Source organism: Ascaphus truei, chromosome 6 (assembly GCF_040206685.1).
Source record: "Ascaphus truei isolate aAscTru1 chromosome 6, aAscTru1.hap1, whole genome shotgun sequence".
Lineage (NCBI taxonomy): Eukaryota > Metazoa > Chordata > Amphibia > Anura > Ascaphidae > Ascaphus > Ascaphus truei.
The window spans coordinates 18,679,282-18,823,460 of record NC_134488.1 but is presented as its reverse complement, the minus strand read 5'-3'; the positions used below and the strand labels follow the sequence as shown (position 1 = coordinate 18,823,460).

Genomic DNA, 144,179 nt, shown 5'->3' with positions numbered 1-144,179 from the left:
CAATACACATCAGCATACACAACAATATATACATAGGCTGCCTTTAGCTGGTGGCTATAACCTTGCCCCTAACTGGGCTATACCCTTACACCCCCTTCCCAACCCCGTGACCAGAGAGTCCAAGCCCACCCAAGTGTGTAAACAGGCCTGTCACATGTGAGGAGTGAGGTAACAAGGATGTAAATACCTGCCCAGGTGTCCCTGCACCTGGGTGTCTTCGCAAAGGGTCTACCGAATCTGCTTGGTCCAGTGCTGATCTGTACCTCCGCGTGGGATGGGGTCCAGCCGGACGTCCCACCGTAAGGACAGTCTCTGGATCAGCAACACAGCATACAGGGACATGCAGCAGCCACTATCATTGGGTCTCTGCATTAAGAAACTGCTGCAGGGCAGTAAACCTTAGTGGCTATCTGGCTGCATGTGATCTGGGTGAAAGGGCAGTCCCCAGAGGCTGCTGGGAGATGTAGTCCACTCAGGACCTTTTTATCATTGGGGCCGCGTGTGCAATCTGTACTGAGCATGCGCGATCATGAAATGGGCGCCGCTACTCTTAACTGCGCAGAGGTGACCTTGGGGAGTCCCTGCGCTAAGGGTAATGGCCGCCGCAACTCTAAATACGCACCGCGCATGCACAAACGCACGCAAGATGGCAGCGCCCTGTCACTGATGCCGCCGGGAGCCCCCGGTGACGCGATCGCCCTTGCAACTGCCTGACATGATGCGGGGGTTCCCACTACTCCGCGGTGGTGAGGGGGGCTAGAGGGGTACCCTGCTACACTTAGGTGCAATCAACCTCTTAATAAACACGAAAACTCAATGTGTGATTCACTGGAAAGGGATCGTTTACCATCCCCAACTAATACAACAAATTTTATTAACAAAAGAAATATAATGTTTAAAACCTAAATCAGTTAGCGCTACTAAACAGATCTGTATGTGTGTTACATGATCTGTTAATGCTGCTAATAATCTGTAGGATAGCTATACTTAAAGCTGCAGCTATACTTAGAGGTAGTGGGATTAATTTATGTATGTAAAGGGTCATTTCTGCTGAAAATCAGAAGTCACTTATGTGTCTTCTATAGAAGTTGCGATATTGAATAACTCATTTTTAAATAATTTATACCACATTTTGTTCTTGAATTGTAAGAGTAGGGGAGGGGGGGGGGGCGTAATTTAATGGAGCTGTACAATAAATGGTAATGAGATGCTTGGTAACGTTGTTTTTTTATTCGTAGCTCATTGGAATGGTAAGAAACATAGCAGTAAATCCCACAGCTTGATGTGAATATCAGCAATTGGTGAAACGGAGATGGAGCTCAGTGAAACATTTAGCATTTCTGACAAAGAGCATAAAATAGGTTGTCATGGTAATTTGTGGACATTGGTTTACGACAACATTTGATTTAAGATACGGTTATTTATAGAGTTTTTCATTAAAAGAGTAATCATACAGACAGTCGTTGCACCAAACCATATGGAAGGTAATTATGAGGATGGGTGGAAACCAGGACTCTTTGGGTCAGAGTTCCAGCATCTTTTTTTAGTGATCAACAAGAAACTCCATATGGCAAATATGAAATGATTAGGAAAAGGGCTGGGGTACTAACTGGGAGTGGATAAATGCTATTCTACTACATTTCTTTATTTCAAACGGAATTTGTTATCATATTTATGATACCAATTAAATGTTTAGAGTTCCAGCAACCTTTTCCCTACAGAAAAGCCCACTGGTGGTAACTATTGATGCATTGGAAGATCTCTGCCAGGAATGATGAATATAGAGGTATTGAATTATGTACAATTACTAGTGTCTTTTGATTGATTAAATATCTCTCCTCTCTTCTAATATTGTTATTGCTACTGCATTCTCATAAATCGTCAATCCCCCGTTTTGTTTTTTATTCTGAATGGAGCTCATGAACCTCTTGACTTCAGAGATATTGACATTTTATTTTTTGCTGTAAACTGAAATGAAATATTAGTCAAATAGTTTTCAATCCGCGCGCTTGCTTCCTGATGGAATCTTGTGGTCGACCCTCTCCTTCCTCTTGCAGCTCCTGATGCGTGGAAGTATACCCCTCTTCCACAAGTGTCCACCGCTGGAAAACTCCGTCGGTGGACCAAGCTCCAAAAAGAAAGAAGCACAGGAGCGCACCAAGGTAAAGAGGTATGTATTATACAATACAAAAAACAAGCCAGTGCTATACTGGTGTGGTTCTGTCTCGCGCGCCTGATGAAGCATATTAATTATGCAAAACGCATAGTGGAGTTTACTGTGCTTTATCCAGGCTTCATGTTATTTGGTTGTTCTATTTCATATCGTGCTTTCAAGCACACAGTTATTTATTATCTGCTCACATCTACTCACGACTTCCCTTGTCTGAGACAGTCAGTGTCAACGATGGAGATGAGGGGGCCCACTCCATACGGGTACCGCAGTGATGTGTGAACCCGGAAGTAGGCAGCTACGAGGTGCTACTGGCTAATCCCTGCGCACGGGACAGAACCACGCCAGTATAGTATTCCCCCTCCCCCCCCTAATCCTACTGAATCACCGATGTGATGTCATGGAGCCTGGCTGAATTTTAAACGGACTGTGTTTTACCTACATGTAAGCGACTACTGGCTTGTTTTTTGTATTGTATAATACATACCTCTGTACCTTGGTGCGCTCCTGTGCTTCTTTCTTTTTGAAATGAAATATTACCTCCCCCTCACCCCCCTCTTCCCCTTAAAAAAACAAAAACAAAAGCTGGCCAACAGGATTAACCAATAGAAAGGGTCACTATCAAGAAGGGGGTAGGATGGTCCGTGGTTCACAGCAACTTCCGCAGCCAACGCATGGATGTCTAAAAAAACTTTATTGATCGCTAGCAGCAAACATCAGGCAACCACTCTAACATGTTTCGTCCAGGCTATGGACTTTTTCATAGCCTGGACGAAACATGTTAGAGTGGTTGCCTGATGTTTGCTGCTAGCGATCAATAAAGTTTTTTTTAGACATCCATGCGTTGGCTGCTGAAGTTGCTGTGAACCACGGACCATCCTACCCCCTTCTTCCTGTGTCATCATTTCCGGAGGAGCACGCTGACGCCAGCTACACCAGAGTAGGAAGCCGCTGCAGAATTCCCTGCACCAACAGGGACGGCTTTTTCGTGAGTACTCCTAACCTCCACGCGGTATTTCAGGGAGATTATTGAGGCGGTTAGTGCCGGGCTGTGATTTACTTGGGGGCGCCCCTTAGGGAGGTGTCCCCCTGTACCTCTATCCGGCTTACTATTACCCAACTCCCTGTTTTTAATACCGGAGGCTTATTGTTTCATTAATCATTGCTGGGTCTCTCTTCAATCAAGTTGCCATAAAGTGTGTGCACTACCTGTTAGCAGCCTCGGTATACTGGGTAATTCCAAATTCTCTAGGGTCACTATCAAGTCCTACAATGATGTCATGGCTTCCGATTGGCCACTGGAGTTAAGCCATGGAACCATTATACTAAGGGCTTGGTTCTTGTTATTGTATATACATTATCTTCCTTGTAAGTTTTTTTTATGTGTTAGATATTTTTGTTAAACAATTCAGTACGTTTTTTCCACACTCAATTAAGAAAATTGTGAAAAAGGTGCAAACTTCCCAGCACACTTTTGTGAAAAACACAGCAAAGCAGAGAACTCATAAAGATTCACATGGCTGTATTATTTATTTTTGTAACTTCTCCTTCAAAACCAAATAACACACATTTAGTTAGTAGGCCGCAAACCTATTATTTGGGCGAATTGCAGAATTACCAAAAAGACAAAAAACAAAAAACAAAAATACCAGCAGTCTTTGAGCATTTAAGCATTAAACAAAAATATAGTGATGCATGCAATGATGTCAACTGCCAATAGACAAAATGAGTGAGATTTGAAGGTTCTTCACCAAAAATGGCATTTTAATAGTGGTGCTGGCACTACAAATCAGTAAGACCACCCTTAAATCAGTATGAGTTGACAGGTCTGTATTTATTGAAAGTCTCTCAACTCCAAAACTAGTGCATAAAGCTTTGGCAGCAAAGTTATTTTTACATAGTTACATAGTAGATGAGGTTGAAAAAAAGCCATGCGTCCATCAAGTTCAACCTATGCTAAATTTAGGCGACAGATACTTTATCCTATATCCGCACTTACATTATATTAATCCAGAGGAAGGTAAACAAAAACCCCAGAGTCGTATCATCTAATGATATCTCATAAGGGGAAAATAAATTCCTTCCTGACTCTAAGAATTGGCAATCAGATTACTCCCGGGATCAACATCCTTCCCATGTTTACTTATTTGGCATATCCCTGTATACCTTTCCTTTCTAAAAAGATGTCCAACCTTTTTTTAAACAAATTTATTATATCTGCCATCAGATATTTGAGCATTCTGATTCCTATTATTCTAGTTTTGCACAGGCAACCTTAGTTTTTTTTGTTTCAATCTTTTTATTGAATTTTTTTAGAGGTATACAGATTACAACGTCACAATGGGAGCAATACCGTAGGAACGAATCCCAGTTTACATAGTATTGTCTGGTCCCCATCCAATGGGGGAGACCCTCATCCATCATTGACATTTAGCATAAATTTAACATGTTGTATAAACGTGCGATCTGGTGGGCGATGAACCCATTTGCTCCTTAGTTTTACTGTGAGGATCACAGTATCTGCAGCCTCCGAGAGAGATTGAGAATGGATAGAAAAAGAGAAGGTAAAGGTGACAGGGAAGAGCAGAGATGGAGAGAGGGGAGAGAGGGGTGGAGAGGTGGAGGGGGGAGGCACGGAGGGTTGGGGGAGGGGGGAGGACAGGGAGGGGGAGGAGGATAGAGGCGAGAGGGTGTTTCCTTCCTCTGACCCAGCCCCCCAGCGGATCCGTACCTTGACAACTGTGGATCTTCATCTTTTATATATTACATAAGGGTTGCCATTTTTTATTTTTGTATATTTTTCTAACTCTGAAGCCATGGTTCCCACGTCTTGTAGAGCTCTTCAGTAGCTTGTTTCAGCTGGGCTGTTAATTTTCCCATGAACATAACTTCATTTATTCTTTTAGTTACAGTTCTTCTGGAGGGAGTGTTAATTTGTGTTAATTTTTTTCCATGCCGCGGCTATGGAACACCTTGCTGCTGTTAAGGTGAAGTAGATTAGCCGCATCATGGATGGGGAAAGATTTTCGACTGGTTTAGCCAATACAAAGATCAGTGGGTCTAGGGGTATTCTTATTTCTGTGACATCCGAAATTACGCTTTGAACCATAGTCAAAAAATTTTGCTCAACCGGACATGTCCACCAGGTATGGGCCATATCTCCTCTAAGACCGCACCCTCTCCAGCATAGATCGGGGGTTCCCGGGAAGATCTGACTCAGCCTACTAGGAGTCAAGTACCATTGGAATAAAATTTTGTGTATGTTTTCCTTTGTTGTTTTGCAAATTGAGGTTTTAGCTGCTGATTCCCAGATATCCTCCCTATCGTCCCTATCTATCTCTATGTTGAGGTCTTCAGCCCATTTTAACATATAATTATGATCTGGTTTATTTACTGACGACTCTATATCCAGGTATATTCCCGATATCAGACCTCTCTGATAGGTGCCTCTCTTGCAGTAGGTTTCAAATATTGATAAATTGGGGAAGCTCATATTATGAGAGATTGTTGAGAGGAAATGTCTGATTTGGAGAAATTTAAAAAGATGCAGATCTTCAGTTTGGTATTTAGGTTGAAGTGCCTGGTAAGATAGCATATTTCCCTTTTCCACCAGGTCTGCAGCTATTTTGATATTAAGATTTTGGAATTGACTAAATTGTCTTTGGGAGCAACCAGGGGAGAAACCTGAGTTATTAAAAATAGCTTTTAGTTGCGATGGTGAAGACGCTAAAGCATATTTCTTCTTATTTTTGAACCAGATGTTCCACGTACACCTCATTGATCCCAGGTCAAACTTCCCTGCTGGAATCTCCTTGATCCCTAAGGACCACAGAGGCACTGTGAGAGATAGGGGTCTCGCATAGTAGGAGTCAATGGCCAGCCAACAGCATGATGCTGGGTCATTATTCCATATCACTGCTTGCTTTAGCTGGGCTGCTTGATAATATCTTATAACATCAGGAACTCACAGGCCACCCCTTGCTCTTGAGGCTACAATTACCAACCTCACTACTATTGGTCTCTTGTCTTTCCAAATATATTGAAAAATTCGGCTTTGTATATTTTTCAACTCAGACAGGGGAATTTGTATTAGGAGGATTTGGAAATAGTATAACTGCCTAGGGAAAATATTCATTTTGGTTGAGATTATTCGCCCTATCTAGGATATCTGGAATTTGTTTCACATCTTCTGGACATGGATCACATGTGGGATGTGAGTGAGTCCAGTGGTTTAACTCATCCCCTTTTGAGAGCACACAGAGTCCTTTTATTTTCTTCAACTTTAATTTGGGGAGTCAAAAACAAATATAAAGGTTACTTGCAGATGGTAATGTATGGTGAGAGAGTGCTTCTCTATGTGAAGGTGCTTTGTTTGGGGGGGACGGTTGTCACGGTAGCTTCAGGGTTATAATATACACCAAATACTCTGGGTTGAATTGAATTTACAGGTTCCCTATTGTTAATGCCACAGTTGTTAAAAGACCTCCTGCAGGCCTTTTCTTTTAACACAAGCAGTAAATATTTTTGTAGTCGCTACACATATAAATCTATTTACCAGTTTAATTTTGCTATATCAAGCAACCTGTTTTCATAACTATGTTTATATCGTTGTTCACATAGAATATAGATAATATATGAACACAGGAGGGGAGATACATAGGCTATTGAAGGACTCTTTGAGATCCCTATAGAGGATCCAGAACTTGATATGTTTGTAAATAATACACAATGCACAGCAGGTTCAGAATTTATTTGAAGCAATGTTAACTCCAAGGGCTCTTGCAGTAATAAAGGTTGCTGCCATATTAACAGGGCTGACAGGCTCTCATTAAATAATAATACCTTTGCAGATGTCACAGCAAAGCAGGTAGCAAGCCATCCCTATGTTGAGGGATATATCATATCTGCCAACGTTATAATTTTGTAACCATTTATTCGTTTTTGGGTATGTCCTGGACATAGAGTTAAAGGGCAGGGGATATATAATTGCAAGTGCAGTTGCATAAGTGAACAGGGTCTACATTATATACAAGACATTTCATATTTATAGCAGAATAGTTACAGTGGAGTGTTTGAGGTGAAAGCCAGGAGTGACTGTGGGTGTGGGACAATAGCCATGAGTGCAGGCTGTTGGGATGTTTGATTTGTGGGGCGAGTTTTAAGGTTAGTTAGTATTAAATGACTAAAAGGTTGACCCCATTTGCATCAGAGGAAAGGGCAGATGGCAGTTAGGTATGAATGAGAGCAAGTGTGTATTGGGAGAAGAGAGCTTGATCTGTAGTTTGAGACAGTGTTTTTGTCCCCATTTTTGAAGATTGGGACAACTCTGGCAGTTTTTCAGGTCTTAGGGATATGGCCTGCATACAGGATAGAGTTAATCAAGGAAGCAATTGGTTTGCCACAGGCTGAGGTACCAAGTCTTAGGAACTTGGATTGTAGCAAAGTCAAGTCCACATTGGTTGCTTAGTTTGAAATTTGAGGAGCGTTAATAGGGGATACCTCTGTTTATATGCGATTGCTAAGACAGTAGTAACAATATTGATACAAGAATTTATTTCTAGGTATAAATTATCTCCCTATGAGACACTTATGGGATGACTTATGACTATCAGTAGTTCAAAGGAACGAATTAAGGACCATGTTATTGGTAATAAAACAATTAATAAGTATTGCATGCAACTAATATATTTTTTGAGTCTCTCTAGGCACAGGTCAAAGTTGAAAGTGCACCTATGCGAGACGGGTTAATGGTCAAGGATTTTCTACGCAAGCAAGCTCTTCATCCCAGATGAAAAGGCCATTTAAATACTACCTTTCTTTCTACGTCTCACCCACCAAGGACTGGGGTCCCTTGCTCAGAAAGCTGCATTATATTGGTTTTGGTTTTAAATACACTTTATTTTCACCTTTTCAGTTTTTATGGTGCCAGACCCCCACTGTTTTGTTAGCTCCGGATTGGTTCATGTCACACTATATGCAAATTTATATTTATCTTTTGTAAGGTTGTCAATCTATTTTTTATATTAGTTCATTCATTATTTTAAGTGGTATTCATTTGGCGCACCCGTTTTTTTCTTTGCTTTTGTTTTCTAACACCACTCTTGAGTGCTGCCATATAGAATCACATTTTTAATAATTTATTTGAGATCCATGCGGGTTAGCTTTGTATAGTTTTGATTCTTGTGTATGATTTAGTTTTTATTTATTCAAGTCCCCACACATCATGGCGAGTTCCAGGTCAGGAAATGATAGACTGACAAAAAGGAGAAAACACTTTATTGGTGGTAGACCAAACAATACAACTACATTAGTAGAGGAAACAATACAACTACATTAGTAGAGGAAACAATACAACTACATTAGTAGTGAAACAAAACAACTACATTCGTAGAGGAAACAACACAACTACATTAGTAGAGGAAACAATACAACTACATTAGTAGAGGAAACAATACAACTACATTAGTAGAGGAAACAACACAACTACATTAGTAGAGGAAACAACACAACTACATTAGTAGAGAAAACAATACAACTACATTAGTAGAGGAAACCACACAACTACATTAGCAGAGGAAACAATACAACTACATTAGCAGAGGAAACAATACAACTACATTAGCAGAGGAAACAATACAACTACATTACTAGAGGAAACAATACAACTACATTAGCAGAGGAAACAATACAACTACATTAGCAGAGGAAACAATACAACTACATTACTAGAGGAAACAATACAACTACATTAGTAGAGGAAACAACACTACTACATTACTAGAGGAAACAATACAACTACATTAGCAGAGGAAACAATATAACTACATTAGTAGAGGAAACAATACAACTACATTAGCAGAGGAAACAACACAACTACATTAGCAGAGCATACAATACAACTACATTAGCAGATGAAACAACACAACTACATTAGCAGAGGAAACAATACAACTACATTAGCAGAGGAAACAACACAACTACATTACTAGAGGAAACAATATAACTACATTACTAGAGGAAACAATACAACTACATTACAAGAGGAAACAATACAACTACATTAGCAGAGGAAACAATACAACTACATTAGCAGAGGAAACAATACTACATTAGCAGAGGAAACAATACAACTACATTAGCAGAGGAAACAATACAACTACATTAGTAGAGGAAACAATACAACTACATTAGTAGAGGAAACAATACAACTACATTAGTAGAGGAAACAACACAACTACATTAGTAGAGGAAACAATACAACTACATTAGCAGAGGAAACAACACAACTACATTAGCAGAGGATACAATACAACTACATTAGCAGAGGAAACAACACAACTACATTAGCAGAGGAAACAATACAACTACATTAGCAGAGGAAACAACACAACTACATTACTAGAGGAAACAATACAACTACATTACTAGAGGAAACAATACAACTACATTACTAGAGGAAACAATACAACTACATTAGCAGAGGAAACAATACAACTACATTAGCAGAGGAAACAATACAACTACATTAGCAGAGGAAACAATACAACTACATTAGCAGAGGAAACAATACAACTACATTAGCAGAGGAAACAATACAACTACATTAGCAGAGGAAACAATACAACTACATTAGCAGAGGAAACAATACAACTACATTAGTAGAGGAAACAACACAACTACATTAGTAGATGAAACAATACAACTACATTAGCAGAGGAAGCAACACAACTACATTAGCAGAGGATACAATACAACTACATTAGCAGAGGAAACAACACAACTACATTAGCAGAGGAAACAATACAACTACATTAGCAGAGGAAACAACACAACTACATTACTAGAGGAAACAATACAACTACATTACTAGAGGAAACAATACAACTACATTACTAGAGGAAACAATACAACTACATTAGCAGAGGAAACAATACAACTACATTAGCAGAGGAAACAATACAACTACATTAGCAGAGGAAACAATACAACTACATTAGCAGAGGAAACAATACAACTACATTAGCAGAGGAAACAATACAACTACATTAGCAGAGGAAACAATACAACTACATTAGTAGAGGAAACAACACAACTACATTAGTAGAGGAAACAACACAACTACATTACTAGAGGAAACAATACAACTACATTAGAAGAGGAAACAACACAACTACATTAGCAGAGGAAACAATACAACTACATTAGTACAGGAAACAATACAACTACATTAGCAGAGGAAACAATACAACTACATTAGCAGAGGAAACAATACAACTACATTAGCAGAGGAAACAATACAACTACATTAGCAGAGGAAACAATACAACTACATTAGTAGAGGAAACAATACAACTACATTACTAGAGGAAACAATACAACTACATTAGAAGAGGAAACAACACAACTACATTAGCAGAGGAAACAATACAACTACATTAGCAGAGGAAACAACACAACTACATTAGCAGAGGAAACAATACAACTACATTAGCAGAGGAAACAATACAACTACATTAGCAGAGGAAACAATACAACTACATTAGCAGAGGAAACAACACAACTACATTAGCAGAGGAAACAATACAACTACATTAGCAGAGGAAACAACACAACTACATTAGTAGAGGAAACAATACAACTACATTAGCAGAGGAAGATGTTTGTGATCTATCCTCTAAGTTTATCAGACTTGAGAATTTCCTCAAGTTAGAGGCATGCCACCGGTGGGATGTTTATTATTTGAAACAGTATTTAAATGCGGGAAGGGTACCAAGGGGATTAAGACTCCTAAAAAAATCAACATTTGGTGATTTAGAATTGACTAAATCCTGGAACGAAATTTTAGATGTTTGCTCTTTTGCTCTCATTAGACTACTTGTTACCTATAGAGAAAAGATTTTGGAAAATTTAGCAGAAGAAATCGATCAGCTGCAGGGTGAATTAAAGATTTTTAGTGATACTGTTGAATTTAATGATCTAGTAGAAGCCACAGACATAAAATTAGAGAGATTTGAAGAGGAATTGATATCAGTTAAAGATAAGAAGTTTAATAGAGATTTCATTGATTATTATACCAACAAACAAAGAAATTGGGCACCCATACGAGAAGGTAAAGAGCACTCTAGAGCTCAGAATTTTATTCCTTATATAAGAGGAGGACCCAATTCAAATTATGCTAGGAGGGAGGAGTATAGACCTCATCAATCGAATAGGATTATTGTAGATCAACATAGGGAGTTCTCTGGACCTATGAAGTCAAAGAGGAATTTTGAGGAAAATACAAACCGCAAAACATCTAGGTCTAATTTGTTACCCCAAACGAGGAGAGGTTTTGATCTCTCAACCCCAAAAGATCCAGGATCAGATTCTTCAAGACCTGTTTCAGATACATTTAGAATCAATGAGGTTTCACAGATAGAGGCCAATTTGGGAGCAAAACCCAAAATTAGGTCCGGCCTTCTAGAAATTTTTAGAAACACATCAGCAGTGTCTTTTTTAGAGATAGACAAAAAAGGGAAGAAGACAAACCATTTAGATGTAAAACAAGGGAAGGATCTAAGTTTAAAGGAGTCTCAGGAGAAAGAAAGAATGCTTTTAGAGAAACAGAAGAGACTTTTAATATAGACACAGAAAGACCTAAAAAAAACTAGAAAGAGAGGTAACAGAGGGGGCAAAGAAGTTCAAAGAAAGAGACAGTGTAAAATAGCTAGAGAAACCAATAAGGGAAGTATCTTTAATCTGTCAAAATTTCCCCTAACTGAGGAACAGAGTAGGGTTCTTGAGAGAGGCCTTTCCTTTGCCCCGACTAGTGGGCCAGTTTTGTTTGACCTACAGTATTTATTGATCTGCATAGGTTTACAAGAAAGTTAACACTCAAACGGCATTTTTTGAAAAATGGAACCCTGAGTGCAATACAGGCCAAAGAGCAGGAATATATTACATCCATGGTTGCCCTTTTAGAGGAAAATGAAGGTCCCATAGAAGCAGGGGTATTGTTGGATTCTTTTGTGAGCTCAGGAGAAACTATTCATTCGCATTTTAAACCTAGATCAAATTATTATCCATCTCAGTCCAAAGGACATAATAGTGAGGTGTTTTATGAACTTGTATTGAAGTATCTTGTGAACCTTTGTGAACATCCCCCTAAGAGAATGTCGAATTTAACATTTAGTGAAACTAAAGCACTTGAAGATCTTAAAAGTAATCAAGACATCGTTATTCGTCAGGCAGGCAAAGGGGGTGGAATAGTGATTCAGGACAGAAGTGTTTATGTGATGGAAGCACTTAGGATTTTAGGGGATACTGATTCCTATTCCACTCTCAGTGCAGACCCACTTATTACATTTCAGTTGAATTTATTAAAACTTTTAAAAGATGGCCTGGCAAAAGGAGCCTTGAATAAAGCTGAATTCAAGTTTTTGAATGTGGAACATCCAAGTACTCCAGTAATGTATCACTTACCAAAAATACATAAGAGTCTAATCAACCCCCCTGGACGCCCAATTATTTCTGGGATAAATTCCATCACGTCCAACTTGTCAGAATTTGTTGACTCATTTCTCCAGAATCATGTGAAAAACTAAAATCATATACAAGAGATACAAAGCATATTTTGGATTTAATAAGTAACATCAAATGGACGGATGATTTTTTATGGGTCACTTGTGATGTAACGGCACTATACACAAGTATTATACACGAGAAAGGAGTTGAGGCCGTCGATTATTATTTTAAACAGGACCTTTTTATGAGTATGGAACAGAGATCTTTTATCACAAGAAGCATAGATTTTATTTTAAAAAATAATTATTTTTTATTTGAAGGTAAATTTTATTTACAGACCTGTGGGACAGCTATGGGGACGAAATTTGCCCCTAGCTTTGCTAACTTATTCATGGGGAAATGGGAGATTGATAACAGTTGGCATAACAATCCCTTCCATAAGAATATTTGTTTCTATAAACGTTTTATAGATGATCTTTTAATAGTATGGAAGGGTACGAAAGAAGAACTTTAAATTTTTATACATATTTAAATAACAATGATGTCAATCTACATTTCACTCATGAAGATAATTCAACAAGGATTAATTTTTTAGATCTAGTTTTATTTAGTGAAGGTGACAAGATTTTAACAAAAACTTATTTTAAAACCGTTGATTCAAATAGTTATCTTGACCGAAAAAGTAATCATTCTAAAGCGTGGATCAATAATATTCCCTATGGTCAACTTTTAAGAATTCGTAGAAACTGCACCAAAGATTCCGATTTTGAGGAACAATCACTTGTATTATATAAAAAATTTTTAGCAAAAGGTTATAAAAAGGAAAAATTAGATGCAGAATTGACAAAGGTTAGGGATAGACAAGATAGACAATCTCTTATAGAAGATAAAAACTTGAAGGGACAGAATGATCTAGACGGAGACAATTGTCTTTTTATTACGAAATTTAATGGGGCCTCTAATGAAATTAAGAGGGTTTTAGGGAAACATTGGGGAATCATTTTAAATGATCCCATTATTGGTAATACTTTTGAAGAAAGACCGAAAATTGTTTTTAAACGAGCAAAGAATCTCAAAAATGTTTTAGCACCAACTTTATTGAGAAAAGGTGGAAATAATATTATAAAATAATTAAATCCAAACAATATGTGGTTACCTTCATGTCCAGCAGGCTGTTACAAATGCGGACGGTTGAACTGTTTGACATGTAAACATATTATTAACAAGAGTAATGAGTTCACGTCTAAAGTTACAGGAGAAGTATTCAAAATTAAACAATTCATAAATTGTAATACTGACTACGTCATTTATTTGCTCACTTGTCCCTGTGGCCTAAATTATATAGGGCGAACAAAAAGAAGCCTGAAAGAACGTTTTACTGAACACAGAAGAAACATTTTAAAGGCTTTTTCGGTCATGGGGTTTCTAGACATTTCCTAACAACACATAATAAGAGTGTTGAAGGACTTTCTATCAAAGGTATAGAACATATCACCAAAACTAGCATGAGAGGTGATAGACTTTTAAGGCTTAGGAAACAGGAGACTTACTGGATTTTTAAATTACAAACACTCAGTCCAGTGGGTCTCAATGAGGACCTTGATCTTTTAGCATTCCAGTAAACGATCTGCGGATCATTCTAATACATTGTTTATCCAATATGTTTCCTTTCCCTTATCCCCCTTCCCTCTTCCCCCCCCCCTCTTCCCTTGGTCCCCTTTTTTCTTGCCTTGCATACATTCATTTGTGTTTAGCATAATAGATTGTTACCATTAAACTCAAGAATTAGTTTTTAGTGTTTTGTATTTAATGATTTAATTATGTCTATTTGTGAATGTTTAAAAATGTTTTTGCATGTATTGATGATTTTATATGTGTGTAAAGTTTTATCACTCTTTCTAATTTTAATTTCATTATTATATTATTTTATTATATCTTGGTAGTAAATGTTATTGTCTTATTTGGTTTGCGACATGAACCAATCTTTATACTGTGAGTATCAGTTCATTTATCCCCCCCCCCATTTTTTAATAGAATTAAATGTATAAGTTTGTTGTATTAATTAATTAATTATTCAATTGTGAGGGGTATATATACCAACTGAACCATCTCTATGGTATCCCTGATGAAGCCAACAAGTTTGGTGAAATGCATAGGAGGAGGAGCCAAGGGTCTGCATTTCCATTTGCCACAGGTTTTCTATCCAATTAGCACTGCCTATGTGCCCCTGAGAGGACTAGCAATTGTATCAGCTTGCTGCCACTGCGGAGGAAGATCACTCCGTTCCCTGTACGGCCGGGAAGGGTCATTGCGTCACGTCCGTAAGTGACGTCACACCTGGAAACCTGGAAATCCGTGCACAGACCGCTTTCAGCACCCAGACCAGAGGAGGGGATTTGGGGGAAACATCTGGCCGGTTACAGCAACCAGCGGAGGTTGGGTGAGCTCATTGAGCATTGGCTCACTATCGGCACCCCTTTACATCTGTCCCCCCCTTCGTCTGTTTATCATAGGTGCACACCTGCTGGTCATAGCACTGTGATCTTTACTAGGATTCTTCATTGCCCTGTCGTTACTGCTCTGACATTCATCTAGCAGCAGCTTGCTCCAATTGCCATTCATCAGTGTATTACACTTATCATTGACTTTTATTCTTTCAGCACTATTCTGTTTTATTGTATTCATGTATAGTTCATTGTCATAAAGGTGTTTTCTTACCACTAACCCGTTTTAAAGCGCTTCACTTACCTTTCTTTCTAAATAATACTCATCACCAGCACTGCAGTAAAAGTTTGCTTAATTATCATCATGGATACACATCACGCACGTCAAAATAGTGCCAGCCTCGGCACAAACAGCTAATAAAGACAAAGACAAAGTGCCTGCAAATTAGTGTTTTGATGGACACAATACTCCCTGACCCCTAATCATCAAGGGAGAAAGGTCATAGACAAAAAGTCCAGGCTTCAACACACGAACTTTGAACTTTTTATTTTTACAGGTTTTTATTATTTTTCAGTTACAATGTATGCTCCATTGGGTTTGTGTAAGTGGCGTCCCATAAGGATGACAAAAATAGTATAAGGTATTATTTGTTTAACTCTGTTTATTTTGTTTGGATCTATAGATTAATAGAATCTCCCTGCAGAATGATATCCCGGTGGGAGAATGTTTTATCAGTCAAACACACGGTTATGTTAATTGCTCACAGGTAGAGTTAGAAACAGGAGAGAGACACCCAATACACAAGTGCTAAAAAAGTAGTCTATGGGAAGAACAAGTTTTGGGGAACTAATTCCCAAATGTAGGAGCTGGGTTACTGTATGACAGGTTTACAGGGATATTCTCAATCATACAACCACAGCCATTTACTCACTTAACCAAGAATAGGTTTAGTTTAGATTAATGGCTCTGAAGAATGGAATAGATTTAGACTATATTTTAGCCTCAAAGGGAGGGGCATATATGCGCCCTAGTTAAAGCACAATGTTGTGTATTTATCCAGGATTCAGGAACCATTGGGACTTGGTGGTTGGATTGATTTGCTTTGAGCGAAGCAAGCGAATGCTTTTGTATGTGTGTCTGTCCTACTCATTGCTCTCTATGTGTAAAGTACAGCAAAACTCTGATCCAGACGTGCGTTGCAAACCCCATCAACGCTATGCCTCTTTGCGGTGATGATGTCGCCAGTCCCCCAGAAGAAGAGGCAGAAGAAATCAACTGGGCTGATATAATGGCCGGAAAGGAAAGGAATTAAGTTATGCACAACTTGGACATCTTGGTCTTGGACTATGAAATGGTTAACTGTTCTTTAAATAGACTGTCTCTTAAGGATATGGGGGGACTGAGAAGACTGGATATGAGGATATGAGGATATGAGGAAGGTGGGAGGTCACCAAGGGCCGTGAGTCAACCACTAGGAAAGGATCACAAGTCATCTATTTTGATCTTAGCATCCATTTTGGTCCATTTTGCCATTCTGAGTACATGCAGTATGAAAGATGCGTGCAAGAAGGATGTTTGTGCAGTCGCTCTTAGCAGAAATGAGCCCCCACCATTTCTCACAAATAGCTGACCCTTAAATTATGTGACGTATTGAGACGTAAGCCATTTTTCTAATCTGTAGAAATGTTTAATGTTATATATATGACTCTATTGGTCACTACATGGCTCTAGTCATAGAGAAGAGTACCAAGTAAGGGTATTTGTTCTTTAGAGAACAAAAAGGAGGGAATTGTTAGGACCAGTAGGTCAGGCCAGAATCTGCACTTGTGTTAAGCCATCCATTTTGTCTGTAATAACCAGTTAAGATTCTGTAGTCAGCCTTTTGCTGAAATATAATTTCTCATGTATTCAGCTGCTGCCAAAATTACAATTTCCTCCCTGCTCAGGATCTTGCTAAGATACTTTTTATGTTGTCAGCTTCCTGCAGTTTTAATAAACAATAGACTGGTTCTCTGAGAGAGGTAAAATCATATAACTTAGTTGCTAGAGAAATTCAAGGGTTTTTGATAAAAGACAATGAAAAAGCTATGTATTCAGACAGTGCCTGTATTGGGAGAATTACGTCTCAAAATCACGCCACTAATATGTCCTGCCCCTAAATCACGCCTCTAACCCAAGCCACACCGAGGTTACACCTACGTTATGCCTCTAACCAAACCTTTCTATTTTTCTGTATAAAAATCATTACCCTATGCTTAATAAACTAAGACAAAGGAATTTGAAATCTGGCTTGTGTTACGTTTCATTTCCTTCGTTTTCCGGGCCTGTACGTTCATCAAATCGGAGATAACAGTGCTAGTGCATGATAAAGCTTCCCGGGGGAGTCTGCTGCAGGGTGCAGATGTGTGTAGCCAGTCACAAGGCCCCCAGCCCTTTTGGCAGAGGAAAGGTTCCTTTCAGAGACTGTGATACTGCACCGACACACTTTATTCGAGCAAATACCCAGTATGTACCTGGCAGATACCTGGAATGCGCCGCTCCTCACCTCTGACAAGCCCCGTTGCATTTGCCTTCCCAGCCTGGGTTCATGCCTGGCTGATGGGCGGCTGATCTGTTAAATGAGGATGATTAGGATTTAATAGGCTGCAATGCTTCGCGTGTCTACCAGATGGCATAAATTCATGAATTGTAATGCAGTGTATATATATATATACTGTGCAGTATTGCAGCCAGCGGGAATAAAATGCTTCAATCCCTGCCTGAAAAATAACTCAATGTACTCGGGCAGAAAACAGTCACAAACCTCAATACACCCGGGTATACCCGAATTCGTGGGACTAGCCGAGCTCGAATAAAGTGTGTCGCCAGTGTATAATAAAGAGATTTTATTCCTTAGAAGATAGGTGGACACACAGTATTGAGCAAATAACAAACAGAATATATTCACTTACTTGGGAAGGGGACAGATGAAATAGCCCAGGACTTAGGCTAGCAGTTCATCAGGCAACAGGAACAATTCAAGTAGAATAACGAAGACACTGGGCATAGAGCTTACAATCACTTATATGGTATTTGGGCTCTATACCCTAACATAGGGTCTCAGGTATTGGATAACAATTACCTGGACCCAATTACCTTTTGCCAGCTAACGTGGGAAGCAATATGGTACCTGCCCCCAGGTGGCTGGCACATGCACACATTCCTTCAGTCAGAGTCCCATTTCCTGAACCCCACACTAAAAGGTTGGCGTCTCCAAGTCTGCCATTTGGGATTCTGGACCGGGAAACTCTGACCAGAGGTGTGAAGTATGACACTTTACTTGAATAGCCATGTCCTGCTCTTTCCCCGCCCTGCATACTTAATCCGGGGGAGTGAGCCTTTGTTCAGTGGTTTCCCTGTAGACACACTGTCGCCCTCTGGCCATTAACATACCTCATGGGCCAGTAACTTTCGCGGGCTTTACAGTAGGCACGAAATACAGTAAACCTTACAACAATTTATACATATCAATATACTCCGTTTGGTTGATCTGAGAGGGCTGAAAATTGCCATGCAATCATGCCGGAGGTGTGCCTGCATGGAGACCAAATATCAGCCCTCTAGGTATCACCGAACCGGAGATAGCAATATTGGGTTTTAAACATCATGTTATACAAACCACATTTCTCCACCATTGGAGTCAATGGCGGCAACCACACTTTATACAGTTAACTATACTCTGTTCGGTTAGTCTGAGAGGGCTGGAAACCGCCATGCATTCATGCCGGAGGCATAACTGCCCGGTGGCAAATCCCAGCCTCCCAGCTATCCCCGAACCGGAGATAGGAATATCAGGTTTTCAGCATTTTTGAAACCTATCGGCTTTCTCCGCCATTGTGGTCAATGGCGGTGACCCTTGTGGCAGGCGCGACCCTTTCTCACAGCCATTTCCCATCGTTCCTGGTTGGGGTCGAGTGAGGGGGTTCTCACGAGTTAGGGGCAGAAAGAATTTTATTGCTAGCTGCCTCAGAACCAAAGTTATTACATTTTAATATGATTTGAACTTGAGCACGACCGAGTTCCCATGGCAATTCAGTGATCAAAGCCCTTTCCTTGAAACAGTAGCGGTACTCGGATACTGCAGTTTGGCAGGCATCCAACACGGTTATCATGTATCACTTAGGGGGCTATGCACTAAGCTGTAATATGTCGTTTTAAGAACGCGAAGTGCTCTTAGAACGTGATGTTCCGCTGAGCGCGATTCACAGAGCAGTGATAACAGGCACCTTGCGCTCTAAAACTGACTTTTTTTTTCAAGAAATTTTTCAAAGTCCAACTTTGCTCGTATGATCAGCTGTTTGCGCTGATTTCTGCCCTTCTACATGATTCTCTAAGCTCCGCTAACTTATCGTACTTGAAAGTTGCGCTGAAACAAGCTCACCAGCTAAAGGCAGGTGATAAAAAAGCAGGACTTTTTTCTTTGTTTACATTTTTGCAGGCGCAACACCCATACAACAGGCCGGCGGGGGTCCCCTGCTGACCCCGCTGCAGTCCCCGCGGGTATCTGGGGGACCCTGCGGCCATCCCAGGGTCCCCGCGGGTGTCCCGGGGTCCCCGCGGGCCTGCGGTACCAATGGTGTGCCTCAAAAAAATAAACAATATTTCTAACTAAATACAACCCCCTCCCTCTGCCCCCTAACACATACAATACAGTAATGGGCAAAATTACTATTATCCACATATGGATAATAATGCATTTGCCCATTTTAAATACATTAATCACAATAAATACAGTAAATACATATTACACTTACCTTTTCCAGGCACCCACGATGAAGGCCGTCTTCATCCTCATCCTGCCCATGCCCCCTCCAATGCTGCTAAACATACAAAAGAATAAAAATAGCCAATGTAATGTCCCCTAACCCCTTAATCACCTTAGCGGTCATTAACCGCTTTAGTCATTAAGGGGTTAACCCACCCTCACCCACCACTCGGGAGGCCTATACACCCTCCCCCACTACCCACCCCGTGAGGCCTAACCACCCACTACCCACAGGGAGGCCTAACCACTCTGGCTTGGGGACAATACCCGCTTCCCCCATCCCCGTACAATAAACATCACTATATTTAATAAACAATACATAACCCACCCCCTGTGCCCCCCCATAAATACCTGATTTATTCTTTTACATACAGGGTTAATACCCCAGGCCCACGCTCAGGGATTTAGTTCCCACGCTCTGATTGGCTACCGTACCATGTGTCGCCGGCCATCTTTGTTTTGATGATGTCATCTTAAAGGCAAATGAAGCTCAGCCATTCTGATTGGCTGGCTTCATTCCCTTTAAATGACGTCATCATTTTTTTTTTTTTACTAAATCACATGGTTTACACGGCCCAATCAGGGCCGTGTGAACCATTTGACAAAAATGTGATGTCATAGGCCTATAAAAGCTTATGTCGTCTCATTTTGAAGCTAGACGCCGAGGAGGACGGACCTCCTGGAAGAAGAAGAAGACCAGGGTGTGGCGCTAGAAGAGAAGAAGACCCCGAAGAAGACAGAAGAATCCAGAATCCTGATGAAGACCCCCTTTGACTAAATGGATTACAAACAGAAGAAAGAAGACACAGTTGGATTGTAAGGGTTTATTATTTTATGGTTACCTGTGGATTGGTTCGAGAGCTTCCGGTTCCCCTGGATTTCGCTGTGTCGGCCATCTAATGGTAAGTAAACAAAACAAAAGTATATATTATTTTACTTTTACAGTTTTAAAAAAAAAAATTATTCATGTGTTTTTTTTTATGTCCATTTAATGCCCCTGAATTTATGTATGTCCCTATGGATATACATACAAATATACATACAGGGAAACTGAATGGCTGTATTGTATTGTATTTTTTGATGTAATGTCATTGTTTTTTATGCTCATTTATTGCCCCTGTATGTAATGTTTAGCTATATTTGGTAAACATACAGGGAAAATAAATGATTGTATTGCAAATGTTTATTTATGTTTTTAACATGTATTTTGAAGCTTTGGTTAGGAATTGGTGTGTGTAATGTAATTGATATTTATTTACATGTAGTTTTTCATGGTTTTGCAATAGTTTATTTCAGGGGCTTGCGTTTTAATAATGGCTTATTTTTGGTAGTTAGATTTTCTATGATGGTGGTTACTTTGAAGTTGAATTATTTTATCAATTGTTTGCTTTTAGGAATTGAATAGTCAATTGTGTAATTGTTTGGGATTTGATTCTAATTGATTTTTGATTAGATTATTTGATTGATGGTAAAAATGTTTATGTTTACTTTAATTTTTATTTTAACATTGATTTTGCATAGTGTTACATGATGCACAGAGTAATTGCATCATGTACACACTAAAATGCAATTGTTTGACATTTGATATATATTTGTCTAGGTGCTGGTTTGTTGGGAGATGAGCTATAATTTATTTTTGAAAGTGCTGCTGGTTTAATTTTAAGATGCAATGTGCTGCTGGTTTAATGTTATTATGCAATGTGCTGATTTTGAGATGAAGATTTCATGTTTTTATTTATGCATGTTTATGTAATCCTTTAACATTTATTTGTATATTGGTGTTATATATATATATATATATATATATATATATATATATATATATATATATATATACACACATATATATATATATACGTGTAACGGGTTTTCCCCCCCCCCAATCGCAGATTTATACTGTGGGGTGCAGGAAACATATATTGTTACTCAGTGTGGTGCATAACCTGTTGGCTCACAGGAGGGCGGAGCTTCCGCAACGGGGAACCTGGGGCAATTACACTTTGGATATTACTTACAGTGATGCAGCGCCTCCACCTGCGATGGCTCCCACCAGAGGGGGAGTGGTTCCTCGCAGGACAATCAATAATCACATACAATTAAATGTATAAGAACGAATACCTTTTTACTATTCACCAAACATATAAGTCAAACATGTAGTAACAGGCGTCCCCCCTATAAAGGTAACCTGACTCAACGTTTCCTCAAGGTCAGTTATAACGGACACCACGGCGGGTGTCCACACTTTATGCGTCTCGGCGGATGCTACCGTTCCAACACAATAATCCCACCCTCAAGTCCAATGAGTCCCACCCAACGTCTTACACTCCCAATTCGTAGACAGCGTATATGTATTTGCGTGTGACTGTGTGTTGTGGGGTTACCTGCCTGGGCTCCAGCCGCGGGTGCTGCTATACCGCAATGGAATCGCTGGATGTCCTCCAAAGGTGAGGTGAATTCCAGCGTGGATAATATCACTGCTTCTTCCGTCGTCTGTACTTTAATGACAACCCGGTTGCTGTCCACAGGCTATAGTCACTCTGCACGGAGCCTCCGCACTTATAGTCTAGAGATCCTTGTAAGACCAAACATAGGCCCAAACCGCTGGGCGGAAAGCGCAGCGTCCGCTGGATTCCTTACTGGCTTATAGATAAGGGCAGGTCCCTAACCTAGGGCCGGTCCCTATCACACTCCGCTAGTAGGGCTCAGGGCTGTCTGGGGCCTAGGGGAGTACAGACCTAGTGCTCGGAGTCACGGACTCCAGCACCCTACCTCCTACCCCTTGTCGCTCCCGTCGCCGACTGACTACGTAGTTCCTGCGCGCGAAATATATCTCTGGTTGCCCACAGAGATCCTCCTTCCCTATTGGCTAGTCCTTCGCGGGCTTTCTGGACCTTAACTGCGCAGACGCGATCTCCCTGTAGTCCTGGAGTGCCCCTGCTTCTCGCACATGCGCAACGCCCCTTACAATGGCGGCGCCCTGCTCCGCGAACCGGCGGAACCACCACAACGCGATACCGGCCGCAACCCTTAGTGCTACTCGGCTCGCATATACAAGGGAGAAGGTAATACCGCAGGGGACCTGGCTACATCCTCCCCCCGGTAAAATCCCCAACGCCCTCGCTTGGGACACCAACATCATAACTATATACAGCATTTATATAATGAAAAATGCATTGGAGAAATAACTTAGCACATGCATGACTCTATACAATGTTACACAACTCCGTGAGCATCACAATCACAGATTGGATCCTGCTCCGAGAACACTGCTGAGTCTCATAATGGGTTGCCCCCATTTGATCATAGGCTACCCTCGTTGGAGGGTACCTGTTTCTTTGGCTCCGCCTGAGCTGTTCTTCAGCAACTCCCTCGGGGGAGTAATAAGCACAGTCCTGAGGCTCAGCCTCTTCCCTTGAGGGGAGAATTGTCTCTGAATAGTCTCTGTTAGGAACAAAACTCGGGCTCATTGGATCCAAAAGCGGGCCTGTTGGTGCCACCTTAGTAGGCGTTGGCCTACAGGGCCCTTTACCCGTAGCTCCTTCGGGAGATGCCCCTTCTGTGGAGTGGTCCCTTTGAGAGGGTCCCTCCAATGGGTCTTCAGTAGTGTCAGAGGGGGTCTCATTATGGACAGTCTCTTGACCCTGCTCTGATAAATCGGGCTCACCGTTGAGCGGTGTGGCCAATATCTCAGTCTCTTCATCTTCCACTTGAGGAATGGGAAGAAGATGATTGCGGTGCCATACCTTTACCCAGCCGTTAGTGTCCTTGATACGATAGACCGGGAGGCCAGGCATTTGGGATTCTATCTCATACACTCCATCTCTCCAACGGTAGGCCAGTTTATGTTTTCCTGGGATGCCTAAGTTCCGAAGCAACACAGCATCTCCTGGCCGAAGTTCCCGATATCGGATTTTATGGTCGTATCGCCTCTTATTATCAGCATTGAGCTTAGCGGTGGATTTCTCTGCCTGCTGATATGCCTGTTGCAAGCTGTCTTTGAGTCGTTGCACATATTTAAAATGGGTAGCATTATGTATCCCATCCGTGGAGATTCTATGACGTACATCCACTGGTAATCGGGCTTCTCTCCCAAACATCAGGAAGTACAGGGAGAACCCGGTCGACTCGTGTCGGGTGCAATTATACGCATGCACCAAGGTTTCTACATGTCGACTCCACTCCGATTTCTGGGCACTCTGTAGGGTTCCGAGCATGTCTAACAATGTCCGATTAAATCGCTCTGGTAGGGCATCTCCTTCAGGGTGATATGGGGTCGTTCGAGATTTGGCAATGTTCAACATTCGTAGCAATTCCCTGATCAAGGTACTCTCGAAGTCCCGCCCTTGGTCAGAGTGGAGGCGGTTGGGAAGACCGTAATGTACAATGTATTTTTCCCATAATATCTTTGCCACGGTGATGGCTTTTTGGTCTTTAGTAGGGAAAGCTTGAGCATAACGCGTGTAGTGGTCGGTGATAACCAGCACATTGCATATCCCCCGGCTATCCGATTCAATACACAGGAAGTCCATGCACACAAGGTCCATGGGGCCCGAGCTCTGCAGATGATCCATGGGGGCCGCTCGGGTGGGCAGGGTTTTTCGCTGTACACACTGGGTGCATCGGCGACAATGACGCTCAACAGCCTCTCGCATTTTAGGCCAAAAAAACCTCTCGGACCAGCCCAAAGGTCTTGTCGGTACCAAGGTGTCCATGATCATCATGTAGAGCCTTCAGCACCAGAAATTGTAGGTTCTTAGGGAGGACTAGTTGTCTTCTGTCCGGGTGGTTGTGGTATTGGACCACCCGGTAGAGTAAGCAATTGTCTATTTTGGAATGATCCCACTCCCGCATGAGTAGGGCTACCAAGTTTTTAGGGGCACACTTAAGCAGGGCCGGGTTATCCTTTATTACGGCTCTCCGGATGATACCAATAATAGGGTCTCGCACTTGGTAATCTACTAGGTCCTTCCACCGTAGTACTTTGTCAGGCGTGATATTCATCCCTTTGGGATCACAGTAAGCGTCTGGGACAGCCTGCGACCGACATCCCAATGAATCGACTACTCTTAATTCTGAAAACGCCACTCGGTCGTCGATGATAGCGGCCATGCTACACATAGCTCGCACTGCAGGCCCAGGCAGTTCTTCCCATTCCTCGTCATCAGGGATAGCACTTAGCCCGGGTCTTCGGGAAAGGGCGTCCGCTCCGACATTCAGGGATGCTGGCTTGTAGTGTTGGTTGGTGCAACGCACAGCAAGAAAGGTGATAGCAGGTCTGGCAAAAAGTTTTCTTTATTACAGGGACATAAAAAACGGAAGGCTGCAACCTTCTACGCGTTTCGTGCAGTCAAAATGCACTTTATCAAGAAGTGAGTTAACATAGTATACATCACACTATATATAGGAACAGTCTGCCGATTTGGCGCCAAAATCGCTAATTGGTAATCTCATATTGATTGCAAATATGTCATAAAGCTGTGGAGAAGTTGTAACTGTTCAGGGCGGCCAACCAGCGGTGTCCGGCAGCGTCCAGTTTGGCTGAGGTATTGACATAAGTAAGGGGATTGTTGTCGGTCCTTACTTCGAAAGCAACCCCGTCCAGGTAATCGTGTAGCTTCTCGGTAATAGCCCATTTGAGAGCCAGGAATTCCAACTTATGGACGGGGTATCTCTGCTCGCTGGGCGTCAAGCTGCGACTGATGTAAGCCACAGGCCGCAGACCTTCAGGGTGCTTCTGGTGCAGGACGGCGCCCAGTCCATTTAGACTGGCATCCACATGCAGGACGTATGGCTGCTCGGGGTCCGCATATGCAAGCACAGGCGCCTCTGTCAGGCATCCCTTTAATTGCAGGAAGGCTCGCTCACACTCCGATGTCCATCGGTCACCGAACGGTTGGCTAGCCGAGACAGCCTTCTTCCCGGTTTCTGAGGGATATATTTTTAATAGGTTGTTCAGGGGCTTAGCCTTGCTCGAGTATCCTTCCACAAAGCGGCGGTAATACCCGCAGAACCCTAGGAAGGACCGCAACTCGGTGGCGTTCTCGGGGCGCGGACAGTTTACTACGGCTTCTACCTTGGCAGGATCAGTGGCGATCCCCTTGGCGGACACTATGACATTATTCTCTCTCTGTGTGTGTTCTCTCTCTCTCTGTGTCTCTCTCATTCTCTCTCTGTGTGTGTTCTCTCTCAACCTGTCTCTCTTTCTCTGTGTTTCTCTTTCTCTGTGTCTCTCTTTCTCTGTCTCTCTCTCTCTCTCTCTGTGTGTCTCTCTCTCTCTCTGTGCGTGTGTCTCTCTCTGTCTCTCTCTCTGTGTCTCTCTCTCTGTCTCTGTGTCTCTCTCTGTCTCTCTCTCTGTGTCTCTCTCTCTCTGTGTCTCTCTCTGTGTGTGTGTGCCGCTCTGTGTGTGTTGTGTGTGTGTCTCTCTCTCTGTCTCTCTCTCACCCTCTCTCTCTCTCTCTGTCTCTTTCTCTCACACCCACACTCTCTCGGTCTGTCTCTCACCCACACTCTCTCTCTCTCACACTCTGGATCTCTTATTTACCCTATATATCTTAACTGCCTTATACCTACACCGAAATAACCTATACTGCTTTCTTTCAGATCTAACTCTCGAGCTTCACACGGAAGACATCGGAATCCCCCCTAACCCAGAAGACAGGTTGGGAACACCTCCCTCCAATGTATAACATTGCGGGAATGAAGGTACCTGGACATTGAGGGACTGCGGATCAGGTAAGATCCCAGGCGGGATTGCTGCTTTAGATACAGCAGGGCCCCGGGTATACGGCGGGTTCCGTTCCAGGGGCCCACCGTATAGTGAAAATCGGCGGAAAGCAGATCCGGCGATTTTCAGTTCTGTGCATGCACAGAACGGCGTTTTCACCGTTCTGCGCATGCGTGTCCTATGGTCTGAGCGCGCAAACTACGGTATGCGCGTGCAGACACCTGTCTGCGCATGCGCGCTGGTCGCAACCGCCCGTTCTGCGCATGCGCGACTGAAAATCAAAGATGGCGGCCCCCTTCTCGGTGCCGCCGTATCGGCAGATCGCCGAAAGCGAAGCGCCGAGAAGCGGGGCCCTGCTGTATTATGAAGCGGGGGCGTCCAGGCACTCGTTATGGGGTTCATGAAACTAGTCATTCACATCTGGCTTTTTTTTCTAAATCTGACATTTACACACACACACACACACACACACACACACGTAACAAGGACTAATTACAGTATAATGTAATACAATAAATAAACTAATGTCAAAAACGAATGTTGTTCTTATTTTTTTTAAAAAGCGGGGCTGGGGGCGGGGCGGGGCGGGGCTAGGTGGCGAGTAGATTTTTTGTTCGGCGAGTAGATTTTTGGTGATTTGTCGACCACTGTATATATATATATATAGATATATATATATATATATATATATATATATATATATATATATATATCTATATATATATATATATATATATATATATATATATATATATATTATACACACTGTACAAATGAATGGGTATAGGGTGGGTTAACCCCTTAATTACTATAGCGGTTAATAACCACTAAGGTAATTAAGGCGTTAGGTGACATTACATTGGCTATTTGTATTGTTGTGTATGTTTTGCAGCACCGGAGGGGGACATGGGCAGGATGAGGATGAAGACGTCCTCATCGTGGGTGCCTGGAAAAGGTAAGTGTAATATGTATTTGTACTGTATTTATTGTGAGTATATTAAATGGGCAAATGCATTATTATCCATATGTGGATAATAGTAATTTTGCCCATTACTGTGTTGTATGTGTTAGTGGGCGGGTGGATGTGTGTTGTATATTGCAATGTTTATTGGGGGCAATTGTCCCCAATAAACATGCTATTGTGCCTTATACCCTTCATTGCCTTAGCGGATAGCCGCTAAGGTAATGAAGCTGCTTTAATGTATTTTTATTAATAGTGTGCGGGAGCAGGGGGTCCCCTGAGCTGAACCGCATAGATTTCTGCCTCAGGGACCCCCTGCTTCCCGAGTTACAGGCCCCGGTATGGGGCATCGGAGGCCAATGTCGCCACCATCTTTATAGCGTCCACGTCGCGTCTTGGACGCTATAAAGATGGCGGCGACACTGACATCCGATGCCCCATACTGGGGCCTGTAACTTGGGAAGCAGGGGGTCTTTGAGGCAGAAATCAATGCGGTTCCGCTCAGGAGACCCCCTGCTCCCGCACACTATTATTAAAATATACATTAATGCAGCTTCATTACCATAGCGGATAGCCGCTACGGTAATTAATTATTGGTTATTGTTGTGTGTGTTTTGACAGTAGTGTAGATGAGCATGTGGTCTCCAGAGCTGAACCGCATTGGTTTCAGCCTCAGGGACCCCCTACTTCAGGAGATACAGGCCCCGTTATGGGATGCCGGTATCCCCAACAGAATTTAAATGTCCCGGTCACGTGACGCGGAAGCTTTAAAAGTGCAGGGGAAACCGGCACCCCATAACGGGGCCTGTATCTCCTGAAGTAGGGGGTCCCGGACCTGAAACCAATGCGGTTCAGCTCCAGAGACCCCCTGCTCATCTACACTATTATTAAAATGAATATTGTTAATGCACGATCGCCTGTAACAGCCGTGCATGGAGATGCAGAATCTTTATGCAAATGTTACAGGCGGACTTTTTTTTCTATCAGCTTTCGTACGTGAAGTTTCAGTGCGCTAGCAGAAGGAAAATAAATAGCACGCACGATAGGCCAGTTTTTGGCACGTCCTATAGAAAATGGGCTCAAGGCCTTAGTGAATCGCGCCTCCGGCTTCACTTTTTAACGGACGTGCAATTTTTTTTCAGCCCGGCGCAAAAGCTCACTGCTTAGTGCATAGCCCCCTGTGTTCTTAGAAAGCGTGCTCTAGGTATTTCCTATTGAAAAGCATGGGTCCATTCATTTCAATGGGGAAGCTCCGCTCATACACTCGGGCTCCATCTGCTGGTCTTTCTAGGTATAGGGCCAAAAACCTCTCAATCTCCATTGAAACCTATGGAGCTCCAATGGCGACCTATGGGACAGTGCCGGCAATTTGTGGGTGAAAAGGTGGGAAGGGGAACAAAGGGCCATAAACATTCAAATACCATTAACCCTTTCCCTCCCGACCTGATCCCAGTGTATGTGCTTGGTGTAAACACTGTACGAACAGGAATACATTAAAACCAAAGGGGAATAGATTTTGTGCGGAGGCAGGGGAATATAGACACATATTGACCATTATTACAGTTAACCCCTCGCCTCCCACACGATGGTAGGGGTGGCCAGCTGGGTGGTAACCCCTTTATTACCGGGCTAGCCACCCCCTCGTGACAATGGTAAAAAAGGATGGCCTTGCAGGGGTGTAATGGAGGAAGCATCTACTCACTAAGTCAGCTAGTTAGATCTAAAGCACATTTCCTGTGACAAGCAAGAAGAGTCAAAGGACCATTCCATAAACAGAAAGGGGCAGAGGAACAACATAGCTAAACCGGTCTCATGGCAAAGAGAAAGGGGAGGTTGCCAGGGCAACCCTGGCTGCATCAGAGCAGGGGAAAAACATGAAACTTCCCTGGGTAGAGCTGGAAGTATGAGAACAGAGAAAATATATAATCCTGTTCCAGGACACCACACAGGTAGATCTTTTGTAATTTTGTCAAAAATAGGGAGGGGAATTACATAGATATAAAGTTTTAAATGAACTTGCAATCTTGGTTCCTAGATATTTAATATGGAAGGAGCTCCATTTTTCATTGAAATTCGCTTGAAGGAGCTTCAGCTCTGAAGCAGGGAGGGATAAATATAGGGCTTCGGATATTTCATAATTTATTTTATAGCCTGAAACTTTGCCACATTGGTCTAAAAGGAGTTGGAGGTTGGGAAGGGACGTTTGTGGGCTAGCTAAGTTAATATAACATCATCCGCGAATAGAGAGATCTTGTAATCTATTCTGTTTAAGGGGATTCCTTGTATATTGACCTCATCCCGAATTTTAGTCGCTAGGGGTTCGATTGATAAGGCAAAGAGCAGCGGAGACAAGGGACAACCCTGTCTAGTTCCATTTCTTATCATAATTGGATCTAAATTCCTCAATTGGAGTTTTACATATGCTGTGGGCTTCTTGTAGAGAGCTCTAACTCCCTCCAGAAAAGTGCACCCAAATCCAAATTTTAGCATGGTCTGATCTAGGAATGCAAAATACAAAAGTAATGCTGCACACCATAAACTGATTACAGATACCTGCTGTTACCGGCGCTCCTGATCCAGGGGAGTCCCTGTCAGTGAAAAACTCCAAAGTCAGCAAAAGAATTGCAGGTTCAGGGCTCTACGGATTTCCAAAGAATTTATTATATCACAATATACACAACGTTTCAACCAACAAAAAGTGGTCTTTCTCAAGTGAAGAAAGACCACTTTTTGTTGGTTGAAACGTTGTGTATTGTGATATAATAAATTCTTTGGAAATCCGTAGAGCCCTGAAGCTTCAATTCTTTTGCTGATCTAGGAATGACCATTTTATTTTAATAAATGCTTTTTCAGCGTCTAGGCTTAGTAGTATAGCCTTCGTTCCGGTCAGGTGCACGTGGTCGATAATGTTTATGATCTTTCGGGTATTGTCTGAGGCTTGTCTACCCGAGACAAAACCTACTTGATCTATATGTATTAACCTTGGTTGAATCGGGTTCAATCTGTTCGCCAGGATCTTGCTATAAATTTTTTAATCTGTATTGAGTAGAGATATTGGCTTATTGCAGAGGTTTGCGTTAAATTAAATGCCGGGGGACCGCCCGAGGTCTCTGCAACCTCAATTACTGGGATTCAGCCGGCTTCTGGTCACGTCGCCATGATAACATGGCGTCAAATGACGCCACGGGGTCATGTGACGTGACACATCGTCATGGAAGATGTGGCGTCAAATGACGCTGTAGGGTCACGTGATGTCACATCACGAGACCCTCTGCGTCATTTGATGACACGTCACTGCGGAGGGGGGGATGGGGGTGAGATCTGCAGCTGACACTCAAGGCGGGCGCAAAAAAAAACTTTGCACACCCCTGGTCTATAGCTTCCACATTGAAGGGGGTCACTACCTTCCTTGTGGATGATGGCTAAATGCCACAGAAATTGGAATTGGAATTGGTTCACCTTCTAAGAAAGAATGAAACGTATCAAGGATATGTATGGAGACAGAATCGCCTGAAATTTTTTATAATAAAGATTGGAAAAACCATCTGGACCTGGTGTCTTAGCTATCTTCAGGGATTTGATCGCCTCAAATAGCTCTTCTTGAAAAATGTTCTTATTCAGGGCTGGTGTATCTTCCTCGGATGAAACGGGCATGTTACATTGTTCTAGATATTGAGAGATTGCCTCGATGTTTGTGGGGCTCTTCCCCAGGGTTTCTAAGTTGTATAGTTTTGAGTAAAAATTTGTGAGTTCTTTAACTATTTCTTTTTTTATTGTAGGTGACTTTCGTAGATTTGAGATTTAACTCTCATACCTCTAAGTTTGTTAACTAGTAACCTGTCAGCCTTATTGCCATAATCGTAATACTGTTGGTTAGTCCATTTTAACGCTCTCTCTACCTCTTCCAGTTGGAGTTGCTTAAGCTCTGTTCTTATTTTCTCGAGTAGCTTGTAAAGTTTTTTGAAGGGTTAATTTTGTGCTGTTGTTCTAGTTTGATAATTTTATCTATTTCCTTATTTTGTCTCAGCTTATTTTTTTCCCTGTATGATGATAGCTATAAGATCACCTCTAATTGATGCTTTGTGGGCTTCCCACAACATTGCGAGAGCTGAAACTGTGACCTTGTTTATTTTAAAATAGTTGGATAGTTTGTGTTTAATTGTTCTCTCTATGTCTGGAAAGTTCAATAGAGAGTCATTTAGTTTCCATTTATATGAATTGTTTTTAACAAAGGGGAGAGAGAGCGTTGGGTCAATAGGGGCATGGTCTGACCAAGTTATTGGGCCTATGTTCATCTGGGAAGATGCCTGTAGAATATTTTTGGTACCCAGAAAATAATCAATAATAGAGTAGGTCTGATGTGGAGCTGTGAAAAATGTGTAGTCAGTTCCTTTAATTTCTTGGCAGCTTTTTGAATTTGAGTTGAATGGATGATACCCGGGGTAGTGGACTTGTCCTGTTGGTGCAAAGCACACCATGGTTATGTCTCCTGCTATTATCATGGAGGAGAGGGATTGCTGTTTCAGAGATTCCAGTACTTCTGTCAAGAAGATAATTTGGTTCTCGCTAGAGGCGTATATGTTAAAAATCTGAAGACTCAAATATCTACTCTCTGGGTCTGAGAGCACCGTATTGGGGATTAAAGAGACGCTATTTTTAATAAAAATTGCAACTCCCCTCTTTTTACAAGAGAATGATGCATAGTATGCTTGAGGGAAAATACTCTTAAACGTGTTTGGCGGAGAAAGAGAGTTGAAATGTGTTTCCTGAATAAACAATATGTCACCTTTTGTTTTTTTTTTTAATTCTTGAAGTGCAAGTCTTCTCTTTTTTAGTGAGTTCAGTCCTTTGACATTGAGGTACTATTTTTATGGAGGTCATGTTTGAAATGGTTTTGTTTTGTAAGGAACATAATGGAGAGAGTGGGGGGAGGGTGCATCAAAGATCCATAGCAGGTTCACAAGAGTATCATTTGATTTTAAGACCTTTCCGAAATTCACTAAGGTAGGTAACCTTCCACTGGGCAGGTAAAGTCAAAGTTTATTTATTTATTTTTAATAGTTTTTATGTGCTTGTGCGATTGTTCAGGTGAGGGGGGGGGGGGAGTCCTCCAAAAAGCTCTCAGGCTCTGGGGGAAGTTGGGGAGCTGCGTGGCACAATGCTCCGGTAGGTTAGACATGTGTCAGAGGCACCAGCCTCGCTCACCTCCAGATATTAGATGCAGATCGCAGACATTCCACTGCTATATTGATCTATTTTGTTTTTGCTGTGTACAAAGAAAGTTAATATGAAAAACAGGCTATTAGAGATACAGTCTACAGTATTAACCAAGGTGCAATAGGTATTATCACTAGGTAACAACCATCACTTACTGTTTAATGCACGCCTGCACAACTTGTAAAGTGAGAAGGGGCGAACGGCTCCAATGAAAACAGATTTGGGCCGCACGGGTAAAATCCTCATCATCGTCATCATCATCGTCATCATCATATCTCCCCCAGCACCCCTCATCTTCCTCATATATCTCTCCCCCAGCATCCCTCATCATCATCGTCCTCATATATCTCCCCCAGCACCACTCATCATCATATATCTCTCCCCAGGACCCCTCATCATCATCATCCTCATATCTCCACCAGCACCCCTCATCATCATCATCCTCATATATCTCCCCCAATCACCATCATCATATATCTCCCCCAGCACCCCATATCATCATCCTCATATATCTCCCCCAGCACCCCTCAACATCCTCATATATCTCTCCCCAGGACCCCTCATCATCATCCTCATAAATCTCCACCAGCACCCCTCATCATCATCTTCATATATCTCCCCCAGCACCCCTCATCATCATCATCCTCATATATCTCCCCCAATCATCATCATATATCTCCCCCAGCACCCCTCATCATCTTCCTCATATATTTCCCCAGCACCCCTCATCATCATCCTCCTATATCTCCCCCAGCACCCCTCATCCTCATCATATCTTCTCCCCCCTGCCAGATCTTCATCATCATATCATCTCCCCCACTCAGATATATGAGGATGATGATGGATGCTGGGGGAGATATATGATGATAAGAGGTGCTTGGGTAGATAAGAGGATGGTCATACAAGACAGGGCCATAAACTGCTTTCCTGGGGCTCAGGACAACAGTTTCCACCCCCCCAGTGTTGGCAGCCTTTGCGAGACCCCCTCTATCTCTCACACCCCCATCTCTCCCCCTCACCTGCACACATAATAGTCCCCCTCCACATCACAAACTACCTCCCTGCACACTACACACATCCCACCCCCTGCACCTCATGTCACCCTCTCCCCTCCCTGCATCTCACATCACCCTCTCCCCCCTGCATGTCACATCACCCTCCCCTGTGCATCTCATATCACACTCCCCCCCTGCACCTGACATCACCCACCCCCCTGCATCTCACATCATCATATCATCGGTCTAGGCGGCGGCGGGCAGCAGACTGTCACGGGAATATATGGGTGCTCACCACAAACCGGACTGGACCGCGAGGCCGAGGTGGGGATACAGGTAAACCACCACCCTGCAGCCGCGTGGGCGGGTCCGGTAAGCAGAGTAGTTGTGGATAGCCTGGGTCAGGGCAGGAGAGTGTAGGAACGTAGAGGTGCTTGCCAGAATCAGGGTTGGAGAGGTCAAGAGTAATTGAAGTCCAATGCCAGGGTCGAGGAGAGGGGAAGGTAGAAGTCCGTAGAGCAAGCCGGGGTTCAAGGGTGCCAGAAGTCGGGAATCCGGATACGAAGCAAGGGGTCTTTAACAGAACGACAAGAGCAGACTGCGAGGTAGCTTGTAGCAAGCACAACCAGAGACTGACTACTGTATGCTCAGCAATCAGCTCAGGGCTGGTTGCACTATATACAGAGAGGAGCCAATGGGAAACTACCAGCTGTGAGGTCAGATGTAGGTAGAGTGCTGTTAGGCTGAGGCTGGATGTAGGGCAGGTGTGGGAGGATCAAGATCATTGGAGTCAGTGGGGGTGGACATAAATGCGAGCACTCGCATCCAGCAGATGACGGGCGGAGGGAGGAGATGAGGGTCCGGATCCTGCGCACCTCGGCAGTGGAGAAGGCGGGCGTCGGAGCCGAGGGACGGGACACTGCGGGAGTTAGGAGACGTGGCGCCCTTACACAGACTGAGCAGAGCAGGCAGACTGCACATGAGTGAAGAAGCGCGCACGCGCACTCTAACAGCAGACTCCTACCCTGCCGTCCTCCTCTGAGACTCGTGAGAGTGGGCTCAGGGGTGGGAGGGGGGGAGGAGGAGGAGAGCAGGCTCGGGAGGGAGTATGAGGGGGAAAGCAGGCAAAGCTGTCGCGGGCCGCACAGTGAGAACGGGCACATGCGACCCGTGAGCTGCGTGTTGTGCAGGCCTGGTTTAATGCCTGTCGCACAGTCAACAGGCTCCTCTATTGAACCAACATACTTTACGCAATTTAGAATATGCAAGCTTTGAATCTCAAGGGATCCTCCTTCAGGCTTTGCCAAACCATTTCATTTTTATTTTCCTTGTGTGCTCTTCTGTACATAGCTTTCTTTTGGAATGTGTCTAATTACAGTAATAGATTTTCAGATGAATGTTTTAAGCCGCTTCTCTGACTTGTCTGGATGCTGCTCTCACCTTTAGATCTGTATTTCTCTCTGTTGTGGGCCTTAATCCTCTAATGTCTTCATTAACTTCCCTTTCGGTACCTTCTGTGCTTATCTATTTAAGCTTTCCTGGATATGCCAGTTCTCTTTCTTGTTGCTGTTCACTTATTAAGCAAGAATCCCATGAAAGGGCTTTTATTTTTTTGGAGAAACACACTGGAAATGTTTCGCCGTGCAATTCTTCCTACAAAACCCCAGTGTGCAATTCATCACTTCTATGACAGGTACACTGACACCGTTATTTACCTTACAAATAAAACCCCATACAGCACAACCAGATCTATAAAGAGAATTCTACATTAAAAACGGGCTACTTTAGAAAGCATAAACGGCTTGCTTGAGAGGCCAGGGCAGCAAACTGCACTAGGAGTGTGTCTTTTTCTTCCTTGGTGCTCTGATTCAATATGCTGTGATGCCGATTTCCTGGACTGGAGAAGATTTTCGTCCCATTCATGTAAAGGGCCTACACTCTTCCCCAGCGCCGAGAAGCCGTTTCCCAGCATATGGAATAGGGGCCTTCTGTCCTCCTCGGGTTCATACCTCTCAATCAGAACTTCAGATAGCTATCGTCAAGACCCTTTAATACCTATCAAGCTCATTAGTCGTCTTGGGATTAGCTGGAGGAATAGTGCAGGATCAGGTCCCAATGGTAGTGTTTTGTCACAAATAGCTAGCAGGGACAAGTCCTTGACTCGTTAACCCTATGCCTGTGATTTTATTTGTATCCCATGTCGTCTTCTCACTCCAAAGACACACACCTCACTAGTTAATAGGGGGAAATCCCTGTTGCCCTGTGTGTGAGGATGGGATGTGAGAAGTTCAGGTTCAGGTCATTAGTCTCTGTGCTGGCTGCTTTCTATACTACATCCTGCAGAGCTGAGAGTTTCATCCAGATCAAGGGGTGAGAAGGAGATCCGACATGCTTGGGTGACATGTGCATTCAGTCTCCTTTACCCATGACCCTGGGTCTGCAGCATTAGATGCACATTACCACCTATTGTCGATCCTGGTCTCTGTTTACTTTGAGCATGCCATCCTCTTTTTTTCATCATGCCTTGCTTCTTACATAGATTTCAATAGGTTCACCCTCTTGAAAATATTATCCATTTAAACCGAGTTGACCCTGCAGAATTTAATTCGATTGCCCTCTTACATAAATCAGTTTCCATTATATACTTCAATGAAATCACCCCTTTAAGTGTCAGGGTCACATTCCTACACACATCATTTGACTCCCACAAATGTCAGCAGAATCACCCTATTACACACACCTTTAATTATCCCCAGAGATGTCAAGGGGATCTCTTCAAAATAAAATAATCCTTCTCCAATGGAAAGGTATGAGCAGCTGAAAGAGGGAGAAAGTACTGTAATGGAACTTTACATATCATTAGTAAGAAGTTCTCATGTGTTTATTTCTCACGGTCATATACACAAACAGAGGTGGTGCAAAGGGAAGCAAGCAAAATGACACAAAGCTTGCATCATAATGCTTATCAGGAAATACTAAAGTATCTCAACATGTACATCCTACAAAAAGGTGAGGCTTTAAACCAATAGTTGAAGTGAGGGCAACCCACAGGAAAAGAAATCTGTTTAAAGACTGAAGAAGGCTTGAATAAAAGGGCAGTGGATATTCACAGTTAAGTGCAAATTGCCGCACGGCTATTCACAGTTGAGTGCAAATAGCAGCACGGCTATTTACAGTTGAGTGCAAATAGCAGCACGGCTATTCACAGTTAAGTGCAAATTGCCGCACGGCTATTCACAGTTGAGTGCAAATAGCCGCACGGCTATTCACAGTTGAGTGCAAATAGCCGCACGGCTATTCGTACTCAGTAGGAAATAAAATGGAAAATAAATAAAAATCCCAGCCAGGAATCGAACCCTGGTCCACTCTGTTAATGGCCGGGAGCATAACCACTGAGCTATAAGATTTTCTGATGCTTTTGTAGTGAATAAAGGCATAGAAGCCTATTGACATTACAGTGTTCATAGCAGCTCTGCTATTCGCACTCAGTTAAGTTGAGTGCAAATAGCCGCACGGCCTGACAGGTGAGGCCGTGAGCGCGCTTGTGGGGGCGGGACGAAGGTGTGGCGGAGGTGGGGCGGGAGGCGGGGCTAGTCCCTCATCCCCATTGGATGTTTGCTATCACGTGACCGCTCCTCCGCTCCCCTCAGCGTGTATATTTAAACTTGCCTGTCGCCTGCATTTCCACACGCCTCCGCGTGCATGCGTAAGCGGCTCCTAAGGCTGCGGCCCCACTAACTACTACAGCGCACGTCTGTGCGATCAAGCCCCGCACACCCAGTTCCTCCGGTCCCAGTCCCTACCTTGTCACGCACCTCTCCCCAGCGGTGCGCGACAGGTTTTCAGGCAGGCAGGGGAGTTTGAGTTTGGCATTTGCGACGGAGGCGTGGCCACGCCCCCGCCGGTGGTTCAGCCAATGACGGCGAACCAGCTGCTGGACGTCATGGCCACGCCCCCGCAAACCTACCGCCACGGCCCCTCCCGTCGCAAATGTTCTCTCTCCCCTCAGATCACGGTCTAGCCCTGTGCATGCGCCGCCCCCCCGCTGGGCACGTGCCACAGTGCTGACTGGGGACTCAGCCTAAAGCCGCGCTGATTACAGATGCAGGGGGTATAGAATGTCAATAGGGGAGTGTTCTGTCTTTTTTTCCCCATTTAATTTCCTACTGAGTGCGAATAGCCCTGCGGCTATGAACACTGTAATGTCAATAGGTTTCTCTGCCTTTATTCACTATAAAAGCATCAGAAAGTCTTATAGCTCAGTGGTTATGCTCCAGGCCATTAGCAGAGTGGACCAGGGTTCGATTCCTGGCTGGGATTTTTATGTTTTTCCATTTTATTTCCTACTGAGTGCGAATAGCCGTGCGGCTATTTGCACTCAACTGTGAATATCCACTGCTGAATAAAAGAGGTCATGAGCCTGGAGGGTGGAAGGCTCAGATGAAACGTAAGGAAGTATCACGTCACTGAACGAGTAGTGGACCTATGGAACAGCCTCCCAGTACAGATGCTACAGGTTAATACCGTAAATAAATGCAATGCTTGGGGTGTTAAAAGAACAATTCAATGAACCCATAGGGTCAGAAACTGACAGCACTTGAGAAAATAGGGCAAGTAGCAAAGTGGTTACCTGCTGTCAGTTTCTATCTTTGTATATTTGCAGAAGTGAATCAATAGGTTGAGAGTTACGCAGGTTAAACTGGCTGTCAGCTCTGTGCTGCATCCAGCTCCTATCTGACAGCCTCTCTGTTCCCTAACATTCTGCAGCCACATGTCCAGACCCCGTTTTCTTTCTGTGCTGATGCTTGCAGCCGTTTTGACTATCCTCTCCTCAGCTGCTGTCACTTCATGTTTATCACACTGATAGAAACTACGCTGGAGAGGAAATGCCAACGCAATGAGTTAATGGTGCAAAGCAAACATTTGTACCTCCGCTCACTCGTGCATAAATATAAATATGTCAAAATATAGGATATATTTTCGGTGTAGAATGAAGGGCTGTCATCACGCCTGTATTTTTTTTTGCTCACAGAAGCAAAGTACAAACAACAACAGCAAAATATTATATTCAAGGAAACCATAAATTAAGGTTTTATTATATTAAAAAAAAAGATGTGTGTCAGGTAGCACTCCACAAAGTGAAAATTGGAAATAATGTACTGATATAATGGTGCAAGAGAACAGGGAGGAACCTCAAACCTCCTAAAAAAGAGACAAGGTGGCCCTCCTCTGGCAGCGCCGCTCCCTTATGATGTTGCGGTGTTATGTGATGTCGCCTGTCATGGCAATGCATCACCATGTGACGTTGCGGTGTCATTTGATGTTGGCTTGCTACTATGTCACTTGATAAAGACCTTTGAGGTCGATACGTTGTGTTGGCTCAATAAATGAGCTTAGATTTGCAGAAATCCGTTGAGCCCTGTGTTCCTTCTGCTACTGATCTAGGACTGGAAACAGGCTTTCGTTCAAGCACGGGAGCACCGCTAATTGTATCATACTAACCATTTTTTAAGGTGTGCAGCATTTACTTCATATACCTGGGTCGTCATGACACACCATTACACACACACACACACACCTTATCTTGGGTGAGGTCCGGGGACTCTGCAGCTCCCTCCTCCAGCCGGGCGGAGGTTGGATCCCATGCCGAATGGAGGAGAGAGAGTATGACAGACAGTGACGGCTGGGCATGGGGAGCTGGGGAGCTGCAGCACTGGCCCACAGCAACCTATGGGGGCCCCCTAACTTTGGGGGCCTCTAGGCACGTGCCTTATGGATAATCCAGGCCCTGGCCATAAAGTTACCTTACAATGCCTTTGAAAGCCTGTTCCCTTCAGTCCCACAGCCATATCGGCTGTTTGCAACCTCCATAAGCCCCCTCCTCTTTCAGGCCCTACCCAGGCTAATTTTCTTTTAAACTTTTCGAATGAAAGAATTTGAACCAGGGGATTCTCTGGAGGTGACTTGTGCCCTGGGGACCCACTGATAGCTTGTTGCCTCCGAGCTGCATGGCTTCTTAAGGGTCCGGAGGAGGAAGGGTAGCGGCGCCTGCGTAGTGATTATGCACAGGCTGCATACCTTGCGTGCGCTGAGTTTTTACGGCTTTTCTCTCCTGTAATCTCTGATCCATCCGATTGCATAAGGTGACGAGCTCCTCTAATTCAGTGGGCCGTTCCTGCGTGGCAAGTTCGTCTTTAAGATTTTCAGTCAGGCCTTGCCAGAATACTGCTACCGACGCCTCATCATTCCATCTGGTTTCAGCGGCTATCGTCCGAAATTCAACCGCGTATGGGGCCACTGAATGAGTACCTTGGGATATATGTAGAAGCGAGGGAGCAGCAGTTACCTTGCGTCCGGGTGTGTCGAATACTCTGCGGAACTCCTTGGTGAAGCGTGCTATGTTTCTAGCGAGGTCCGGTCTTTGTTCCCAGATGGGTGAAGCCCACGCCATAGATCGCTGAGATACAAAACGGGACGGAGTCATTTCAAATTGTATAAAGCATTGGTTAAGGAACCCGCGACAGCCAAGAGGATTGCCGCCATAGCGATTAGGTGCAGGAAGTCGCGGTTCTGAAGCTGCTGCAGTAGGAATAGGTTCTGGGACATCCGCTGCTGAGGGAAGAGAATTCAATGAGGTCCGCTGTGCCTGATCTGTGATGGATTGAACCGTCACTTGGAGTAGCTCCATACTTTGTTATTTTGGTCCAGATATTTTTCTAAATTCTCAAACATGTTAGCGTGCATGTTCAAAACTCGACCCACCTCAGCAGGGTCCATGTTTGTGGGGCTGAGCATACTGTATTGGGTGCTCACCACAAACAGGACAGAACCGCTAGGCTGAGGTGGGGATTTTAGTATACACCAACCTGCAGCCGCGAGACTGCGTCCGGTGTGCAGATTCATAGTCGTATGGCCGGGTCAGGGTAGGAGAAGTAGAATAGTATTGATACTTGCCGTGCTTCTGGGATTGGAGAGGTAGATTGGTCGATGTGTGTAGCCGAGGTCCAGCAGTAGAGATGGTGTGAGTACAGGTACAATCTGAGGCCGAGGGTACTAAGAGACAAGACAGGTTAAGCGGGATTGCACAAGGCAAAGCAGGACAAGGCAAGCTGGGTGCTTGTGGGTAGCACTTTGTCGCAGGTAAGGACTACTATGCTCAGCCGATTTGGAGCAGGGATCAGTGAGCATATAAAGGGCTGTAAGCCAATCAGAGGAAAGGCTGCAAGTGAGGATATCATCCGCCCACTCGATCGTCAGGAGGCAGAGTGAGCACCGCAGGTGAGGAAGATGAGATGATATCCTGCTGTCAGAGTTAACTCCTTGTTGAGTGCTTTTGCCTGACAACAGTAGAACGGAGCCTGCGCACAATCCTGTTAGCGTGAAGCACATCACCAGTTGTGTCACGGGGCACGGCACGGGAGCGGGACCTAAAGTTGATCCTCACACTTTTCAAAATATGCAAAATTCATTTAGTGCCAAAAGACAACTTATAAAAATGTTAGATATAATATACAAAAATATTACAGGGCTTAGTTACAAAAGTAATGTTACAAGAAACATACAGTACAATACAGTATATGCAGACAGTTTCATAAAATAATTGGATAATCAAACAGAAATTCTATACAGTACTGTACATTACCACATAACAATATCTGATTCCATCCAAAGGTCTTTGCAGCATGAAAGATGAGAATTTGCGTGTCTGACATCAGAACACACCTCTTGTTAAATTCTAAATTAATATCCTAAATGCATGGGTTTTATCCTAAAAATCCAGTGCATTGAGAACAGGATAAGTTCATCATGTCCTTAAACACCCCCTTCCCCCCCTCCATCAGACTCAGTGACACCTTTATGGCTTTCCTTTTGAATCAAAAGATGTCTGAATATAGTAAATACCCTATAGTGTTAGTTCTATCATATCTGGAACGATGCCACTTCTACTGGTTCATTGGTATAATTAAAATACACGCCTTCTCTTTCAGCATTTCACGACACTGTCTTCTAGGGTTATCAGAGAGACAAAGGGGTAATACTTAGCACCATATTGCGTAATTCAGGCTTCTTCCTGTTTTTATTCCATCCCAGTAGGGGACTGTGGCTTTAACAGATACACATTGGAGGCACTCAGCCATTAAGATTCAGTGGATTATTCTTATATCGGTGACAGACAATATCTCAGGCACACTGTCACTTTAAGAAACAAAATCATAGAATGAATGCCTACTCCTTTCAGGAGACTAATTCACAGCATATACCTGTCTACAAGGCATGCTGGCTAAGCCAGTTTCCAGCTTTAAATAACACAAATATATAACAAAATAACATTGAGTCCTTATCTATTAGATGGGGACAGCGTCCCGAGAATTTCCATGCAATCCTTCTGGATACTGCAATATGTGAAAGGGGCATCCTCCCCGAACTTGATGCAGGGGAGCTGTGATGCTCCCAGCCTCCAGGCTCTAGGAGAGAGACTGACTGTAGTGGTGGGAACTCGGTCCCAAGTGAGTCCAGGCAATTCTTTTGGGTACTGCGATACGTGAAGGGAGCGTCCTCCCCGAACTGGATGCAGGGGAGCAACGATGCCCCCGGGCTCTAGGACAGAGCGGGATCCAGCAAACCTATCTACCATATTTACCTGTTCCTTAATTAGGAGAGCAGGTGAGGGGAATTAGAACTATCGTAAGCTCTGGTCTGGATTTCCCATCCACCAGCCTCAGTAACTGTGAAGCTGTGGAATGGATCCCTTTTACACTATGTCTGCACTTTCAGATCTAAATCGGACATAAAGCTGCCTAATATCCTGGGACTATGTCACAATACATATTTAAATGCTTATTACCCAACTCCACTCATTGGGTCATTCTTGTTTATTTTAGTTTTTGGAATATTTTATACTAGTTGGTGTAACCCCTCTTTGGAATTACTATAGCCTTTAGCGGTTAACAGTATAGGCCCACACAGAGTAAATCCCCTTCCCCTTTGCATGGTGCTCGGGTGACACAGCCGAAGTTAAGCCCCACCCCCTTCTGCCTGAAGACAGTGACATCAGACTAGACTATAAATAGTAAGAGGAAACCTTCTGGAACTCAGATCCCAGGAGGAGTTGAAGTAGATGGATCTCACTGTGAATAGTTATGTAAGTTACTATGTATAAGAGAGGTTAAATATCCCCTTTATTGTTTTTAGTTAGAGAGAGTAAAGTCAAAGGTGGATAATAGGTTGCTCAAGTAGTTCCAGACAAAAACTTAAATACTAATGTCGAGAGTATATACAAAGAGGACTCTTAAATAGAGTGGGTTATGGATTCAAAACAGTGATAGGTCTTGTGCTTTTCTCTGTAACCAAAAAACACTCCTGAAGGTCACAGTGGATGAAGATATTCTACACCTCTGTAGCCTCATTGGGAATGTCTATTCAGGTAAGTATCTTCAACAAGACATAATACTGACATTTTCTTCCTGAGTTTATATTCCTTCAGTCCTTACCCACATCTTGAGTCTTTATTGAAGGCGTGACCAGCCGCAGGTTAGAGAAATAATATATATTTATTGAGGACATCACCAAAAAGTGTACCTCATTTTTGGTGATGTCTCAATAAATATATATATTTATTACAATGTTGACGCTGGCTCCCTTGGCTGTGTGCTGCTGTTTTTCTTTTTTTTGATTTCAAAAAAAATATATCATTGTCATAATTACGGTGGGTTTGACTAAACTCTATGGGATTGCAAATCACCAGGCAGACCATACGAGTTAAATAAATGTTTATTTTGGCTGGAGACAACAGGGAGCAACACAGTACCGAATACAGAGCAACAACTCACCAAAACAGGGTTACTGGGACTCCTCGCTCGCTACAGTACAGTAAGTGTTGACTGGGTGCCGCCAAAGCTTGCTTGCCCTGGATGGCGCCTTGATCCGCCGTTCCAGGCTATCCCAGTAACAAGGGATGGCCATTCCAGGTCCACACAGTTCACGTTTTCGTTGGTCTCTAGACACTGAGACCAACCATGAACAACTGTGGAGCTCTGATCGGCGCCGGCATAGTTTTCCGGCATCCATTTGGAAATATGGAGAACCGGGTGCCAACCAGTCAGTGGAGACCTTTCCTCCACTGAACCAAGCAGGAGATGGGGGTGCATCTGGAATGAACCAATCAGGGCAGAGGGCGGTGCCAGTGCCTAAGGACAGACCCTAGGGTCAGGGCTTGGGAGCATGGGAAATTGGAACTGACCAATACTCTATACAATACAATACAAAACTGACAATACTCGGACCTAGGCCCCGGTTCCTGATTTTAGTTCTATACCTCCAGTAGGGGTAGATGTCCGGCTGGGGAGAGAACAATGGTCCACTTTTGGAGTGTGTATTCTCCCAGCAGACGGGCATGTCCTTCCCCACCTCACCATTGCACTGCACCTGGCCCCCACACAATGACTAGCCCTCTGACTCATTGTATGCTGGCCACTTAGCCATTGCTACAGGCCCAGGCATACCATGAATCACACAGAAACACGAGGAAAACCCACAGATACATCATAAACAGTAAAAACAGACACCTAACATCGGTCATAGATTAGCAGGGTTAGAAGCCATTATATAACCCTGATGGCATGTTAACCATTTTGACTGGGTCATCATCTTGATGGTAGCAGGCTTAACCATCATTGTACCAGGCCATGCGGCCCCTACTATCACCCCCCCTCCCTTTCCCCCCCCCCAAAAAATCAATAATACAAAAATCATATAAGAAGAGAAACAGAAATGCAGTTTATGTATACCGCTTCTTTTCTGTTCAGGGAAATGTTTACCCAAATGTAGAAGGGTACAATACCTACATATGTAACATAGTGATATTGAATCTGCACAGGAGTGAGGCTCTTAGAACTCACCACGACTGCCGCACACAGGTAACCAACAGGAAAGTGAAAACAACCATCGCCTCAGGCTGTGCCTTCCAGTCCATGAAGTCTGTCAGAGCTTCAGCTTACTTAGCCACGTTCAAAGCACACAGTTGAAAGGTACATTGTTATCGCAGTGATCCCAGATGGTTTTAAACTGGCCTGCATGGGGCTTTGAATTGTACTTCAAATAAAGATTGATGGGCTGCTCAAAGCCAGTTCATCTGCCGTGACAGGGTAAAAGCTCTGTTAAGGACTGGGTCTTATGGGTTGTGTGACAATAACTCATGCTGAAAAGCATTGAGAGTGTTGGGAATGAGGATGAAAGATGCCTTGGTGGGGAGTCCATTAGCTCTCCAAGTTCATTACTACAAGTATAAATCAGACTGAAAGGACCAGAGGAGAGCAGCTGCCAACAGTGCCTGCAGGGAACCATAAGAAGAAGATGCCACACATGTACAATGTCTCATGTCCTCTCCCTTTCATCAGTGGCCATCACAGATCTGAAGATGTCAGCATTTTGACATGGCGTGACTTGTTTTCACTGATATGGGGAAACTACCATTTCTTTAGGGGAATTAGGGTCCCCTAGGTTCCATTGCCCCCTGCACTACAATCGGTTATCTCTCTTGAGTGCTGTCTACCATCTGTTCTATTGTTATATGTGTATTGCAGTCATTTCAGTGTCCAAACATTCCTTATTAGAAAAGGTAGGCTACACCCTAATTAATGGAAAAAAAAATCTATAGATTGAATGTTTCATGTAAGGTACAGTAATAATGGTGTGTGCTCAATATATCAAGGAAAGCCAAAATATCAATACAATTATCAAAATAACTAAGGTAAATGATACCAAGAAATTGACTTGTTTTCCTCCATGTGCTGCCATGTTCAGTGTTCTGCATCACTTTGCGGTCCAACTTTAATATTCCGTGATGTCATGTCTGTGACAGGCGTCAATTAATTACAACGGTGGTTGGAAAGGTTGTGGTTTTATTATAACATTTTAACCAGACTGATTTATTTTAGCAGTGACGTTTTACCAGTGTACATTGTATCTGCTGCTAGATAATGTAGTAACATTGGGTTTTATGTTCTCTGTGGAGAGCTATGGCAGATGAAAAGGTGCATTCGCACGACTCGGTGAAACTGCCTCGGGTGCCCAGCAAACACCCGCCTGGATGAGGGATAGTCTATTCGTGTATTCTCTTCGACAAAGAAAAAAGAGGCACTACTGAGGTCAGGGCCGCCAACAGAAATCTTGGGGCCCAGGACAAATGCAAGGAGCAGCCCCCCCCCCCATTCACATAGCACACCTACCATGAAATTGTTTTTTAGGGCGCAACTTTTACTTAAATGGCAGTGTTGCGAGCCCCATTTTACACCGAGCCAGTGTTGCGAGCCCCCTCTATTTCCCTCCCTTTGTTACCATGTATTTCTCTCCCCTCCATCTCACCGCTCACTCTTCCCCCTCCATCAATTACTCCACTCTCCCTCAATCCCTGTCCCCCCGCCTCCCATGTATTTCTCTCACCTACTTCCTCTTTTCCTCACTCCCTCTCCCCCCTCTCTCCTCTCCCCCCTCTCTCCTCTCCCCCTTCCGTCAATTACACCACTCACACTCAATTCCCCCCCACAAAATATATACCAAAAAAACCGACCCCAATGCAAAAAACTTCCCACCCCCAAATACATACAAAAAAAAATCTACAACCCGCAAATGTATATGTAGCCAGGTCCCCTCTGGTCCTCCATTCCCCCCCCTTGCCTCCGCTGTCATGGGGGGTGTTGCGGGGAGGCGACGGGCTCGCCGGCGGCTCCCTCCACAGGGCGCCACCATGTCCAAGTGCTTGCGCATGCGCGGAGCAGTCGCAGTGGCCATTTTGGGATTGGCGCGAGAGGTCACGATTCAGCCGGAGGTCGTGCATGCGCAGTGGAGTGCCAGAAACGCGTCGGCCATTACAAAGTTGCGTATGCGCATCACGCTAGGCGCACGCGGCACCAATGTTAATGACCCTAGACGGGGACTACAAGCCCCAGGAGGCATAGGGGGCATACACCCACCTGACCCAAGACAGCCAATGGGGCTCACAGATGCCCTGCAGAGAGAAATACATTTTGGCGCGCTGGGAGAGAGACAGAAGTAGGAGCTGGGACACAGGCAGGGGAGGTTGTGTGTGCAGGGGTCAGGTACCCAGTGCACTAGGCCGTAATCCCCTAGGCCTCAGCTAGGCCCCAGTCATTAAAAGGTTGGAGCTGCTACAGGGACATGCCCTAGATAGGGAACGGATCCCCTTAGCAGTCAGGTGTTTTCCAGTATAGTCAGGGACACAGCTGTGTGCAACGTGGCCTGGCAAGTTTGGTCTGGGAACAGACCTCTTCAGTGATAGAGACTGTCTTCATGGTGGGATGGTCCGGCGAGCCACCACCCCATGCAGAGGCGGATTCATCGTGGGATCGGCGGATCCTTTGCGAAGAGATCAGCGGGCCCGGGTGCTGGCGCACTGGGCAGGTATCGTAGCTAAGTGCACCAACAAAGTACACACACATTGTGGGCAGCGCTGTCTCACATACCAGGGAGGTTGGGTGTGGGACCTTGGGGTGCTGTGGACACGGTGTGTGGTACAGGGTGTGGAGTTACAGCCCTGCAAGGTGTGTGGGTAGTTGTGCCTTATGTTGGTAGAGTCATAAGATATTACAATACAGTTATAAGATGTTATCTTAGAGATATGTTATGTTACAGTAAAGCCCTTTTCTATTTTACTAAGTTGTATGGTTCATTGTAAGAGTGTCCTGTGAGGGGCTGATCCCACTCTGCTGGGATCTCTCACAGGTGGAGGCACTGCACCATATAGTAGTAAGTGGTAAGAGTAATTCACCCCAGGCTCCCAGAGGCGGAGGCTTAGGCTCCTGCATGCCAAACAGGTAAAAGGGCAGCACCAGTAGCTATTTACAGTCACCACCCCCTGATCTCACTTAGGGGTGGGGAAAACAGGGCTACATATACAACCCCCCTCCTCCCCAAATACATACAAAACCCCCAAATACATACAAAAAAGCCCAACCTCCCCAATACATATAAAAAAAGACCACCAATACATATAAAAAAAACAATGCATATATAAAAAAAAACCAATGCATATATAAAAAGCCACAATACATATAAAGAAGCCCCCACTCCCTCCCTATACATATAAAAAGAAACCCACTGCTCCCCAATACATATAAAAAGACCCCCAATACATATAAAAATACCCCCACCGCCCCCCAATACATTTAAAAAGACCCCCGGGACACCATTACCCTTTGTCCTCCACTCTTGGCGGCCTTGACAGCCGCGCAGTGGACCCGGGCGGGCAGGCCTGGGACGTCAACCCCAGCAGCCCCCCCTGTTGGCGGCTCTCACTGAGGTCTTGTTAAGGAGTCTTGTAAAGACCTCAGGAAGGCCTGCATCTGAAGGAGAACAGGGGCTGGGCCGCGACCGGCAGCCGGCCTGGCCTGAGGTCGGGGCCAATTGCAGCACCGGCCACCGAGCACCCCCAGCCTCCTGGCTCGGGGCACCATTACCTTTTGTCCCCCCCGCCTTGACAGCCGCACAGTGGAGCCTGGCGCCCCCCCCCCCCTGTTGGCGGCCCTCACTGGGGTCTTGTAAAGGAGTCTTGTAAAGACATCAGGAATGCGGCTTTTTTCTCTGTCAAAGAGAATACACGAATAGACTCTATGGAGAGCCGAAATTTGATGTGAAAATTACATTGATATCTATGGTACCTGGGACTGTCACCACAAAAGATGACAAAATCAAGAAGGCAACATGGTAGCCACCTGGGCTCAATTTTTTTTTTTTTTTAGAAATGTATATAATGTCAAAATTCTTTAAAAAACAAAAACAAAACAATTCCTAATGTTTAAAAAAAAAAAGAAGAGAGCATAATTGTAAACTATCACCTGTGCGAGACATAAATGTGTTCACAAGGGGTATTTTTATTTGCTGTTAACCTAACGCAACACGCCCCATTGACATTTTACTTTTGTGGCGTTCCCTCAATTATTACTCTTTGAAGATACAGAGCGGCGTTCTGTAATAACAAATATTGGTGTTCATAAACTTAAAGTGAAACCACTTGTATGTATTACCCATTTTCTACTATATGGAGAGGTGTCAGCCTCCAGGGACTGAAATCACTGATTTGGGGTTTTTGGAACCGAAATGTTATTTTAATGGAAAAGTGCTGAATTTTGATCAGTGAGATACCATTAAAATGAAAAGGGGAAAGTGCACGACTCATAGTGTAGTAAATACAATTATATTGAACAATATGGTGAGGATAAGTAATGCACATACTGTGACAGAAACCAGGGGTTGGTAATAAACTCCATATACAGGGCTCCCAGGATACTGAACAGTTTCTGTCCTGTCTAAGCTGAACAGGGCAGCCTCATGGTACAGGCACTCCATTCCACAGTTTGTCTGCTGCCTGTTTTCTGTCACCTGTCATGCTGATTAGAGTTCAGGTATATAAGACCTGTTTCCTGTTTCCTCTGGGTCCCGCCCCAGAGCCTGGAAGGCTGCTGAACTGCAGAGGGGTGAGAAAGCCTCTTTCCCGAATCGCTTCATTCATTCTGTTAGTTTGTCTAAAGACTGCAAAGGTACTTATTTTGTTGGTGGAAGTGGACAAGCCACTTCCAACTCTGAGTCAGGGACATCTAAGTTTAAGTTATCGCTCAGACGAGCAGCTTTTTGTTTGGCTTTGTTTTCTGTTTAAACTGTGGCAGTCTCAGTGCCTGGGACTGAATAAACCAGGCATAGCCTGTTTAAAGGAACAGTACGTGACGTCTCATCATTTAACCTACCCTAAAAGACCGTGTTCTAACAGTCCCGGACAGACGGCGGAGCCCCGGAGTAAGCCGTTTGTCACATATGGTGGAGAATGCGGGCAGAACACTAAAAGGTCTGGGGGTTAAAGAACTTTAAAGAAAAAAAAAAAAAAAAAAAAAAAAAGGTTTTTTTTCTCTCTCTCCAAACAAGATGGAAGACGTGGTGAGTGCGCTGGTACGCAATGTCGCTGTCCAGAGAGACGCGAATGAAGCCCTGCAACAGGCGAATGCAAACCAGCAAGAGACAAACCGCTTGCTGAAAGAGGAGCAACAGCGGTTCGCTCAGGGCTTACAGCAGGAACTCGAGATCCTGAGGGAGACTATCAGTAACCTTCCACTGGCAGCGGCAGCCCCAGTTCCGAAAATGACCAGGGCAAGCCACTACCTTCAGAAGATGGGACCCTCGGATGATGTGGAAGCCTATCTTCTCACGTTTGAACGCACGGCACAGAGAGAGGGATGGCCAGAAGCTGAGTGGGCTGGTCTAATCGCACCCTTCCTAAGCGGCGAACCCCAGAAGGCTTACTTTGATCTAGAGCCAGCCGAAGCTAACGTCTATGCAAAATTGAAGTTCGAGATCCTCGCCCGCCTCGGCGTAACCACGGCTGTTCGCGCCCAAAGGTTTCACGCATGGTCCTTCACGATGGATAAAGCCACCTGAAGCCAGATGTATGACCTCATCCACCTCGCCCGGAAGTGGCTACAACCCGAGATCAACTCAGCAAGCCACATCGTGGAACGGTTGGTCATGGACCAGTTCTTGAGGAAACTTCCCTCTGCCTTACGCCATTGGGTCAGTCGGAGTGACCCCCACAATGCGGATGAGCTTGTGGCCCTCGTAGAAAGGTACAATGCAGCAGGAGAGCACCCGCAACCCACAGTCGTGGAGCAACCCCACTACCCGAGGTTCCAGGACTCTTCCAGAGACGGTAAAAGGGTACCGGGGTTAAGGGGAGCTGAAGAGCGGCGACCACCTTCACGCAGCACCAGCAACAGTGGTTCGCACACTAAGGGCAATAGCCAACATGGGGAGCCGGGAAAAGGCTCTAAGTGGGACACAGACTATGTACCTAAATGTGTAAATTGTCATGAGAGGGGCCACACAGCAAAAATCTGCCCACTAAATGATGAGCCCATGCAATGCAACAGCGTGGAACCTTATTCGCTGTTGTCCCAGTGTATGGGCCCTAGCCCAGAGGACCCCTTGAATAACCATCTGTGGGCATTTGTAAAGGTTAATGGTAAGAGGGTTCGGGCACTTCTTGACTCTGGGAGTATGGTCACACTAGTGTCCGAATACCTATTGCCCATTAAGAAGAAACAGGTAAACAGTTCACAAAGAGTGGCAATTTGTTGTATACATGGGGATAATCATGAATATTCCACTGTTGATGTTTTTTTTGAAACAGAATTTGGTTCTTTAGATTTCAAGGTGGGCGTTGTACCCAAACTGGCACATGATGTGTTAATAGGGACCGACTTTCCCCATTTTCTAAAAATGTGGTCCCCAGCTCAGAATAGCGCCCAGAGTTCAATAGCAGACCATAACGAAGTGTTAGAAGAAACAAATCCTTTCCCTTTTTCAGAAATGGAGGTTGACGAGGGCCCAAATAAGAAAGGGGAAAAGGAGGAGTGCTGTGAAATTCCCTTCCCCATCACTACTTTGGTAGGGAATACCCCAAATCAAGATGTTGATCAGGCACTTACCACCCCAGTACAGGATAAGACCCTCGCTGACCTAGAGGTCAGTCCTGGGAGTTTTAAGAAGGCCCAGTGGGAGGACCCCACATTAGCGGTAGCAAGGGGAAATATACGGGACCAGAATAGTACTCATGGCCAACCAGATAGGTCACTTGCTTACCCCTACTTCGAGGTAGAGAACGACCTAGTATATCGGGTTGATAAAAGAAAATCAGTTACAACTAAACAATTGTTGGTACCACGGACATTCCGTAACGTAGTATTACACCTCGCACATAGTCATCCATTGGGGGGACACCTAGGGGTGGAAAAGACAAAAGAAAAGGTTCTCCGAAGCTTTTATTGGCCTGGGGTTCTGGCAGAAATTACAAACTATTGTTCCTCATGCCCAGAATGTCAGATCACCGCCCCGTTCAAGGCATACCGCAGCCCATTGGTACCCCTTCCCATAATAGAGGTACCATTTGACCGGATTGCTATGGATCTAGTAGGACCCCTAATAAAGTCTGCTAGGGGACATCAGCATATATTGGTAATATTAGATTATGCTACCCGATATCCGGAGGCAGTTCCCCTACATAGCACCTCTGCTAAAAACATAGCAAAAGAGTTAGTACTTCTGTTTTCCCGGGTCGGAATTCCTAAAGAGATCTTATCTGACCAGGGAACACCATTTATGTCCCAAGTAACAAAAGAGCTATGTAAACTCCTAAAAATCAAGCATCTCAGAACCTCAGTCTATCATCCACAAACAGATGGTTTAGTGGAAAGGTTCAATAAAACCTTAAAGAGCATGTTACGCCGGGCGGTCGATAAGGATGGGAAAAACTGGGACTGTTTGTTACCATACCTGTTATTTGCCATTAGGGAAGTTCCCCAGTCATCCACAGGCTTCTCCCCGTTTGAACTATTGTATGGCCGACATCCAAGGGGCTTACTGGATATAGCCAAAGAAACTTGGGAACACGAGGTTACCCCTTACAGAAGTGTAATAGAGCATGTTGCCCAAATGCAGGACCGCATTGCTGCAGTCCTACCCATAGTGAGGGAACACATGGAGAAAGCTCAAGAAGCACAAAGGAATACGTATAATAAGGGTGCTAGGGTCAGAATTTTTTTTCCAGGTGATAGGGTACTAGTTCTGGTTCCCACCGTGGAGAGTAAATTCCTTGCTAAATGGCATGGGCCATATGAGGTCTTGGAAAGAGTGGGAGAAGTAAATTATAGGGTAAGGCAGCCAGGTAGGAGGAAACCTGAGCAAATTTACCATATAAACCTACTCAAGCCCTGGAAAGATAGAGAGGTCTTGTTAACCCTAGTACCCCCAGGTCCGTCAGAGAATCAAGAAACTGACCCAGAGGTTAGCATAGCTGAAACACTGTCCGTGCATCAGAAACGAGAGGTCCAGAGTTTAGTGAGAAGGAACAAAGAAATCTTCTCTACACAGCCAGGTAAAACTAACGTAATTAAACATGACATAGTCTCTGAACCGGGGGTCCGAGTTAACCTTAAACCGTACCGAATCCCAGAGGCCAAGAGAAAGGCTATAAGTTTAGAGGTTAAAAAAATGCTAAAACTAGGCGTAATTGAGGAATCCCAAAGTGGGTGGAACAGCCCTATAGTTTTAGTCCCAAAGCCAGACGGTACAACAAGGTTTTGTAATGACTACCGGAAACTGAACGCGGTGTCAAAATTTGATACTTATCCTATGCCCAGGGTGGATGAACTTGTAGAGAGACTGGGCAAAGCCCGATATCTCACAACCCTAGACCTAACAAAAGGGTACTGGCAGGTTCCCCTCACAGAAAGGGCAAAAGAAAAAACAGCCTTCTCAACCCCAGACGGCCTCTTTCAATTTAAGGTGCTGCCTTTTGGCTTACATGGAGCTCCCGCCACATTCCAAAGAATGATGGATAAAATTTTAAAACCACATGTTCGGTACGCTGCCGCCTACCTGGATGATGTGGTAATCCATAGTGAAGATTGGCAGTCCCACCTTCCAAAAGTCCAAGCTGTGCTCGACGCAGTTCGGTCTGCTGGACTAACTGCTAACCCCGCTAAATGCACTATTGGTCTGGAGGAGGCCAAGTATCTGGGGTATTCTATTGGTAGAGGGTTACTCAAACCACAAACACTCAAAGTAGAGGCGATACAAAATTGGCCAAGGCCAGTCACAAAAAAACAAGTAAGGACCTTTTTGGGGTTAATTGGCTACTATAGGAGGTTTATTCCCAATTTTGCAACTAAGGCAACCCCACTAACCGACCTCACAAAAGCAAGAGGACCGCTAATGGTAAAGTGGTCCCCCGAAGCCGAACAGGCCTTTAGAAGCCTGAAAGAAGCTCTCTGTGCCCAACCAGTGTTGGTCACACCTGACTTCTCCAAAGAGTTCGTAGTCCAAACCGACGCATCTGAGGTAGGGCTGGGGGCGGTACTCTCCCAGGAGTCTCAAGGGGAGGAGCACCCCATCCTTTATTTAAGTAGGAAACTAAATCCCCAGGAGAAAAACTACTCCATAGTCGAGAAAGAGTGTCTCGCAATAAAGTGGGCTGTAGAGACACTCAAGTATTATCTGTTGGGGAGAAAGTTCCGATTGGTCACAGATCATGCACCCCTTACCTGGATGTGTCAAAATAGGGAGAAGAACGCTAGGGTGACCAGGTGGTTCCTAAGCCTACAGCCCTTTAAATTTTCTGTGGAACACAGGTCGGGGCACAAACATGGCAATGCCGACGGGTTGTCAAGGATGCACTCCCTAATATCCATGGTCGCTCACCCCTCGAGGTCTGAGCTGGGGGGGAGGATATGTGACAGAAACCAGGGGTTGGTAATAAACTCCATATACAGGGCTCCCAGGATACTGAACAGTTTCTGTCCTGTCTAAGCTGAACAGGGCAGCCTCGTGGTACAGGCACTCCATTCCACAGTTTGTCTGCTGCCTGTTTTCTGTCACCTGTCATGCTGATTAGAGTTCAGGTATATAAGACCTGTTTCCTGTTTCCTCTGGGCCCCGCCCCAGAGCCTGGAAGGCTGCTGAACTGCAGAGGGGTGAGAAAGCCTCTTTCCCGAATCGCTTCATTCATTCTGTTAGTTTGTCTAAAGACTGCAAAGGTACTTATTTTGTTGGTGGAAGTGGACAAGCCACTTCCAACTCTGAGTCAGGGACATCTAAGTTTAAGTTATCGCTCAGACGAGCAGCTTTTTGTTTGGCTTTGTTTTCTGTTTAAACTGTGGCAGTCTCAGTGCCTGGGACTGAATAAACCAGGCATAGCCTGTTTAAAGGAACAGTACGTGACGTCTCATCATTTAACCTACCCTAAAAGACCGTGTTCTAACAGTCCCGGACAGACGGCGGAGCCCCGGAGTAAGCCGTTTGTCACAATACAAAAATATGAGATAATAAAGACACATCATGCAATAACCAGCATGGTACCAGATGCAGAAACGTTCACAGGTGATGACCGTCATCAGCTACTGGACATACTGGAGATGAAGTTCCTCTCTCCAGATGAGGTGTCAGTCGATGGTGTACAAACTCCTGCCATAGAAGGGTGAAAGTCCCAAACATAGTCTCTGGCAAGCCGTGGAACAAGTAATGTACAGTAAAGAAACCTAGAGTCTTATTGGGTGAGCGCTCAGCTGATACTTCGGTACACGGCAGCAGCCGTGAGACAGAAAAGCAGCTCAGCACCGGGGCTTATAGGGTTTGCATAAAACAAATGCCAGTAGGGTGTTGAAGAGTCCCGTATGAAGAAACGCGGACAAAGGTGGAGCGATTGTTGTACAATCGGCCTCGGACAATAAATTAGAGCCATTGAGACAATTAAGTGATGTTCATTTTTACAAGATATTGAAAATAGACCCTACTGATGTGTTCCATCAGGAACTTAGAGCCCTTTTGGAAATGGAGGAAGTTCTGTATGTCCGTAACAAAAAAGAGTTGGACTTCCTATATCTGTTACACCCAGTCGTGTCCCATCTATTACCATCTCCCAAAGATCCATAAATTGCTGACATATCCGCCGGGTAGGCCAATTGTGTCAAGCATTGGATCTTTGGGAGATGGTCTATCACGTTACATCGATACATTTGTGCAGTCCCTAGTGTGGGCTACACCATCTTTTCTAAAATACACTAATGACTTATTGATAGATATTGGATCCATCAAATGGGAAACTAATTTTCGATGGGTGACGATGGATGTGACATCCTTATATTCTATTATGAAACACGAACAAGGTATTATTGTTATAAAATATTTTTGGGATCTTTCTAAGTTGGCACCAGCACTTTGCAAATTTTTGGTGGAATCTATCACATTTCTTCTCACGCATAATTATTTTAGTTTTGCTTTCACAATTTTATTTACAAATTATGGGCACAGCTATGGGAACCTCCTTTGCACTATCGTATGTGAATTTATTTATGGGGTTGTGGGCGTCTATTTTTATTTTTAGTGACCACAATCCCTTTAGAAATAACATTAAATACTGCAGACGCTATATACTGTAGATGATTTATTATTTATCTGGGATGGGGATGTGTGCACTTTACAAGAGTTCATCACTTCACTTAATACTAATGATTACGATCTTATTTTTACTTTTGAACACAATTTACACCATATTTATTATTTAGATCTTATGCTTTATGTAGATATTAACGGTGTCATCCAAACGGATTTATACGGGAAGGCTAACTCGAGAAATGAATTTCTTATGGCCACAAGTAATCATGCAAGATCCCTTAAACAGGGGATCCCTAAAGGCCAACTATTAAGATTTAGAAGAATTTGCTCCACAGAGGAGGATTTTGAGAGACAATCAAAAGAACTAATAAAAAGATTTTGTGTTAGGGGACACAGTGACCCTCTGCTTGAGGAAGCTCTGTTTGATGTTAGACAGAAGGATAGAAATGATTTATTGTCAAAAAATGTTAACAGAAAGAGACAACATGATAAAAAGATGAGTAATACACCACTGCTTATTACATATCAGAGCAGACAAGCAGGGGCAGTACGATCCATCATTTCCAAACACTGGGACATATTGAATTGGATAAGGGACTGGCATCTTTAGTACAGGAGGGCCCAAAGTTTGTTTTTTAAAAAAGCTAGGTCTTTAGCCACCTTCCTGTCTCCAAGTTTTTTCAGTTCTCAATCTGGTTTCAGCAGGACTAGGGGTATCCCCAGGGGGGTTCCATAAATGTGGATTTTGCATGATGTGTCACTATGCCCATCCCATGGAGACAACTGAATGTGTTAAATCTAAAAAAAAACAAAAAAGGATACAAACATTTATCAATTGTAACTTATATATGCCTTGAGATGTGGATGTGCCAAGTACTACATCGGACGCACCATTAGGCCTCTTAAAAAGAGGATTATGGAGCATGTCTATTTGATTAAAAAGAGAGATCCGCTGCATCCAGTCTCAAGAAACTTTACGAATTGCCATCTGGGTGGTATCCGGAATTTCATTTTCTCGGGTGTTGACCATGTTCCTGCACCCTCTCGTGAAATGGTGATAGATTGAACATGCTCAACAAACCAGAAATGTTCTGGATATATAGTATGGACACATTATACCCAGTAGGTATCAATGTAGATTGGGATCTTACACACTTTTTAGTGTGACATATGAGCCATATGTTGAGATCCTTCCTGCTCCATCCCTCTTAAGATTTGTATACAGGAGCTCCATCACTACCATATTTAGTATATATGCATTATGCTGATTGTATATTTAACATCAATAAGGCTAATTTTATATCTACATTACATAAACAACTGTGTGATAAACTCTTTTGAGATATATAACATTGGTTATATGTAGAGCTATCTGTTTAAATTATATGTATGTACTACTAGGGTGTTTTAGAGATATATATTTCTCTGTATTTTTATTTTTCCATAGGTTTCTGGACATAGATACCAGATAGGAGTTCAGTCTGTTTAGATCTCCATGAGGCTAGAGATAGAGGTCCACTTAGTGTTAATACATTTTGGATTTAAGATTCTATTCTGCAGTAATGTTTTATATACTGCACTAATATACATGTATGCTTGTCTAATAGCTTAGGAAGTATGTGGGAGCTGTGTAGAGTATGATCTCTGCTATTCCTGTGTTTACACTAGTTAAAGATGGACTTTTGTTCAGTTTATTTTCTATAAGCTTATTTTAAGGTTCGATTATGTGGATATTTATCCATTATGCTATTTACAAATTCCTCCATATTCAATCTCATATAGATCAAGGGTTACCTTTTTATATTTGTTAAGATTCAAGGATGTAGTGACCTACAATGTTTATCTATAGAATGATATATGTTGCATGTAGATACATGTTTGTATCTTGCTAAGGTATTTTCTGTCAGTATAGGTGTGTTCATTTATTGTATGTTCAGACTTTTCTACTTGGTTCAATTATCTCTATTTTGTATCTCGTTTCCTGAGGTAGGGTTGCAGTGGTTTGCGACTTCAGTTTAGCACTGCATGATATATGGGAATTATTGTGTGTGCTTTTATTTACAATATTATGCAGGTTGGTTCCTGAGGGACATTAAAGATGCTACAGATAGATGAACTTGTATGTCTATACTTGTATGTCTATCTGTCTATATTCACATTTTTATGTTATTTGCATACATTGGTTATGTATTTCTTGGATCAGAATTCCTATTGGCTGCGTGTGGTCATCTTGATTGGTTGATCCCCAAACATACAGAACCCCTGTAAGCTCATATTGAACCCCCAAAATAACCACAATGTGTATATTGTGACAGAAACCAGGGGATGGTAATAAATTCCGTATATAGGGCTCCCAGGATACTAGACAGTTTCTATCCTGTTTGGCCTGGGAGTGCAGCCTTATAATACATACACTCCATCCCACAGTTTGGCAAGCGCTGGAACTGAGGGATGAGAGATCCAGACCAGAGTTTGTCTGCTGCCTGATTTCTGTCACCTGTCATGCTAATTAGGAATCAGGTATGAAAGACTGATTTCCTGTTTGCTCTGGTCTCCCCACAAGAGCCAGGAGGCTGGAAGGCTGCTGAACTACAGAGGGGAGAAGCCTCTTCCCCAAACAGGTTCAATCTTTCTGTTCATTTGTGTAAGACTGCAAAAGTACCGTGTTTTGATGTTGGAAGTGGAAAAGCCACTTCCAACCCTGAGTCAGGGATATCTAAGTTAAGTTATCGCTCAGGTGAGCAGCTTTTGTTTTGATCTGTTTTCTGTTGTATGCACTGTGGCAGTCTCAGTGCCTGGGACTGAATAAACCAGGCATAGCCTGTTTAAAGGAACAGTACGTGACGCCTCATCATTTAACCTACCCTAAAAGACCGTGTTCTAAACAGTCCCGGACAAACGACGGAGCCCCGGAGTAAGCCGTTTGTCACATATGGTGGAGAATGCGGGCAGAGCACTAGGGGGTCTGCGGGTTGAAGAACTTTGAAAAAAAAAAAAAAAGTTTTTTTCATCCTCTGCAAACAAGATGGAAGACGTGGTGGGTGCGCTGGTACGCAATGTCGCTGCCCAGAAAGACGCGAATGAAACCCAGCAACAGCTGTTAATAGCCCAGCAAGAAACTAATGCAAACCAGCAGCAGACGAATGCAGCCCATCAACAGCTGCTAATAGCCCAGCAAGAGATTAATGCCAACCAGCAACAGGCGAATGCCAACCAGCAACAGGCGAATGCAAACCAGCAACAGACGAATGAAGCCCTGCAAAACGCGAATGCAAACCAGCAAGAGACAAACCGCTTGCTGAGAGAGGAGCAACAGCGGTTCGCTCAGGGCTTACAGCAGGAACTCGAGATCCTGAGGGGGACTATCAGTAACCTTCCACTGGCAGCGGCAGCCCCAGTACCGAAAATGACCAGGGCAAGCCACTACCTTCAGAAGATGGGACCCTCGGATGATGTGGAAGCCTATCTTCTCACGTTTGAACGCACGGCACAGAGAGAGGGATGGCCAGAAGCTGAGTGGGCTGGTCTAATCGCACCCTTCCTAAGCGGCGAACCCCAGAAGGCTTACTTTGATCTAGAGCCAGCCGAAGCTAACGTCTATGCAAAATTGAAGTTCGAGATCCTCGCCCGCCTCGGCGTAACCACGGCTGTTCGCGCCCAAAGGTTTCACGCATGGTCCTTCACGATGGATAAAGCCACCCGAAGCCAGATGTATGACCTCATCCACCTCACCCGGAAGTGGCTACAACCCGAGATCAACTCAGCCAGCCACATCGTGGAACGGTTGGTCATGGACCAGTTCTTGAGGAAACTTCCCTCTGCCTTACGCCGTTGGGTCAGTCGGAGTGACCCCCACAATGCGGATGAGCTTGTGGCCCTCGTAGAAAGGTACAATGCAGCAGAAGAGCACCCGCAACCCACAGTCGTGGAGCAACCCCACTACCCGAGGTTCCAGGACTCTTCCAGAGACGGTAAAAGGGTACCGGGGTTAAGGGGCGCTGAAGAACGGCGACCACCTTCACGCAGCACCAGCAACAGTGGTTCGCACACTAAGGGCAATAGCCAACATGGGGAGCCGGGAAAAGGCTCTAAGTGGGACACAGACTATGTACCTAAATGTGTAAATTGTCATGAGAGGGGCCACACAGCAAAAATCTGCCCACTAAATGATGAGCCCATGCAATGCAACAGCGTGGAACCTTATTCGCTGTTGTCCCAATGTATGGGCCCTAGCCCAGAGGACCCCTTGAATAACCATCTGTGGGCATTTGTAAAGGTTAATGGTAAGAGGGTTCGGGCACTTCTTGACTCTGGGAGCATGGTCACACTAGTGTCCGAATACCTCTTGCCCATTAAGAAGAAACAGGGAAACAGTTCACAAAGAGTGGCAATTTGTTGTATACATGGGGATAATCATGAATATTCCACTGTTGATGTTTTTTTTGAAACAGAGTTTGGTTCTTTAGATTTCAAGGTGGGTATTGTACCCAAACTGGCACACGATGTGTTAATAGGGACCGACTTTCCCCATTTTCTAAAAATGTGGTCCCCCGCTCAGAATAGCGCCCAGAGTTCAATAGCGGACCATAATGAAGTATTAGAAGAAACAAATCCTTTCCCTTTTTCAGAAATGGAGGTTGACGAGGGCCCAAATAAGAAGGGGGAAAAGGAGGAGTGCTGTAAAATTCCCTTCCCCATCACTACTTTGGTAGGGAATACCCCAAATCAAGATGTTGAGCAGACACTTACCACCCCAGAACCGGATAAGACCCTCGCTGACATAGAGGTCAGTCCTGGGAGTTTTAAGAAGGCCCAGTGGGAGGACCCCACATTAGCGGTAGCAAGGGGAAATATACGGGACCAGAATAGTACTCCTGGCCAACCAGATAGGTCACTTGCTTACCCCTACTTCGAGGTAGAGAACGACCTAGTATATCGGGTTGATAAAAGGAAATCAGTTACAACTAAACAATTGTTGGTACCACGGACATTCCGTAACGTAGTATTACACCTCGCACATAGTCATCCATTGGGGGGACACCTAGGGGTGGAAAAGACAAAAGAAAAGGTTCTTCGAAGCTTCTATTGGCCTGGGGTTCTGGCAGAAATTACGAATTATTGTTCCTCATGCCCAGAATGTCAGATCACCGCCCCGTTCAAGGCGTACCGCAGCCCATTGGTACCCCTTCCCATAATAGAGGTACCATTTGACCGGATTGCTATGGATCTAGTAGGACCCCTAATAAAGTCTGCTAGGGGACATCAGCATATATTGGTAATATTAGATTATGCCACCCGATATCCGGAGGCAGTTCCCCTACGTAGCACCTCAGCTAAAAACATAGCAAAAGAGTTAGTAGTTCTGTTTTCCCGGGTCGGGATTCCTAAAGAGATTCTATCTGACCAGGGAACACCATTTATGTCCCAAGTAACGAAAGAGCTATGTAAACTCCTAAAAATCAAGCATCTCAGAACCTCAGTCTATCATCCACAAACAGATGGTTTAGTGGAAAGGTTCAATAAAACCTTAAAGAGCATGTTACGGCGGGCGGTTGATAAAGATGGGAAAAACTGGGATTGTTTGTTACCGTACCTGTTATTTGCCATTAGGGAAGTTCCCCAATCATCCACTGGCTTCTCCCCGTTTGAACTATTGTATGGCCGACACCCAAGGGGCTTACTGGATATAGCCAAAGAGACTTGGGAACACGAGGTTACCCCTTACAGAAGTGTAATAGAGCATGTTGCCCAGATGCAGGACCGCATTGCTGCAGTACTACCCATAGTGAGGGAACACATGGAGAAAGCTCAAGAAGCACAGAGGAATACATATAATAAGGGTGCTAGGGTCAGAATTTTTTCTCCAGGTGATAGGGTACTAGTTCTGGTTCCCACCGTGGAGAGTAAATTCCTTGCTAAATGGCATGGGCCATATGAGGTCTTGGAAAGAGTGGGAGAAGTAAATTATAAGGTAAGACAGCCAGGTAGGAGGAAACCTGAGCAAATTTACCATATAAACCTACTCAAGCCCTGGAAAGATAGAGAAGTCTTGTTAACCCTAGTACCCCCAGGTCCGTCAGAGAATCAAGAAACTGACCCAGAGGTTAGCATAGCTGAAACCCTGTCTGTTCATCAGAAACGAGAGGTTCAGAATTTAGTGAAAAGAAACAAAGAAATCTTCTCTATACGGCCAGGTAGAACTAGCGTAATTGAACATGACCTAGTCTCTGAACCGGGGGTCCGAGTTAACCTTAAACCGTACCGAATCCCAGAGGCCAAAAGAAAGGCTATAAGTTTAGAGGTTAAAAAAATGCTAAAACTAGGTGTAATTGAGGAATCCCAAAGTGGGTGGAACAGCCCTATAGTCTTAGTCCCAAAGCCAGATGGTACAACAAGGTTTTGTAATGACTACCGGAAACTAAACGCGGTGTCAAAATTTGATACTTATCCTATGCCCAGGGTAGATGAACTTGTAGAGAGACTGGGCAAAGCCCGATATCTCACAACCCTAGACCTAACAAAAGGGTACTGGCAGGTTCCCCTCACAGAAAGGGCAAAAGAAAAGACAGCCTTCTCAACCCCAGACGGCCTCTTTCAGTATAAGGTGTTGCCTTTTGGCTTACATGGAGCTCCCGCCACATTCCAAAGAATGATGGATAAAATTTTAAAACCACATGCTCGGTATGCTGCCGCCTACCTGGATGATGTGGTAATCCATAGTGAAGATTGGCAATCCCACCTTCCAAAGGTCCAAGCTGTGCTTGACGCAGTCCGGTCTGCTGGACTAACTGCTAACCCCGCTAAATGCACTATTGGTCTGGAGGAGGCCAAGTATCTGGGATATTCTATTGGCAGAGGTTTACTCAAACCCCAAACACTCAAAGTGGAGGCGATACAAAATTGGCCAAGGCCAGTTACAAAAAAACAAGTAAGGACCTTTTTGGGGTTAATTGGGTACTATAGAAGGTTTATTCCCAATTTTGCAACTAAGGCAACCCCACTAACTGACCTCACAAAAGCAAGAGGACCGCTAATGGTAAAGTGGTCCCCCGAAACCGAACAGGCCTTTAGAAGCCTGAAAGAAGCTCTCTGTGCCCAACCAGTGTTGGTCACACCTGACTTCTCCAAAGAGTTCGTAGTCCAAACCGACGCATCTGAGGTAGGGCTGGGGGCGGTACTCTCCCAGGAGTCTCAAGGGGAGGAGCACCCCATCCTTTATTTAAGTAGGAAACTAAATCCCCAGGAGAAAAATTACTCCATAGTAGAGAAAGAGTGTCTCGCAATAAAGTGGGCTGTAGAGACGCTCAAATACTACCTGTTGGGGAGAAAATTCCGGTTGGTCACAGATCATGCACCCCTTACCTGGATGTGTCAAAACAGGGAAAAGAATGCTAGAGTGACCAGGTGGTTCCTAAGCCTACAACCCTTTAAATTTTCTGTGGAACACAGGTCAGGGCACAAACATGGCAATGCTGACGGGTTGTCAAGGATGCACTCCCTAATATCCATGGTCGCTCATCCCTCGAGGTCTGAGCTGGGGGGGAGGATATGTGACAGAAACCAGGGGATGGTAATAAATTCCGTATATAGGGCTCCCAGGATACTAGACAGTTTCTATCCTGTTTGGCCTGGGAGTGCAGCCTTATAATACATACACTCCATCCCACAGTTTGGCAAGCGCTGGAACTGAGGGATGAGAGATCCAGACCAGAGTTTGTCTGCTGCCTGATTTCTGTCACCTGTCATGCTAATTAGGAATCAGGTATGAAAGACTGATTTCCTGTTTGCTCTGGTCTCCCCACAAGAGCCATTAGGCTGGAAGGCTGCTGAACTACAGAGGGGAGAAGCCTCTTCCCCAAACAGGTTCAATCTTTCTGTTCATTTGTGTAAGACTGCAAAAGTACCGTGTTTTGATGTTGGAAGTGGAAAAGCCACTTCCAACCCTGAGTCAGGGATATCTAAGTTAAGTTATCGCTCAGGTGAGCAGCTTTTGTTTTGATCTGTTTTCTGTTGTATGCACTGTGGCAGTCTCAGTGCCTGGGACTGAATAAACCAGGCATAGCCTGTTTAAAGGAACAGTACGTGACGCCTCATCATTTAACCTACCCTAAAAGACCGTGTTCTAAACAGTCCCGGACAAACGACGGAGCCCCGGAGTAAGCCGTTTGTCACAATATATATATGCATAGTGAAAAAAAGGGGTGTGTACTATCCAATAGCGCTTAAATCTAAACAATATAATTTCAAGTAAATCCTGTATTAAACGTGATTCAAATAGATCTAAATAAATCTTGTGATAATTTGGGCTGTATATAAACACAGTGAATATGTGCAAATAAAATAAAATTTATATAAACAACTTGGTCGGATGCTGCTTAACCTTAGATCAGGTTTACTTTCTTTAATCCAGGTGATTTCCAAGTCCAGAGGAGTCAGGGAGCGCACAGACCATGAAAAATAAGAAACATATACAACATAGTGCAATATGTCTGAAACTAAATTTGGGACATCCAAACTTCATACATCCAGTGGTTCTTATACTCACAGACTAATCTGTGTTAAAGTGTGTGTAACGGCTGGACCCCCCCTTGTCTGACCCACCCAATCTCACATTGGCCCGTGTGGTCTAACCGGTCCCCATTACAAGGTTGTGTGTGGTGGTGCACCTGCAAGTAACAGGACTCCTGAGTCTCCCGCTTGGTGTTATAGAGGATATCATCAGGACAGGTATCTGAGGTAGTGGTTACGAGTCCAACTTACTTCACGTGCAGCGCCTCCACCTCATCAGGATCTATGCTTCCGCAGGGAGATTGTCCTGGTGAGGAACTCCTTCTCGGTGGTGACCGCCACTGCAGAGTAATCTCACACTCACACAGTGGGGGTTTCTTTGAACATGACATCTTTATTGTAGGTTGGGATGTAGCAGACTGCCCCATGCAGCTGTCGGCTCTAGCCGCACATCTCGTCGTGCTGTCCCTTTGCCAGGTACGCCCTCCCGTATTGAAGTGGGATTCCCTTTCTCCTAGGGAGATCACCCCTGCGCCAGGTCCCTGGACACAGCGTGGCTTAGACAGACTTGATTGGTCACTCTGCTACCGCTAGTTACAGCACTAGGGTCACAAAAGTATTCCTCCAACCGCTTCACACAACTGCTGGCTAACACTTGCAACTACTTTGCCACCAACATTGTCAACCAAACTAACTGACAGTGTTGTGCCCTTTATACCTCAGGGGGCAGGCGCATGTCTGATGTCACTATCCAGGGACTCAGAGCATACAGCCACTCCCCTCCTTACACAGGGCACCACACCAGGGTGTGAGGGAAAACCTCCATAACTACTGTTGGCAGGCCTGTACTTACCAGGGCTTACTGCCAACAGGGAAGATGTACGCAGTCATTATTATGCATGGCTACATGTGTATAAAGGTATCTTTATGCTGCAAAGGATTCCCATATAGAAACTGGACCCCTGCTGTGTTAATCCGATGGGCCATTAGTCTCTGCAGAAATGTCACTGAAATGTTGCAGCATGTACCCAGCATGTACCCTGCATGTACCTGGATCTTGTTGGTGATTGCCCCAGATTTTCCAAGGCAAGTTTTAGAATACTCGTCGGCGCACCTGTATCACCTGTGGTCGGACAATCAGATGGACAAGGGGTGGGGACATGATACCTGTACCTGTGCAGTCAATTACAGTAGGTGCTTATTTAAGAAGTCTTGTCTGAGCAGGTAGTTACTCTTTGATAAAGTGCCATCGTGGCAGGAAACGCGTCAGAGGACTATCATCTGTTGTATGTCTTTAGGCATCATGCCGAATAAATAGTTCATTTTTAACCTGCCTGCAGCACGTTTTTTTTTGCGGTGCTGAACCCGACTCTTTTCTATTACCGTAGGAAGAGTTACCTCCACTTGAATGGAGAAACTAATCCTCCCTTAGTGCCTAGCAGTGTAACTCAGCTATTTGGGCAGAGGGGCATCTCCGATGAGGTCACTTCAGGTGCTATGAAACGCAAGGCAGTAAACGTCTATGGGAAAACCTTTAACCTCAACATACACACAGCTAAATGCCACAGGGGGGAAACAACAGAGTAGCAATCATATGATACTCAAATGCAGCATCAATTAAAGTCTATGAAACCCTAATGATAAAAATCAGTGAGGCAGACGCCAAACCAACGATCTTAAACTGTTTTGTTTTTCTCCTTTTTGTTTTTAGCTGCAGAAAGCCTAACTTCAGGTATCACAATAACAAATATCATGGCTTACACACGGGATACTACTCTGCTTATGCCATGAGCTAGTTTGGGGCTCATACTTAATTAAATAGCTCTGTTCTTATCAAATGAACGCTTAATACAATACTTAATTCAATAGCAGTTCAATTGAATGACAATTTTAACAGTCTATGTGAATAAGAGTTTTATATCAGTGTTTCTAAGAGCACAAGATAGTGCATAGTTTTAGAGTGAACTACGAGGTCATGATAAAAAAGGGGAAATAAATTCTTAAATAATACATATTTATTTTGCACCTCCAACCTACAACAAAAAAAGCTGTGAGTGCTGTGCACGCGCATAGTAAGTGAAACTTCTTTGACTTTTGTCACAGAAATTGACTTATAACGCGCGTGCTCGGCACACATGTGTCAGTCGGTGTATGTGTCAGTCAGTGAGTATGTATGTGTGTCGGTCAGAGAGTATGTGTGTTTGTTTGAGTGTGTGTGTCGGTCAGTGTGTGCATGTGTGTCGGTCAGTGTGTGCATGTGTGTCGGTCAGTGTGTGCATGTGTGTCAGTCAGTGTGTGCATGTGTGTCAGTCAGTGTGTGCATGTGTGTCAGTCAGTGTGTGCATGTGTGTCAGTCAGTGTGTGCATGTGTGTCAGTCAGTGTGTGCATGTGTGTCAGTCAGTGTGTGCATGTGTGTCAGTCTGTGTCAGTCAGTGTGTGAGTGAGTGTGTGTGTGTGTGTGTGTGTGTCAGTCAATGTGTGTGTGTATGTGTGTGTGTCAGTCAATGTGTGTGTGTGTCAGTCAATGTGTGTTTGTGTGTGTCATTGTATGTCTCTCTCTCTCTCTCTCTCTCTCTCTCTCTGTGTCGGTCAGTGAGTGTATGTGTGTCAGTCAGTGTGCGTGTGTATGTGTGTCAGTCAGTGTGCGTGTGTATGTGTGTCAGTCTGTGTGCGTGTGTATGTGTCAGTCAGTGTGCGTGTGTATGTGTGTCAGTCAGTGTGCGTGTGTATGTGTCAGTCAGTGTGCGTGTGTATGTGTGTCAGTCAGTGTGCGTGTGTACGTGTGTCAGTCAGTGTGTGTGTGTGTGTCAATGTGTGTGTGTATCAGTCAGTATGTGTGTGTCAGTCAGTGTGTGTGTGTGTCAGTCAGTGTGTGTGTGTGTCAGTCAGTGTGTGTGTGTGTGTGTGTGTGTGTGTCAGTCAGTGTGTGTGTGTCAGTCAGTGTGTGTGTGTCAGTCAGTGTGTGTGTGTCAGTCAGTGTGTATGTGTGTGTGTGTGTGTCAGTCAGTGTGTGTATGTGTGTCAGTGTATCTGTGTCTCTCTTTCTGTGTCCTGCCCCCTCCCTCCTGACTCCCCCCACCCCAGGCAGAGCTGCGGACCAGCGGCGGCTCTGTCTGAGACTCTCCTCTCCCCCCCCAAAAACGCAGGCAGAGCTGCGGACCCGCGGCGGCTCTGTCTGAGTCTCTCCTCCCCCGCACCCCCACCCCCAGGGAGACGCGGCCGCACCGGGCCCGGCGTATGTGAGGGGCAGATACCCTGATTGAGAGCCCCCCCTCGGCAGTGCTGCATTGGAAGCGGCGCACTCAAACCCCCGCTTCCCGCGTTACCGGAGCAGTGAGAGGCGAGCACCCCCCCGTGCTGTGCTGTCCTCGTTCAATTGCGTGGATCGGGGAGGGATGGGGACAGCTGCATCTCCACTCTCGGCGCCGCTTCCACTTCAGCCTCCGACGCTGCTACGAGGGGTGGGCGACTCTGCGCATGCGCTGCCTCGCATCAACGGATGCAGATAGCTTCCTGGCCTGTGGACCCGGCGGTCAAATCTGCGCATGCGCCTCAACCTCCCATGTCTGTGTGGACGTGTGGGGGGAATGGCGGCTCTCCTCCTCCGGCCCCGGCGGTGCTCAGGAAGCGGGACACATGGAAGGGGAAGCGTAGTTAGGGAGGAGAGAGGCTGAACAGCCGGAGGACTTGCGGGGCTTCCGCCATCTAACTACACCCACACCCGCAGCACCGGAAGCTCTGCGCCAGCCATATTTGTACACCCATGGCAGCGGGTGTGTGGGGGCCGTTAGGAGCGGCGCCGGCGGCTATCGCCACCGCCGCCGCATGTCACAGCAGGCATGTGGGGGGGAGGGATGGGGTAGCCGTGACGTCACTTCCGTTTCACATTTGTCCCCCATCTCTCCCGTTTTACCCCATCAGAATAGGTGCCACTAAAGAAGTTTCACTTCAATAAGAAACAGGAGAGTCACATGCAACAGTAAAGGACTCTCTGCATGTGTGGATATTAAAGCAGCAGTCCAAGCTGCCGTTTTTTTAAACATTTTTTCCCCTTTAATATGTGCATCAATACAATCCACACAATGATAAATAATTAGCTAAGTTGCCGGTCGATCAGGGAGGATTCGGCTCAGTGGTTTCCTAAATGGCTGTCAGTGCAGCAGAAGAGGGCCAAAGATGCAAAGTTCTGTGGGGAAGATCATGTGACCAGGCAGTCACTAGATACATTTAGTGCACTGCTAGAGAGAGGGCAGGGCTCAAAAAGGGCCCTATTTCAGAAGAGGAAGGGGATGTAACTTTGTAAATGGTTGCTATAGAAACAAAAAATGATTGTTACATTATAATACATTAAAATGTAAATTCAGAGTTGTTTAAAAAAAATGCTACAAGTATTTTCTCATAGTACAGAACTGATTTATTATTAAAAAGAAAACAAAAAAACATACCTGTAGGATATTGCTTGGTCTGCTGCTTGAAAGGGAATCAGGGGAGGAAGGGTACAAGCAAGCTTGATGAACTCCAATAATATTTGTTTGGATCTGTGTCCTCCAGATAGAAGATTCAGACAGTGGAATTATGTCGTAGTTAAAATCTTTGTTTGCTATACAGCACTGCAATACAGCTCAGAGAATTCTTGCTCCATAGAGCATACAATCAAAGTATTTGTCGCCCAAGGCACACAAAGATTGAGGCACATATTTACCAAGCAGTGCTGTGCCATAAGCCACCCTTGAATGAGCTGTAAACTGTCTTATGCATAGTACCATATTAGTAAATATGAGTCATAGCGACTGGGGAATTTAATCAGGTGCAATAACCTCAAAGGCAATAACTATAATTATACAGTAGAATAAGTATCTTGCCCAATTAGAATTCAACAAAGGTTGAACACAATGGACATACAGTACAGTATGTCCCCCCCCCCCCAACGTAATCTACTGTGTTACAAGACTCTCCCTCCTACCCTTTATAATCAATTAGGCTTTGCTGTATATCAAAATATGCTCATTTTACTGTAGGGGAGAGAAGGTTATGATCTTGAACATGAAAAGCTACTTTAAAGCTGATAACAAGAATCTCCTACATTGTAAAGGACCGCAGGGAAATATGTCATACAGTAGGATTGGAAAACAAGTTTATGTATGGCTATCAGTCAGTGTTGGGATTTGTGAAGTACAACTACTTGTTATTTTAAAGCATGATGTTGCCCGGCCTCCTTGATTCCCCCGGTTCCTGGTTTCTTCCCCCTTACCTCCGCTACAACGGGGGAGCGGGCATAGTAGGCTGCGGTTGCCGGCGCAGCATCGAAGCGGCAACTGCATCGCCAAAGCTCCCGCGGTCCTCTCCGCAGGGCGACACCATCTTGTGTAGGGTTCGCGCATGCGCAGAAAACAGCCGGCGGCCATTACAGTGTCACGCATGCGCAGTAGGATAGGCAGACGCGGCGGCCAATAGGGAAGGCTCCGCAAGGGACTACAGCCCCCGAAGGCATAGGGGCATGTAACCACATGACACTAGGGAGCCAATGGCATGGCCGGATCCCCTACTTGGGGAAAAGATACATTTGGCGCGCTCAGGTTGAACAGTCAGTAGGTGCCAGGAGAGGATAAGGGAAGGAGGTGCAGGTGCACAGAGGCAAGTAGCCTCTGCACTAGGTCAGAAAACCCCCTAGGTCCCAGCTAGGCCTTGAGTCAGAACTTAGCTTGTGGCTGCTATAGGGAAAGGCCCTAGGATAGGGACCCTGCCCCTTTAGTATTGAAGGAAGAGTGAGGAACACAGCGGAACCTGAATACCCCGGTGAGAGGTCTGGGACCAGGCCTACTGTCGCGGCCGAGTTTATTCTTACCTTTGCCCGGTCTCGGCCGCGACAGTAACCGGGTGCGCGCCGAGGTGTCCCGGGCGCGCTCCGGAGCCTCGGAGGATCGGTCCTCCGATCAGGGCTTCCCCCTCCCCTCTCCGGGTCCGCCGGGTCCCCCAGAGCCCCCCACCGCAATCCCCCACATCGCGGGACACCTCGATGAAGCGTGACCGCGCACCGATGATGCGCGGCACGCTGAGGGAAATAAACGAGCAAGCCGGGACACCTCCCGGCTTGCGGCTCCAGCCAGGTAAGAATAAAGTGTGCCGCCAGTGTACGTAGTAGCGAGAGAGACTCTCTTCAGGGTGGGACCACCCCTAAGGGACAACAGCCCCAGCGGAGTCCAAGACGTCGCCGAGGAGATCGTGGATCGGCGGATCCTTTGTGAAGATATCTGCGGGCTCGGGTGCTGGAGCGCCAGGCCTTTATCGTTAATAAGTGCACCAATAAAGTATACACACATAATGGCAGCGCTGACCACAGGACAGGATGGGACGGGTTGTACTGTGGACACGTGTGGGATACACGGTGGTGGGATACGCCTTGCATGGTGCGTGTTGTACCCTTAGTCATAATAGAGTATAGCGTATTAAGAGTTAAGAGTTATCTATGTACAGTAAAGTCCATTTCATTTTACAAGTGTGTGTGTTCATTGTGATTGGGTCCTGTGAGGGTCTCCTCCCAATCTGTTGGGATCCCTCACAGGTGGAGGTGCTGCACCGTATTGTAAGTAAATCACCAGAGGCTTAGGCTCCTGGGAGCCAACAGATAAAAGGACAGCACCGGTAGCTTTCTGTGTTCAGGGGGAAACAGGGCTACAATAATAATACGTTGATTTCATATAGCTAGGGTGACCAGTCATCCCAGTTTTGCCGGGACAGTCCTGGTTTTTTCTCTCCTGTCCCGGTTGGGGGCGGGCAGTGGTGGCTGCGCGGTGTCCCCCCCGCCCTTCTGCCCCGGCTCCCCATGGCTGTCCTCCCGGGGTGATAGGAGGTGGTAGCGGTGGTGGGAGGGGGGAGTGTACCTTTACCTCATGTCCTCCTGGTGCTCCTTCCCCTGTCCCCTTCCTCCCAGTCCCCTTGCGGGGGCGGGCAGTGGGGGTGCGCGGTTGCTGCCGCTGGCAGGCGGGCGGTGCAGGGGGAGGCGGGGAGCCAACTGCTCGGATCGACGGCTTTCCTCTCTCCCACCCCCCCCTGTCCAGTCACTCATGTCAGTGTGTGTGTGTGTGTGTGTGTGTGTCAGTGTGTGTGTGTATCAGTGGCTGAGTGTGAGTGTGTGTATCAGTGGCTGTGTGTGTATCAGTGGCTGTGTGTGTGTATCAGTGGCTGTGTGTGTGTATCAGTGGCTGTGTGTGTGTATCAGTGGCTGTGTGTGTGTCAGTGGCTGTGTGTGTGTATCAGTGGCTGTGTGTGTGTATCAGTGGCTGTGTGTGTGTATCAGTGTGTGTATGTGTGTATCAGTGTGTGTATGTGTGTATGTGTATCAGTGGCTGTGTGTGTGTATCAGTGGCTGTATATGTGTGTGTATGTGTGTATCAGTGGCTGTAGGTGTATCAGTGGCTGTGTGTGTATGTGTGTATGTGTCTATAAGTGTGTGTGTGTGTGTGGCTGTGTGTGTGTATCAGTGTGTGTGTGTATATGTGTGTGTGTGTATCTGTGTGTGAGTGTGTATCTGTGTGTGTGTGTGTGTGTATCTGTGTGTGTGTGTATCAGTGTGTGTGTGTGTGTGTGTGTATCAGTGGCTGTAGGTGTATCAGTGGCTGTGTGTGTGTATGTGTGTATGCGTGTATCAGTGGGTGGATGTGTGTATCAGTGGATGTGTGTATCAGTGGCTGTGTGTCAGTGGCTGTGTGTATCAGTGGATGTGTGTGTGTATCAGTGTGTGTGTGTGTGTGTGTGTATCAGTGTGTGTGTATCAGTGTGTGTGTGTGTGTGTGTGTGTGTATCAGTGTGTGTGTGTGTGTGTATCAGTGACTGTGTTTATCAGTGGCTTTGTGTGTGTATCAGTGGCTGTGTGTATCAGTGGCTGTGTATATCAGAGGCTGTGTGTATCAGAGGCTGTGTGTATCAGTGGGTGTGTGTATCAGTGACTGTGTGTATCAGTTGCTGTGTGTATCAGTGGCTGTGTGTATCAGTGGCTGTGTGTATCAGTGGCTGTGTGTATCAGTGGCTGTGTGTGTGTATCTGTGTGTGTGTGTATCTGTGTGCGTGTGTATCAGTGTGTGTGTGTGTGTGTATCTGTGTGTGTGTGTGTGTGTGTGTGTGTGTGTGTGTGTGTGTATCTGTGTGTGTGTATCAGTGGCTGTGTGTATCAGTGGCTGTGTGTATCAGTGGCTGTATATATCAGTGGCTGTATGTATCAGTGGCTGTATGTGTGTATCAGTGTGTGTGTGTGTATCAGTGGCTGTGTGTATCAAAGGCTGTGTGTATCAGTGGCTGTATGTATCAGTGGCTGTATGTGTGTATCAGTGTGTGTGTGTGTGTATCAGTGGCTGTGTGTGTGTATATCAGTGGCTGTGTGTATGTGTATCAGTGGCTGTGTGTGTGTGTATCAGTGGCTGTGTGTGTGTATTAGTGGCTGTGTGTATCAGTGGCTGTGTGTATCAGTGGCTGTATGTATCAGTGGCTGTATGTATCAGTCAGTGGCTGTACGTGTGTATCAGTGTGTGTGTGTGTATCAGTGGCTGTGTGTGTGTGTATCAGTGGCTGTGTGTGTGTGTGTGTGTATCAGTGGCTGTGTGTGTGTGTATTAGTGGCCGTGTCTGTGTGTGTGTATCAGTGGCTGTGTGTTTCAGAGGCTGTGTGTATCAGAGGCTGTGTGTATCAGTGGCTGTATGTGTGTATCAGTGTGTGTGTGTGTGTATCAGTGTGTGTGTGTGTGTGTGTATCAGTGGCTGTGTGTGTGTGTGTGTGTGTGTGTATCAGTGGCTGTGTGTATCAGTGGCTGTGTGTGTGTGTGTGTGTGTGTGTGTGTGTATCAGTGGCTGTGTGTGTGTGTGTGTGTGTATCAGTGGCTGTGTGTGTGTGTGTGTATCAGAGGCTGTGTGTATCAGAGGCTGTGTGTATCAGAGGCTGTGTGTATCAGAGGCTGTGTGTATCAGTGGCTGTATGTGTGTATCAGTGTGTGTGTGTATCAGTGTGTGTGTATCAGTGGCTGTGTGTGTATCAGTGGCTGTATGTGTGTATCAGTGTGTGTATCAGTGTGTGTGTGTGTATCAGTGTGTGTGTGTGTGTGTATCAATGTGTACCAGTGTGTGTGTGTGTATCAGTGGCTGTGTGTGTGTATCAGTGGCTGTGTGTGTGTGTATCAGTGGCTGTGTGTGTGTGTGCATCAGTGGCTGTGGCTGTGTGTGTGTGTGTGTGTGTGTATCAGTGGCTGTGTGTGTGTATCAGTGTGTGTCAGTGGCTGTGTGTGGCTGTAGCTGTGTGTCTGTGCAGGCCAGCAGTAGCTGTGTGTCTGTGCAGGTCTGTCTGTGTGGGTGTCTGTGTGTGGTCAGTGTCTGTAATGGTCTGTGTGTGAGTGTCTGTAAGTCAGTGGCTGTGTGCGTCTGTGCAGGTCAGAGAGAAAATGGAGGGGGGAGAGGGAGATGGGGGGAGAGAGGGAATAGAGGGGATTGAGAGAATGGGGGTGGGAAGGGAGAGAATGGGGGGAGGGAAGGGAGAGAGAAAATAGGGGGAGAGAGAATGGGGAGAGGGTGAGAGAAAAAGGGGGGAAGTAGAAAGAGAATGGGGGACAGGGCTGCCAACAGGGGGGTGGAGGGGTCTGCCGGGGTTGGCGTCCCGGTGAGTTTTCCCAAGTTTTGAAAAATGTGTCTATTTTTTTCTTTCTCGGTTGTTGCTTCCACCCAGTCTAATATGAGTAAGCCAAACATGTTCCCTCTCCAGAGGTCCATTGAGAGGGTTGTGTGGTGTATCCATTGCTGCAGGATGATTTTCCTGGCAGCCGCAGTGATGATCTGATTAAGGTAGAACACGTCCGTGGTCAGTACCTAACAAGATCCCCAGCAATCTTATTCAAAAGAATAATAAATGTTCATTAATTCAATTAAGCAAAAAAAGCCTCCCTTGTTAAAACAGGAAGCTTGGAGATAAATGTAGCATGAGTTGTACACAAGCACTCTCTGAAAGTGTCCAATGTGGTAATATGTAAGAAAAACAAGTGTCGCTTAGGTGTCTGGCAGGGACCACACATGGCGCTAGGACCAGACCGCAGACACCACCGAACGAAGGGGGCCCCGGATATCTACCCAGCAGCCTGCGGGAGGGCGTCTAGCTAAAACACCACAGTAGCGACCTGCCACAATCCCAAGGTAAAAGCTTGATTGGAGAAAAAACACGCACAGACTGGATGGCTGCTGGAGGTGCTGCCTGCAGAGTAAGCAGATCGAAGAGCAGGAAAGGCAGCGCACAGCTGAAAAAACGCCAAAATGGGGCTGAAGAGCAGAAATTGAAAAAAAAAGAGAACTTTATTGAGCACATGGATAAAAAAAAAATGGAGGACTACTGGGTGGGATGATCTGCCTTAGTTTGTTTGCATTTGTGTCTCAAATGTTCCTCATATTCTTCATTTGTTTGCTCTATATAATTGAAAGTTGCGTACTCCAAATTTAGAGGGATGCTTATGTTTAGAGAGTCTGCGCTGAATTTTCTGACCTGTATCCATAAATATTGGATTACGGGCCAGTTCCATAGGCAATGCCACATATTTAGTACAGTTGCTGTCAGGGGCAAGTTTAAATTTAGGAGTGGTACTGTATATGTTCTATGTAATATGCTGTAGTGCTTTTCCTGGTACATTGATGAATGTATCAGCTTAAGTGAGCTTTCAAATTGACATAGGAAGCCTTCCATGTTCATGTTTGATCAATCTATTAGGCATGCTCCTATAACAGTTGTATATATTTGATATAGAGGTTTGCACGTGGCCCGTCATCTGGAAAAGGGTATCTAAAGGGTTATCTTTCTTCTATGTTGATAGGCTGTTTGCTATCTCCAGTGTGTAATGTCTACCTTGGACCAGGGCCGCAAACAGGAGAAACATTTTAAGCATGGTCTTCCCTCCCCTCCCCGTTTCGGCGGTATTGCGACCCCCCCCATTTCACACCTCACGAGCCCCCTCTCTTTCCTCCCCCTCTTCCCATGTATTTCTCTTCCTTCCTTCTAATCCCCTCTCACTCTCCCGCCTAAGATATATTTCTCTCCCCTGCGTTTCACTCTTACTCCCTCTTTTCCTCACTCACCCCCTCTCTCCTCTCCCTCCGTCAATTACCCCACGATCACTTAATCACTTATTCCCTCCCCCTCACACAATTCCCCCCACAAGAAATATACCAAATATCTTCCCACCCCACAATGCAAAAAACTTCCCACCTCCAAATACATACAAAAAAAACCCCCACCCCCAAATATATTCAACCTCCCCCACTCCCCCAAATGCATACAAAAAAACCACTTACCCAATACATATGAAAAACAATACATATAACACCCCACCATACATACAAAAAATACCCCAAGCCCCAATACATATACAAATCATCCAAGCCCCCAATACATATAAAAATACCCCCAAGCCCCCCAATGCATATAAAAATACCCCCAACACACACACACACACACACACACACACACACACACACACACACACACACACACACACACACACACACACACACACACACACACACACACACACACACACACACACACACACACACACACACACACACACATCATATAAAAAACAACCCTCCCACAAGACATATAAAAAATACCCCAACCCATATAAAAATACCATCAAGCCCCCAATACATATAAAAATAACCCCAAGCCCCCCAATACATATAAAAATACCCCCAAGCCCCCCAATACATATATAAATTCCCCCAAGCCCCCAATACATATAAAAAATACCCCAAGCCCCCAATACATATAAAAATAACCCCAAGCCCCCCAATACATATAAAAATACCCCCAAGCCCCCCAATACATATACAAATCCCCCCAAGCCCCCCAATACATATAAGAATTCCCCCAAACCACCCAATACATATATAAATTCCCCCAATCGCCCCAATACATATATAAAATATCCCCAAGCCCCCCAATACATATAAAATACCCCCCCAATACCCCCAAGCCCCCAATCCATATAGGAATTCCCCCAAACCCTGCAATACATATAGAAATTCCCCCAAGCCCCTAATACATATAAAAAATACCCCAAGCCCCAATACATATACAAATCACCCAAGCCCCCAATACATATAAAAAATACCCCAAGCCCCCCAATACATATAAAAAATACCCCAAGCCCCCCAATACATATAAAATACCCCAAGCCCCACGATACATATACAAATCCCCCCAAGCCCCCCAATACATTTAAGAATTCCCCCAAACCACCAAATACATATAAAATAACCCCAAGACCCCCAATACATATATAAATTCCACCAAGCCCCCAATACATATAAAAAATACCCCCAAGCCTCCCAAAAATATAAAATACCCCCCAAATACTCCCAAGCCCCCAATACATATAGGAATTCCCCCCAAACCCTGCAATACATATATAAATTTCCCCAAGCCTCCAATACATATAAAAAAATACCCCAAGCCCCAATACATATACAAATCATCCAAGCCCCCAATACATACTGTTTAAAAATACCCCCAAGTCCCCCAATGCATATAAAAATACCCCCAAGCCCCCCAATACATTTAAGAATTCCCCCAAACCCCAGAATACATATAAAAATACCCTCAAGCCCCCAATACATATTAAAAAAATCCCACCCCCAATAAAGTTTTGTGCTCTTAATATCCTGCTTATATGTGGCAATGTCATTTTATCGAATGCCTTTTGGCGTCTAAGTTGATGATTATGTGTTTTTCTTTGTCTTGTTTTGGAGACCAAGCCACCTCCAGGGCAGATCATATACTCGAGACTGATGGTCGGACCGGAACAAAGCCTGTCTTCTCTGGAGTTAACAGTTTTGGAAGAATACTTTTTAGTCTACTTGCATGAGTTTTGTTAGAATTTGAAAATCCTGATTTAGTAGGCAGATGGGTCTGTAAGACTCGGGTTGTTTTGGGTCTCCACCAGGTTTCGGGAGGACAATTATTTTTGCTAAATTGAAATCTTGTGGCAGTTCCTGTGTTTCAATTATGTGGTTAAAAAGGTTAATTAACGTAATGTTATTTCTGGACTTAGCAATTTGTTTTATTCTGTACTGAGACTGTCTGCTCCTGGTGCTTTGTTCTTTTTAAGGGTGTTGATACTGTAGTTTCCTGCACTTCTAGGTTTATTTAGTGTATCTTTCTGCTCTCTGGAGATTTGTGGGAGGTTGGCTTCTTTTATTATTATTTTTTCCCTAGGACTACCTCATCTGGGATTATTGTGTATAGGTCTTTATAGTATTTCAAGATTTTTTGACATATTTATTTGGTTCTCGCTGTTCTGTTCCCCTCTGGTGCAGAGGGATGTCATGTGGTTGGCTGTTTTATCATTCTTTGTTAGGTTTGCTAGTAATTTACCTGGCTTGTTGCCCCATCTAAAATGTTTGTTCTTTGGTTATAATAATTGTGTTTGAGCCCTTTCTGTTAGCGAGGAGATCTCCGTAGTTTCTATGTACTGCTTTATGTTGTGTGCCGTGTTATTTGTCTCATATGTTTGGTATGCTTGTGTTAGTTGAGCATTTCATTTATTCAGTTAGGTGTTTAATGTGAAATTAGCTTCAGCACTTCTCTATCTGTAGCCTCTGCAGGGGAATATTTCTGTTCTGTTTTTTGGGTGATGTGCTACTATGGCTCTCATATTTTGGTTTGTGCTATCGGGATATTAGTTTCCGTCATGGTCCCCTTCTTTTTCTTTAGTTTTCCTAAACTTGGAAAGGGTTATCTCTGTGGGTGCTTTGTAGTAAGGGCAGGTGAAAAGAATTGGCCTTGCCATAGGGGTGTAACTTGAATGTACTCAGTCTGTCAATGTCAGGAATTAAAAGACAGTGGGTGCTGCTTGTGACACAGGGATAGGGGTCAGGCCATACTAACTGTCTGCAGGGACAGGGGGGAAATGGGAAAGCCCATTAACTTGGAGGACTGGAGATGTTGCCAGGGCAACCAGGGGTGTGACAGACTGGAAGGAAAAAAGTCAACATAATGTATCCATTCCATCTGCACTGGGAGTGAAACTGCAAGGAAAGTAACATCCAAATACAGCTAGCAGGCAGAACTGCCAAGGAAAGGGGGGGGGGGGGTGAAACAGAGAAGGCAGAAATGGGTATTTCTGTTTCATGACACACACACACACTCACATTCCCCCTCTCCCTGCACTCACACACACAGTCACATTCCCCCCTCTCCCTGCATCAGAAGTGATCTGTTTGGTTTATAGCCTGTCACATGGTGAGACCATCGCTGTACAAATCAAATTCTACTGACTACAGAGATTTAGGCCATCGCGCCTACTATAAGTGCATGCGACGGATTCAATGCATTTGTTTCTGTGCGACATCGTGTCGCCGGCCTTATAATCGCAGCCTAAGTTTTGGGTACTACCTAGTCAGGGAGCTAATCATAAGATCCTAAAGTTCAGTAGAGCTGACAGGGCTATCTTTAACCAGTACAATCAGTCTCATGGATATACCTTTCTATATGTACCTGAGCCAATTATGGATAAGATAGACCAAAACCGCCAGCAGTGGCTGAGACTGGCTGTTATAGAAAACATTAAGACCAAAACGTCTGAGGACAGGTTCATTAACGACTCAATTATACGTTCTGTTATGGAAGAATGGCTTGTGGACATTTGTATCTACAAGGATAGGATAGAAGTTAGGCAGTGCCCTGGTCCTCCCAAAGTGTATTACATCTGGACTAAGTTATTTGATGGGCGGGTAGTAAAGAAAGTGAGGGTTTTCTTTTTCTTTCCATTGGAAGAATAACTACGTTTCATCATCGCTGTAAATCAGTGGATGATATGGGTAATTTTCTGTGTAACTGTACAGTATATGGTTAAGTTATACATCTGCTGTAACCTGTTTCTGTATTGCAGGCTTCAGGTTACTGGACGGTGCCCAAATTGGATCCCAGTGAGGTCATGGGAATTTTCACCTAAGGGAGAGTATAGCCATGGCTGGTCCAGACTACCTTTCTGCACTTCTGTCACGTATGTCCTAGTAGCTACAGGCAGTGACAGGCTATCTTGTTGGGTTTACCCACTTCATGCAGCCTCCCTGAGTGGCAGGAGAGATGGTGACACTGGGTCTGTCTTACAGCCAATCATGGTGCAGATCCTGTGCCCTCCCCTATTGCATTAGGGAGGAAGCCTTACAAATTATAGAGTCAGTGCCTTCCCACCCGGGAAGCCTAGGCAAAATCTCCCAGGGGGGGGGGGGGGGGGGAGGGGGAAGCAGTGCTACACTTGCTTTCTCCACAAACTTGTCGATGTTGTTTGATTTTGATTGGGATGCCTTTTGCCAACTTTGTTTACATGTCACTGTCCCTTTTTGTTAGGGTGAAATAGGGTGAAATGAAGTGTACTGTAAGTTTTTTTTACAGGTTGTTTTTGGCTTGTGAATGTTTTAGCGTATTTTTTTTAGCAATCTTGGATTGCTAAATATAATTAATTATTATTCTATAAGGCACTTCTGTGCTCTAACGAGCTGACATTCTCATTTTGGTGTCTATGGTACATTGAAATATGGTAATGTCATTTATTTAACCTCACACAAAGTTCCCCTCACTGCAGATCCTGTGAAACTTTTCAAGTGTTTATACATTTATTTAATGTTGTTGCCATTCTATATAGACAGCGTAGAAAGTGATTACAGTGTTATCCTGGATAGACATGTTTAACTAAAGAGGATATATGACAGGGGAAGACAGACAATGTCCTAGTAGTGGATTAGGGACGGGAACAAAATGATTATTCGTACATTGGGCAATTCATAGATTTCAAGTGTTTTTTTCCACTCATGTTTTCTCCAAGCAGTAGATGTAATCATTTCTGTGACCAAGCACTTACAGTAGCTTCCAGTCTGCAGGAGATTGTTACTGTCACTGCTAAGAGTATGTATTGAAACAGAGTCTTTTAGACTGAATGTAGCCTTCTGCGTGGAATTAAGACGCACACCACAGTTTTCTGCCTTGCCCCAAGGAACACTCAAGCAACACAACATCTAACTCTACATCCGTTCCCTTTCATAAGGTCATTCGAACAGGAATTTGTCCACATCACGAAATCTTTCATTAGTTTGGCATCTTAAAATAATGACGAAAGTGGGCATAAAAAAATGCTTTAAAATCTCTAAAAAAGAGAGTCTATGAATAACTCAAAAGTGCAGTGACAGCAGGGGATGTATTTTAAAATGCTGTCTGTGACTGTTTAAATGTGCTAGTCACAAACCTGAATTTTCATCATTCTTTCCCTTGCCTGTATTGCTCAGCTGTTGATTGGCTGACACAGATATTTGGGACATCCACGTGAATTCCAAGCCGCAGAGCTGCGGAAAATTATGTTTCACTAATTGGGCAATGATTTTTATTCCAAGCACCTGCACAGAGATCATAACCTCCAGGTGATTAGGAATCCAATTAGTTGGGATAACAGCGTTCCAAATGAAATGTCCCTCATAACCTTTAATCACTTCATATTCCAAACCCCTCTCGACTCCGTCCCAGGGAACATTCACAAGTCACCTAATGGGGCAGATTAAAATTCATTGCAAATGGCTTCCATAAATATTATTCAGAGCTAATTTCAGCTAGCGGCCTGCCCTGAATACCATTTGAATCGGAATGAAGTCAGTAAGAGGCAAATACACTCAAACCACTAAAATAAAAGCTATGGTCCATGACCATGGAGGAGGTCATTGAAGATGCAGGGTAAAGGACAGTTCTAATATAAGTTAATAGGCTTAGTAGTATCTCTCTCATTCAATAAAAGGGTGTCTCTCATGTGATTCTATTTAGTTTGGAGGGTGAAGCTGAAGAATGTCAATACAGAATAAGATTAATTTAATAAGTGACATTGTTTATTTAGCACAGGTGTGCTGTAGATTTTCAACAGCTTGTTGCACCGGCCAAAATGAACCAGCACTTGCCTTTTAAGGAAGTGGGTAGGAAGCCTGTTATCAGTGGGGAAGTCCAGGCGAATAAGAAATCTGGCAGCCTGCAGTATCCCTGTAGCCTGTTTTTTAGACAGATGCTATTTCTAACATTTGGGTATTGCAAAAAAAAAAAAAGTGCCATGTTATACTGTCACAATTCTTCTACTCATCAGAAACTGAGCCAGTAAGATAGCACTGGGACTGGTTATAAAAACACTTAAACATACACTTTTCTCCATGTGACTTCTTAACAGCTATTATGTCATATTTACTCAATGTGCTACTTATTATTACTTTCACGAGCATTCACTGCTCATTGAAATGGGAATATGAAAATCAGCCCGTCTCCTTTCTTGAACTGATTTCTCCAGACCTTAAAGGTAATGTCACTTGAATATAATTTTTTTTTATGATTTGAAATCCATAAATATGCGTGTTGCCATAATATCACTAAGTAGATCCGGAGTGTGAAAATAAAACTGTGATTTAGGCTCCCAATTACTAAGTGGTGCAATGCCATGCGGCTTCTTGTGCTGGAAGACACCTTGCAGCCTATTAAAGTGAATCGGCCGTATGGTGTCTTCTGGCATGGACAGGTGTCCATACAGAATAGCACAACTTAGTAGAAATGGGCCTATATCTCAAACGGAACAAATATGAGCTACAAAGTATGGATCCAACACACATAGGTAAAAAGACAGTATTATTTAAACAAAGTAACTTACAGGTAGAACCAGAGTTCCCCATTAATATATGACAATGGCACTGAGTAAATGATTGAATACAAGTGGAACAGATGAAATGTGTCAAACTTCTAGCATGATTGATACCAAGCAGGATGGTAAAATCAATTGTGTTAATTCCTGGCTTGTCAGGAGGATGTAGAATTAATGAGCAAGCCCGTCAAACTTAATGGTATTTACACATTACACTGAATGTGATAAAACTGTCTTTGGGTGATGCTTAGCATTACAATTACAAGATTACAGTTTGATTCAGAAATTATTATACACTTCTTTCCATTGGGCCTGTACGCAGAATGAATGCACATATCACAATGTCCCCCCGAGAAGGGCTGCTGGTCTTGCTCTGAGAGAGGACAGGAGAGGATTATTATTATAGATGGTGTTTTGCAGTTCAGCTCATCCATAAACCTTTAGTGCACACCAACACCTGTCCTCTGACAGTTGTCTTCTCTCCCGTCACACTCACGCTCCATAGGTCCCATTTATCATTTTCCTACATTTTAATGTGATGATCTGTTACAAAAAAGTTCTGGCAATGTTAGTTTTCAGAGCATGGAGGATTGCATATAATTCAGATATGAGATCTATCCCCGCTAACAATTTAGATGCAAATTTACATTTCTCTATTGTTCGTAATTAGTCATGGGGATGTTTATAAAATTTATGGAGTCTCGGATAACTGCAGCACCACACGTGCTCGTTTTAAGGACTTTTCTGTGCCAAAGACCTAGTTTAATTTAAAGCAGTGTTTCTTGTTGAGGCAAGGACAATGCAGTCTCTCTCCAGTCTACTGACAATGAACAAATTGAATGGTACAATAATTTGTTTCTCATACATATGAAGCTCATCAAACTTCTGTCATATCTGTGAAAAAGGGATGTCCCGGATTATTTCGGGGTAATGATACTTGACAGGGGTGCCCAGGCACTTCCCTCCGATTGTAGTGTGATGGGAAATGGGTTAAATAAATGGGAGAAGGGGAGTCTGGAGGTCAGGAAAAGGAGTAAAGGGCACAAGAGGTGGAGACAGAATATAGATAGAGGTGGGGTTTGGTGAGAAGGGCTTCTTTCTGGCTTCAGCAGCATCTGAAGGATCCTCACTTTTCCTTTCAGATTTTTTGTTGTGTTGCTTTTGCAAGATGTTAGACCTTGTGTAAAGAAAAAGAGTAAAATGAATAATGGAAAATAATAAGTATTAAAAAAAGGAAGGAGTAAAGAATTGTGACGTGTAAGTAAAAGGTTCAAGCGCAAAAAAAGAAGTGTGCTAATAGCGCTAATGCTGGGAAATATACATAGGGCCTCATGCAGTAAGCGACGAATATGTGAAATCGGCAAGCTTACCGATTAGTCATGTTATTGGCGATTTTTCCTCTCCGTATGCAGTAAGTGGCGAATACATTCAAAATCAAGGCGAAAACAAATCCGCCCACTCTCACGATGATTATCCGATCACACACAGGTGTATCGGCGTGCGTGGCGGGGTGCTGTTAGGTTGCCCAATCACAAATCTTGCTGAATCAGGCGAGCCAAGCATGTATTGGATAGCGCGCCATATTTAAAGGCAACGTGTACTGCTAATCATTCTCTGTGTTGTTGGGAGTGAGAGAGAGAGAGACGCACAGAGCTTGGTGATTTAAGATTTGCATATTGACTGAGAGACTTGTTGTGTATTGGGAAAGCTTTGTCCTTTGTTGTTTTGTTTACATCTTTGTCTTGTTTTATATGTGGAAGTGTTTTGTGTGATTGGCTGTACATTTATTGTCTGTTTTTTGTGAGTGCTGTAAGTATGCCCGCAAAGCGTGGGAAGAGTGATGCTGGTGGGAGTGGGAGTGCTACTCGTGCGAGTACGCGTCGGAGTGAACGTACTGTTCAGGGGAGTGATGTTGCTGGTGCTGCGAGTGGTGTTGCTGGGAGTGGGAGTGCTGGTGCTGGGAGTGGGAGTGGTGTTGCTGGGAGTGGGAGTGCTGGTGCTGGGAGTGTGAGTGCTGTTGCTGGGAGTGGGAGTGCTGTTGCTGGGAGTGGGAGTGCTGGTGCTAGGAGTGGGAGTGCTGGTGCTAGGAGTGGGAGTGCTGGTGCTGGGAGTGCTGCTGGTGGCGCAGTTGCTGATGGGGTGTCTGGTGGTGGCGTGCTTGCTGGTGGCCAGCTTTTGGAGTCTCTTCCATTGGAAGAAGGAGAGTCCAGTCAGCACCAGCCAAGCTCTGAGCCTAAACCTGCTCGGAAGAAACATGTGGAGAAGCCACGTAATCCTCGCTTCAATGACCAGGAAAATACAGCTCTTGTCACTGGGATTCTGGAGCACTATGACAGTATCTATGGACATTTAGTAGGTAAGTGTACCTTTACATTTATTATTCAAATACATGTGATCCTAGGTCATCTGAGTTTTGTTCATATGCAAATATGGGTACAGAATATCTTTCTATGTTAATTAGTGTGGAAACACAGCTTTTTATCATGCGTTACAAGGACAACAAAACACAGGCGTTCAATTTGCGATAACTGCATACAATATTAATGCAACCTTGCTTACATGTATAGGTTTAGTAGTGAATGCTCATGTGCTTCACATATTACACCTAAAACAGCATGTTTGCTTTCTCTTGGAACAGCTAGCAGTGTAGGAAACTGGTGCTTGTATTATTATTAATTAACCTCATATATTTTCTATGTTTTTCAAGGGCGGACAAGTTCATCAAGCAAAAAAGAAATGTGGGACACAATAGTCATTGGTGTCAATGCGTGTGGGAATAGTGTCAGGGTCAAGGAGAATTGTCGCAAGAGATTTGACGATATTCGGTCAAAATTAAAACAGAAAATTCAAGACCAACGCGTGCATGCTACTGGCACTGGAGGTGGGCCGACACCACAACGTCTGATATTAACTCCATTGGAGGAGCTGCTTCGGGCAAAATTACTTCCCGTCGTCGTGGAGGGATTGGCTGGTGACCGTGATATTGGAATTTATCCCTCACAATTTCCACCAGGTGAGAAATATTACTGTACTAGGCGTGTCGTTGTTTACAGTTATTTTGCATATTTACGCAGCTTTTTATAGTGTCTTCCCAATATAAACATACCTACATCTATATATGTATATGTCTGTTTCTCTCTGTCTCTCATATATATATATATATATATATATATATATATATATATATATATATATATATATAGAGTGTGTGTGTGTGTCAAATTAGACATATCTGTTGTAGTCCTACTAAAAGCAGTAACTAATATACCACGTTGCATTGCGTGCTCATTTGCATGTGAATTCCCACAATGCTTTGCTGCATTGGAAGCAATTTATGGTGGGCGAAGATGGGGAACAACAGGGTAGCACACATGTGTAACACATGATAATGAGAAATTATTACTACCTACAGGTACAGAACATAAATATGTATAATATTATTGTGTATTTTATTTATTTTACTCCTACAAACACGACATTACTGCCTATTTTAAACATGCATCAAATATATTGCATGCAACGGCCTACAAACATCACTTGCACTAACACATCTATAGTTCTTTATGAAAAGGTCCATTTTTGCTTAATGTCATATACAGACAGCATAATGAGGCACACGTAGCATATGTTATGTCATTGTGTTCATAACTTAAACACTGCAGACGACTATTTAGCTCCTCTACCATTGTGTTAAAGCAGCTGCAATTAATATCTCATCACAGCATACACTTCAACAGAGGGGGTGGGGTTCAGCACACACACAAATTACAGGCTCATCTTAGGGTCAACTTAGTTCACACCATTTTCACCTGTTTGAAGTAATTGAAAGGTGTGGCTGATTAGGGTTTTTGGGGAAGGGAATACCGTTCTTACAACCTGACTAGCACAACTGAAGTGAATCACACTCATTTGAAAGCGTAACTCTAGCTACTAAATGCCCCAACAACTCATTAGTTATCAAACCGTACGTCACACATTAGTTCACTCATATCTATAGTTGAACTACTATCAACGACACATTATCACACACTGCATGTCTTGTCTTGTTGAGTGACAGCCACATTCAGGTGTGCCACATCTTCTATTAATGTACCACACATATCCTGTACCAAAAACAAAACTTTTGGCTATATGACCACCTTCATGATAACCATTGTGAATGCTCATCTCATGATACTTATGTACATTATGATACTGATATCACTACACAACATATGATTTTTATGTACAATTTTAATCTATTTATCCTCACGCATTACTGCAGAAACATAGTATGTTTTATGTTAGGGAACTCAAACATTCTAAGTACACAGGCATGTACATTGTTATTACAACTATTTATGTTCACTTTCAGACACACATTTTCGGTTAAGGAACTGATGCTGTTAGGTACTCATAAATACTGAACATACAATAACTGTTTGTTCAATATTTACACATGTAAATGTAAAACTAATGTTATTGTTATATATAGTTGCCCCTGGAGGACATGTGTCACCTGAGAGGGAACAAGTGTCTTCACCTGGGTCATGCAGCTCAACACACCTAGAAGGTGAGTGTATGAGTTGGTGGCCATATAATATGTGCACTTCTATATGTTATGTTGTCATGTTCATTATTTGTTTTGCACATGTTCTTTAAATAGGATTACTTAGTGTCAGTGAAAATGAAGTGTAAGGCAACATGTATTGTGTTAGTGATGTTAACTATCATGTAGGAGTTGTGAGTTTACAGCAAGTTTTCATTCATTCATATTTCATACTGAGTCCAAACATTATTCGTAAGTCAAGGTAGTTTTTAATGTGAGGTTATAAAACGTATGGAAACATGTTAGTTGTTACTTATGACACAGTATAATTACATAGTAACACAGCAGAGATTAACATGCCATTTAATAATGTGTACATTTATTTGTAGAACATGATGATGAAGATGATGATGATGATGCCACCGCCATAGACACAGAAATACAATCAAGTGAGCATGAAGAGGTTCCAATTGAAACAGTTTTACCGCCAAATCGTCCATCAACTACCACATACGATGCAATTGTAGCTTCTGAGGGAAAAATTGTGGAAGCAGAAAATCGACGCCATTCTGATCTGATGACAGTGCTGGAAAGGATGATTGCACTGCAGGAAGAAACGATATCACAATTGGCACATCTCCACAGAGTCTTCATTGAAGTGCCTAAACAGTTGCAAAAAATCAACACCTCATTCGAAGCATTAGTTGTTCAGCAAACCCAAGCAAATTACTTGAGAATGACTACTGTACCACATTTAAACTTCAACACCTCACAGGCAGGATCTTTACATGCTGGTAATTTTTCACCACATGAATCTGAGTTTCATTCCCCAGGTCCGAATGTTACCGCTCAAGTAGCAGACATTGCTGTGCAGGTTCCTGACGACATCCTACCACTGCCATCTGTACAAAATCAGGAGCTGACACCTACAAAGGAGGCGACAAAAACAAAACAGCACAAGCAGTTACTACTGACCAGTTTTTGGACACAAACAAAAAAAGACACACATGAAACAGACCAACCATCACTTGTGCAGTGTCTACCAACTTGCTCACATGTGTCAGTGGGCACAAGCCCTGTCGGTGAGTCACTGCCCAAAAGCCCTGTAGGTGAGTCACTGCCCAAAAGCCCTGTAGGTGAACAGTCACTGCCCACAAGCCCTGTAGGTGAACAGTCACTGCCCAAAAGCCCTGTAGGTGAACAGTCACTGCCCAAAAGCCCTGTAGGTGAGTCACTGCCCAAAAGCCCTGTAGGTGAGTCACTGCCCAAAAGCCCTGTAGGTGAGTCACTGGCCACAAGCCCTTCCCGTGAAGTGCCAGATGCCACTCAAAGTGGCTCTGTTGTGGCTAAAGTTGTTGCAAAACGAAAAAGGAAAATACAAGAGACAACAAGCAGGCCTGTTACTCGCTCTCAAAAGGAACAAAAAAAATAAATGTTATAATTCACTAAATATGTCTTTGGCCTTGTTTTGTTGACTTCAGATTATCTAATTAATATTGTATGTATGCTGAAGACTGTGTTGTTTCCAAACTTTCAAGTATGTTCTTGTACACGTGAACTTTTGGAAATTTTAACAGTCCTAATTAATGAATAGTGTTATTAATATTGATGTATGAATCGTGTATTCAGTAATGGTCCACCAGGAGCCAGTTGCTAAGTTTAGAGAAGCTGCCATTGACTTTGCAGCAAAACATTGCATTTGGGTGTGTTGCTTGATGTAATCATTGCATGTGCATATTATTCACATGCAATTAAAAAAACACCTATTTAACTGCAAACATCTTTCTTGTACGTGTACAGCAGGATTTTGTGTTAAATATTACTTACCTTTGCTGGCCATTGTAATGTTGTCCTTTAATCATTTATGTGTTCTTGTTTCAAGAACATCTCTGAATTTATACTAATATATATGTAGTATGTATGGATATATGCACACACACACACACACAGACACACACACTGTGTGTGTGTGTGTGTGTGTGTGTGTGTGTGTGTGTATGTATATATAGTACTATCTAAACTGGTATATATGTATTTACAAAAAACATACACTTCATGCTTCCTTGTGAAAACACACTATTTTAAGAATACAGGCCTAATGTTTGAGAACTATACTAACTGTGAGCCTATAACAGTATTGGGCTAAAACAAATGTTTATTACTTAATTCACTCATGTTTAACACCATTTTAATAGGTTGCATACAAGGCCTACTTACTGCCATCAATATGTTGTGTGTACTCCTGCATTATATATATATATATATATATATATATATATATATATATATATATATATACATATACATATAGTACAATATATACTTTATATATATATATATATATATATATATATATATATATATATATATATATATTTATGAGAGATATATATTTATAGATATATATACAGACGTACTTCAACTGATGCAGACAGGGAGTTAACCAGACTTTCAAATACACACAGAAATTTATGCGGAAAAAAAACATTTCCTTTTGCAGGTGTCTGTGTATTTCATGATATGGCTGTGTAAGCACTATTTTCACACAGTGCTCTATTTTATTTTTCAAGAAACCACAATGTTACTTAATTAAAAGTCTCGGAATGTTGTGAGAAACGAGATAAAAAAATGATACATGTTTGTCAGACAAACGGCTATCAGAAACCACAAACGTTCAACCAATTAATTCAACATATCCAATTGGAGCTTCAAAAAAAGGAGTAACAGTTGATACTTTTTATGACCTTGAAAAGGAAACACAGCAAATTGTTAGGCATTGACCACTTTCATTCTTATGAGCAAAGAACAGAGACCTGCACACATTTTTTGTGTTAATCTGCAATGGCTGATGAATTCGTAACGACTATGAATCCGCACAGAGGGTATAAATTCATGATAGCAGAAGCGATTTTGTCCACTTGCGGACACAAAGCTAACACACGTCAAATCTATGATTTGATTAGAGCCAAATATCCTTATTACCAAGAACGTGGGCATGCGCGCAATTTTAATTCCTCAGTAAGATTCACTTTATCAACTAATGACTGTTTTGAACGTGTGCAGGATAAGCTAGAAGACAGGTATGGTTTCTGGAAGATTGCCAAGGATAAACATTTCACCGTGAAAGAGGGCACACATATTGTGCTTAATGGCATATTTATTCCTAATGCCAATAGCAATGGATCCGCTACTACTGTTCCGTGTGAATCGATACCTGCTGCAATATCTGCACCCTCCATTCCTGAAACCCACATTGTACAAGAACATAACTACTATGATTATGTACCAAGCCTTTCAGCTGAAAATGCATTGGAATGGGTACCCGAAGAAATGAACCTACCTCCGGACCAATTGTTTGAAGAAAGCAGTGGCGATTCCTATGAGCGCTTCATGGAGGAGATGTGTGTCATACTGGATTCAGCGTTTGGGTCAAGCGTGGATGAAAATGCCTTGCATTTCTGGAGCGAACAGTTGCAGGCAGACGAAGAGTTAATTCTAGAAGAATGGTAAATATAACAATCGTTATGCGTTGACTCTGCGTTTAAATTTTTTTTTTTTTTGTAACCACCATTTTCACTTTCAATGCGTGGATACAGCGTAACATTGCACACTGCATAACATGTAGCGATCACAAACAAATTGTTTCCTAATACAATATAGTAGAACCTGAAAGAGTAGTACACATTGCTGACGGAATAAATATACGTACTTTCCTATCCCTTTAAACATATTAGCAACATTTTACCATAACTCTAACACATACCTGTTTTGTTATCATGCAACATCTACAAAATAAAAAACCGGGTCCACCACGTATGACGTGGGACCCTTGTCATGGGCCAAGGCGTCCTTAAAAAGGATTACGGATGTAAGTCCCGCCCCCAAGCGACGTGCGCGCCTCAAAGCCTATTGGCTGTCTTGTTTTGTTATAGTAACGGTAACTGCACTGTGTCATACAGTGGGGGCGTACACTGGGCGTTAGCCAAATGTTAATTGAGTGGGAGGAGTGTTAGCGTGCGTTTCACGCTGGCTTAACATGACGTCACACGTATTGCATTTGCGCATTTTGTTATCGGCCGTGCTTTCTGTTCAAACACGTCTGTTTAAAAAGAATACAGATGTACTCGTTCAGAACGAATGTAGTTTCGTCTTCATTGTATTTGAAATAAAGATTTTATGTTTACTGGTATTTTCAACATGTATTGAACGCACAACGTACGCATTGTTTTGCGCATGCGCTAACAGTTAGTCGACCCAAGCGTGAAGTGCGTGCGCACACTAAGATGTGCGCGCACATTTTTCAGTATACAGGCAACGTTTACTTCATATACATAGTTATGCCTGCTACAAATTTAAAGAAAAATTACATACTGATGTACACTTGTACTTCTAACATATAAGTGAGTGACGTGTGTATGTACACAATCATATAGAGCTGTGTAACGCGTTGTCACGGATACATATATAGTAAGGTGCCATCTTTGACCATCATGTGTTTGCTGTATTTCAGAGATGTCGGGGAAGATACAATCGGATCAATGTATGATTTCAGAAGAGTCTACCTTTATATGAGATGATTGTGAGGAGGAGCCACCGACTACTATACTACATATGGAACTAATTTTATATTGCTTGCAGCGCTTATTAACAAACAATTAAAAATGTGATACCCTTATGCCTATATTGCATAAGCACTTAATTAACATAATGATGTTGCAAAAGAGTGCCTCATGAATTTTTATTGAGTGTTCTTTAATTACTACTAGCATTTTATGGCATGGTGTGTTTTATATATAACAACCATTCCCACTCTGCTAACACATTTGTGTATTCTATTGTGTAATGGAACGTATGACTGTCGAAACTATGTAACAATAATAATAATTATAATATGAGCATGTTCATGTATAGCGCTGCTAATTGTACGCAGCGCTTTACAGACACATTTTTCAGGCTGAGGTCCTGGCCCATGGAACTTACAATTTATTTTTTGCCGCCTGAGGCACAGGGAGATAAAGTGACTTGCCCAAGGTCACAAGGAGCCGACACCGGGAATTGAACCAGACTCCCCTGCTTCAAACTCTCAGTGCCAGTGTGTGTGTTACTCACTGAGCCACTCCTTCTCCCAATGTAAAGGACACTTACAATCAACTAGCCATTTATTGTTAAAAATCTCTTGTTACATGGGTATGTTGATAAAATGGTTTGGGACTGTAGCAAATAATGTTATTGCCCAGATGTTGTGGTCCCCTACAATGCATGATGTTCTGAATATTACATCAACATCATGTAATGAAGTACGTTTCTGTGTATATTTCATTAACCTAACTAACTATAGTTTACTGTGTTTATTAAACGTTCTAAAAATAAATAGTATAGTCAATATGATGATATAAGCTACCATAATAAAGCTGCTGTTATCATTTGTCGGTGTTATACATGGATCCTACACAAATTGATACAGACACAAACAGTTGTCTTAAAAAGTGTGTCTATGCTAATGTGCACGTGATTGACGTTACAATTGTGAGAATACTTGATAATTATCATCATGATAATGATGAAGTGACGTGATTGACATTCCAAAAATATTACCAACATTGTCATATTGGGAAATTAGAAATGCTAAATTACAGTAACATTTGCGACAAAATTGTGGTTTCTGTAAACAGTTTTACACTTGGTACATGTAGGACACATCCACACACGTATGACTTATACATACACATGTCACAAATTTAAATTAATGTTGACTATTAATTCCTAGCATTAATAAACACCTACATTGCTAAATATAAGATGTAGTACGCATTGTTGTGATTACAGGCATTCATGCATGGAGTGTTATGATCAGTCAATTTCATCGTGATGAATGAGCTCCCGTAAGTAAACAAATAAGTGCAGTTATCCCCTTTTCTCCAAACACCTCTATATTACATTAATGGAATTTATAAGGAAACATACATAAAATGTGATGAAATGGGAGTAATCATTTTCTAATACAATGCACATGAAACCTCAACAGTAGCTAAATGCATATACATGATACAGAAAGTACATGTATGTTACATTTGTGTTTAAACCAATATGTTGGGTTTTTACTTCAAATAATTATAGGAAGATTGAGGTAGGCACATCTTATGAGAGATGTCAGCAAATATACATACCATGATCAGTCATACTGGAGATATACCTATAATGCAAAGGAACAATATATAAATTGCAAACATTGACATGCCATCTTCAGTACCGTAAACAACACAGCAAAGTGTGTATTTGGTGTTAAATGTGCAACACCATGTATATTTAATCACATTCAAAATGTAAATCAGCCTGGTGTACACATCATATGGATGTACATGTTACACTGCACCAATAACATTGTATGTAAGCATACTAGAAGCATGAATGAGTATGGGCATAATATGTGTATTGTCTTAGCATAAGGAACAACACAATGCTAAAATATTAGTGTTTTGTTACCCCAGTTGTATTCACATACACACAACTAAAGTACAATTGAAGAGGGATTATATAACCTGTGCAACAATAACATACCGGTGCCACATCCCTTTGTGCACACAGCAGAGAAAAGAAAGGTGTGCAACCCATATTCATCTGTGTCCTAACAGAAGGTTATATAAAAAAACATTATTGTTAAGATAACATAATTTAACTATAAAAGTAGAACTTGGAACATATATGTTTTTACTTACAAGAAAAAAATGAATTGATGAGATTCTGGCGTGTCTGGCCACCACTGGCTGTTTGTTCATTTTCAGCAGCTACATGGGTGGGATGCTCGTCTACCACAGGCTCAGCTAGGTCTGATTGTACATTGTGCCTGAGTGCAACATTGTGCAAAATGCAACAGGCAAGGATAATATCAGACACTTTTTGAGGCTTGTATAGAAGAGCTCCACCAGTTCTGTCCAGACACCTAAATCTGGTCTTGAGTAGGCCAAATGTCCTCTCTATAACAGATCTTGTAGATATATGGGCTGCATTGTACCTCTCCTCTGCTTCAGTTTGAGGGTTTAGCACTGGAGTCAAGAGCCACGGCCTAATTCCGTATCCTGAGTCACCTATAATGAATGGAGCACACATAAGCTGACATTAGTGATCAAATTCTACAATGCCAACATTCCTAAATAAAAATGTGTTTTGTGTTAGAACATGTAAATCTGTACTCACCCAGCAGCCAACCAGGTTCAAAATGTTCCTCTTCGAACGCATGGAAGACTGAAGAGTTCCTCAGGATAGAGGAATCGTGACTGGAACCAGGGAATTTGGGTACCACATGCATTATCCTCATCGTGGCATCACATACCACCTGTACATTGAGTGAATGGTAGTGCTTACGATTGCGGTACACATGCTCACTCTGACTAGGTGCAATCAAAGCAACATGTGTGCAATCGATTGCACCCAGCACACATGGTATCCCTGCTATATTATAAAAGCCAGTCCTGACTTCCAGCCACTCTGTTGCCTCTGTAGGAAAATGAATATAATTCCTAGCGCGTCTATTGAGTGCATAGAGAAACTGGGTAAAGGCCCGCGAGAATGTAGATTGCGAGACCCCGCCCACTATGCCCACAGTTGTCTGGTATGACGCGGAAGCAAGATAATGTAATGAGCACAGCATTTTAACAAGCCCAGGGACTGCACGACCTCTGGCTGTGAAAAAATCTAAATCTCCCCTTATCTCCTGATAAAGAGATAAGATTGCTGCTGAACTCAAACGATAGCGACTTACAATCTCCTCCTCACTCATCCCATCTAACAGGGTTCTCTCCCTGTACAGACGCGGACGAGGCACAACTTGTCTCCTCTGTCTTCTCCTCTGATCTCCTGTCCCTCTACCTGTCCCTCGGCCTGTCCCTCTCCCTGTCCCTGTCGTATCCGCGTGACTGTCCCTGTCACTGTCACTGTAGAAAAGAATGTTCCTCCGTCTCCTAAACAATCGCAACATTTTGAAATGAGTAGCTGTGAATGAGCAGGTAATGGGCGTCCTTTAAATAGGTATGTGATGATGTCAGGTGACATAGTAAAATGCAAGGTGTTACATTAACATAATAAAGTACTTCTGTGGCAAGCTGTGTGCAGTTGTTCTTAGAAGTATTTGTTGTGTGTATTCTGCAGGGAATGATGATATTTGCCAATGATGTGACGTGAAGCTTTGTACAAAGATTGCTTGAAAATAAATAGTTGAATGTGCAATGCATGTAACACTTGTGAACACAACAGTCAGTCATGTAATTAGACAAAAAGGCTGAGATTGACGTGGGAAATTAGCCATGTTATTGTCACATGTTGACAACAATGAATAGTCGTGTGCATATGCATGCATTTCTGTAATGAGGATAGTTGCTATAGAATGAGTTTACAAGGTGTCCCAATGATGAATTACTGTACATGTGTGTATAAGTTAGGTTGAAGTGCTTGTAATGCAACGGTTATAATGTAAACATGCAATGTGATTGAGCGTCCAATAAGTGACGTCATGAATATAGGGAGGACCAAAACTAGATGTAAACATGAGAATAAAGATGTACATGAACGTTTAAAGATGCGTCACACATTACAAGCATTGTGTAATGTAAAGGAACATGAATATACGGTGTATGTGTGACATGTGTGACATGTGTAACATCATGTAAATAATTGTCGCTCAGTTCAGTAAAATGTGTGATATGATGTGAGGTTCTCCTTTAAGAGTTGAGTATAGGATTTTCCCTTGACACATCATCACATGATGAGTAATGTGACACGCAAATGCTGAAAACATGTAAAAGTACAATGTTATGCAAATAATACACGTCAGCTGTGACACAATGCAGAGAATGCCCCCACACTGTAATGCAAATGACGTTTGTATTGTGAGCAATGAAACGTAAACAGTACTATACTGTTATACGTCCCCGCTCCATAGACTCCATTGATGTACAGAAGATTTTTTTTTTCTAAGTGCCGTTCCGGCAGCCTTAGCGATCGTTCTCCCCTCCAAACTGCCAACTTTAGTTGGCGGGAGAAATTGGCCATAACATCTCAATTGTATTGTATGTCTTTATTTATATAGCGCCATTAGTGTACATAGCGCTTCACAGTAGTAATACATGTGGTAATCAAATAAATAACAGATAATATAAATAACAGATCATGGGAATAAGTGCTTTAGACATAAAAGTAACATTTCGGAAGAGGAGTCCCTGCCCCGAGGAGCTTACAGTCTAATTGGTAGGTAGGGAGAACGTACAGAGACAGTAGGAGGGAGTTCTGGTAAGTGCGTCTGCAGGGGGCCAAGCATTATGTATCGTGTTTAGAATATCCACAGTGCTATTCATATGCTTCTTTAAGCAAGTGTGTCTTAAGGTGGGTCTTAAAGGTGTATAGAGAGGGTGCTAGTCGGGTACAATTTCGTAGTGCCGATCAGCCCCGATAAGCTGATTTTTTTTCTTGAATCCAGCCGATTTAAAAAAGTGGCGATCAGTGGCGAAAACAGGCTTATCGCCAGCCGACTGGCCATAACAAAATTATCGGCTCCGAAACCTGCCGAAATCAAGCACTTATCGGCGCTTACTGAATCTGAAACCCAAGTTTGGCTATAAAATGCCGAAAAATACCTTATCAACGCTTACTGCATGAGGCCCATAGTGTTACTATATCACTGTGGTGAAAACCAAAATCTTATAAATATAAGTCAGGCCGCCTGGAAAAAAACTGACCGATACAGATCAGACAGAATAACATAAAACAAATGTAATCCGGCGCCTAGAAAAAATGTCCAAACATCAAACAATGAGATCTGACCATATATAGTGTCCAGTCTGGATTGTCCGGGAACCTCCAGGTGTATCTCGGAGACGGTTTCACAATATGCGGAAATAAACACATAAGATAATCCTAGTGTACAACTGCTGATAAATATGATATAACAATACAGACACTGACAGTCAAACAGACTAACAGACAAACAAAACACTAGATAACACCTAATGATAAGCTAGAAAATGAATTTATTAAAATATAAAATACTAAAAGACAGACAATTGTCTTGATCACAGGGAGTAAGTAACTTTGATGCTCATCAAATGAGAAAAATTGGAAATCCACTTACGACAAGCAGCATTCCAAATAGCATTATGGATAGTCTCTGTCCCGTGTAGCTGGCTTGAAACGGATGCTTGTAGTTTCCCTCCAGGGTCCTCTCACAGCACTGGCACTGGCGCCGCATGTACTCTCCACATGGTCCGCTCTGGGGGGCACTTACACGAACGCCGCAAATCAAATGTACCGGTGCCTCCTACACTCCTCGTTGTCCTCTCTGGCTGCGTGCGCAACACAGAAGTGGTAATAACCCTCTGCTCAGCTTGGCTAAGTCAGATCTCCCAGGATCAGTAGTGGTGAATGCCTTCACCTCTGAACCCTACGTGTTTCGTGAAACGTCACTTCCTCAGGGGTATGTGATGTGAATAGGCATGTCTCATATTTAATACCCACACAAATTGATTTGTAATCAATAAAACCGATGTATACAATAAAAAGAATTTGGCAGGCCGAGAGACTAAAAAAAGTCTCAGCATATCATATACATATCATAAAACAAAACATAAATGTACATAGAAACATACCATATAATACCAAACAATCAGCAGTAAATTATCAACAGTAATTCCATAGACAGCCTGAAAAAAATATAATTCACTGCCACAAACAATGTAATTGTGTCAAGCCAAAGCTATATGCATGACTTAATCATATGACCTTTATATGTTCCATCGCAGACAGGAAGAAACAAAGATTTTGCTTAATGGATATAGTAAAGATGTTGTGAAATGGCCCCCTGAAAGCATATTCTTAGATATAAATCTTCCAAATGTACATCACCCTGTAAGCTATAATACTTAAACCCCAGCTTGTCTAAGGCCTCACTCAGACAGGCTGCTACGTCGGCGTGCTTGCGTTCGCGCCTCCACCGCACGCTCCTGCAGCCCAGTGATCTCTGCTCAAACTGCAGGAGTTGGGTTGCGGTGTTTGGGGGCGTGGCGGGGGGTGTAATGAACAAGTCACAGAGCTGGTTCGCCTTTATTGGCTGAACCAGCTCACGTCACGCGGCTGTAGCCGCAAATTTCAATTCGGGATGTGGCGGCAAAATGTCGCAGTGTCAACGCTGCACTGTCTGAGCGAGGGCTAATGCTGCATCTCAGACTCTGCATGTGTATAGTCATATGAATAGGTAATGTAAAGTAATAGGCATGTAGTGATCACCAATCTCTTAGTGGTCATTTAACACCCATACAGTATTAGATGCCAACCATACTACAAATAGAAGAGGGAGGGTGAATAAAAAAGGTGGAGGGGAGGGTAGGAGTATGTAGCCTTGGTGGCACTCGTAACTTTCGAAGAATACTCCCAAGTCAAAATCGATGTTCAACCCATTTGATAGCCCTATTGGACAAGGACAAGGAAATTATGAGCCATGCCATTAAACAGGATGAATATGATTTTCTGAACATCTAACATCCACGTATCCCTATGTTTTACGCAATTCCTAAAATCCACAAAAATTTACAAGAACCCCTTGGTAGACCAATAATTTCTTGTATTAATTCACTTTCTTCCAATTTATCACAATTTATTGATTTTTATTTGCAGCCATTCGTCATTCAATTAAGATCCCATTTACGTGACACCACCCACGTTTTGCAAATTTTGCGTGATGTGGAGTGGCATTCTGGTTATGTGTGGGTAACGGGAGATGTTGCCTCCCTTTACACCGTAATAGACTATCAAGAAAGTTGTCAAGCCATACAACACACATTAGAACTGGATTTGAATATGCTTATGGCACTAAAGGTTTTTATTTTGGATTGCATATACTTTATTCTCACTCATAATTATTTTTGTTTTAATTTACAATATTTTCGTCAGGTGTGCGGTACAGCCATGGGACCAGGTTTGCACCAAGTTATGCCAACCTTTTCATGGGTAACGGGGAGGAAGATTATATCTGGAACAACTGCCCCATCGGTGCAAACCTGGTACTCTGGTGCTGCTAAATTGATGATGTTATTTTTATTTGGGATGGGAGTCTTTAACTCCTTGACACATTTATTATCTACCTTAACACCAATACTATGAATCTTAAATGTACATGACAGTATGGCATTCACCATATCAACTTTTTGGATCTAGATATTACCACAATTGGTAACTCTATCCATACACAAACATTTTTTAAATCAGTACAGGCAAATAACTATGTAATGGCAGACAGCCACCATAATCCACAATGGATTAAAAACATCCTTAAGGGACAGTTCGCGTCTGAGATGTAATTGCTCCAGCAATGAGGTGTTTGCGTCTCAGGCAAACGAGCTGAAAACCAAATTCATTGAGAGAAAATATCCTGCTAATGAACTTCAAGATACATTAATTCAAGTCCAACAAATAGACAAAGAAATGCTCCTGGAGTACAAAAAGAAGGATCAATCTTTGGAATCCCGCAATCAAATAGCCTTCATCACACAGAATAATCAAATGGCCCCTAAAATGAGACAAGTGTTTATAAGCATTGTCTCAAATTCTCCCATCAAAGCCTTCTATTATTTTTAGAAAAGCAGCTAATCTAAAATTAAGACTTGCACCAAGTTGCCCTTTAAAGCATACTAAACCAGGTACAACACGCACTACCAAAGGCTTTTTTTGCCTGTACAACATGCACAGCATGTACGTTTAGTGTGAGTAAAACTACATTCATGTACAATTTTACGTCAAAGGTTTATAAAATCAGTTCATACATCAAGTGTCACACTACTTTTGTGATTTATCTGTTACAATGTCCCCGTGGCCTACAATATGTGGGGCGAACGGGGAGATCGTTTCAGAGACGTATCTATGAGCATGTTTACTGTATAACATCAGAAAGGGACTCACCACACACAGTGTTTCACATGATTTTTTGGTTCATCATGACCAAAATCCGAAGGGTTTGGTCTGTCAAGCAATTGAACTCACTCACCAAATTGGAGAGGTGGGAACAAATTAAACCTGATCAGTAAGTGTAAAGCATACTGGATCTACGAGTCAAAAACGCTGACCGCGTTGAACATCGATTTTGACTTAGGAGTATTTTTAGAAAGTTACGAGTGCCACCAAGGCTAGATGCTCCTACCCTCCCCTCCACCTTTTTTTTATTCCCTCCTCCTTCTATTTGTAGTACTGTATGGTTGGCATCTAATACTGTATGGGTGTTAAATGAGCACTAAGAGATTGGTGATCACTACATGTCTATTACTTTACATTACCTATTCATACGACAATACACATGCAGAGTATGAGATGCAGCATTAGACAAGCTGGGGTTTAAGTATTATAGCTTACAGGGTGATGTACATTTGGAAGATTTATATCTAAGAATATGCTTTCCGGTGGCCATTTCACAACATCTTTACTTTATCCATTAACCAATTCTTTTTGAGTATTTTAGGGTGCATAGATTTATACCATCTTTGTTTCTTCCTGTCTACGATGGAACACATAAAGGTCATATGATTAAGTCATGCATATAGCTTTGGCTTGACACAATTACACTGTTTATGGCAGTGAATTATATTTTTTTCAGGCTGTCTATGGAATTACTGTTGATAATTTACTGCTGATTGTTTGGTATTATATGTTATGTTTCTATGTACATTTATGTTTTGTTTTATGATATGTATATCATATGCTGAAACCTTTTTTTAGTCCCTTGGCCTGCCAAATTCTTTTTATTGCATACAAAGGTTTTATTGATTACAAATCAATTTGTGTGGGTATTAAATATGAGACAAGCCTATTCACATCACATACCCCTGAGGAAGTGACGTTTCACGAAACGCGTTATATTCAGACGTGAAGGCATTCACCACAACTGATCCTGGGAGATCTGACTGAGCCAAGCTGAGCGGAGGGTAATTACCACTTACGCGTTGCGCACGCAGCCACAGAGGACAACGAGGATAGCGTAGGAAGCACCGGTACATCAGATTTGCGGCGTTCCTGAAAGTGTCCCCCAGAGCAGACCATGAGGAGAGCACAGGAGGCACCGGAACATCAGTACATACGGCGTCAGTGACAGTGCTGTGAGAGGACCCTGGAGGGATACTACAAGCATCTGTTTCAAGCCAGCTACACGGGACAGAGACTATCCATAATGCTATTTGGAATCCTGATTGTCATAAGTAGGTTTCCATTTTTTCTCATTGGATGAGCATCATCTAAATTACTTACTCCCTGTGATCAAGACAATTGTCTGTTTTTTAGTATTTTAATAAATTAGTTTTCTAGCTTATCATTAGATGTTGTCTAGTGTTTTGTTTGTCTTAGTCTGTTTGTCTGTTAGTGTCTGTAGTGTTATATCATATTTATCAGCAGTTATACATTATGATTATTTTATGTGTTTATTTCCACATATTGTGAAACATCTCTGAGATACACTTGAAGGTTCTCGGACAATCCAGACTGGACACTATATATGGTCAGATCTCATTGTTTGATGCTTGGACATTTTTTCTAGGCGCCGGATTGTATGTGTTTTATAAAAGGTTCAAGCTCAGTATGTTCCGGGATCTGTCACAGCTGGTGCCTGGTCTGATTGTTGATATGGTCACAGGCCTTGTGTGGCCTGAAGGGAGTTTGGCCTGGTCTGCGTTATATGGTACTGTGTTGGTATGGTGAGCGAAAGCAAATAAACTCATACATGCCGATTTTTACAGAGGCATATCAGAGACACACACTCTCTCTGATAGGAGCCAAAGGTCCGTCTGGGATTATGGTGGAATAAAGACCCCACTGAATGATTGGATTTTTCTATTGTATCTTAACCTCTCTTTAGGGTGCCTCGTCAATCACGTTTATTTAGCAGTTTTCTATATATAACTCAATCTTTGAACGCTCTAAGTATTTAGATAGAATGACTGTATTAATATATGTTTTTATTGAAACCACCATCAACTGAACATGTTTTTCAGTTCACATACAATGGAATCAATTTATATTTAGTAGGTTTCTATGTGTAACTCAATCTTTGAACACTCTAGAGATTTAAATCGAATTATTGCTTATAGATACTGTATGTGTTTATCGAGACCACCATTAATCAAACATTTTGCAGAGCTCAAGTAGAATTAATCTTGTTATTTACTCCCTCCCATAAATGTTATTATTCTATTGTTTTATAATCCTATGATTGTTGGAGATATCCAAGTTTTGACATTAACTGTTTCAAAGATTTTATTTAGCTTTAAACATATCCAGCAACCATCTGGGATGTGAACCCAACATGTTTTATTTTTTTCTGTTATGTTCTCACATATTTAACATATACATGCTTTTTTCTTTTTTGACCAGTCTATTTACCAATTCCACTATCCGTGAGTATCTGTAGTGATAATTGATGTGTGGCATATTCCCTGTCATTTCTGCCATTTCTTAGTGAGTGGGACAAAATTACTAAGGCTTTCATCTATGTTTACCCCTTGTATTGTTCTGTGGTGTGTGGTTTTAAGTATACATATGAACCACTTTATATCATACATCAAGTTTGTGTTAAAAACTATTAACATCAGGTGTATCTTTTGCAATGATGTATTTTTTTTATTTTTATTACTATTATTATAGTTCTATGTCATTCATGGTTTAACACATACAGTATTTAGGATTCCAATGGTGAAGCTAGATTTCTGATGTCTGTAATGTGTATAGAGTGTGATTTTTAATCAATTGTGATTATACATTGTGGCGAGTCGTTAGATATGGGAAATTATCCCATGAGGTGAGGGTATATAAAGTGATCCATGGAGATCCATGATCATACTCCTGAAGAAGCCGATTTAAGCAAAATACCATAATAGAGTAATGACTGACTACGGAATTGGAGTCGCTGCAACTGTGGCAAAACGGCGAGGGGGACGTGAGCGTGACGTAGTGCCACCCAATCTGAAGTTCTGAGACCTGGAGAATGGGTTGCAGACAGTGATGCGGCTCCCATGAAGAAGGCCAGGACAAGTACGACAGCTGAAACGACAGCACCGACAGCGAGACTCCAGTTTCCCCCGTTCACTTATTTCTTTATATGCGCATGAATGATACGTAGAATGTGAGTGCACATTTTAATGTTTTTTTTATGACTTTATAAAACTGTGATAGCCCATTACATTATTGTTTGTTATTTGCATTACACCGAGAACCATCTGATCCATTGACATCCAATCATCCAACGGGGTCTTTATTCCATCCATAATCTCGGATGGACCCCTCGCTCCTATCAGAGAGAGCGTGTCTCTGATATGCCTTTGTGAAAATCTGGAAATGGGAGTTTATTTGCTTGGGAGTGAAAGGACACTCCTTTTGAATGTTTGCTGTTTTGTTCTGGTATATTGAAGATTAAGGTGAGTCTGACCCCGTTCTTAAACTGGGATATCCTTCAATCTGTAAGGAATCCGGGGGCATGTCCTGCACAACGTGTCCTCTCCTCACTCACCCCGGTCCCCGCAGCCATCGCTGCTTCGGCTCTCCCTCCTGCTCCGACGTGGGCAGGTCCCTCCTCCTTCCCCGTGCCGGCCGGGCGTGCCAGCCCACAGCGTTGCAGGGCATGCGCGAACCAGCGCTTCTTGTGGGCAGTCTCCTGCGCCTGTCCCCATCCCCAGCCATCGCGGGACACCGCGCAACGCACGCAAGCAGCGCAACCACCCCTAATCCTCCCCCTTGACTATTCTCCCTATCCCTGCAGTTCGGGGGACGCACCTCTGCTCCTCCCCTTCTCCCATTGGCCTTTCCTCTGCATTTAGTTCCTGTCCCCGCATTCAGTCAGTGCTCAGCATAATCATCTGTAGCTTCGTGCTGTCTGGTTTTGTGCTTTGCTCTCTCTTGTGTTTCCAGTCTCCTTGTTCCTGACCTGGCCTGGCTACGCACCCTCTTTGGATCTTGACCTCTGGCTTCAGACTTTACTACGCTTCCCTCTCTACTCCTTGGACTCGGCAAACGGCACTCACTATGCAGCTCTCTCTACTCCCAGACTATTGGCTTACGGACTCAAATATGCTTCCCTCTGGAACCCAGGATCCGGCAAGTACCTAACTAACCTTTCTCTACAGCCCAAGACCAGTCTACGCTCAATACCACACTCCGGGCACGTCCCCGTTGCTGCGGATGTGTGGGTTTTCTCTTCTCCACCTCAGTACCGGGGTCTTGTCAGGTTTGCGGGCAGCACAAGCGTTACACAATCCTGACCTGTTGGTAGACCTTGAGGTCGGAGTTTGAGAAAAACATTATTTTCGGTATTGCGTTATAAAAAATAAAATAATATCACTGCGGCAATAGTAGAGGTGTATTAACAAACCCTGCAAAATAATGCATTTATTTGTGGACAATACAGTAGTTATTATTAGCCTTAATATCTCCTCAATCCCACCCTTAACTAATACCTCCCTACTACCCCCCCTCAACTAGCCTCCACTACTACCCCCCCCACCACACTAAGCTCTATAACACTAAACTCACACCCTCACCCCAAATGATAAATCAACAACAGATGAACGTTTTTCAGCCTCCGACAGCAAGCTCTTCGGTAAGGTGGCACCTGTATCTACAGTAGGACAAAGTCCAGAATCCGGTGCTTCAAAAAGCTTCCGAGGAAGATAATGTATGTTTTGTGGGTGCTGTTAGTAAATCTTTCCATCCACAGGAATTATGTAAGAATTCGTCCACATAATGCTAGAGTCAAACCCTCATAAAGCACCGTCAAGGGTGCGAAACGAGTCAAAAGACTTTACCTGTGATATCTCTGCATTATGCTGATTAAAATTGCTTTGTAATCTCATCGCTTCACGCCCAGCATTTTCTCCATTACACCGCCGTGCACCGCCATTTTATTCCCCATTTCGTCTTGTGCTCACTAAAGTAGCTTGCTTCCTGTTTTCCATGATTACATGACTGCCATAAACTGTATACAGTGTGGGCGTATAATATGTTATTGTGTACGCTGACCGACTACAGTAGGTGCTCTGTTCTGATTCTGGCAGACCAGAAAGTGCATGCTGAATATGTGAGTCAACGCAACCAGAGATGGGCAAGGTACCAAGGTGAAGATTTGTGTCCATGGAGTGACGGTACACCGTAGTACACTCATCCTGTCCAGGCACTTTGGAAGACAGCTATTGTGGGACTCCTGGAGCTTACCCCATTGCATATTTGTCCTGTGTGCCCGATTATTCCTACTTTTTCGTAAGTAGGACTCCAATTTTTCCCCGCATCGGATGACCATCATCCGCTTATCATTGTGTCCCTTAGACATACTTTTGTCTTTTTTATAACAATATATTTTACAAATTTTATTAAATTAGTTATTATTTAAGCATCTATTAGTTTATTGGTAGTTGTATGTTTCATGTTTGAGGTCTAGTCCATCTGACTTTGTGTCTGTGTTATTTGTGTTGTTGTGTTAGTGTTTTTTGCAAACAGTATACACTATGATTTTTCCATGTGTTCCTTTCCACATGCTCTGAGACAAGTCACTGTAGTCATCTGAGAACCATCCGGACCCACCAGATCTGAACCATATGCATGGTAGATCATCTGTTTATAATTGACATTGGACGCTCTGAGGTGCTGACAAATATTTGTTTCACTTTATTTCACTATTTATTTTTAGGATTTGTAAATTGTTTTAGAAGTGCCGGAATCTTTCTTTTGCCAGACACTAGTTAGCTGTTTTTTGAAGGCCTGCCTATTGTTATTCAGAGTTCTGGGCCCATGTTAGCCGCGCTTTAGGATTAAAGTAAACAAAGCAGCCTGCAGTGAGACCCTTAAACAAAGAAACTTGATAATGGTGCATTACAATTATTAGATCCATGTTCCTATCCTGTTTCTCTCAATAACCACCATTAAAACATTTTTTATATGGTTTATGTAGTTGTTGCAAGTTTCTGTTTTTGAACATTCATTCAAATAATCAATAATTAGTTATCCCATTCACTAGTTCACTAGTTCATCTTTGTTAGCAGACTTCACAATTTTCTCAAATGATGCTTTAATGCATGTCAGATCAATTCAATGGGGTTCAAATCAGGGGATCTATAAGTATAGAGATAAAAACAGTACAGTAAGGTTAAATTAAAACAACACACACAACAGCACATACAGTACAGTACTGTTTTATACAGTAAATACTGTACTATAATACTGCACAATACAGTAATTTACTCTTGTCAAGTGTTTATTTATTTTTTTGACAATTGTGATGCCTGTATACCTTGCACACCTGTGGCAAGATCTGCCACTGATTGTGCACAGGTACCTCAGCAGGATCAGAGACTGGACTTAATGGTTACAAAAATGTACCTGGTGTTAGAGAGGAGGGACCATATTGTGAGGCACATAGAGGATGCCTCTTCTCCCCTCCCCCTCCCATGTGCCTCTTATCAATAACCAGATGCTGGAAAGCCCAAAACGTACCATCCTTCTAATTCAGCAATTTGGAAATTGGCCCTTGATCCCCCCAATGATACTGAGACTGACCTGCAAGAAAGTTGCACACCAGAGCAGTTCCCTGTGCCGTTTTCCAAACCACATCTGCGGAAATTTAACCATGGAGGTGGAAATACACCTGTATCTCTGTCACTGGGGATCCAGTACCTTACATGCCTCTTTCCATAATGGAGGTGACACCCACATCGATTTCCCCAACTACTATTTCAACATCATGTGCCTTTTGAACTTTATACCGAGTGGGCCAGAAATTTGAACTTTGATGGCTCGCGTGGTAAGAAGAGTTTACCAAATAATTTGAGGAGTGCTATTTCAGATGCATTTGGGAAGCAGTATAAATACAGTACTGCCAAGATAAAAAATTTGAAATATACTATTAATGGACTATTTTGGCATTTGAGGACGGTAGGCTGGAGCAATCAGTGACTGAAACTGATGCAAACAGGAAATTTTTAAGAAATACAATTTATTGTTTAATTATGTTGGGGGTACGATGTTAGTCAGTAGTGTTGTTCAAGTGGAGTAATTTGAGTGTCCTCTTTTTAAGTAATTTTCTAATTGATTTCAAACAATGCTTTATTGATGCCATTGTTTTCATCCTTGTTTTCCAGATTCTCAACGTCAATAGCTTGTTTGTGTAGAAACCACATCCAGCGACACAGTGCATCAGTATTGGATCATTAAGGTAAGATCTGCCTTTTAGGCATCTCTTTGCTTTGTAGCTCATGCACGTATGCGCACTAATTAGATGAAACACACACAGTATGTGTTCCATCTAGAAGGCGTAGAGTGCACATGCACAGTAATTAAATGTAACGCAGTATACATAGAGCATGTATGTGCAGCAGTGTTCCGACACAGCAACACACCTTTTTAATTAATGCATCTATTTCTCGATTTATCGTAGAGGTGAAACTGTACCAGAAACAGCCAAGGCAGGTTGTGGGAAGAAGATTGTACTGTTTTTCCCAAGTATTTGTCATTTCTGTTATTGTATCAAATAACAGAAGAAACAGGGGGGAAAAGCTCATGAAAAAACCTGCATGTGTAACTAAAGTAAAAAAATAACAACAGAAGCAGGATCTCTTCCTGCAGTGATCGAACAAAAAAGGTGAGGAAAGGTTTGGTTTGGACCTGAAATTTGGTGTTTCTCCCTTGTTCCTAAAATACTGTAAATGAAAATCTATTACAAAGACTGCAAGTAGAACTTTTTTTATTCAATCACTGCTGGAATATATCTGTTGTTTTGTTGTTGTTCTATAAAGCAATTAATATTTTCAGAAATCTTTAATTTAATAAATATGTCATCATTTATAAAGACTGTGGGGCCAATGCAGTAAGCACCGATAAGGCACTTATCGTCACCTTATTGCCCCGATAAGTCGGCAATAGAGCTTTTCAGCAATTTTTTGGGGCAAAAAAAAAATTCGACAAATAAGTCACTCAGTGAGGAAGTGACTCAGTGAGTAAAGACACTGACTGGCACTGAGTTTGAAGCAGGGGAACCTGGATCAATTCCCGGTGTCGGCTCCTTGTGACCTTGGGCAGGTCACTTTATCTCCCTGTGCCTCAGGTACCAACCTCATAGATTGTAAGCTCTACGGGCAGGGACCAGTGCCTACAAAATATCTGTGTAAAGCACTACATACAACTAGCAGCGCTAAACAAGAGCATATTATTATTATTATTATTATTATTATTATCACCACTTATCGCCAGCTTTTCAAACTCGTATTCTAGTCGCCCCGATTAGCTTATCGAGGTTAATCGCGGGTCTAGAATTGAGATTTCCTCTCAAAATGGCCTCGCCAGGAAAAGTTGGCAAGAGGGTGGTGAGACGCTACCGATAAGCGGTGAGACGGGACTTAGAAAAAAAAAAGCATTTTTCCTGCATCAGATTGATGCCGGGAGTCTTCGGAGCTGATACCCATTTATATCAGCACTGCTGATCCCCGGCATCAATCTGGGGGCAGAGGGGGTGGTGAAGGGGGGACTTCAAACCCTTCAGTCACCCCCTCAGCCCCCAATAAACCTACAAAATGTTCGAATCACCAATAAACAACCCACCCCCTGTGCCCCCACATAAAACCATCATTTATTTGTTTTAAAACAGGATTCATACCAGAGGCCTGCGTGGGTCCCCGCGGGCCTCCAGGTAGTCCCCGCGGGTGTCAGGGGGTCCTCGGGTGGTCCCCGTGGGTCCCCGCTGGCCTGCGGTACCAATCTAATTGTCCCTAGCCCCCCTTAATCACCTTAGCGGTTAATAACCGCTATAGTAATTAAGGGGTTAACCCCTGTTCCCCGCTCGCCACCCGGGTGGCCTAAGCACCCACCCCGGACCCACTATACCCACCCTGTACCGATTGATTGGCATAGTGATACATCATACCCATATAATATGGGCATTATAAGCCACTATACTACTCTATGGTCACCCTAATAAAAAGACATTAAGGCCCAAAAGACACAATAATAAAAAATACACAAGCACCTAAACACCCCATTAAAATAACTAAAAACACTAAACAACAAATTCTATTAATAAAAGCACTAACCAACAAAACAATTAAAGAATTTCAAGTAGTAACCAACAAATCAATTAATCAATAAAACAACTACCCAAAACTTCAATTAAAAGCAGGAGCCAAGGAGTGCCCAAGTCACCGAGCGAGCAGGACGTGTGGAGGATCATCTCTGTCCGAAAACACAGCTCCCTGGGCCCAAAAAAAATGCAGATCCCCCCCAAAAAATCTACACAAAGCTGGAGGAAGACTCACCCCAAGCACTGCCAGGTGCATCGAACCTCCATGCAGCGGAGAGGGCGGAGGAATCCGAGGGAGATCGTCGGACCTGCGGTACCCTCATCCACACGAGCCCGCACACCAAAGATGGCCACTGAGTGAGATTGCAGCAGCCTTCGTGGGCAGCAGGTAACAAGCATGCCACCAATAAACCGATTGACTGAGTCCCGAAGTGCCCCGTGGGTCTGCCCCCACTCTTCCCTTGAGTGGTGCGATTTGTTGGTTTGCGGAGGGGACAGGGGCGGCTGAGAAGAGTCGCGGTGGAAATTTTGCGACCGGAGCTTGCTCGCTTCATGGAGCTGGTGGCCGTTGTGATGATCAGGGGTAATCTGGCCTGTAATAAGGGGGTTATACCCGGCTAGTTACCGCTAATTCGTGTGGGAAGAGAAAAGGTTAATGTATCATGTACTATGTATGTTTATCCCAAAGCCCTTTTATTCCCTGTGAATTCAATTCCCAAGTGTAGTTAAGCAGGCAAATGAGGTAAAGTGTTTTGTGATCTATGGGTAAGCACTGTGATGTAATTTGGGAGTCAGTCCTGTAAAGTGTTCATTGGATTATGTGACTGTATGTACTAATTTCTCAGATAGCAGACTGGTAATGGGATTTGCATGTGAGTTACATTTGTATGGAGGGGCCTATGATTTAATCAGGTGAGGCTCCTGCAGTTAAATGTGCATTGAGGACAAGCTGCAGAGCCATAAAGATAACATTAAGTACCTGCCATCAACCCCTCCTATGGGTTAGACAATGCCCAGCCATTCAGCCCTAGACTTGGTGTTGCCAGGAGGTGGGGGGGGGGGGGGGCACTCCTGCTTTCTTCCTGTCAAGGTTGTGCTCGCCACAAACCAGGACAGTACCGTGGGGCTGAGGTGAGGATGTGAATACACCGACCTTAGACCACGAAGTCGGTTCAGGATTGCGCAGTTCGTAGTCATTCATAGTAGGGTCTGGGTTGGAGAAGTCAGGGTAATCCTTAAACACGCCAGGGTCTGGGTTGGAGACGGTAGTAACATCGATATCCAAGCAGGGGTTCGGCAACGGAAAGTCAGGTGCGCTCCGCTTCAGCATAGGAGGGGCAGCAGCGTGGGAGTGGCCTCTGCGCGAGGAGCGGCCCATGGTAACAGTCCCAGCAAAGGGAGAAGGCAGACTGGACTAGGCACAGGAGTCCAGAACAGGTCTCTGCGTGGAGAGTAGCAGCAGACCTCAGGAAACCGAAGGTAACCTCTGCTAGGGGAGAATGCAGAAGGTAACAGGAACCAGGAACATGATCTAGAAACCAGGAACCAGGATACAGGAAACAGGACGGCCAAACAGGTAGCTTGTGGCCAGGGCCGCCAACAGAAATCATGGGACCCGGGACAAATGAAAGGAGCAGGCCCCCCCCCGAACCCATAGCGTACCCCCACCCCGAACCCATAGCGCACCTACCACGAAAAAATATCTTTTAGCGCGCAACTTTTACTTAACTGTTTTCTTATTGTGATACAGAAAAAAACATTGCAATGCAACCTATTTATTTTTATATTTTCAACAAAAGAAATGTGACTGCCTGCCTGAGTGACTGAGTGGGTGGGTGGATGACTGGGTGAGTGAATGACAGTAGAATGACAGTTGGGTGAATGACGGTGGGTGGGTGAATGATGGTGGGTGGGTGCATTACGGTGGGTGGGTGAATGACAGTGGGTGGGTGGGTGAATGATGGTGGGTGGGTGAATGATGGTGGGTGGGTGATTGACAGTGGGTGAATGACGGTGGGTGGATGAATGAAGGTTGGGTGGGTGGGTGAATGATGGTGGGTGGGTGAATGACGGTGGGTGGGTGAATGACGGTTTGAATGACGGTGGGTGGGTGGATGAATGACGGTGGATGAATGATGGTGGGTGGGTAAATGATGGTGGGTGGGTGAATGACAGTGGGTGGGTGGGTGAATGACGGTGGGTGAATGACGATGGGTGAATGACGGTGGGTGGGTGAATGATGGTGGGTGGGTGAATGACAGTGGGTGGGTGGGTGAATGACAGTGGGTGGGTGGGTGAATGACAGTGGGTGGGTGGGTGAATGACAGTGGGTAGGTGGGTGAATGACAGTGGGTGGGTTGGACAGTTGAATCACAGTGGGTGGGTGGGTGAATGACGGTGGGTGAATGACGATGGGTGAATGACGGTGGGTGGGTGAATGATAGTGGGTGGGTGGGTGAATGACAGTGGGTGGGTGGGTGAATGACAGTGGGTGGGTGGGTGGGTGAATGACAGTGGGTGGGTGAATGACAGTGGGTGGGTGAATGACAGTTGAATGACAGTTTGGGTTGCGAGCGGGGGGGGAGGAGCCGTCGCAGGAGGAGCTGGTACTTCCCCCTCTATCCCACGTTGGGAGCGGGGGGGAGGGGCCGCCGCAGGAGGAGCTGGCACTTCCCCCTCCGTCCTACATTGGGAATCGGGGGGGAGGGGCTGCCGCAGGAGGAGCTGGTACTTCCCCCTCCATCCCCTGTTGGGAGCGGGGGGGGGAGTGGGCAATGCACATGCGCGCTGGGACCGCAGGGGAATCGCCACCATTTTATCTAATTAACAGCCGCTGGGCCCCCCTGACCCACGGGGCCCGGGACGCCAGTACCCTTTCTCCCCCGCTGTTGGCGGCCCTGCTTTTGGCAAACAGTAACATCCTAAGAGAAGGATTATGCTCTGCACTGAATCAGTGCCAGAGCCCAGCATATAAAGGGCGGTGAGCCAATCACCGGAGGGAAGTGTGTGAGCGTTCCTCCAATGACAGAGCACAGGGCAGGAGCTGCAGTGAGAGGCAACACGTGCTGTTGATTGCCAGAGGGAGATTTTGTAAACTGTAGAGGTCTGCAAGGCTAGAATGAAAGCCAGGAGCGGATTCCTTACAGTACCCCCTATTCAGGTAAGACCTCTGGGCAAACAGGATCATTCATAGACCTGGGGGACATGGAGTTGTTCCTAAACTTCCTTAGGCTAGAGGTGATGTTGAAAGCCCGCAGTTTATTGGCATTCCTTACAGTACCCCCCCCCCTCTGGGTGAGAACCCTGGGTGAACAGGGCCACTCATAGGTCTGGGAGACATAGAGTTGTTCCTGAAGTGTCTTAGGCGAGAATTAGGTCCATAATCCAGGCGTACATTGGAGAGTCCCACAAAGGAGAGCAGTGGCACTGCAGTTCCCGGTACATGGGAAACGGGGCCAGGGGACTTGGAAATCCAAAGCTGTATAAGCTCAGTTTTAGCACATCCAGTGAAAATCATACACGGTGCAGTGCCTAAATATATATGTATAAATATCTATTAAGTAAAATGGTCTTTTAGCTTGACATTTTTGGCCAAAATTGTTGTAAGCCCCTGAGCCAACGTCACGGCAGACCACAATTCAGGGGTCCCTAACGCTAATATAAATTCTTAATAACCTGTGTAATAACAGGAAGAATGATTTATAGTAAATCTGTCAATATTAGTTGTAAAGTTCTAAGTCTGATTGAAGCCTTTATTAACCTGTACATTACCAGGAAAAGCACTCTGTATTAGAGTTGTCGCAACCATCCTGCAAGCAAACAAGTTCCCCTGTGTGGAAGATGCTATGGAGTGAGCCCTTAACCATTTAAATGTGGGAGGGGGTGAGCTTAAATTAAGTAGGAGGTTGCCACCCTCCAATCAGCCAGGACTAGCTGAAACACAATTGTAAAATATACTGGACACCTAACAAGCTCCTATTGAACCCCCAAAATAACCACAAGATATATATAAGCATATGAGTGTCACAGAGGAGTGCTACTGAGCATGGCAATATATATTTAAAACCAGAGACAGCACATAAAACACAGACAAAGCTCAGTTTTAGCACATCCAGTGAAAATCATACACGGTACAGTGCCTAAATATATATGTATAAATATCTATTAAGTAAAATGGTCTTTTAGTTTGACATTTTTGGCCAAAATTGTTGTAAGCCCCTGAGCCAACGTCACGGCAGACCACAATTCAGGGGTCCCTAACGCTAATATAAATTCTTAATAACCTGTGTAATAACAGGAAGAATGATTTATAGTAAATCTGTCAATATTAGTTGTAAAGTTCTAAGTCTGATTGAAGCCTTTATTAACCTGTACATTACCAGGAAAAGCACTCTGTATTAGAGTTGTCGCAACCATCCTGCAAGCAAACAAGTTCCCCTGTGTGGAAGATGCTATGGAGTGAGCCCTTAACCATTTAAATGTGGGAGGGGGTGAGCTTAAATTAAGTAGGAGGTTGCCACCCTCCAATCAGCCAGGACTAGCTGAAACACAATTGTAAAATATACTGGACACCTAACAAGCTCCTATTGAACCCCCAAAATAACCACAAGATATATATAAGCATATGAGTGTCACAGAGGAGTGCTACTGAGCATGGCAATATATATTTAAAACCAGAGACAGCACATAAAACACAGACAAAGCTCAGTTTTAGCACATCCAGTGAAAATCATACACGGTACAGTGCCTAAATATATATGTATAAATATCTATTAAGTAAAATGGTCTTTTAGTTTGACATTTTTGGCCAAAATTGTTGTAAGCCCCTGAGCCAACGTCACGGCAGACCACAATTCAGGGGTCCCTAACGCTAATATAAATTCTTAATAACCTGTGTAATAACAGGAAGAATGATTTATAGTAAATCTGTCAATATTAGTTGTAAAGTTCTAAGTCTGATTGAAGCCTTTATTAACCTGTACATTACCAGGAAAAGCACTCTGTATTAGAGTTGTCGCAACCATCCTGCAAGCAAACAAGTTCCCCTGTGTGGAAGATGCTATGGAGTGAGCCCTTAACCATTTAAATGTGGGAGGGGGTGAGCTTAAATTAAGTAGGAGGTTGCCACCCTCCAATCAGCCAGGACTAGCTGAAACACAATTGTAAAATATACTGGACACCTAACAAGCTCCTATTGAACCCCCAAAATAACCACAACATATATATAAGCATATGAGTGTCACAGAGGAGTGCTACTGAGCATGGCAATATATATTTAAAACCAGAGACAGCACATGAAACACAGACAAAGCTCAGTTTTAGCACATCCAGTGAAAATCATACACGGTACAGTGCCTAAATATATATGTATAAATATCTATTAAGTAAAATGGTCTTTTAGTTTGACATTTTTGGCCAAAATTGTTGTAAGCCCCTGAGCCAACGTCACGGCAGACCACAATTCAGGGGTCCCTAACGCTAATATAAATTCTTAATAACCTGTGTAATAACAGGAAGAATGATTTATAGTAAATCTGTCAATATTAGTTGTAAAGTTCTAAGTCTGATTGAAGCCTTTATTAACCTGTACATTACCAGGAAAAGCACTCTGTATTAGAGTTGTCGCAACCATCCTGCAAGCAAACAAGTTCCCCTGTGTGGAAGATGCTATGGAGTGAGCCCTTATCCATTTAAATGTGGGAGGGGTGAGCTTAAATTAAGTAGGAGGTTGCCACCCTCCAATCAGCCAGGACTAGCTGAAACACAATTGTAAAATATACTGGACACCTAACAAGCTCCTATTAGGTGTCCAGTATATTTTACAATTGTGTTTCAGCTAGTCCTGGCTGATTGGAGGGTGGCAACCTCCTACTTAATTTAACTCCATAGCATCTTCCACACAGGGGAACTTGTTTGCTTGCAGGATGGTTGCGACAACTCTAATACAGAGTGCTTTTCCTGGTAATGTACAGGTTAATAAAGGCTTCAATCAGACTTAGAACTTTACAACTAATATTGACAGATTTACTATAAATCATTCTTCCTGTTATTACACAGGTTATTAAGAATTTATATTAGCGTTAGGGACCCCTGAATTGTGGTCTGCCGTGACGTTGGCTCAGGGGCTTACAACAATTTTGGCCAAAAATGTCAAACTAAAAGACCATTTTACTTAATAGATATTTATACATATATATTTAGGCACTGTACCGTGTATGATTTTCACTGGATGTGCTAAAACTGAGCTTTGTCTGTGTTTTATGTGCTGTCTCTGGTTTTAAATATATATTGCCATGCTCAGTAGCACTCCTCTGTGACACTCATATGCTTATATATATCTTGTGGTTATTTTGGGGGTTCAATAGGAGCTTGTTAGGTGTCCAGTATATTTTACAATTGTGTTTCAGCTAGTCCTGGCTGATTGGAGGGTGGCAACCTCCTACTTAATTTAAGCTCACCCCCTCCCACATTTAAATGGTTAAGGGCTCACTCCATAGCATCTTCCACACAGGGGAACTTGTTTGCTTGCAGGATGGTTGCGACAACTCTAATACAGAGTGCTTTTCCTGGTAATGTACAGGTTAATAAAGGCTTCAATCAGACTTAGAACTTTACAACTAATATTGACAGATTTACTATAAATCATTCTTCCTGTTATTACACAGGTTATTAAGAATTTATATTAGCGTTAGGGACCCCTGAATTGTGGTCTGCCGTGACGTTGGCTCAGGGGCTTACAACAATTTTGGCCAAAAATGTCAAACTAAAAGACCATTTTACTTAATAGATATTTATACTGTACATATATATTTAGGCACTGTACCGTGTATGATTTTCACTGGATGTGCTAAAACTGAGCTTTGTCTGTGTTTTATGTGCTGTCTCTGGTTTTAAATATATATTGCCATGCTCAGTAGCACTCCTCTGTGACACTCATATGCTTATATATATGTTGTGGTTATTTTGGGGGTTCAATAGGAGCTTGTTAGGTGTCCAGTATAAAATCCAAAGCTGTGAAAGGACAGGTGACTCCGGAACAGGGACATTAGAAGGACAGCAGCCAGGTGTCCGGTGCATAGTAATAGTCCAAGAGTACGGGACACAAGACACTGATTGTTGGACATGAATGGCAGAGAGGCCTTCAGGACAGGCAATGACTTTGCTGGAATCAGCACGTAAGAACTTGCAAGAGTCTTTAGCTCCCAAGGCATTCCGGGGGGTGGTTAGCGAGAGTATTGGGTGGGAGGGTTCACTGCAAGATATTGAAGCAGTACTTTTGATACCGTCCAGACCGGTTATCCCAAACAAGTCGAGTATGACAGTCGAAGAGTTCATGTAGTTTTCTGCCGTGGCAGTGGCAAATGATAGGAAGCCAGCATTGCTGGGCATCTGAGATTTAGGGAGCATGAGGTCCGAAGTCTGGACATCTGGGGAGGGTGCAGTAGGCACCAAAGAATAAGCAGAGAAAAGCATGCCCGTGTCCACCGTGGAAGCACAAGAAACAGGAACGGACACCTCAGGCAAGGCAAAGAAGTCCTACAGGGGCATTTCAATCCTGGGCGAGGGCAACATGAAATCCAGAGGAATCATTTCAGGCACCACACGGGACCCTGCGGGCATAGGATCTGCTAGACAAGTGAGAAAGCTTGGATCCATACGGACATCATCCGGCACAGGAGGAAGCAAGGTGAGTGGTAAACCTGACTTAGAAACAGAAGTCTCGGATTTAGAACTGGGTACTTCAAGCACAGAGGAAGGATCAGGACAACACAAACTTGACTGAGGAGTGGAAGTCTCACAGTCAGAGGCTTCACGAGATACTGTAGGAGAGACCGTACTGAATACCTCTGTTTCGAACACAGGGTCCTTTGAAGCAGGAGATACATTAGGTAGTAGCGAAACCTCACTGGCAGGTAAGCCTCAGAGTTTGCAGCAAAAGTAGAGCAATCTGTAGTAGGTACCCCAAATATTGTGGAAGAATCAGAGAAGTATAACTCAGTCTTGAACAATGGGTCCTTTGAATCTGTAGGAGAAACAGATACTACAGAAGGTTCCAAGAGAGATAACCCTGAGTTCATAGTAGCAGCCATGCAGTCTGTAGCAGATACCTCAAATACTGTGGGAGAGGCAGTGAGAGACAGTATTGTCTGAGGAGTGGGAATCCCGGATTCAGAGGTTGCATGGGTTACTATGGGGAAAATAGGGAGGGAGGGGTGATGCTTTGCTGTGGGAATCTTAGGATCATCCATGGTTATAACAGGATCTGCAGAACTGTCCGTGAGGGATATGTTTGTTCCAGAAATGAATGCCTGAGAGACAGCAGCCATTACCTCAGACACAGCAAAGGGGACCGAAAAAGGTATATAGGTCATTGAAGTGAGTATTTGTAAAACAGCAGGGACTGGACTAGGTATTTCAATAGAATCAGAGGGCATTGTGGTTGTCTCTGAAGTGGGTGATTGAAAACCAGCAGGAACTGAACTAGCTATTGTAATAAGATCAGAGAACATTGCGCTTGTCTCCGGAGTGGGAATTTGTGAAACAGCAAGGGCCAGACCAGGTACTTCTATGGAATTAGGGGAGATTGCGCTTGTTTCTGAATTGGGTATTTGTGAAACAACAAGGGCTAGACTAGGTACTTCACTGGAATAAGAGGAAGTTACACTTGTCTCTGAAGTGGGTGTCTGAGAATCCCTAGTGGGGGTATCAGGCTCTATGGGAAACTCTGTGGCAAGGGTCTTGGAATCAATTAATGAAACTGCAGGTATTACAGACTTAACAGGGAGACACCTTGAAAAACAGGAATTTTAGCAAAAGTGATCCGTATCTCGCAGACTACAGGGGAGTCGGAGGGCAGGAAGCCAGGCTTTACATCAGGAGTTAGAGTGGAGGCAATGGTTAGCACAGGAAGTGCTGGAGAACCCTCAGAAGCAGTAAGGGGAGACTCAGAGCATACTAAAGGATCAGAGGCAGATAAGCTGATCTCTGAAGTGATAGTCTGAGGAGCAGTAAAAGGGGGGCTAATCGCTGTCACAGGTTCCAAGGAGACAGGCTTAGAGTCAAGGACAGGAATTGCAAAAGTCTGAGACACAGGAGGAAAAGCATTGGTGATAGGTGTATCGCACAGTACTGAAGGGCCAGAGACAGGGTGACCTGCTTTCACATCAGGAGTGTTAGCAATAGCACAGGTTAACACCGGGTGTGCTGGAAGATTCTTAAATGTAGTGAGGGAGAATTGGGGTTTTACAGGAGAAGGAGTGAAAGGGAACTCTGAGTTGGAAACCTGATCCTCCACTACAGGAAGGGAAGGCTCTGACTTTACTAAGGGAACAGAGGCAGGTACGCTGACCTCTGAAGTGGAAGCTAGAGAAGCAGAAACAGGGGAACCTACCACCGTGGATGGCTCCAAGGAGGAAGATTTAGAGTCTAAGGCAGAATTTTCAATTCTCTGGGAAACTGGAAGGGTATTACTAGGTACCATAAAAGTTTTAGAGAGGAGGGAGTCTGCGTGCGGGTTCATGGCTAAGGCGGATTCATGGGTATTCCTTTTAAATTGGGCTAAAGTTCCAGAAGAAATCTCAGGGTACTCAGTAGCAGGAACTTTAGGTGGGACAGGGGGATGGAAGCAATGAACCTCAGGGGTGGCATAATGTGCAAGATCTGTCTTTAAACCCAGGGGTTGGGAACTATCAAGGGTTAAAGCAAGCAGTGCATGAGGGTCAGAGGGAAGGGAATTAGACTTGGAAACTGGGTCACACCACGATAGCCTTTATGAGAGCCAGTGTAGGTCCAGGATCCAGTATATATGGTTCTCCAGGAGCCCGTTTAACTCACACACACCATGCCATCATGGCTTTCATATGAGCATCCTCAGTCATAAGGCCAAGTGCGGACTCTTCCATGTGCTTTTTGTGATGTGAAAACGTTTGTCCGTCACATGTACCGACATCACCCACAACTTGTATGCATTTCGGAAAATTTTCTTCCGCAGAAGATTCCTCATCTCTCCGTCATTCTGCATCTTGCCATTACTGTAGTTAATAGCCTAACAATCCCGCGACCTACTCTGACCAGAGGACCACACCTGTACCTTAGCGCTATATAGAGCCTAATATTCTCACTCACATCCAAGAAGAACTTGGATTTGAGTTAAGGGATTAGGCCTACAAAATTGAGAACCATTTAATGATCTATTTCATAGGAAGGCAGCGGGACCATGGCTCTAATGTTTTGTAATTTCAATTGCTCCAACCCATAAACTCTTGTTATTAAAATAAGAGGGGATCAAGACTGAATATAAACTATACAAAAACTGAAACTAGGATTAAAGCTGTCTCACATTTTAATCTGGTCTGTAACTGTTACATACGCCCATAACATATATTATCTCTTACTGTGCATGCAATGTCTTGTATATAATGTAGAACACTGTTCACTTAATTTAACTATATATTTGTAACCATGTATTTGTCGTCATCACTCTGTGCCCAGGACATACTTGAAAACGAGCGGTAACTCTCTATGTATTTCTTCTTGGTAAAACATTTTTATAAGTAAATAAATAAATTCCCTGTGAACAGAAGTCGAATCTGTCCTTTGTAGACTTGTTTTCTTCTAGGTGTAAAATCTGCAGTAAGAAGATTATCTTCCTGTCCGTTCCTTTCTTTATTGGATTGACATAACTATATCATGAGCCAAAGTGTTTCCAGAACAACTATTTAATAGTCTATTAACATCATCATTATATTCCAATGTGAGATCTGGGGAGAGCATTGGATGGCAACACCTAGGGAAAGGAGATAAAACTCATCCAAGCCTGTTTCCATGTACAAGAATAGGGAATGTTCTGCTGTACGTGCCAGATATTAGATTGAGTCCTATCTGTGTCCTCACAGCTGCCATCTGTTTCTATGTTAACAATAGAATTCCACTGAAAGTAACACTTTGTTTTAGGTTGCCGAACCTGACGTGTCTGTGGTCACTTATTCACACAACATATTGCACTCCTTTTTAACACTGTGCTAAAAGGGCAAAGGATTGCAATACATTTGCTTTAAAATACAAAAAAAGTGTGTGTGTACCAAGCAGCCGCATTTTAAATGAAACTTCTTTGTCTTTTGTCACTGTTTTTGTCATAGAAATAGTATTTGTCATGGTGATGTTTTTAATTCAATATAAGAGCTTTGAGAGTATATTTTATTTTATATATTTTTGTGTCAATTTCCATAATTCATTTCCCATAATTCCAAGGACATACTTGAAAACGAGAGGTAATTCTCAGTGTATTACTTCCTGGTAAAAAACATTTTATAAATAAATACTATCACTTGGAATACATGATATAATTGACTCATGATAACTAAAGTAAGATATAGATATATATTTTCGATTGTACAGTATCTAAATGCTGTTGCTCTCCAAAGTATTTAATTCAATGTAAATCATAAAAATCAAAACACAGTTTCAGTGACAAAACGCAAAGAAGTTTGACTTAGAATTCCTCTAATAATAGTGTTCCTTTTGTTTGTTTGTGTATATGTACACAGACCACAGGGGGTTGGGGGGTGGGTGTCTCTGTTCCTTTCTCACCAGCGCCACCGGCTGCCTCTGCGCATGCGTGCAGCGTTACCGGCAGCCTCTGCACATGCACGTGGCGGTGCCGACCACTAATGCGCATGCGCACGCCGACGGCCGCTTCTGTACATATGCGTTCGCGACATCACTTCCGTTACATACTTCCGTCTCCATGAACGAAATTTTTGGGCAGGTGCCAGCAAAGATGTTTCACTTCAAAAACAGAACTTGCACTGACCTTGTGCTAATAATTGTAACTGGTGCTCAGTTCCAGTACCTTTACCATCAGGTACAATACACATATATCGAAACATTTAGATCAGACCAGCATTCGTAAAAATCAAAATCAAAAAGTGCTACCTCATTAGTTGGAAAAATGAATGAATTACGAAATAGTAAATTTACAAAAATAAACATAATCACGGCAAATAACATCACAAAAATAATAGCAAAGTTTAAAAATAAGAGGTACATAGTCACCCCAGGGATCTCCAAAGTAACAGTAGTGTTTCAGGTTTCATACCCCTTCCTCAGGCTAAAAGCCCTAAAACACTAGTGTTGCTTTGGCGATCCTTGTGGTACTATGCACCTCTTATTTTTGAACTTGCTATCAGATTTTTTGTGCCGTTATTTGCCTTGATTACATTTATTTAACAGGTGATAGGTGTTCATACTGGAGGTATCAGTTTCCAAGCCAATACAGAGTGCTCTCAACATAGGGGATTCTTTTTTTCTCTCTGTATAGTTGCAATTATTTGCCCCTGATTGTAGCACCTTAGTGTGGCTGTAGCGAGGGTTTCTCCCCCCCCCTTCCCTGAGTTTGGAATGGTACTCCAATATGCCATTTGCATTTGAGAAAGGCCCTTGAGGCCAAAACGTCATATATCATTGGCTCACAATAAATTTTCTACGCAGAAATCCGCAGTGCCCAGGTTTTTTTCTTGCTTCTAGCTTAAACGCGACATTTGTGATGTGTATGTGAATTGTCTTAGAATTTGGCGCATGCTGCTACACTAATATCCTCCATTAAAAAAAGACTTCCCCCACCTTTAAAGCTGCAGTTCAGTCTTTTTTTTTTTTTTTTTTTTAATTTATTTTTTTACTTCAATAGTTTCATGTGGGCAATCTCTAATTACCTAAAGAACTGTATAGCTGCAGGTCAATTCGTTCTCCATGTATTGATAGGCGAAATTTGGTGACATAATTAGTGAAGGGATCTGTTTTTCTTCTGCTTCTGTCTCTCAGTGGAAGCTCATGAATATTCATGAGCACTCCTGCACTGACATGTGCTAGAGGGAGGGCAGGGCTGACAAAGGGGTGTGCCAGGGCGTGTGCCAGGGCTTGTGACAGGACATGAAGGGGCAGTGCCTTAGAAAATGGCTGTTAAAATAGAATACAAGAAAATTGGTCTTTCAAAGTTGTTTTTTTAAAAACAGAAAATGCTAAAAGTATTTTTTCTTACTACAGAACTGATTTATTAAAAAAAACACACATGCAGGATACTGACTGAACTGCAGCTTTAAGGTAATGTAGAAATCCATCAAGAAAAGCTGCACCGATATGAAAATGTAAGCCCTGCCCTAACTCCTCCCACTCGCTCCATCACACCTTCATATCATCGCAGGCAGGTGCAGATGTCGGCGAAAGCAAAATGAATCCATAATCGCTGCTTGTCGCTGGTATATTTTAGCGCGGGTTGCGTCAAAATAATGACTTTCTGCCGGAATTTGACCTTTGATACATATGCCCGGATACATCAAACAGCGGTAACCTAAAAACGCGGTAATATCGGCGAAAAAAAAGCGTTATTTTTATAGTGGAACACATCAACATTGCACTGCCAAAAATAATGCACTTTTTATTCTATCGGTTAAAAATAGCAGATTCAGTAAAACAAAGAGGCGTAATACTCAATTTTTTGGTGTTAACAGCAATACATCAAGTTCCAATATTTATCTGAACGCGATTAACGGGAGAAATATCACCTGCTCCAGGCTTGCATTAGCCCTGTCTTTCCTATGTATATAATGGCCAATATATACATAGGCAAGATAAGCTACTCTAAACTGAAATAGATGATAAAATAGTACTTAAAATACTTTACAGTACATATTAACCCCTTAGTAGCTTACTGGACAACTATGAAAAAAATGGAGTTAACCCCCGTAACTGATGCTCAAGAATAGTCAGGGTAATGGTAGCATGATCGTCACATGTACATAATCCTGATAAGGCTGTTTAATACAATATTAGTATAGTTCATTTAGGCTCCTTGTGTGTCTTGGACTAACTGAACAGGGAGGGGGGTTGAATATAGCGGGAGGAGGACTTGGAGATGCCAGTCAACCCACCGAGAGGTGTTTCCCCAGCAAACACTCGAATCGCTGCACCGCGTTCCAGTGTGGAACGAAACACATCAGAGTTAGTTGCTATGTGTATTTCTACTGCACATTACATTTTCTAGTTTTCAGTGATTGTGCTTGGTTGAAGTTTGTATTTACTGATCAGGAGTGCACCACTTTTTACTACTACCTTACTACTGGTCAACCAGTCGTGGATTTCCATGACTAGCTGACCACAAAGGGCTATAAAATTAAGTTAGCACCCCTAGTGAATACTTGTGAGCATTAGAAAATAGATTTAGTGCCACTGAAAGTGGGGAAGAATCGTATTTTAGACTCAGGGGCATGTATCAGCACGAGGGAGAGAAATTATCCGAGTTCTTGCGCAGACTGGAAGTAGCTTTGCTGAAAGTAGTTAGGAACAATGGTATTACCCCTGATTGGGTTGATCATGCCCGAGTAGAACAATTGATCCGGGGAGTACTATCCGGAGTTGTAAGGACCCTTTACCTGCGACTCGGAGAGCGAAATGAGTCTCCTCCAAAGTTTTTAGAACTCTTGCTAGAAATATGGGATGAGTAAGAACAGATGGTTCTCAGCCTGGCTGCAGGGTGGGCCATTGACAGTGTAGTAGCAACTAGCCAATGGTATCAGGAGATAGCGATGCTGGCATCTGTGCCCCTGAGGACCGACTCAGGTTATGATCCCTGATATGCCAAGTGAGGAGCAGCCGGACCTGGGCCAAGCAGGTGAGAGGTGTCGGAAATAAGAATGCCATGCGAATGGGAAAAGTGGCTAATGCAAATAGTGGAGAGGAATGCCAGGGAGAAGCACGATAGTCACCCCATAGAGAGAAAACTTCTACATGGAGGAGGAAGCCATGGAAAAATCCTTATAAAAAAAACAAAGGGCCGGATTTCTGTACCATATGTGGGGAAGAATGACACTATGCGAGTCACTCCCAGAGAAGCGAGAATCTACCTCAGGTGGTGAAGCAGTTCATCTGCTCTTGTTCTGCCTCTGGAAATGACCCCGGGATCCACTCAAGGAGCATACTGGGCCCGGGTGCAGAAAGGCTCTGTTCGAAGAACACCAGCAAGAGATCATTCTACCTCCCATTTACCTTGGGGGTTACTGGGGCCATCAGCATGAGTGAAAGCTAAGATTGAGGGACAAGTATGCAACGTCCTCTTGGATAGTGGATCACAGGTATCCATTATTATTATATTGAAGCCCTGGTACGATCGGTACCTAAAACATCTACCAGTGCAATCACTGGAGGGCCTGGTCATTTAAGGCCTCAGGGGCACCAGCTACCCTTATCTAGGTTATGTAGTCATGAAGCTCGAATTTACAAAGAAAATAACTGAAGTAGAAGGACCATTAACAGTGGTGGTCCTCATATGCCCTGAAGTCCGCTGCAAGGGGGAAACTGTAGCCATAATTTATACGAATGCTAATATTTTTGGACAGGATCACAGCAACTTCAGCAGCCAACGCATGGATGTCTAAAAAAACTTTATTGATCGCTAGCAGCAAACATCAGGCAACCACTCTAACATGTTTCGTCCAGGCTATGGACTTTTTCAAAGAGTGCTGATAGTGTATGGCAGCCAAACAGATATAGGGAGTGGTGAGTGTATGCCACCAATAGAAACAGGGAACGTATTTAAACCTCACCTGTGGTAGATTAATCATTAAAGTGGATAACTATCTCCACAACAATCCCCATAGCAATGGCTGCACAACAAGGTATTTACAACATACTGTACACATGAAAAATCTTAAAAACAAAACAGAACATATAATGGATAAATTTAAAAACACAACTACTGATGTTTTAAGTTACCAGCATCATTATTATTATATAAAGCTGTATCAATTAATGGAAGTATACAGATGTATAACAAAGGATTTCATATATCTAGTACTTATAAAATCTTTTCAGTACTTATAAAGCATTTTCAGTATCAAGATTCACCTTAAAGGGATATAAACATTTTATCAATTTATTCACATAATTCATATCCATGAATACAGTGGCAACCGCATGACAGACAGTAACTTAATATGTCACCTCCCAGATCACAATGTAATTGGGTGAACACTGTGAACCCACCCCAAAACTTAGCCATTACCCCATCAGGAAGTGTTTCAGTTCCCACTCCTGATTGATGCCGGCCGGATGGAGTGTGTTCAGAGTGTACACACAATACATTTCCTGTTTATTTAATACCCCCTCTCTATGGCCTCCTCTAGCGTTACAAGGGATATGTTCAATTGCCATATAGGAAAAGTTGGCTATTCCCCCTTTAGGGCATCTGGAGAAGTGTCTGGGAACTGGATGAGATACATCATTCTTTTTAATAAGCCTGACATGCTCGGCAATGCGGGTCTTGACTGGCCGAATGGTTCGTCCCACATACAATTTTTTGCAACCACATCTCAAAAGATAAATGGTGTAGGATGTATTACAATTCAAAAATTCTTTAATAAAATATTTTTTTCCATTGATGTCAGTTTGGACAAATTTTGTACTATGAACATATTTACACATGGAACAATTTCCACATGCATAAAAACCTTTAGGAATACTACCAATTCTTTTAAGATCAGTTTTAGTTTGAAAGTGACTTGGCGAGAGTGGATACATATGTCAATGCATGCGGGGATAATGCCAAACGTTCAAAAAAAGCTGCCCACTTGTTTAATGAAAGTACTGAGGTTATATGTGAGGAGCCTTCAGACCTCACACATTACTTTGTAAAGCTAGAAAGACTGTTGGTGTTGAATATACGCCTATGGTGGGACATCACCTCATTGAACAACTATATTAGATGTAAAAGAATACCACGAGGTTTGCGAATAAAAAAGACACCAACATTTGGCTTTACCAATATGCAATTTGAGCAGGACTGGACTGATACTCTAAACCAATGTTCCTTAAAGCTAATGGAACTAATCATTCAGCAGAAGTCAAAAGAAAAGGAGCAATTAATGTTGGAAATAAATCTTTTGAGGAACAACTTGAAGCCATTTACTAAAATGGATCAATTTATAAAAAACGACAAAACCCTGCTGACTAATATTGAGACCATAGAGGACACAATAAGTGACAAAAAACACAGCAAGTTCGAACGAGACCATGTAGATTATATAAAAGGACAAATTTATTGTTGTCAGAAACCTCAAACAAGAGAGAATGTGGGATCCAATACAGCAAGGGGGTTTAAACCTCAATCCAAAGGATGGTCTAAAAGCAACCCTAATAAGTCTATCTTAAAGGGAAGATCAGCTGACAACTCAGGTGCGGAGTCAGACTACTCAGAGTGCGAATTGAGATCTCACTCTGTATCTTTTGAAGGTTCTACTGAGAGTATACGGGATAACCATGGGAGATCTAGGAGCGACAGCAGGTCATCCATCACATCTAATGGGGCCAGATCAAAAAATCAGGAACAGGCTCCCTCTTCGTCTTCTTTTTTATCCACAGGAACACGATCACGCCGCGAACCAGACGATCGCGGAGAAAACGTGGAAACTCGCGGGAGACCAAAAAGAAAGAAGTACACATAGATGAGTGTGATAATAACGTCATTAATCTCTCAGGAGTGGAACTCTCCCATGCACAATTATCTCTACTAAATAAGGGACTGGGTTTTGCCCTGGTTCAGGACTTCCACTTGTTCCAGACTGTGATTGACCTCCAAAGGTTTACTCGCAAATTATCCTTAAAAAAGTTTTTTATATCAAGAGGACATTTTCAAACTAATAACTTGTCTGACTCTGATAATGATGTTGTATTACCCAATACTGATGATGAACTACCTAATATTGTTACTAATGATGCATTAACTAATATTTCTCTTGATACCTTTCAGGAAACCTGTGTATTATCAGACTTGGACGCATTACTTGAGCAGCAAGGCGAAGAAAACAATGCTTTCTCCCAACCTTTCTTTGGCACCCACTCCTCAGGATTTAAAAAGAAGTCTATCTTCTGCCCCAATGCCAATAGGGGGCCTTTCATTACGGCATTTGAAAGGTTGGTAGAAAGAGACCTTCAAATTTTATCTAAAGGTTTCTCCTGCTCATCTATGCATGCCAATAACCTGACATACACGGAGATTCATGAACTAGACACCTTGAAGCATAACAAAGACATCATGTTTAGAAATGCTGATAAAGGTGGAGCCCTTGTGGTTTTATCCACCCTACAATACAAACAGGAGGCATTACGGCAGCTAGGGAATCCGGATCAGTATAAACTTCTTAAAAAGGATCCAACACAGGACTTTATTAGTCAACTAGATGAAATTATTGAATTTGGAAAGATACTTTGTACATTAGACAAACATGAGATTGAATTTTTGAGAAGTCCACATCCCGTGATTCCGGTATTCCACCATCTCCCAAAGATCCATAAGTCACTGGTCGACCCTCCTGGTCGTCCTATAGTGGCAGGTATTGGATCTTTGGGAGATGGGTTATCGCGGTATGTGGATCCTCATCTCAAACCATTGGTACTGGCATTACCGTCATTCATTAAGGATTCCACGGACCTCATGGTAGATGTAAAGGATCTGGTCTGGAAAAAGGAATACAGATGGGTCACCCTTGACGTGATCTCTCTGTATTCCATCATTAATCACGATCACGGGTTATTAGCTATCACGCACTTTTTACATTTATCACATCTGTCCACTTCACTTTGCACTTTTCTATTAGAATCTATTAAATTTTTATTAACTCACAATTATTTCTTATTTGATTCACGTTTTTATTTACAATTATTAGGCACTGCAATGGGCACAAGTTTTGCACCATCATATGCAAACTTATTCATGGGGTTATGGGAAGCACAATATATATATCACAGTAATAATTCTTATCGTTCACAAATTATTTACTATAAAAGATTCATCGACGATCTCATTATTATATGGGACGGCGATGAATCATCACTTGTAGCATTTATAAACACACTTAATATCAATAATGTTAATATCAAATTCACTTATGAACAAAATATAAATTGCATCAATTATCTGGACCTGCTCCTTTACATAGACCATGACATGCTAATCCAAACTGACATATTTCGCAAGCCAAACTCCCGAAACACACTACTGTCAGCCAAAAGTTGTCATCCACAATCTTTAATCAAAAGTATTCCGAGGGCCCAATTTGTAAGGTTGAGACGGATATGTTCTGATGACGAGAATTTCTCTTTGCAGTCACAAGCACTATTTGAGAGATTCCAAGCCAGGGGTTACAAATATACAGATATCCAGACAGCATACGAGTACGCTATGACTTTGGATCGCCCTGGAATCCTCGATAAAAAGAAAAAAGACAAACATCATAAGGGGTACATACAATCTAAGAGCAAGTATAGTGATATGAGTCCATTATTCATCACGACTTATAGTCGCCAATCCAAGCTTATATGCGACATTGTGCACAAACATTGGCACACCCTGTGCCTTGATAAGGATATTGCTGAGTTTACCTTGAAGGGACCAAAATTTTCATTCCGTAGGGCTAAGACACTAGCATCACACCTCTCGCCAAGTCACTTTCAAACTAAAACTGATCTTAAAAGAATTGGTAGTATTCCTAAAGGTTTTTATGCATGTGTAAATTGTTCCATGTGTAAATATGTTCATAGTACAAAATTTGTCCAAACTGACATCAATGGAAAAAAATATTTTATTAAAGAATTTTTGGTAGAGAAGTCCTGCAGGAGGTAAGCGGAGCACAGCAGAGCAAATGCAGGGGCTATACACCAGGTGTGAATAAAAATCCTTTATTGCATGATCGACATCATGGTAATGGACAAGTAAAATCTCTTACGCGTTTCAGGCTCCTGCCCTTTATCAAAGAGAACTGTTTTACTCTCTGCAACCGCCCTGTTAATATAGGTTTCGCCCCGCTAACAGCTGATCTCAGTGAGATAATTTGCGCGCGAGTTCGCCAAGCTACGATCTCATTGGTTGTCTGATATGGCCAATGGAATGAATGAAACCATTATACTGTGTTTGACAAGTGCGGGTAATGTCTCCGATCAACAGAGCGGCTGCAGTGTAAGTCAGTAGAAGGGAATAGTGTATGTAGCAACATTAGAACCTAGTCAAAACAATGTATCAATACAAGAAAATAAAGAAAAACAATCTACTCGGCTGAAATGATGGTAAGGAGGTAATAAAATAGAAGAAATGGTATGAGTCATATGACAAGGCTATTGATGTTGTTGTGATGAAGTAGTATGGATTAGCTGGTAATATGGTAAAGCTTTAAGAGCCTAGTAATAATGTAATTGCATAAATATTAGTAGTTATCTAATTATACTTATATATTCTTTTAAGTATAGATTACATTGTTGGACTACTCATTATATCAGCCTTGTTTAGATAGAGGATGTTGGGAACTATCATAGTACATATTTCATCATAAGCATTTATATATGCAAAACAAATACCTCAGGAACAAATACATAAAGATAGATACTTGATAGGAGTGGACAGTGTACCATCATAAAATTAGACATAAGATGAAAAATAAATAAATAATGAAATCAAACATAAGTATACATGTCAGTCCATTTTGAAGGAATTATATTATTTCCCAATATATCATTTTGATATTCATATAGGATCTCTCAAGAATCATCTATTTATTGATTGTCATGTGTATACATATGTTATAATAGTTATCACTTGATTCATTTAATACACTTTATCATAACCTATCATGCAATGTTATTATATATATACATAGCATATCTCTGTATGTTTTTATTGTATTTTTGATATGTCAAGGCACACCATATTTATTGCAAAAAGATTGTGCTGTATAATTTGGGCATTGTATATCATGGGATAATTTGATGTTAGTTCAGTTTAGTTTAAAAAGTGTTTCAGTTCCCAATCAATGTTCATACCCTTGGGGGTCAATGTCCCAAGGGTATAAATCCAGTGCATTTCTCGGCGGTTAAGGAGTGTCTCTCTGTCTCCTCCTCTAGGATGAATAGGTATGTGTTCTAGGGCACTGAAAGTTAAGTGATCTATGGATCCCTGTACACATTTGTTGAAGTGTCTGGCCACTGGGTAATTATCATCCTTGTTTTTGATAGTTCTGATGTGTTCCCTGATCCTTATTTTTAATGGTCTTATTGTCCTACCAATATAACTAGAACCACATGCACATTTGAGAACATAAACTACATATTTAGAATTACAAGTTAGGAATGAATTAATCCTGTATTTCTGTCCCGTGAAAATATTCCTCATTGTTTTAATGGGGAGTGCATATTTACAAAAGTTGCATGTTCCACATCTGTAGAATCCCTTTGGAAGCTCTTTCTCTGGAACCATTCTGTCTCTGTACATACTGGGTGACAAGTGGTCTCCTAATGTTTTTGTTTTGCGATAGACTATTTTGGGTTTGGAGAGTGTAACTCTATCTAAATCCCCATCTAGTCTAAGTACTTCCCAATGTTTGTTAAGGATTGATCTTATTGTGCCAGCTTGTCTTGAGTAGGTTAAAACTACTAAAACTGAGTTAAAGAATTTTTGAATTGTTATACATCCTACACCATTTATCTTTTGAGATGTGGTTGCAAAAAATTGTATGTGGGACGAACCATTCGGCCAGTCAAGACCCGCATTGCCGAGCATGTCAGGCTTATTAAAAAGAATGATGTATCTCATCCAGTTCCCAGACACTTCTCCAGATGCCCTAAAGGGGGAATAGCCAACTTTTCCTATATGGCAATTGAACATATCCCTTGTAACGCTAGAGGAGGCCATAGAGAGGGGGTATTAAATAAACAGGAAATGTATTGGGTGTACACTCTGAACACACTCCATCCGGCCGGCATCAATCAGGAGTGGGAACTGAAACACTTCCTGATGGGGTAATGGCTAAGTTTTGGGGTGGGTTCACAGTGTTCACCCAATTACATTGTGATCTGGGAGGTGACATATTAAGTTACTGTCTGTCATGCGGTTGCCACTGTATTCATGGATATGAATTATGTGAATAAATTGATAAAATGTTTATATCCCTTTAAGGTGAATCTTGATACTGAAAATGCTTTATAAGTACTGAAAAGATTTTATAAGTACTAGATATATGAAATCCTTTGTTATACATCTGTATACTTCCATTAATTGATACAGCTTTATATAATAATAATGATGCTGGTAACTTAAAACATCAGTAGTTGTGTTTTTAAATGTATCCATTATATGTTCTGATTTGTTTTTAAGATTTTTCATGTGTATGTTGTAAATACCTTGTTGTGCAGCCATTGCTATGGGGATTGTTGTGGAGATAGTTATCCACTTTAATGATTAATCTACCACAGGTGAGGTTTAAATATGGTCCCTGTTCCTATTGGTGGCATACACTCACCACTCCCTATATCTATTTGGCTGCCAGCACTCTTTGAAAAAGTCCATAGCCTGGACGAAACATGTTAGAGTGGTTGCCTGATGTTTGCTGCTAGCGATCAATAAAGTTTTTTTAGACATCCATGCGTTGGCTGCTGAAGTTGCTGTGAACCACGGACCATCCTATCCCCTTCTTCCTGTGTCATCATTTCCGGAGGAGCACGCTGACGCCAGCTACACCAGAGGAGGAAGCCGCTGCAGAATTCCCTGCACCAACAGGGACGGCTTTTTCGTGAGTACTCCTAACCTCCACGCGGTATTTCAGGGAGATTATTGAGGCGGTTAGTGCCGGGCTGTGATTTACTTGGGGGTGCCCCTTAGGGAGGTGTCCCCCTGTACCTCTATCCGGCTTACTATTACCCAACTCCCTGTTTTCAATACCGGAGGCTTATTGTTTCATTAATCATTGCTGGGTCTCTCTTCAATCAAGTTGCCATAAAGTGTGTGCACTACCTGTTAGCAGCCTCGGTATACTGGGTAATTCCAAATTCTCTAGTAATATTTTTGGACAACTAGTAAAATGGAGCCCGACCATCGGGGGAAACGATTATGACCGGACATTGACAATTCATCCCGTGTGTTTCAAGGCACACCAGAGAATGGAGAAAAAAGACAGAATGAGGGACCCTTGAGGAAAGTCACATGGCCAGGACCCCACCCGGTGCATGTGCCCCTCAACAGTGTATTAAGGATAACTGGAAAAGTGACACTGGCGAAATATATGCTATGATCGATAGTCCATCCCATGGAAGCAACCTTGGAGGGCTACTGGTATGGCCATGGTGCTGTCCATACAGATGGGGAAAATGGACACACTAGGAGTAGAAGTAAGAAACGAGACCGCCCATGATGTGTGAATATGATGAGGCATGGTGGTGGCTCACGTGTACAGAACCCAAGTGATGGGCCCCTGTTTGGACGAAAAAATCCCAGGGTAATAGATTGACCCCCGCTATGCTTAATTTTGGAGACAGTCCTGCTCCAAAACACTGGAATAAAAGGCTGCAAGAGAAGAGGGCTCATAGGCCGGGTGTTTTCTCCACTCAAAAATGGGATGTGGGAAAAGACAATGCAGAGAAATCTGACTTTATGATGCTTGCTCTTTTAAGAAAAGGTCACGGTGATTGGCCCTGGCTGATGTGGAAGATGTGAGATGACATCTCTAGGAACTGACGGGGCAGTAAGAATGTGCATTGTTTACCACACACTGAACAAAACGACCACTCCAGATCAATATGCCTGCTTATAGAGGATGCATTGGATTATCTCACCGGGGAGCAAATGGTTTTTGGTCTTAGACTTCCGCAGTGGATATTACCAGATCTCAATATGCAAACAAGATGAAGGTTTTTTATATGCCCATTGGGGCTCTATCAATTTGAGCGCATGCCCTAAGGAGTGTCAGGGGGGACAGTTACTCTCCAAAGACTGATAGAACGCATTGTTGGGGATATGAACCTATTAGCAGGACTGGTATATCTGGATGATGTAATAGTGTTTGAAAGGACCTTGGAAGAACATGAGGCCTGCTTGATAAAGATTGGCTGAGCGAGAGTGGACTAAAATTGCCCCTAGACCAGTGTCAGTTGTGCCGGACGTCTGTTACGTATGCGGGGGGAAATTTTGTCTTTAAAAGGAGTGGCTACCGACACCTCTAAATCATTGGTCATCGTGTCCTGGCCTAAGCCCAGACAAATGGATATTATGGTTCGTGAATAACTTCTCAACTATAGTACAGCCGTTGACACAATTTATGAAAGGTTACCTGCCACCCAGAGGAAGCAGTATGGCTGCTGGAGCCACCAGTAAAAGACTATTTCAAATTTAACGAACCATTTGGAGATAGGTGGACTGCTAAGTGCGAAGATGCTTTCCACTGGGAAGGCCCGTCTCACTAATGCACCAGTACTGAGTTCCGAAGCAGAATAGTTCACCCCAGTGGGTCCCATTGAACAGGATAGTGAAAATGAAGATGCGGTAGTGCTAGATAGTTGTGAGTCCCCTTCAAGTGTAGGGTCCATAGAATATGATCCACCCATAACATGTGGATCCACTGAAAGGCAAGGGGAAGTAACAGTTGTACCCCAAGTTTACGTACCACGTCCAAAAATGGAGACTGAATCACCCCTGAGACTGACCTACGATTCTCCGGAGGTGTCTAAAGAGATTCCCGTGGTTAGTTTGGCAAAATGAGTGGTACCTATGACCTTAGATAGTTGACCCTGGGAGCTTTGGGAGCAATAGTACTGCCACCTGTTACAATTGTATGTGTGTTGGTTTCACTGAACCTATGATTCTATGTACCTAGAGTGGAAGATGTGTGATAGCTAGTTATGTCATGTGCCACAAGGACTTTAACCCTCTTGTACCTATGTACTACCAGGTTCGTTCAAGGAGTTCTGAGTGTGCACGTGGCAGCAGGAGAGCGGATTACAGTTCGGATGTATTTTGAGGTCAAGCGCCATCGGAGGGGACCATAATCTGGTGAAATGCTGACCTCTGCATCCTCATCAGCCCCTGATGACATACAGCGGCCGCCTCATAGTGGTCATTTGTTATCACAGCTCTTGGTGCTGGAGCAGTACTGGGTGCAGCTAAGACATGTGTTGGAGCTGGTAGCGCTGCTGCAGGTGAAGCTTGTGCAGGTGCAGGAGAAGGAGCATCTGTTGCAGAAGCAGCTGGTGTAGGCGTAGGTACAGCATATTCATTGGGAGGAACAATAGTGAGGTGCAACATCACTCACTGTGTCCTTTGGGTACTCTTCCTCCACGCTCACCACCAAGGCCCGTTCCATCTGATGGTTCTTCAGAAAAGGTACATAACACGATTAAATACACTACTGTGGAATTTGGGTAAATTTACCCACATTTAAATATACTTTGGGTGAATAAACATATAAACATATTTACATGTTAAGATACCTTTAATAATAAGAATAATATGTTGTTCTATTAAGTATTGTACATACTGTTAGCCTATTTTACTGTTTATTAATGTGGTGTCATAGTGATTTGAGAACAGTTATATGGTAATAAAATAGCTAAAGGATTACTTTATAACAATTGGAACATGACTGTCATGGGCAAGGCATGGCCTTTAGACTTTTAGAATATTATGAGGTGATACATAAAAGGGTCATTTTGTTAACTACTCACCATATGTATGTGTGAATGTGATAATCTTAGGTCTGATTTCTAAGGTTATGTATAAAGTGACATGTATACATGAGATTGATATACAGTACAATACATGTAATCTGTTTTGATTTACAAGATGGATCATGGCAAATATCCTTGGTGTCCACCAGTCTTGGAAGTCCCACAACCTGAGAAGGTGCAATGACCTCCATCAATCTGCACTCTGTGATTGTGAGGTCCAGCTGAGCAGGTGAGGTCCCCCCTGTGTACCTTGTGTGGGTCGCATGGTCAGCTAATTTCTTTTTTAGCTTCTTCTTGCTACAAGCCCACTGCTTTTTGTGCATGTACACTGTGTGCAGGTAGATGCAGACCACTTCTCTCTGTGCAGCACTTCGAGACTGGTGGAGGCCCTGTAGGATTAATGCAACGGGGGTCCCATCCAGAAGCAGGAAACCCTGCTGTGTTAATTCTTATGGGAAATTCCTCTATGCAGCACTTGACTGCGATCGGGTCGCACTTGGGCCACAGTTATAGCGATGCTCGTCTCAAGCAGGAAACAGCCCGCAGGGCTGAGGTAGGAAGGTGAAAGAACCAACCTGAGCCGAGGGACAGCGTCCTGATAGAGTAGTGAGTCATAGGCTGAAGGTCAGGGATCGCAGCAGAGTTGCGTAGTCAGTGTGGATGCAGAGGTCGAGGCAGGCTGAAGACAAGGATAGTCGAGGTACGTGAGCTGGGTCTGGAAATAGTAAGCGCGTTGCATGTACTCAGCATGAACTGGAACTTTGCTCGGAAACTTCCTGCTTACAGGGCTGTCCTTTTAAAGGAAGTTGCCTGGAGCAAAAATGGACGATCCTGCCACAGAGGGCGAGCAAGAGCAAAATCCCGGACCGGATTTTGCCAAACCTCAGAGAACACCCCCCCTCCAGATTCGATCTCCATACGATTTAAACGGGTTTGTCGGGGAACCTCCGGTGGAAACCTCGGATCAAGGAGGAAGCATGGACATCACTAGCCTTCACTGAGGAATTCTCACCTGAAGCGTATCCCTTCCAAGATACAAGTTACTTGAGACTACCTCGAGATTTACGGGAATCCAGAATGCTGTGAATTTATATACTCCTCTTGACCATCCAACAGAACTGTTCCTGGATGGGTGGGAGCAACAGAGTAGTTGTTGTGGACCATAGCCTTTATTAGTGATACATGAAAGACCGGAGGAATCCTTAAGGTATCCGGTAGTTCCAATTTAAACGTGACCGGATTTACTTGTTTTGCAATTGTAACGGTACGAGGCCCCCCCCAATCTCATATTGGCCCCTATGTGCATAATCTGCCCCCAGTTACATCTCAGTGTAGTGTGGTGCACCTGCTGGCTCACAGGACTCCTGAGTCTCTCGCTGGTTGGTAGTGGGGATTTCACCATGACAGGTGTATGAGGTAGTGCTGAGTTCTACTCACAGTTGGTGCAGCGCCTCCATCCCTTCCAGATCCCCACGATAGCAGGGAGGAGTTTCTGGAAGAGAACTCCTGGGTGCATCTTCTTGCTGAATAACTCCAGTCTCAGACAAGAAGGGTCTCTTGAACAAGGGCATCTTTAATTGCATGGTACATGGCAGACTGCCCATCATAGCAGCCGACACTTAGCCGCACATCTTCATGTTACACTTCATTAGGAAGGTCCCTCTTGACTCTTTAATCAGCCAGGTATATTTCTGCCACCTCTCCCCTAAGGGAGACTACCACCAGTGCCAGAGCCCTGGACACAGTGGGGTCTGCTTGTCACTCTCTGCAACTCACTGCACTTGTCTGCAGCAGACTTTGAACTCTCACTTGACTCAGCCTTGAACTCTGCAGACCAACAGCAACAACTAACTTTAGGAAGTGATGCAGAATATATAGGTTCCAGAAAGACCCACCTCTGAGTCACTAACAGTGGACACAGAGCATGCTGTCACTTCCTTTGCTACATGTTACACATCACAGGGGTTGAGGGCAAACCTCCATGATGACTTCTGGTAACCTGCCCTCTTAACAGGAATTACAGCACAGAATGGGAAAGGCATGTAACCCAATTTGACACATGGCTACACAATCTTGTAGGGACCTATAAATCTGGGCCCGAGCTACAGGGAAGTAATCTTCAGATGGATGTTCCTGGTAGATAGCCAGATAACCACCACATGAACTCCAGAACGGGAGACAGACAATGGGAGAGCAGAAGGATGGTACCATGGGCACAGAAGAATAGGGACTCTTGTGTAGAGTCGTGTTTCAATGAGGTCCGTGCAAATTCTGCCCAAGGAAGAAGATCCACCGAGTTATCCAGACTTTTGGATTAAGCAATGTAGAAATAGCTCCAAGGATTGATTCATCCTCAACGTGAGGCCTTTGGACTGAGGGTGGTATGATGACGAGAACTGGAGTGAGATCCCCATTGACTTGCAGAATGCTCTCCAAAATTTGGCAATAAACTGGGAACCACGGGTAGGGACTTTCTCAGTCGGAATACCATGACAGCAAAATATCTCCTTGGTGAAAATTTTAGAAAGTTCGAAGGCAGTGGGTATCTTCCTGAGTGTTTCAAATGGGCCTGTCTTGTGAAGTGATCGACACTACTAGAATGGTCGTCATACCCTTAGCTGGCAGTAACTCTACGATAAATTCCATAGACAAGTGGGTCCATGGTCTGGTAGGAACCGGCAGAGGATGAAGTAAGCAACAAGGCAGACTCTGTGGTACCTTTTGTTTGAGCATATACAGCACAAGCGGCTACAAAGTCTTTAACATCCTTGTGAATATCTGGCCACCAGAAGAGGCATTCTATGAAATTTGAGGTCTTCCTAACTCCCGGATGATCAGCCACCTTGGATTTATGACCCCACTTCAACACCTCACTGCGAAACTGGGGAGGTACAAATAACATGGATTTACGTGAGGACGTAGGTCTAGGATCCTCCACCTGTGCTTTTGCAATCTGTTGTAATAGAGTGGATGAAATTGCCGAAAAAATCTGAGACAGTGGAATGATGGACCCATAGTCCTTCTCATCAGAGTCTTACGAAGAGAATTGTCGAAACTGTGCGTCCGCGTTGCCATTTTTAGATGCTGGTCGAAAGGATATAATGAAATTGAAGCATGTAAAAAGAGAACCCACCTCGCCTGTCGAGTCCCGAATCTCTTGGCACCTTCAATGTATTCCAAATTCTTGTGATCCATTAATATACTGCTGCGGCACAGTTTATTCGAGCATTTGCCCGTTCTGTGCCGCAGCAGTAGCCTGGCGCGCGCCCGAGAGTGACGGGCGCGCGCCGAAGCAGCGGAAGAGCGCCCTCCGATCGGGGCGCTCTCCCTACCGCTGCCGGGTCCGCCGGGTCCCCCGGAACCCCCTGCCGCTGTCCCGCGATCGCGGGACACCAGGGCTCCCTCGGGGAGCCCCTGGACGCGCGTGCAGGGGGCGCACGCTCCCGAAGACGCGTGACCGCGCGTCTATGACGCGCGGCACGCCGAGGGGCGGCCACTAGCAAGCCGGGAAATCTCCCGGCTTGCGGATCTGGCCGCAGTGTAATAAACTGTGTCGCCAGTGTAGTGGTATATTCCAGAAAATGTCACTTCTCTTGAAGAGCTAATTTTACGGCAAGTAATTCCCGGTTCCCAACATCGTAATTTCTCTCAGCAGAAGAAAATTTCTTAGGAAAAGAAGGCACAGGGGTTTAGTGTCCCTTGAATCTCCTGCCGTTGGGATAGGATGGCCCCAGCCACCACATAGAATGCGTCAACTTCCACTATGAAAGGCTTGAAGGGGTTGGGATAGACCAGGACTGGTGTGGACAAGAAAGCAGTCTCTCGAAGGCCTGTCCTGCTTCAGGTGTCCACGTCTTGGGATTTGCACCCTGTTTCGTAAGAGCCGTAATGGGACCCACCACCTTGGAGAAGTTTTAAATGAACCTTCTGTAGTAGTTGGCAAATCCGAGAAAGCACTGAGTGGGTTTGAGACCCTCCAGTACGGGCCAGTCCAACACTGCTGAGACCGTGGCTCTGTCCATCTCAGAACCCTGGGCGGAGATCACGTATCTTAGGATTTAGATCTTATGTTGTTTAAATTGGCATTTTTCCAGTGGGTCGTAGAGTGCATGTTCCCGTAACCTCTGAAGCACCTGCCTGACCTGGACCCGATGTTCGGACTGTGACGAAGAAAAAAATCAGGATATCGTCCAGATATATGACCACAAATTGATCGAGGAGATCTCGGAATACCTAATTTCTGAAGCCTTGGAACACAGCCTGAGTGTTGCACAAAACTGAATGGCATCACTAAGTATTCATAATGCCCATCTCGGGTATTGAATGCCATCTTCCATTTGTCACCCTCCTTAATTCAGACCAAATTGTAGGCCCTGCAGAGATCCAACTTAGTGAAAATAGAGGCCCCACGGAGTCAGTCGAATAGTTCCGGAATGAGAGGGATAGGAAAACAATTTTTTACTGTAAGTTTGTTCAACCCCCGATAATCTATACATGGACACAGGGACCTGTCCTTTTTTCCCACAAAGAAAAAACCCGCTCCCGCAGGAGATGTAGACTTGCGCATGAATCCATGTTTCAAATGCTTTTCTATGTACTTCCGCATAGCCTTCGTCTCTGGCTCCGAAAGGGGGTATATGCACCAAAAAGGTGGAATGGCTCTTGGGAGCAAGTCGATTGGACAGTCAAATGCCCGATGCGGTGGCAACACCTCAGCTTGCTTCTCGTTGAAAACATCCCCAAAATCCTGGTAGGCGATGGGAAGACCATCAGGGAGAGACACGGGCGCCAGCAGAGAGTCCGAGCTGGTGTGATGTATAGACAAGCAAGTCCCGTGACATTGCTGGCTCCAGCCGGTCACTTGTCCCGTTGACCAGTTGATCGTAGGGTTGTGGGAATGCAACCAAAGGAGGCCTAATACTATAGGTGCTGAGGGTGAGTTGATTAACATGAAAGGAAGTAGCTCCTTATGTTGCACTTTGATGTTCACTACCAGGGAGATAAACTCCTGGGTGGTGGTACTGGGTACTAGGGGTCTTCCATCGATCGCCACAATCTCTAACGGAATTTCCAACAAGCGAAGGGCAATTGCATGCTGCTTGGCGAACAATAGATCAAGGAGATTACCGGCCGCTCCAGAATCCACGAAAGACCAGAGTGGAGACTGAGGCAGGACCCTATGAGCGGGAAACCGGCAGAAGAATATAGGAAGACACAGGGGGAGGAGGGATGGTATTGATGTCCAGCGAATGCTCCCCCAACTTCACCTGGCACAGGTGTTTTCCTGATCCCGCAACAATTGGGCAGTCACGTATCCGGTGGCCCTGGGACCCGCAATACAGACACAAGCCTAAGGTATGCCTCCTGCTTCTCTCCTGTTCTGATAATCTGGCGTTACCTAGCTGCATAGGCTCATCATCCAGAGGAGGCAGAGAAACAAAGTTTGGGGCCAACTAAGTAGTCGGACTCTTATCAGCATGGCACTTCTCAGACAGGCATTCCTGCATTCTGAGAACGATCCATACACAGAGATAAATGAACTCCTCTAGGTCTGTAGGGAGGTCCCAGCAGGTCAGCCCATCTTTTAGGGGTTCTGATTGTCCCTGCGAAAAGGCCGCTACTAGGGCTTCATTATTCCAGCCGGTTTCGGCCGCGAGGGTGCAAAACTCAATGGCGTATTGGCATACCCTGCGAGTTCCCTGGCAGATACGCAGGAGCAAAGCTGAAGTTGAAGTTACACATCCTGGAGCATCAGGCACCAATTTGAAAGTACAGATGAAGGCAGGGGAGTCGCTGATCAGTGGCGAATCCCTCTCCCAGAGCGGGGAGGCCCATGCCAGTGCCTCGTCAGTGAGAAGAGAAATGATGTAAGCCACCCGGGCTCGGTGCGTGGTGAACATGGACGGTTGCAATTCAAATTGGATGGAGCATTGATTAAGAAATCCCCTGCATGCTATGGGGTCCCCCACCATACCATAGTGGAGTCGAGATCTGACGATCTCTGATTGCTGGGGATAATGGAAGTGGTATCGGAGCCAGATCTGCAACCTTCAAGTCCAGCTGATGGGTGCCTATGTGGGTGACTAAGTCCTGCACCCCATCACACATCCGTGCCAGTTGTTGCTCATGTAGGATGAGGTGTTGTTCATGATCCCCCAAGTACTGTCCTTGTGGGGTCCATATTTGGGGCGAGCAAAATGTAACGATGCTCGTCTCAAGCAGGAAGCGACCCGCAGGGCTGAGGTAGGAAGGTGAAAGAACTGACCTTAGCCGAGGGATAGTGTACTGATAGAGTAGTGAGTCGTAGGCCAAAGGTCAGGGCTGGCAGCAGAGTTGCGCAGTCAGTGTAGATGCAGAGGTCGGGGCAGGCGGCAGACAAGGATAGTCGCGGTACGTGAGCCGGGTCTGGTAACGAGGAAGACAATAGCTAAGCACGTTGCATGAACTCAGCATGAACTGGAACTTTGCTCGAAAACTTCTTGCTTACAGGGCTGGCCCTTTCTCCATACCGTAATAACAACACTGCCAAAAATGGCGATTTAAAAATCCTGGCGATTTTTTTCCCCAGCCTGTACTGCATGAGGCCCATTGTCGGCTCACACATGCGTATGTAACGGGTATTCCCCCCCCCACCCTCCCAATCGCAGATAGGGACCATATGGGGAAATCTACATCTGTTACAGTGTGGTGCAATACCTGTAAGGCTCACAGGAGGCCTGAACCTCCGGCATTGGGAGCCTGGGGTGTATCCTGGAACGTATGTTTACAGCGCCTCCACCTGTGCAGGGATTCCAGGTGTATAGAATGACCCCTGACACAGGACCCACAAATAGGAAACACATACAATGGAGTATATATATGTAACTGTTTACTATATGGGCAAAACAATAACATCACATCAACACAATAGTAATACAGCAGTGTCACCCTTAACCTGGCCTCACTTGGCCACAACCCCACCACTATACCCAAATGTCCCAATAGTCCAGCAACCCACCCACCAGGCATGATCAGCACCTGTAAGGAAACCGGTATGTAGGTTAAAGTTGGTGCACTTGTAGAAATACCTGCCCGGGCTCCTGCGCCCGGGTACAGCAACAACAGGAATGGACCCCTCTGCGTCCAACGCTGAATCCGCAGCAATGGCGTCCTCTCCCAATCCAGATAGTCTCACCCACAGTCTCTATCCTGAGTGACGCCAGTCTGATCACAGTCACACTTGTCACACTGCTCCCTCCTTGTCAGAACACACCGCAGCGTCTGTCTCACTGACTAGCTACTGCTAAAAGGGCAAAGTCCCTACCTTAGGGCCTTCCCTACACAGCAGCTACACATCTACTGGTGAGTTGGGCCTAGCTGGGGCCTGGGGGTAACCTGGCCTAGTGTAAGAAGCCACTTGCTCCTTACACACTACTGTACCACCCCCTCCCTTATCCCAGCTCCAACTAACTCTTCCTGTCTGCACACAACATTGTATCCATATCCAGCATGAGAATCTGTCAGCCTTAGTGGCTGTCTGACTGCATGTGACAGGGATCATAGGGCAGTCCCCAGAGGCTGCTGGGAGGTGTAGTCCACTCTGGGGCTTTTCCCTATGAGGACCGCATGGGCGCCTCTCTAATGGCCGCCTCCCTCTCTCTATCTGCGCCTGCGCTAGACTAGTGGCTGTCGCGCCACTCTCCTGCACATGTGCAACATCTAGGGGGCCCTGCACTATAGGTAAAGGCCGCCGCGACTCCTCATACTCACCGAACCCCGCGCCAGTTGCAACATGGCCGCCGGTACTCCTGAGGCTACACTGCGCATGTACGACTTCCCGCGCATGCGCGAACGCACGCTAAATGGCAGCGCCCTGGCACTGATGTCGCCGGTAGCCCCTGCAACTGCCTGATATGGTGTGGGGGTATCCGCTACTCTGCGCAGGTGAGGAGGGCCAGGGGGGACCCTGCTACACGTAGTTGTAGCTATTGCCACGTTGAAGCGCATGCAGGGCTATCTTAACGTATGGGCGCGATGGGCAGTTGCCTGGGGGCCCCACAGCATAGGGGGCCCCCACGTGCCCGGCCCATGCGTGCCCACCAATGCTTAAAGCTTTCCCCCCGCCCGGCACGCGACTCACTCTTAGGGTTGCCAGATGTCCGGTATATGAGAGATAATACCGGACATGGGATAGAGCAGGGCTGCTGCTGCTAGGGGGCTGGGCAACTTCTGATTGGTTGCTGCAGTGTAATTCAGCCAATCGGGGGGTGGCAGGAGCCTGAGGTTGGGGCCAAAAAGCAGAGGAAAAGCATGCAGCAGAGAGGTGAGGCTGTGTGTGTGTGTGTCTCAGTGTCCTGCCTGTGTGTGTGTCTGTGTGTGTTTGTCTATCTGTGTATGTGTATGTCTGTCTATCTGTGTCCTGTCTGTATATGTGAGTGTGTGTGTGAGTGTATGTGGGCATCTCAGTGTGTGTCTGAGTGTGTTTGTGTGTGTATCTCAGTGTGTCTCAGTGTCCTGCCTGTGTGTCTCAGTGTGTGTCTGTCTATCTGTGTCCTGTCTGTATATGTGTGTGTCTATCTATGTGTCTCAGTGTGTGTCTGTCTGTCTGTGTCCTGTCTGTATATGTGTGTGTCTGTCTATCTGTGTGTATGTGTGTGTGTATATCTGTGTGTGTGTATCTGTGTGTGAGTGTATGTGTGAGTCTCAGTGTGTCTGTCTTTCTGTCTGTGTCCTGTGTCCTGCCTGTACAGTATATGTGTGTGCCTCAGTGTGTGTGTGTGTGTGTGTGTGTGTGTGTGTGTGTGTGTGTGTATATATGTCTCAGTGTGTGTGTGTGTGTGTGTGTGTGTGTATGTGTGTATATACAGTGGTTGACAAATCACCAAAAAATCTACTCGCCACACAAAAAAATCTACTCGCCACCTAGTACCAAACGTATGCTGCTTGGGCCAATATTTACTCGCCCGGGGGTTAAATCCACTCGCCCGGGGCGAGCAAATGTATAGGTTTGTCGAACACTGTGTATATATATATATGTCTCAGTGTGTGTGTGTGTGTGTGTGTGTGTGTGTGTGTGTGTGTGTGTGTGTGTGTGTGTGTGTGTGTGTGTGTGTGTGTGTGTGTGTGTGTGTGTGTGGTGACAGACAGTACATACAGTACTGGCAACTTTGTTTAATTGCTCACTCACTCTTACTTTTCTTTTACTATACTAACAGTCTTCCCATTTTCAAAATCTATGAAAAATAACCACCATTGTAAATTCTCAGAAAGGCTCCATAACTCATATATCATCACAGCAGCATTGCAATCTCTGCAGCACCTTCTTACTTACTGATCATCCCCAAGAAGGCAGAGCAGGTTACTTATTCAATGGCATGATTTATTATGCAATTTAAAGCTGGATTTTGAAGTCTAAATTTGAAAGCTACTGTACTGATAATGACAGGGAGGGGGGGGGGAGGTGAGAGGATGAAGGGATGGGGGGTAACAGGATGAAGGGAGGGGTGAGAGAGGATGAAGGGATGGGGGGTAACAGGATGAAGGGAGGGGGTGAGAGAGGATGAAGGAATGGGTGTAACAGGATGAAGGGAGGGGTGAGAGAGGATGAAGGGAGGGGGTGAGAGGACAAAGGGGGGTGGGAGGGTGAGAGGACAAGGGGGGGGGGTAATAGGACAAGTGGGGGTGAAAGGACAAGGGGGGAGAGAGAGAGAGAGAGAGAGAGAGGATGAGGTGGGGGTGCAACAATCTTGGAATGTGTGGGAGGAGCAGTAAGATCAGTATTGCTCGCCATGTACAGTATGACTGCAGGTCAGTTATTTATAAATGATCTGACCATTACGCATTTGTTCTAAATTTCACTCAAAGCATGCACCAATTTGCAATATTTCATATTCCATTTCCTAAAACAATCCTCGGAAGGGCGCTCCCTCCCAAGACTCTTCCCCAGATTTTTTTACCAAACAGAATATAAATTGGTGCAAATTGGTGAATACTTGGAGTGAAATTTAGAACAAATGACATAACAGTCAGGTCATTTATAAATAACATTCTTCCCCACCAACGATTCTCGCGCGTCGCACCTTTCACTATTGTGTCCAGTATTTTTGGA

General features: G+C 43.7%; 1 protein-coding gene across 1 annotated transcript; it reads left to right on the top strand.

Annotated features, from left to right (window-relative positions):
• Positions 1-54,728: 54,728 nt before the first annotated feature.
• On the top strand, positions 54,729-103,462 carry LOC142498016 (uncharacterized). Its single transcript, XM_075606524.1, has 6 exons — positions 54,729-54,830; positions 79,191-79,227; positions 86,437-86,514; positions 86,880-87,284; positions 98,425-98,542; positions 103,414-103,462. Exons 1-6 carry the CDS (start codon positions 54,729-54,731, stop codon positions 103,460-103,462), a joined length of 789 nt encoding a protein of 262 aa, XP_075462639.1.
• Positions 103,463-144,179: the final 40,717 nt, after the last annotated feature.

Coding starts and splice junctions, on each gene's coding strand:
- LOC142498016 (XM_075606524.1), top strand. CDS start 54,729: ATGGTACCAGATGCAGAAACGTTCACAGGTGATGACCGTCATCAGCTA. Junction 87,285..98,424: donor GGCAGGATCTTTACATGCTG/GTAATTTTTCAC, acceptor TATTTTCGTCAG/GTGTGCGGTACAGCCATGGG. Junction 98,543..103,413: donor GGTGCAAACCTGGTACTCTG/GTGCTGCTAAAT, acceptor TTGTGTTTCCAG/TCTCCTTGTTCCTGACCTGG.